Source organism: Eschrichtius robustus, chromosome 19 (assembly GCF_028021215.1).
Source record: "Eschrichtius robustus isolate mEscRob2 chromosome 19, mEscRob2.pri, whole genome shotgun sequence".
NCBI lineage: Eukaryota > Metazoa > Chordata > Mammalia > Artiodactyla > Eschrichtiidae > Eschrichtius > Eschrichtius robustus.
Window position 1 is genome coordinate 52,629,226 of NC_090842.1, and position 118,474 is coordinate 52,747,699.

The 118,474-nt window shown below is 43.9% G+C and overlaps 3 protein-coding genes and 2 pseudogenes across 5 annotated transcripts in view; 4 read left to right on the plus strand and 1 right to left on the minus strand.

Moving 5' to 3' along the window:
- PDCD2L (programmed cell death 2 like) overlaps window positions 1-14,969 on the plus strand; it is a 23,673-nt gene extending 8,704 nt beyond the window's left edge. Inside the window, exon 7 of the mRNA XM_068527715.1 lies at window positions 14,516-14,969. Coding sequence (XP_068383816.1) covers window positions 14,516-14,646 — 131 coding nt within the window. The 3' untranslated portion in view covers window positions 14,647-14,969. The remainder of the gene's footprint in view (window positions 1-14,515) is intronic.
- Window positions 14,970-19,570: 4,601 nt separating this feature from the next.
- UBA2 (ubiquitin like modifier activating enzyme 2) lies at window positions 19,571-51,019 on the plus strand. Its single transcript, XM_068527855.1, has 17 exons — window positions 19,571-19,764; window positions 21,621-21,704; window positions 22,602-22,672; window positions 23,876-23,940; window positions 25,336-25,436; window positions 27,000-27,121; window positions 32,560-32,627; window positions 33,078-33,199; window positions 36,748-36,847; window positions 37,743-37,909; window positions 39,654-39,747; window positions 39,835-39,947; window positions 42,367-42,522; window positions 43,946-44,042; window positions 46,805-46,910; window positions 48,489-48,625; window positions 50,159-51,019. Exons 1-17 carry the CDS (start codon window positions 19,627-19,629, stop codon window positions 50,338-50,340), a joined length of 1,923 nt encoding a protein of 640 aa, XP_068383956.1. The 5' UTR covers window positions 19,571-19,626; the 3' UTR covers window positions 50,341-51,019.
- A 5,852-nt stretch (window positions 51,020-56,871) lies between these two features.
- LOC137752398 (large ribosomal subunit protein eL30 pseudogene) lies at window positions 56,872-57,214 on the minus strand (annotated as a pseudogene).
- Window positions 57,215-59,211: 1,997 nt separating this feature from the next.
- Window positions 59,212-84,048, plus strand: WTIP (WT1 interacting protein). Of its 3 annotated transcripts, XM_068528206.1 has the most exons (8): window positions 59,212-60,140; window positions 65,244-65,345; window positions 77,303-77,370; window positions 77,530-77,592; window positions 77,759-77,889; window positions 78,688-78,739; window positions 79,437-79,505; window positions 82,859-84,048. In XM_068528206.1, the coding sequence occupies exons 1-8, from the start codon at window positions 59,450-59,452 to the stop codon at window positions 82,997-82,999; spliced, it is 1,317 nt and encodes a 438-aa protein (XP_068384307.1). In that variant the 5' UTR covers window positions 59,212-59,449; the 3' UTR covers window positions 83,000-84,048. The 3 variants fall into 3 exon arrangements, with proteins under 3 accessions (XP_068384307.1, XP_068384306.1, XP_068384305.1); XM_068528205.1 differs by lacking the exon at window positions 78,688-78,739 and having other exon boundaries at window positions 59,303-60,140; XM_068528204.1 differs by lacking the exon at window positions 77,530-77,592 and having other exon boundaries at window positions 59,307-60,140.
- A 5,129-nt stretch (window positions 84,049-89,177) lies between these two features.
- LOC137752917 (beclin-1 pseudogene) lies at window positions 89,178-91,570 on the plus strand (annotated as a pseudogene).
- The last annotated feature ends 26,904 nt before the right edge of the window (window positions 91,571-118,474 follow it).

A 118,474-nucleotide genomic window follows, 5' to 3' on the forward strand; every position in this document is an offset into this window, starting at 1 on the left:
GTTGTGTCTCTTGCCTGTGATGGATTTTCAGACTTCCTCATTTTTGAAGACCTTGACAATTTTGGGGAATACTGGTCACTTACTTTGTAAGATGCCCCTATATTGGAATTTGTCTGATTTTTTTTTCTTATAATCAAAATGAGATTATGGGTTATTGAGAGGAAAATCACAGGGGTAAAGTGCCTTTTTCTTCATGTCACACATGATATCAAGGGTACATCTTTATACATTGACTGTTGATGTTAGCCTTGATCACCTGGTGTTTCAGGTTTCTCCACTTGAAAACAATTCCTTTTTCTCCCCCCAGTCAGAATAAAATGACTTGTCTTTTTATTCTCTAAACAGTGTCCTTTCAAAAAACAGTTTTTAATTTTGAAGGACAATTGATTAATTTTTTCTTGTATGGATCGTGTTTTTAATGTCTTGTCTAAGAAATAATTGCCTAGCCCAAGGACACTAGTTTTTTCCTAGTTTTATGTTTTACATTTAGATTTATGTCCATTTTGAGTTAACTTTTATATATGGTGTGAGGTATGGATCAAGTTCATTCTTTTCCATGTGAATATCCAGTTGTTTCAGCACCGTTTATTGATAAGGTTATTCTTTCTCTGAATTATCTTTTACCTTTGTTGAAAATTGGTTGTCCATATATGTGTTAATTTATTTGTGTACTCTCTATTCTGCATTCTGTTCCATTAATCTGTTTTTCTGTTTTGACACCACTGCCACACTGTCTTGACTACTGTAACTTTGTAGGATTTGTAATTTGGTAGTGTCAATCTTGCAGGTTTATTCTTCCTTTTCAAAGGTATTTTGACTCTTCGAAGTCCTTTGCATTTCTGTGTTTTTAAGAATCAGCTTGTCAATTTCTTTAAAAAGTAAAAGGCATTCTGGGGTTTTGATTGGGATTGCATTGATTCTCTGGATCAGTGTGGGGAGAATTGCTATCTTAATGTTGAGTCTTCCAACTCATGTACATAATATGTCTTTCCATTTATTTAGGTTCTCTTTAATTTCTTGCAGCAGGGTCTTATACTTTTCAATGTATAGTCTTGCACATCTTTTTTCAGTTTTGTCTCTAAGTATTAAATGCTTTTTTTGTGCTATTGTAAATGGCATTTAAAAAATTTCAATTTCTGATGTTTGCTGCTAGTATATTTAAATATAATTGATTTTTTAAAAGATGTGTTGTAAAATATACATACTTAAAATTTACCATTTTGTGGTCATGAAGAACCTAGGGACAAGACAGCAATAAAGACGCAAATGTACTGGAGAATGGACTTGAGGACACGGGGAGGGGGAAGGGTAAGCTGGGACAAAGTGAGAGAGTGACATGGACATATATACACTACCAAATGTAAAATAGATAGCTAGTGGGAAGCAGCCGCATAGCACAGGGAGATCAGCTTGGTGCTTTGTGACCACCTAGAGGGGTGGGATAGGGAGGGTGGGAGGGAGGGAGACACAAGAGGGGAGAGATATGGGGATATATGTATATGTATAGCTGATTTACTTTGTTATAAAGCAGAACCTAACACACCATTGTAAAGCAATTATACTCCAATAAAGATGTTAAAAAAAACAATTTACCATTTTAGCCATTTCTTTAAGTGTATAGTTTAGTGGCATTAAGTATATTCACAATGTTATGTAACCATCACCACTATCTATTTCCAAAACTTTTTTGTTATCCCAAACAGAAAATCTGTACCCATTAAGAATTAACTACTCCCCCACTCCCAAAAAGGAATTAACCCGCCCATTTTCTCTTCCCCTAGTTGCTGGTAACCTCTATTCTATCTCTTTCTGTCTCTGTGAATTTACCTATTCCAGATACCTCATATAAGTAGAATCATGCAACATTTGTCCTTTTGTGTCAGGCTTATTTAACTTAGCATAGTGTTTTCAGGGTTTGTCCATGTTGTAGCATGTATCAAAATTTCCTTCCTTTTTATAGTTCATTGTATGTATATACAAATTTTTTAATTCTTTAACTTGATGGCGTTTCCATCCTTTAGCTATTATGAGTAATGCTGCTGTGAACATTGGTATACAAATATCTGTTTGACTCCCTGTTTTTAGTTCTTTTGGGTATATCCTAGGAATGGCATTGCTGGGTCATTTTTAGAGCTGTAAACACATACATTGAAAACAAAGAAAAATCTCAAATCAATGACCTGTTTACCTTTTAAGGAACTAGAAAAAGAAGACCAACCAACCAAAGCTCACAGAAGAAAGGCAAGAATAAAGGCTAGAGCAGAGATCTTAAAGGATAATATAAAAACAACAGAGACAAGTGTTCAAAACCAAATTTTTTGGTGTGGATTCTTTAGGATTTTCTACATATAAGACCAGATCATCTGTATTTACTAATACATATTTTATATATATACACACACACATATTAGTATTTGCTAAATGTAATGATTTTACATGGGATGGTGGCTGATTACATTTGATCTTTATGACCATTGAGTATTCTTATGTGTATCTAAAGTACTTTTAGAACAGACATGAAACTATTCCCTCTACTCATCGAATTCACAAAACATGTTTATTCATTGTACAATATTTTAAAAGGTTAGCATGGTTTAATTTTAGAAGCAGAAATTCTGTCTCTTAAGATTATGAGTTGACCAAGGCACATGTTTGGCATAATCATATACGGTTGAGGAGTAATGGCTTCTGTCTCTTTGCACAACTGCCATAGTCACTCGTATAATATCTGCAATGAGGGCATTTTTATGTCAGCATTATCTTTTTCCAGTTTACCAGTAATTACCTAAGGTACATCATATCCATTTCCTCTTTTATTTCAACAATCAGTAAACCCTTCTTCTGTGGTTATGGAAGTGTTCTTAACATGAACATACCTTGTCATGTGACATATTTGTTTACCATGGCCTACTTCTCTTCTACAATCAGAAACAAGGAAAATTGTTTGCTTTTTGTATTCCCTACTGTATTTCAGATCTAACCTGATTTCTTAGGTCCTTTATATATTTCTTTTGAATCGCTTTAAACACATAAGAAGAGATCACTTTTTATCATTACCTACATCATTAGGTGTGTGGACATTATAATAACGTAATTTTTACTACACTGAAAATCATTTCAGGCTTTGATCTTGGAGTAGTTTTTCTAAGAGGTAACTTGTTCCTGGGACAAAATATAGCAACAACTAAAATCACTTGCAGGATTGTCTACTATTTTTGTTTCTTTAAATTTGTCAGTTTTGGGGGCTTCCCTGGTGGTCCAGTGGTTAAGACTCCGTGCTTAAGGGCACGGGTTTGATCCCTCATTGGGGAAGTTCTGCATGCTGTGGGGTGCAGCCAAAAAAAAAAAAAATTTGTCACTTTCTGGTAACTATCCTAGGAACTGGTGAGTTCTAGGTATTTTTTAAACAATTCTGATTAGAAAACATCAAGATGAAACACTGAATCTTTGTGGTCAGAAATTCTGTTATCATTATTCTAATATGAATATTTGAGTTGCAGATAATTTGATTTTGATCTGTTAGTGTGGAAATGTAAGCATGGAGACAAAGACAAAATAAAAACAAGCATTCTTGGGATTTCCCTGGTGGCGCAGTGGTTAAGAATCCACCTGCCAATGCAGGGGACACGGGTTCGAGCCCTGGTCCGGGAAGATCCCACATGCTGTGGAGTAACTAAGCCTGTGCGCCACAACTACTGAGCCTGCACTCTAGAGCCTGCGTGCCACAACTACTGAAGCCCGCGCACTGTAGGGCCCACATGCTGCAACTACTGAGGCCTGCGCGCCCAGAGCCCGTGCTCCTCAACAAGAAAAGCCACCTCAATGAGAAGCCCATGCACCGCAACGAAGAGTAGCCCCCTGTCAGATTTCCCTGGTGGTGCAGTGGTTAAGAATCCGCCTGTCAACACAGAGGACACGGGTTCAATCCGTGGTCTGGGAAGATCCCACATGCTGCGGAGTAACTAAGCCCATGCGCCACAACTACTGAGCCTGCACTCTAGAGCTCATGTGCTGTAACTGCTGAAGCCCGCGTGCTTCTACTACTGAAGCCCGTGTGCCTAGAGCCCATGCTCTGCAACAAGAGAAACCACCGCAATGAGAAGCCCGTGCACTGCAATGAAGAGTAGCCCCCGCTTGCCGCAACTAGAGAAAGCCCACGTGCAGCGATGAAGACCCAATGCAGCCAAAAAAATAAAAAATAAAATTAAAAAAAAAGAAAGAAAAAAAAGAGTAGCCCCTACTCGCTGCAAATAGAGAAAGCCCACGCACAGCAACAAAGACCCAATGCAGCCAAAAATAATTAATTAATTAAGTAAATTAAAAAGAAATAAATTAAAAAAAACAAGCATTCTTGGAAAAAAAAGATCAGATCATCTGCAAGAGAGATAATTTTTATTTTTTTATTTTTAAAATGTTTATTTATTTTGGCTGTGCTGGGTCTTAGTTGCAGCACACAGTATCTTTGTTGCGACATGCGGGATCTTTAGTTGCAGCATGCAGGCTTCTTAGTTGCAGCATGTGGGCTTCTTAGTTGCGGCATGTGAGCTCTTAGTTGTGGAATGCATGTGGGATCTAGTTCCCTGACCAGGGATCAAACCCAGGCCTCCTGCATTGGGAGCACGGAGTCTTACCCACTGGCCGCCTGGGAAGTCCCCAATAGAGATAATTTTACTTCCTTCTTTCTGATTTGTATGCCTTTTATTTTTCTTGTCCAATCGCTCTATATAGAACTTCTGTATCGAACAGAAGTTGCAGAAGTAGACATCCTTTACTTGTTCCTGGTCTTAGGGGAATAGCTTTTAGTTTTTCACCATTGAGTATTAAGTTAGCTGTGAGTTTTTCATATGTATGGCCTTTTTCAGACTGAGGAATTTACCTTCTATTCCTAGTTTATTGAGTGATTTTTCTCACTACAGAGCATTGAATTTTGTCAGATGCTTTTTTTCTGCATCAATTGAGATGATCATGGTAATTCTATGGATTCTGTTAATGTGGTATATTATATTGATTTTGGTATGTTTAAACATCTTTCCATTCTTGGGATAAATCCCATTGGATCATAGCATATAAACCTTTTTATAAGCTGGATTTGGTTTGCTAGTATTTTGTTGAGGATTTTTGCATCCGTATAAGGGATATTGGTTTGTAGTTTTCTTTTAATATCTCTGTCTGGCTTTGGTATTAGGATAATACTAGCCTCAGAGAATGAGTAAGTAGTCCCTTCTATTCAATTTTTTGGGAGACTTAAAGAAGGATTGGTGTTTATTCTTCTTTAAATGTTTTGTAACATGTACTAGTTACATCCTCTAGTCCTTGGCTTTTCTTTATAAATTTATTTATTTTATTTATTTATCTTTGGCTGTGTTGGGTTTTCGTTGCTGTGCACAGGCTTTCTCTAGTTGCGGTGAGTGGAGGCTACTCTTCATTGTGGTGTGCAGGCGTGGGATCTTCCCGGACCAGGGCTTGAACCCGTGTCCCCTGCATTGGCAGGCGGATTCTTAACCACTGCGCCACCGGGGAAGCCCCTAGGCTTTTCTTTACTGGGAGGGTTTTGATTACTCATTCAATTTCCTTGCTATAGGTCTATTCAAATTTTCTGTTTCTTCTTGAGTCAGTTTTGGTAGATTGCATGTTTCTAGGAGTTTATCCATTTCTTTTAGGTTATTCAATTTGTTGGTATACAACTGTTCATATTATTCTCTTATAATCTTTCATTTCTATAAAATTTGTCTTAATGTTTATACTTTTTTTTTTTTAAATTTTTGGCTGTGTTGGGTCTTCGTTGCTGCACATGGGCTTTCTCTAGTTGCAGCGAGTGGGGGCTACTCTTCGTTGCGGTGTGCGGGCTTCTCATTGCGGTGGCTTCTCTTGTTGCGGAGCACAGGCTTCAGTAGTTGTGGCACGTGGGCTCAGTAGTTGTGGCTCGAGGGCTCTAGAGCGCAGACTCAGTAGTTGTGGCGCATGGGCTTAGTTGCTCCACGGCATGTGGGATCTTCCCGGACCAGGGCTCGAACCCGTGTCCCTTGCATTGGCAGGCGGATTCTTAACCACTGGGCCACCAGGGAAGTCCCAATGTTTCTACTTTCATTTCTGGTTTTAGTAATTTGAGTCTTCTCTTTTTCTTAGTCATTCTAGCTAAAGATTTGTCAATTTTGTTGATCTTTACAAAGAACAAACTTTTGGTTCTGTGGGTTTTTCTCTATTGTTTTTATATTCTCCATTAAAAAAAAAATTCTGCTCTAGCCTTTATTTTTTCCTTTCTTCTGCTGCCTTTGATAGTTTGGTCTTTTTCTAGTTCCTTAGGGTATAGACCATTAAGGTCATTGATTTGAGATCTTTCTTTGTTTTTATTGTGTGTGTTTATATCTGAAAATTTCCTCTTAGTACTGCTTTCACTGCATCTCATAAGGTTTGGTATGTTGTGCTTTCATTTTCATTTGTCTCAAGGTATTGTCTAATTTCCTTTGTGATTTCTTTTTTGACCCGTTGGTTGTTTAAAAGTGTTCTGTTTACTTTTCACGTATTTGTGAATTTTCCAGTTTTTGTCCTGTTATTGATTTCTAGTTTCATTTCATTGTCATCAGTAAAGATACTTAGTATGAGGTAAGTCTTCTTCAATTAATTGAGACTTATGGTATATCCCAGAGATGTTCTCTGTACACTTGAAAAGAATGTGGTGTTAAGTGGCGTGTTCTGTATGTGTCTGTTAGTTCCAGTTGTCAAACTATTGCATTGTCAAACCTTCTGTTTCCTTATTGATCTTCTGTCTGGTTGTTTTATTTATTATTATAAGTGAGTTATTGATGTCAAGTATTATTGTAGCACTGTCTATTTCTCTCTTTAAATCTGTCAATTTTTGCTTCACATATTTAGGGTCTCTGCACATAGAAGCTTATATGTTTATAATTATTATATTTTCTTGCCCTATTGAACCTTTTTTCAACACATAATGTCCCTGTTTGTCTCTTGTAACCATTTTTTTATTTGAAGTTTTGTCTAACAATAAGATAGCCAACCTAGCTCTCTTTTAGTTACTGTTTGCCTAGAATATCTTTTTCTATCCTTTTGCTTTCATCCTCTTTGTGTCCCTGTTATCTAAAGAGAGTATTTCTAATAGTGTATAGATTAGTCTTATTTTATTATTTTTTTATATCCTGTCAATGCTTTTTTTTAAATAGGAAAGTTTAATCCATGTACATTTAATGTCATTACTGACAAAGGATTTACTTCAGCCATTTAGCTATTTTCTGTATGTCTTATAATATTTTTGTTCCTCAGTTCTTCCATTATTGCCTTTTTTTTGGTATTTAGGTGATTTTTTTGTAGTATACCATTTAGATTCCCTTCTTTCATTGTCTGTATACAGTAAGTCTCCTACATACGAATGAGCTCCTTTCTGAGAGCATGTTTGTAAGTCCAATTTGTTCGTAAGTCCAACAAAGTTAGCCTAGATACCCAACTAACACAATCTGCTATATAGTACTATACTGTAATAGGTTTGTAATACTTTTCACAAAAATAATACATAAAAAACAAACAAACACAAAAAATAAAGAAAATATTTAAAATCTTACAGTACCTTGAAAAGTACAGTAGTACAGTACAACAGCTGGCATATAGAGGCTGGCATTTAATGAACAGGCAAGAGGAGATACTGACTGGAGGAGGGAGAGGAGGTGGGAGATAGTAGAGCTGAAGGATCGTTAGCAATAGGAAATGGAGGGCAATCTGCAATTTCACTCACGCCTGATGTTGATGGAACACATATTCGCATCTTTGAAAGTTCACAACTTGAAGGTTCATATGTAGGGGACTTACTGTATTTTTTGGTGTTTTACTTAGTGATTACTTTGCAATTAACGTCTTAAAATTTTAGCAACCTAGTTTGAATAATACCAACTTTCTTTCAATATTATACAAACACTTCTACTTCTATATACATCTCTATTCTTTTCCTTTTATATTGTTAACATCACAGATTATATCTTTATACCTTGTATGTCTCTTAACATAGATTCATAATTACTATTTTATGCATTTGCTTGTTAAATTGTATAGGAGAAAGAAGTTACAAACTAAACCAGAAGTATAATAAAGCTGTCCTTTATGAAGTTCTTTATTTTTCCTGTTTTTGAATTACTGTCTAGTATCCTTTAATTTCAACCTGGAGAACTCCTTTTAGCATTTCTTTTTTTTATATATATAAATTTATTTATTTATTTATTTGTTTTTATTTTTGGCTATGTTGGGTCTTTGTTGCTGCGCATGGGCCTTCTCTAGTTGCAGTGAGTGGGGGCTACCCTTCATTGTGGTGCGCGGGCTTCTCATTGCGGTGTCTTCTCTTATTGCGGAGCATGCACTCTACGTGTGCAGGCTTCAGTAGTTGTGGCACGCAGGCTCAGTAGTTGTGGTTCACGGGCTCTAGAGCGCAGGCTCAGTAGTTGTGGCGCATGGGCTTAGTTGCTCCGCGGCATGTGAGATCTTCCCAGGCCAGGGATCGAACCCATGTACCTTGCATTGGCAGGTGGATTCTTAACCACTGTGCCAGCAGGGAAGCCCCTAGCATTTCTCACAGGGCAAATCTACTGTTATGAACTCCCTCAGCTTTAAAAAAAAAAAAAAAAAAAAATCTGGTAATATCTTAATTCTCCTTCAATTTTGAAAGAGAGTTTTGACAGATACATAATTCTTTATTTACAGTCTTTTAGGACGAAATGTGTCATCCTGTTGCCTCCTGGCTTTCATGGTTTCTGAGAAATCAACTGTTAAATCTTATTGAGGCTATCTTGTATGTAACTAGTTACTTCTGTCTTGCTGCTTTCAAAGTTACCCTTTTGTCTTTGAGTTTTAACAGTTTGTCAATTTAACATTTGACTACCGTGTGTCTGGTGTGGATCTCTTGAGTTTTTGCTGCTTGAAGTTTGTTGAGCTTCTTGGATATGGTCTTGGAGCTAGTTGCTAAATGAAAGAAGGGAAATCTCTAAAACTTACCAGTGTCTTAATCGAGCTCTTACTAGATGATGAAGTGTTTCACTAGACTCCAGAGTTCCAAAATAGATAGTTTCAGATAGTTCTTCCAGCTCAGTAGCTGCTTTAGTGGAAGGTCAGATTCCTAGAGGTTCCTACTCTGCCATGTTCCTTGACATTATTTCCACAGTTGATTTTTGTATACTGATCTTGTGCCCTGCAACTGTTCTATTGATTATTTTGTTGATTACATCAGGTTTTGAACATAGACAATCATATTGTTTGGGGATGAAGACGGTTACTTCTTCCTTTCCTTAGCTGGCTGTCTTTCTTTTCTTTTTCTTTTCTTTTCTTCTTCTTTTTTTTTTTTTGCCTACTGCACTGACTGGAACCTCAATACAATGTTGAATGTAAATATGAGAGCAGACATCCTTGTCATATTTCTGATCATAGGAGTAAAGCAGTCAGTCTTTAATCGTTAGGTAACTTGGTAACTTGTTAACTGTAGGTTTTTTGTAAATGCTCTCATCAGGTTGAAAAAGTGCCTGTCTAATCCTATTTTTTTGCGTTCTTTTTTTTTTTTAACAAATTTATTTAATTATTTATTTTGGCCACGTTGGGTCTTCGTTGCTGTGTGTGGACTTTCTCTAGTTGTGGCGAGTGGGGGCTACTCTTCGTTGCGGTGTGCGGGCTTCTCATTGTGGTGGCTTCTTTTGTTGTGGAGCATGGGCTCTAGGTGCACAGGCCTCGGTAGCTGTGGCACGTGGGCTCAGAAGTTATGGCTTATGGGCTGTAGAGCGCAGGCTCGGTAGTTGTGGCACAGGGGCTTAGTTGCTCCGTGGCATGTGGGATCTTCCCAGAGTAGGGCTTGAACCCGTGAACCCTGCATTGGCAGGCAGATTCTTAACCACTGTGCCATCAGGGAAGTTCCTTTGAGTTCTTTTTTTTTTAAGATCCAGCTCCTTGTTTGTTTGTTTGTTTTTTAATTTTATTTATTTATTTATGGCTGTGTTGGGTCTTCGTTTCTATGCGAGGGCTTTCTCTAGTTGCGGCAAGTGGGAGCCACTCTTCATCGCGGTGCGCGGGCCTCTCACCATCGCGGCCTCTCTTGTTGCGGAGCACAGGCTCCAGACGCGCAGGCTCAGTAATTGTGGCTCACAGGCCCAGTTGCTCCACGGCATGTGGGATCTTCCCAGACCAGGGCTCGAACCCGTGTCCCCTGCATTGGCAGGCAGATTCTCAACCACTGCGCCACCAGGGAAGCCCTTGAGTTCTTTTTAATAGCTGTGTATACAAGTATTATTTAAGTCATGTTAGCAAATTGTTGCATGGTAGGTATCTACCAGTTTCTGTTGCCATCAGCCACATAGGAGGTTGTTGATGTCCCGGCATCTTTTGCAGAATCTGGTACAAAATTTTGGAAAACTTTTGCAAATATTGTTAAAAACGTCATTTTGTAGCCTAGCAATTCCACCCAAAAGAATTGAAAACATATGTATACCAAAACCTGTACACAAATGCTCGTATCAGCATTATTCAAAATACCCAAAAAGTGGAAGTAGCTGAAGTGTTCATCAACAAATCAGTGTACAAACAAAATGTGGTATCTCCAGTGAGTATTATTCTGCCATGAAAAGAAAGGAAGTACTACATGATAAACGTGCTACAAATAGTTGTGCCTTGAAAACATTATGCTAAGTGAAAGAAGCCAGACACAAAAGGCTACAAATTATATGATTCCATTTATATGAAATGTCCATAATAGGCAAATCCATTGAAACAGAAGATTAGTGGTTGCTTGTACCTGGAAGCAGGAGAGAATGGGGAGTGACTGCTAACGGGTATGGGCCTGGGGTGTCTTTTTGGGGTGATGAAAATGTTCTGGAATCTGATAGTGGAGATGTTTGTATAACTATGTGAATATGCTAAAAACCAATGAACTGTAGCTTTAAAATGGTAAATTTTATGGCATGGGAATCATATTTTAATTAGGAAAAACACCGTGTAAGCAGCTGCACAAACTCATAATGCCTTTGGTGATCCTTATAAGGATGACAGGAACAACAATTATGACAACAAAGTGATAATTATAACAATTAGGTTTAATGGAGGAAAAAAAATTTTTTTTAAGTATTTATTTTTTGGCTGCGTTGGGTCTTAGTTGCGGCACTCGGGATCTTTGTTGCGGTGCATGGGCTTCTCTCTTGTGGCACGTGGACTCAGTAGTTGCTGCGCGTGGGCTCCACAATGCATGGGCTCTGTAGTTGTAGCACACAGGGTCTCAAGTTGTGGCACGTGGGCTCAGTAGTTGTGGTGCACGGGCTTAGTTGCTCCGTGGCCTGTGGGATCTTCCCAGAGCAGGGCTCGAACCCGTGTCCCCTGCATTGGCAGGCAGATTCTTAACCACTGCGCCACCAGGGAAGTTCCTAGGTAACGGGTTCTTTATTCAAGAGGCCCTAGTTTCTAAAAGATCCTTTGAAATTAAGAGAATTATATTCATTCCGTATTTCAATTTTGAATAGTATGCATTTGGCTCCTTTACTATAATAGATAAGGAAATGTATACCCTACTCCATCTCCAAATATTTTAGTATCATTTTTGCTTTATCAAGGTTTATAAGTCTGTATTCTATAGCCATAATTCTCACAGCTGTTTAGCCTATGAATTCTTTATTTTGACTGTTCTCTCCTAGCTGGAATCTATCAAGTAATAGCCTCAAAGAGGGCTCGTAGGTCTTGTTCTTACTTTAGAATGTGTGTGCTGGTTTGCCTTTATATTTGAAGGACAACTTATGTATAAAGTTCTTAAGCTCCACTTTCTTTCTTCAAAACTTTGAAATCGCCCATGCTGTCAACAGTGAGAGCCCCGCCAGTCCTTTTATCTGGTACCTCCTGTCATCTCCCATGGCTGCGTCTCACCAGGAAGTACGTTTTGGCATTGAATGTTGCTTTGTAGAAGTCTGAGGGTGGACTAATTTCCCCCACCCGCCACCTTTGTAACTAACATTTATGCTAGGATGCCTGTAGAATTTTCTTTATTTATGAAGTCCGGGCACTGAACTAACATATGTCTTGCCGTCCAATTGTTTGTAATCCTTTTATTGTGGGACAGGATAGGTCTTCCGACCTATATATTTAGTTTTTCTTCCTTTTTGTTTCTGGGTATCTTTTCTATTGAATTTGTAGCTTTTCTACGGAACCAACACCAGTTGCTTTGGTCACCTTTCTCCTCTCAAATGCATGCTTTTCCCTTTCCCTTTACATTCATTAAGATTCTCTCAAGCCTTTCTTTTCTACCTGTAATTAAGTTTCACCTGTCTTTTCTGTTTCTTGTGGTTTCTGATGTTTTTCATTGGATGTGTAGTGGGACTGTTTTGATCTCCATATGCTGTGTCTTTCTCCTCCCCCTCCCTCATCCCCCAAATGTGGCAGGTCTCTGGGCTCATGTATAATAGCTACTTGGTGTTTTATTCTATCTAATTCCTTACACCTCCTTCTTGCCCCTCCTGGTGGTCACTAGTACTGAGTTTCAGCTTTCTAATGCCCTCTGAAAACTGCCTGTTGCTCATTCTAGTTGGGAATTATCTCAAATTCACCACATTATTTTTTCAAAATCAGCTCTATTTTGGCCTTTCTTTGTACTGTCTTTGATTTTCTTTCCATTATTGCTGTCTACGTTTTTAAAAAGTATTTTTCTTTTGCTGCTGCAAACCAGTTGCCCAGCTCCTCCTTTGGACTCCTGTTTTCCTGTTCTGATTTCAGCAGGAGTTCTTGTTGCTCATGTTCTCTTTTTTTTTTAATTTTATTTTATTTATTTATTTATTTTTGGCTGTGTTGGGTCTTCGTTTCTGTGCGAGGGCTGTCTCTAGCTGCGGCGAGTGGGGGCCACTCTTCATCGCGGTGCGCGGGCCTCTCACTATCGCGGCCTCTCCTGTTACGGAGCACAGACTCCAGACGCGCAGGCTCAGTAGTTGTGGCTCACGGGCCCAGTTGCTCCGCGGCATGTGGGATCTTCCCAGACCAGGGCTCGAACCCGTGTCCCCTGCATTGGCAGGCAGATTCTCAACCACTGCGCCACCAGGGAAGCCCCACTCATGTTCTCTTGATGACATTCTTCGTGGCTCCATCCATCAATAAACTTCTATAAATTCTTAGGATTTATTTTCTACTTTTTGCCTGTATCCTTTCTTGGAGGTAGTGTTCTGTCAGTGTGACGTATTTTAAAATGGTCTTCAATGTCAGATAGTCTAGACATTTGTATTGAAGTCTAATTGAGATTTTTTGTTTATTTTCAAAGTATATTTTACTGGGACTTCCCTGGTGGTCCAGTGGCTGGGACTCTGTGCTCCCAATGTAGGGGGCCTGAGTTCGGTCCCTGGTCAGGGAAGTAGATCCCACATGCCGCATCTAAGAGTTTGCATGCCACAACTAAAGATCTCACATGCCGCAACTAAGACCCAATGCAGCCACATAAATAAATAAACATTTTTTTAAAAAATAGTATATTTTACGGATAAATCTGTGTTATTTTTGCAATCAGCAGTCACTTTTTATAGGAATACTGCAACTGTATTGTGACTGAAAACTAGTGAGCACTGTTTTTGCTTTAAGTAATTATTTTTTCAGTGTGTAAGGTAGAATCACTCCCTGTGGCAACGCCAATTATCCTGATATTGAGCCATCTTTTTCCTTCCTTTGTATTATCTTCTAATTGCTTAACCTTTTTGTTTAACAGTTAACACTTAAGATGTGCCAGGCTCTGTTCTAAGTACCTTACATGTATTGGCTTATTTACTCCTCCTTACAGCAATCTTATCATCATGATAAATATAGTCATTATAACATAGAGGTGAAATTGCTTGCTCAGGGTGGTAGAGCTGTGGTTTAAACTCAAGCAATCTTGTTCCAGAGTCTGGGCTCTATCCACTAAGCAAACTTTGAATTTTTTTTTTTTTTTTTGATGGGTATACTATTTTATTAACATTTAAATTTCACCAAGAGTTCAAGTATATGCTAGCCATTTGTTCAGATTTTTGAAATAAAGACAAAATGGGCAAACAGCTTTGAGGGTGTGATGTACTTAACACTGCACAATATATTCACCAACTAGACAATCTAAGGGGTGGTATGACTATACACTTAGGAGCACCAAGTACAGGAACAAGCCCTGGAATTGGAAGAAAAACCTGCCATTCAGGACTGAACAGAGGTCTTTGGTTGCTGACAGAATCTCCCCTTGACTTCAGACGTGAGACAAACTGAGGGAGTCTGTCAGTATACAAAAACCACTGCCTTTAGTAACAGGATGGACTGGCCAGAGCCAATTCAGATTGTGGGGACCAGTCTGAAGTGAGCAGGAGTTGGCTGGAGGCTGGAGATGTTGCAGCTGAAGGCCAGCATCGGCAGATGAAAGCAGCCATGTTCTAAAAATCGCTGATTTCTATACAAGTTCCTAAGATGCTTTCCCTAAACAGGGCAAACTTTGAATATTGAGTGTATCTCATGAGTTTTCTCTTTGCTGGAATCCTGAATATGTTGTATTTTTCAGGTCTTTCTGTGGAATTCGGAACCATTCTAATTTACACATGTGAGAAGAGTTGCTGGCCGCAAAATCATCAGACTCCCGTGGAAGAATTTTGTATTATCCAAGAGGACCCAGATGAATTATTATTTAAGTAGTGCACTTCCTTTTGTGTGTTTTTGTTTGTCTGTTTTTATTTATTTTTGGCTACGTTAGGTCTTTGTTGCTGCACGTGGGCTTTCTCTAGTTGCGGAGAGTGGGGGCTACTCTTCATTGCAGTGCGCGGGCTTCTCATTGCGGTGGCTTCTCTTGTTGTGGAGCATGGGCTCTAGAGCACAGGCTCAGTAGTTGTGGCCCATGGGCTTAGTTGCTCTGCGGCACGTGGGATCTTCCTGGACCAGGGCGGATTCTTACCCACTACGCCACCTGGGAAGCCCTTTCCTTTTGTTTATATAAATTAAAGCAAATTTTAATGTTTAAATTGTGTTTTTGCCTCATTTTGACTCACAATTTATTAGCTCTTGTTTCTTGTTTCTTTTTTGCTTTTTGGCACCCCTGATGGGTCTGGAGCCAGGACTAGAACCTCCCAGCTGTGGGCTGGTTAACCCTTCTAGGGTCAGTGTCTTGTGTCCACAGTGGCAGCTCAGAATGTGGCTCCTCTGTAGCCCAGAGGGCAGGTGATCCTATGTAAGCAGACCCGTGGGTTCTAGGAGGGAGAGCAGCTGGAGAGCCATGAGCGCAGCCAGCCACGTACTACCCCTGCAGCCTCGGCACTTTTGCCGTCCCTGGATGCTGACAGAGCAAACTACTGGAGCTGCTCCAGCTGCTTGAGGCTCCTGCCCTGTGACATGAGCTGTTTAGACCTGCCTGGTGTTCCCCCACCCCAGGCTCTCCGCCCTCACCTCCTGCCCCTAAAGCATCACAGGAAGGGGGCCCTTTCTCTCTTCTGGACATTGTCCTTCCATCCAGCTGTCTACCTCTCCAATCTCCCCTTTCTCCATTTAGTTTTTATGTTATCAGTTGCTTCCATTCTGCTACCCCTTGACAGCAGCATGAAAACACCTCCACCAGCTGTGTACAGACCTGCTGTTTGCCTGCATGGATGAGGAAACTGGGTATTAACATAAACAATTTGATTGATTTATGTTAATAAACATAAACTTTGGTAAATAACACATTAGGCCCATATTATCATGAGATGTGGTTCTCCTGGGCAGTGTGTGACTGGTGAGAACCCTACCTGATGCTGCCCTGCCCTCTCCCCCTTTCCTGGGAGGGTGGGAGGCACCTGGCAGAAAGTGGCTGGCTGTGTAGAAGAAAGCGAAGGTGTTGGTCAGTGATATTTCAGGATCACTGGGTTTGCAGGGCCCAGGCTGAGTGTGGACCTGCAAAGAGAGGTTTTGAGGCTGAGTGTGGACCTGCAGAGAGAGGTTTTGATTCCTCCTCTCTGTCATGCTGGAGAAGTGACCACCGGTTCCCCTGAAGCACTTCTGTTGTGGGCAGAGAGTCCCTCAGACTGTCAGACCACTCACTCCAACTGGAGCACAAAACATACTGCTTATATTTGCAGGTATATCACTTTGGATTTATTTAAATGGCCAGAGAGTACCCTCCTTTGATGAGAGGATGGGGTAGAATTGTTGCTTTAAACTGTTGATACAGACATTTGCAGATATCTGAGCTAGGTGTAATGTGGCTGACTTTTAGATGGAGACAACTTGTGCTTCCAACCAAACATGTTCTTGAATCTAGTTATACATGTTCGTATCAGGTCTTAACCTAAATAGAGTACAGATTAGCAGGGGCGTTCCCATGATCCCATAGAAATAATGTTTGTGACATATTGTTAAGGAAGCAAGATAATGAGAAAACAAGTCTAGCGTGAACCCACTTAAATGTAAAACTCTTCATAGTGCTGTGTAAAAGATCTAGATCTGGAAATATAAACACCAGCAAGGCCCTGAGGAGTAGGATTAGGTGTGCAGTTTTGTGAGTGGTGCTTTTCAGTGTTTACTTCCTGCACTTGAATCCTATTTGAATTTGTTAAGGTGGGCAGGCATTTTATACTTTATACACACTGTTAAAAGATAAACTGAGGCATAAGAATTTATTTGAGCAAAAATCAATTGGAACCAGGCAGCACCCAATCTAGCAGAAAGGAAGGAGCTTCAAGGAGCTAAACAAAATGACTTTTACAGGCAGAAAGGGACAGGAACAAGAAAGTTATATCAGCAAAAAAGGGGGTTGGTTATTGCCACGTTACTTTCCTTTAGGGGACGGCAGGGGTCTCTCAGGTAGATTACCTAACCAGTGCTGATCCGGTGATTCCTGAGTGATGGTTTAAGATTCTGTTTCTGGGAGAGCCGAAACTGTAATTAAGTCTCAGTTTGGTGACATGAGGCTTAGCATAAGCGACTCCATTCTGAGCTTGTATCTTGTTTTTAACAACACACCAACCCACGAAGAAAAGCAAAGCCTCAGGGTTAGGTGCCCAGCCCAGGCAAAGGCAGGAGGGAGGCAGGAAAGAAGCAAAGGAAGGTGGCTCTATCCACTGTGTGTCTAGTGGATGAAGGAATGTCAGCATTTTGTTGAAGACCTCTGTTAGCTTTAGCTGCCACAGGGGGCCTTTATGAGAGCCAATAGTAGGGAAGGAACATCAGCAGCTTACTATGCAAGGGTGCCTCCCGCCCCAACCATGGTTAGGTGCCCTGGCCCTTCCTTCGTCTCATGGATCAGGGCAACAGACTGAGTACTCCTCACAGATCAGGCTTGGTGTGTGGTTGGTGAACGAAGCAACTGATGAGAAAGACCACAGAAGTCAAAAGCATTTTCCTCTGTTTTCCACCGTCAACCAACAAAACAAAGAAAGAAGATAAGAAAAGAGTATATTTGGCGTCGTAAGAATTGCAATTCGGAAGACACAGATTTGATTAAAACGGAAGGAGTGTTCCGGGGAAGAGAAAAAGTCAGGGGCTTATAAAGGTAAAAGCCACGAGACTGTACTCTGACACAAGAAAAGAAATACTCGGTCACGAGTTGTTTTAGGTTAAGGATCTGATAAATAGATAGGCTGTCATGAGTTATATTAGGGTAAGGGTAATAAGTATCAAGTTTCTGGCAGATGTTCTGGATGCCTTCATTAGGACAGTAAGTGGTCAAAACGTCAGATTTCATCCAGGCTGAGCCATGCATAAATTACTTTGTCATTGGCCTTCCAGCTCCATTTTAGAGAGCTCTTTTAGCAATACCCTATTTTGATTTTCCTTTCACACCATCTTTTCCTTTTTTCTTCTAATAATTTTTTCTGATTTTAAAATTCACATTTTCTTTGAGGAGTATGAGCATCTGGGAAATACAGTAAAGTTTAGAGGAGAAATAAAAATTGTCCACAATTTCATCACACACAGATACACAAAAATATTAACCATGGTTATTTTCTTCCAGTTTAAAAAAAGTTTTTTTTTAACAAAATTTAATCATATGTGTGGTTTTGTATCTTTTTCTTTTTTCTTTTTTTTTTGCCTGCCAGGCTCTTCATTGTGGCTCGTGGGCTCCAGAGTGCATGTGCTCAGTAGTTGCAGGTGCTGGCTTAGTTTCCCCGTGGCATGTGGGATCTTAGTTCCCTGATCAGGGATCGAACCTGCGTCCCCTGCATTGGAAGGCGGATTCTTAACCACTGGACCACCAGGGAAGTCCTTGTATCTTTTTCATTCAATATTATGAGTGTTTCCACCATCAATATTTTCCCAGGACGTACTTTGTAACTGAAACTGAGTCCCCTGGAAATCGAGTTCCTTTACTGAGTTTATGATAAATCTCTCTCTCCAAAACTTTATTCCCTTTCTTATCCCCTCTGATCTCAATCCTGTGCTAACTGAACACTAATCACCCAGAGTCAGATGGCTAAAATTGCTGTTGTTGATAACATCGTTAATGTACTAACCTTGCTATTGTACATGTCATCATTAAGATATAAACTCATGTTGTTTCTCCAGAGGAAGATGAGCTAACAGACTCCTGAACCATGGACCACGTGGCCAGAAAACTGTAAACCAGAGACATCCTAACTCCCCAAACTACGATTAAGAAATGTCACAAGATGATGACTAATCCCAGCCTCTTTGTTCTTCCCCTTGTGGACTTAAAAAATTATTCACAACCTAAAAGTTGAGAGTTACGTTTTATTTGGCGGGAATTTTTAGGACTTCAAGCCCCGGAGGTAGCATCTCAAGTAACCCTGAGAAAACTGCTCTGGGGGGGGGCGGGGGGGGAGCCAGGTTATATAGAAGTTTTGCAACAAAGGGCAGGTAGTTGGAACATCAAAGGATTATTCTAAATTAAGAAAACCAGATACCCCAAATTAAGGAATTTAGCGCTTTTCTATGTATGGGAAGATGCAAGAGTCTGGGCTCACTGAAATCAGTCCTTTGATATGCACCTCAGCTATCTGGGGCCAGTATCCTGTTTTCACATCCTCAGTTCCCTCAGGGCTCATGGTAGGGAGTGGCTGCAGCCTAATGGCTGCTAGATGGCAGGTATTCTTTCCTTCCTGAGTTTCCTTGGGGCTCACCAGCTCACGGATGGAGGGCTGCAATTGCTGATGACTATGACATCCTTTGTTTACTGATGTGGCAGGAAATAGTCCATTCCTCACCCTTAAAAAAAAAACCCTAACTCAGAGACCAAGTTGAAGTGGATCTGAGGCTTGCTTCCCACTCCCTTGCTTGGCACCCTGCAGTAAGTCCTTACTTTGCTGCAAACTCCCCTTGTCAGAGTTTGGCTTTCTTCACTTGGGGCATAAGAGGCCTTTGCTTGGTTACATATATGCTGCAAAGTATTTTTTAAAACTACACATCAAAAATCTAATAAATCTTAAGCCGGATAGCAGAACTACGCGCCTCGGTGCGAAGCACTACCAGGCTCGAGTACAGCCGGAGGTGTGAAGAGTCTTCCGCTCACAGCCCAGCCCAGCCCGGGCCGCTCGCGGACTGGCCAGGTCCCCAGGCCCCGCCCACTCAGCGCCGACAGGCGGCCGCAGTGCGCAGGAACGGAAGCTAGACCGCCCCTCCCCCACCCACTTCCGGCCGCGGCTCAGTTCTCCCGCCTCCGCCTGCGCCGAGGCTCGTGGTTGTCCCGCCATGGCACTGTCGCGGGGGCTGCCGCGGGAGCTGGCCGAGGCGGTGGCCGGGGGCCGGGTCCTGGTGGTGGGCGCCGGCGGCATCGGCTGCGAGCTCCTCAAAAACCTCGTGCTCACCGGCTTCTCCCACATCGACCTGGTGAGGGCCAGGCGTGCGCGCGGGCTGAATGGCGGGCCGTGGAGCCGGGGCCGGGGGATCGGGGCCCGGAGGTCCGGACCTGAGCTGTGGGTGCGGGGGCGGACCAAGAGGCCCTGGGGTCGTCGCTGCCCGCCTAGAGGGAGCTCTTCGGCGGCTACGGGGCGGGCGCCGCTGCACGCCGGGCCCGCTCCGCACGCTGAGGAGGCCAAGGGCCCGGGTCTTCCGGGCGTCCCGCGAAGAGCCGTCCCCCGCCTCCCAGGCAGCGCCAATTTGTGGCGGCTCTGGGGTGTGGAAGAGTCCTCGTGTCTTCGCTTCAGAGCAGTTCCCCAGCTTTAACCGGAGGCAGGAGAGGATTGTCTCGAGTCCCTTGGGGATGTTGTGAGTGTTCAATTCGAAGTCCCCCTTAACTAAGATAATATGCAGAGCAGAGGATGGCAGTGGTAACAACCAGGACCTACTGAGCGCTTGTCCCGAGCCCGGCGCTGTCCTGCGCGGTTTACTCGCCTTAACGCACTTAATCTTCGCTACCATCATAGGCTTGTAAACCCTGTCTTCATCCCATTTTATTTTTAACAGATAAGAGGAAAAGTGAGGTACGGTGGGGTTTAGTAACTTAGCTAGAACTCCTTTGTGGCTCGCGCCCCTCTCTTCTGGGTACAATCTGCGTGACTGTCATTGTTATCACCGTAGATTATTTCGTTAAAGGTATTGGTTAGGATTTTAACTTTTGCATTGCTGTACAGTGACGGGAAGCTACTGTAATTCTGAGTCAAGTCATTTCTGTTAATGTAAACTCTTTAGAGATTGGAGTTGTAACCTGAAATTTGGATGTGAGTTTATAGCATCTTAAGGTGTAGTGGAAACATGGAATTAAAAAAAAAAAGTAGAGGTGGCCGACTGAACTAATAAATGAGTGACTGGGGGGAAAAGCATTTACGCATTTTCCATTGGTTTTTATGGGGTTAGTCTTTCCATTCAGTTCTGTATCCCAAATATGAATGTGGCATAGCTAATACCTACTGATACTTCTTCAAAAGGATCATTTTGTAATAGACAAGACAGTGAATTGGGGCCCCTGAAAAATAAATGCTGATCCTTTTTTATTTGGTTTAATTTTTGTAGTAAATTTAGAAAGCACAGATAAAAAATGTTAGGTGATTATATGTTTTGGTGATTTTCACCAAAACCATTAGGGTGTTTCACAGTTAGAACATTTGATTACTCTTCATGTAAATTTATTGAAATGGAGTGAAAATGGTTTTAGTTATAATTATTTCTTCTCATATTTATTTTGAAGCAGCAGTTAGATAAGACTTAAAACGTGAGACTTCTAACCTTGTGTAGAAGTTTCCCTCCACAGCCCTCAAGTAATGATTGTAAATGAAATTGTGTGTGGGTAAAGACTGTTGAATTAAAGAAAGCAGCAAAAATTCAATAAATCTATTTGCCAAGTATTATTTAAGAAAAAGAACAGGGCACAGTTAAATCTATTATGTTGGATTTGAAAGAGTAATCAGATTGATAGAGAAGTGATGGAAATATAATGCATTTTCAGCATCATTTTGTCGTCTAAGGAATTTCCTAACATGTTTGCCAGTATGATTAAACAAATGAACAAAAAAAGCATCCTTTCTAAAATATTTTTGAGAAAGGTGTCTCTGAAATTAAATCTTGTTTTAATACGCATTAAATTATTTTTATCAATTTAACAACTTTAGTATATTGGTCAAAAAGCATTTTCTCCACTAACGTAGCAAATATCAAAAGTTCTGGGTTATGGATGCTGAGGATAGTGATACATATTGCTCAAACATACCAGGAAATTTGTGATTTATCTGGGGTTTATGCATTTGTAGATTGATCTGGATACTATTGATGTCAGCAACCTCAACAGGCAGTTTTTGTTTCAAAAGAAACATGTTGGAAGATCAAAGGCCCAGGTAACTTTGTATTTCTCATATCATTTCTATTTATTCATTTATATTTCTGCCCTTTGGTGGATCTTCCATTTATGGTATTAGGTTAATTTGGACTCTCTAGTAGGAGGGAGAATATGGGGGAAGCCATCTCTTTTTAGCTGAGGAATTATGAAGAATAAGAAGATCTCTAGAAAAGGACAGAAGACTGTGCCATCCTTTCTTATCTACAGAGGAAATAAAAGTGCTCTACCCAATCCTGTAAATGGTGTCCCCTTCTTAAATTTCTGATCGTTCACTTAGAATGAGCCTTGTGTTCCTACATTCCCTGGAGCTTGGCTGCTCCTGTATTTGTGGGCAAGAGAAGCTACAGCTTATGCCATTGTTCCCTTTAGAAGAAGACAGCCTCCCCTGAGGTTTTAGCCATCCTGATCTTTCTTTAGTTCCTTGAATGTCCCATCTTGATTCAAGGTTTTAAAACATCTTTCTCTTTGCTTTTCTCCCAGCTTTTTGGGCAAACTTTCACTCTTTTCTCCTTTTCATTTTTCAAATTTTCTCTAGGGGTGCTTTCCTAAATCTCTTAGACTAAATCATATCTTCCACTCATTACAGCCTCTACTTTTTCTATGTATCATTTATCATAGTTTGTAGTTAAATTTATCTGGATGGTTGTTTGATTAATGTCACTTTTGCTCACCAAGTGCCGTATACAGTTTCTGATATATGGAAGATGCTTAGTAAATATTTGTTGAATGACACTTGGTTACTGCATTTGATATTTTTGCTGAAGCTTGCCATTCATGTACAAGTGTATATAAATAGGTGAAATAACTATTGTCTGCCATAGATAGATCTCATATTCAGATAGAAATGTTGTAGTAATTTAGTAAATTAGTAATTTAGTGTTGTTTGTTTTTCCAGGTTGCCAAAGAAAGTGTACTGCAGTTTTACCCGAAAGCTAATATCATAGCCTACCATGACAGCATCATGAAGTATGCTCTAATTATTATGTTGCAAAATTGTGTTTGCTGTGAATTTTTAATTAAACCTTTAAAGTATAAGATACTTTTATTAGCTGAATATATGAACTCAGAGTCATTCTGCTTATTTAAAAATGATTTTTCTAGAATTATTAAAATGTAGTAGGTTGTGTCCACGTAAGTGACATTCTTTTAACAGTTCATATATATATGTGTGTGTATATATATATGTATATATATATATATAATTTGAATGATTTAGAAAAGAGGTCATTTACTTTAATACTTTCAATAAATAAGTTACTTGGAAACCTAAAAGGACCTTATATTGTTTTAAATAAAGAGGTATTCTAAACTGTAAGAAATCAATATACATGATGATTCAGACTTTTCTAAATATATTGCTCTCATTCTGATAGATTTCAGCTGTGGCCTTTTTCAGTTTAAAAGGTTCCCTCTCAAAATAATTTGTTTATTAGGACTGTGACTTCTGTAACATAACACTGGGAATTGTGATGGGGCAGTAGTTTTGGTGGTACATAAATATACTCTGATCTCAGTAAAGATAGAGTAAAAATATAATTGTGGAGGCGTTGGGGCAAAGGAACCCTGCGTCTAAATGTCCTTTATGTATCGTTGTTGTCCACAAGTAAGTGGTTTTAAAAATAATGAGTTCTTGTTTGAGGCCTGGATTAGAGAAAGTCTTAGGCTTTCTCAGGGAATTTGTGTTTCCAGCTTCCTTTTCATTCTCTGGATGTTTGCTCTACAAGCTTGCCTGTAGCCCTACAACCTCCTTACCCTGTGTTGCTTTCCCAGTGCTGCTAAAAGCAGGGACCCTAGGGGCCTGAACCCTGCCTGATCCTGACCATGTGAGGTGAAGCTACAGGCCAGGCAGATCCTGGGAATGTATTCTTTGTATGTTCCCAGGCACTTGCTGCCCCAAGAAGGCCTGGTGGGACTCTCGAAGTCATGCCAGTTTGAGATTCTGCTCTGTGCCCGAGGTAGCTGGCCAAAACGGATGTGTGGTTTAAATTTGTTTATCGTGTTTGGGGAAAAATCAAACCTATCTATATTGTAGAGACCCCTAATATCAGTTATTTTTGTACTTTTATTACTTTAATGTGCTTTTTAGGACCCTGTATTATACTGTGAAGCTCATGTGTAAGGCCGGTTGTTTTGGTGACCTTTTTTTTTTGTTGTTGTTTTACTTTGTAGCCCTGACTATAATGTGGAATTTTTTCGACAATTTATATTGGTTATGAATGCTTTAGATAACAGAGGTGAGATTATTTTAATACTTTTAATTCTAAGTATTTCCCTTCCTCCATAACAAGGTTGTTTACACAATTAGTGTTAATTAAAATATTTCCTTATGAGTTAGAACTTAAAAGACCTAAAGGGAAGTAAGATCAGGTTTAAAGCTTGCCAATTGATTGTAATTTTAACTAGAACTAGTGTGAATATAGGGGAAGTTAAAATCATTAAAGAGGATGATGCGTAGGTTGCGTGCATGTATATTTGTTTCAGATTATCCCAGCACTTAAGCACAGTGTGACTTCCTTCGTGTATGTGGAGATCTAAGAAATATCAGTGCCCAAATTTCACCCAAAACCAATTGAGTCAAACTCTAAATGGGACCTAAAGATCATATTTTTTCACAGTTCCCCAGATGATCTAAAGGGCAATTATGGCTGAAAACCACTGTTTTGAGAGTAAGGCAACAGGATGTCAAAGGTAGCATAGAAGTCATGGCTCTTGAATTATTTTGGGTATATCTGGTGCTGTAATGTATCAGATTGGATCCTATTACGTGTACACATTTTGGACCATTTAAACTTTACACAAGTTGGTGATATTTCATATAATCAAGTATCATATAGCCAGTTATTGTTAACAAATCTTTGTGTCTGGAATGTGGGGTGAAAATACTTAATACTCTTTCTGTAACTACTTCCACATGTAAAAGTACATCTGTCAAATGAGTTTGTAACAATTTGGGGCCAGAAATATCAAAAGAGAAAACATACAAAGTAGCATGAGAAAGAGGATAACTCTTTTAACCAGACTCATCTTTTTTCCCCTCACCTTAAACTGCCTTAATAGTTCCACGTTGGGACTTCCCTGGTGGTCCAGTGGTTGAGACTCTGAGCTTCTACTGAGGTGGCGTGGGTTTGATCCTTGGTCAGGGAACTAATACCCTGCATGCTGTGCAGCAAAAAAAAAAAAAAAAAAAAAAGATAAATAGTTCCAAAGTTGATACTCCACATTTCTCCATTTACTTCCATGTATTACCTGATAATTTTATTGGAATAAGAGCAAGTTAAGGGGTTGGAAAACATTGAAACAATGTTTTAGCCATATTTAATAGAAGTAGGTACAGCAATAGAAGAGGAAGATGGCACTTTGGTATTAAAAAGTAATATATAGGGGTGCTTCTCCTACAGTAAATTTGTGATATAAATTTCTTATCTTTGAAATTTTGCTGTTGAATGTCTCTTAAATGTCTATAACAGTTGTATTACTCTGGTCATAGCTATAAGAAAGTTGTACATGAAATAAAAACAATAAAAAATGGTTTGGGTAAATTTCATCCTAATTAAAGGTAACTACATAATTTCTTTTTTCTTTTTTTCTTTTTTTTTGTAAACTCCTGTTAACTAGTATTTTTCTTCCAGCTGCCCGAAACCATGTTAATAGAATGTGTCTAGCAGCTGATGTCCCTCTTATTGAGAGTGGAACTGCTGGTTATCTTGGACAAGTAACCACTATCAAAAAGGTAAAGTACTTTTTTTTGGTTTGGTTTGGTTTGGTTTGTTTTTTGCTTCCCACATATTTATTTGGGAACTTAAGGAGGGAAGAAGTAAACTTTGGATATATATGACATGGGCTTGTCAGCATCCAGGATGTAAGGATTATTTTGTGCTCCTATAAAACTTAGATGCTATAAAGGTACCAAAAAGAGTACAGGCAAAGATCTTTTAGCTCTGTGCTACTTTGTTTCATGTAGCTTATATATTAAAATCCTTAGGCTGGCAAGCATAATAAACTTGCCTTTTTAAATTCTTGGTAGCCATGAGACTACATGTCATGTTGTAGTTGATATATGGTAAACCAGCCTTCTAAAAAGTTACTTGTCTAAAGTCTGGATTTATAGATCTGAAGAGTACTTTGAAAAAAAACTTTGGAGTATTTGTAAAGTATTGATATTTCAAATATTTAGATAAAACTAGAGAATAAGAACAAATACATGTGTGTTCACAACCCAGTTTTATACAGTCTCAGCATTGTTATTCATTTGCTGCTCAAATCTTTTTTCTTTGAATTCTTTTAAGAAATTAAACATAGATACATTCGAAGAATCATTTAGCAGGTTTTGAAACTAAAAGGAATTACACTCTACTTGAAATTTGGTATTTTTGTCTGCTCTTTGGCAGTTTTTCCATACTGAAGATTGTGGCCGTGCTTCAGTTGTTTTTACTGTTTAATATTACTCTTCGAAAGCTTAATTTATATCATTCTACAAAGACTTATAAATATCAGTTTATGAGGGGTGACTGCTTGCCATATGGCTGCCCCCAAGAAAGCATATTGGAAGGACACCAGAAATGGCATTATGGAGAAAACACTGGATCTGCTGCAATTTATATTAAAATATTATTTGCAGGTTTGGGGTCTTTAACCATTATTAGAAACACATTGTTCATTACCATGATCCTGAGACACTAGTATGTGTTAAGACTGAGATTGAGAATTGCCAAGATAAAGAATACTCATTCTAAGTTTTAGAAAATTATCTCAGGTGCCGTGGACTTCTTTCAAGGATTCCTTACAGTATAACTTTAAACATAACCCTTTAGCAACGAAATGAAGAGTATTTGGTTTGGCAATACTTAGGATTTTTCCATGTATCTGGATAGCTCTGGAAATTAATGCTTTAAATTCACTTAATCTTCAGGAGCTTATAAGGTAAATCTATAAATAATATTTAAATAACTGAGTTTCACAAATTTGAGAGATAATTGGTTGGAAAGTTGTTATTTGTCTTTCTAGTAGTTTTCCCTGTCTGTTTAGTGTGATCAAGGTAAACTTGTAGTTTCTCCTCACCGGGCCAGGAATCAGAGAAGTCCTGGCTTAGTCTTAGCTGTGACTCTGGTAGATTCAATTAACTTTTACGTTGTAGTTCCTTATCTGTAAAGTAAGGATTTTGGAGTTACTAATATTTTAAAATTTTCTTGACAGTTGGAATATAGATGAAGGAATGAAATGTTTATGATTATATTACAATATTGAGAAACCACCATAATGGGATAAATGTTTTTCTCATATCCTGACTTTGCAGGGTGTGACTGAGTGTTACGAATGTCATCCCAAACCAACCCAGAGAACTTTTCCTGGCTGTACAATTCGTAACACACCTTCAGAACCTATTCATTGCATCGTTTGGGCAAAATATTTGTTCAAGTAAGAGTATATATGTTTCTGGGCATATTTTTAGTACTGATCATGGACAGTGGGGTCATTTTTATTTGAATACCTTGGAGAAATTGTACTTATGATGATGAAGCTTAGTCTGACTGGAGACAGGCATGTAACTAAATGAATACAAATCTATGTATTTGGAAATACTAAAACATACTTAGAAGTAACTCATTGGTTAAAAAAGAAATAATGGAAGTTGAAAATACTTTGTAAAAATACTGAAAATACTACATGTGGAACTTGTAGGATACATTGAATGTGGTAGTTGGAAGAAAAGATACAGGCTTACACACATGAAGAGAGGTGAACATTAATGAGCAAAGGATCCAACTTATGTTAGAAAAAGAACAACAAAGTCAAAAAAATTAGAAGGAACGATATAATTGAGGTAAGAGCAAAAAATAAATTGGCAAGTTTGATCATAAAAAGGAGAGGGGGATAGATAACTAAGTGGGGAATATAATCTCAACACAGATTAGAATAATAAGGGGAAAAAATGGGATGATAAAAGATTATGCCAGTACATATCCCCCCCACCCCCACCCCCAGCTGCGTTGGGTCTTTGTTGCGGCACGCAGGATCCTCTGCTGTGGCATGCAGGCTCTCTAGTTGTGGCCCGCATACTCAGGCTGCGTGCGGGCTTAGTTCCCTGACCAAGGGTGGAACCCGCATCCCCTGCATTGGAAGGTGGATGCTTAAGCACTAGACCACCAGGGAAGTCCCTATGTCAGTACATTTAAAAAACTTAATGATTGGATAAATTCATTTTAAAAACTTAGAAAATGACTCAAAAAGAAATAGAAGGCTCCCTAGGGAAATTTAATCAGTGGGTTAAATTCCTCTGACTGATGCACCAAACCTATGTGAATTTATAGGTGATTTCCACTAAATTTGCAAGGAATATATCATTCTAATCTTATATAAAGTCTCAGAAATTTTTTTTAAACAATGGAATACTTCATGTTTTGGGGCTATCATATCTTTGATAGCAAAACCAGTTAAGGCTGGGGACTTCTCTGGTGGTCCAGTGGGTAAGACTCTGTGCTCCTAATGCAGGGGGCCCAGGTTCGATCCTGGGTCAGGGAACTAGATCCCGCAAGCATGCTGCAACTAAGAGTCCGCATGCCGCAACTAAGACCAGGCACTGCATGCATGCATGCATGAATAAGTAAATAACCTTTTTTTTTTTTTAAGAGAGGGCATTTTGTTATTTATATACTTATTTATTTACTTTTGGCTGCATTGGGTCTTCGTTGCTGTGCGCAGGCTTTCTCTAGTTGCGGTGAGCGGGGGCTGCTCCTTGTTGTGGTGTGGGGTCTTCTCATTGCAGTGGCTTCTCTTGTTGCGGAACACGGGCTCTAGGCACGCGGGCTTTAGTGGTTGTGGCTTGCAGGCTCGGTAGTTGTGGCTCGTGGGCTCTAGAGCACAGGCTCAGTAGTTGCGGCTCGTGGGCTCTAGAGCGCAGGCTCAGTAGTTGTGCACAGGCTTCCTGGATCTGTGGCATGTGGGATCTTTCTGGACCAGGACTCGAACCCGTGTCCCCTGCATTGGCAGGAGGATTCTTAACCACTGTGCCGCCAGGGATGTCCTACATACATTATATAAAAAACAAAACAAAACAGTTAAGGCCGTTATAAGAGGAAAATTGTGAGACATTCTCATTCATAAATGTAGATGAAAAAATCCTATGCAAAACATTAGCATACAAATCTAGAATGGTATAAAACAAAAAGTATACCATAACCAAGCTGTATTTATTCCAGGAATGCAAGCATAGTTTAACACTAGAAAAATCTATAAATGGCATTTACTTCATTAAGAATTTAATGAGAAACTATATAATCTTCATAGGTGTCGAAAAAGCATTTGGTAAAATTTAGCAAACACCTTTTCATGACAAAAATTCTTAGTAAACTAGGAAGAGAACTATCAACCTCATAAAAAATATTTTCTAGAAATCTACAGCAAACATTAGTTTTCCTTATTTTTTGATTAAGGTATAAATCACTCAGAAAAGTAAACATATAATGGTGTAACAACAAAATTTCACAAGAAATACACTTGCAAGCTTTATTTACTTGGCACACAATTTTTTTTCTTTTTTAATAGACTTTTTAGAACAGCTTCAGATTTACAGAACAATTGAGAAGATAGCACAGAGTTCCCACACCCAGTTTCCTCTGTTATTAACATCTTAGTATGATACATACATAACAATGAGCCAATATTGATACATTATTTATTAACTAAAGTCCATAGTTTATTTAAATCTCCTTGGTTTTTGCCCAATGTGTTTTTTCTGTTCCAGGATACCCCATTATAGTTAGTTTTGTCTTTAGGCCCACCTTAAGGGGGCTGTGACAGTTTCTTAAGGCTTTCCTTGTTTTTGATGACCTTGTTAGTTTTGAAGAGTACTGGTCAGGTTTTTTTTTTTGGCTGCATTGGGTCTTCGTTGCTGCGTGCGGGCTTTCTCTAGTTGCGGCGAGTGGGTGCTACTCTTTGTTGTGGTGCACAGGCTTCTCATTGCGGTGGCTTCTCGTTGTGGAGCACGGGCTCTAGACACGCAGGCTCAGTAGTTGCGGTGCACAGGCTCTAGGGCGCAGGCTCAGTAGTTGTGGCACACGGGCTTAGTTGCTCCACAGCACGTGGGATCTTCCCGGACCAGGGATTGAACCTGTGTCCCCTTGCATTGATTGGCAGGCAGATTCTTAACCACTGCACTACCAGGGAAGTCCCTGGTCAGGTATTTTTTAGGATGCCCCACTGTCGGAATTTGTCTGATGTTTTTCTCTTGATAATACTGTGGTTATGGATTTTTGGGAGAAAGACCACAGAGGTAAAGTGCCATTTTCATCATATCATATGAAGGGTACGTGTTATCAACATGATTTATGACTATTAATGTGGGCCTTGATTACTTTAAGGTAGTGTTTGTCTGTTTTCTCCACTGTAAAGTTACTCCCTCCCCTTTCTATATTGTCCTGTCTCTTCTCACCCATTTATTGATATCAGTGTGGACTCATTGATATTGAATATAGTTTCGGTTATAATCTAATACTGTTTTATTTTGTTGCTCAAATTGTTCCAGCTTTGGCCACTGGGAGCTCTTCAGTTGGCTTTGTGCTCTTTGATATACTGCCATCAATGTGTGAGGTTTTTTTGGAGCAATTCCTTACTTTCTGGTACTACAAGATGCTCCACGCTCATCTTGCATGTTTCCTGCTTCAGCCCTAGAATTAGACATTTCTTCAAGGAGCCCTGGTTCCTTTAATTGAAGAATGATACTAGGAACCAAGATGCAAGTGCTTAGGCATAGTTCTGGGGTGCCATTTCTTTTAGGCCCTCTTAGCTGACAGAGCAAAAAATATATTTATACTAATTTGTGTATATAAAATATTGATATGGTTCAATGCAATTCTAATTAAAATCTCATTGGGGATTTTATTAGAACTTGTTCAGCTGATTCTAAAATTTATATGGAAGAATAAAGCCTAAGTGGAACCAAAACATTCTTGGAGAAGAGTAAGTTGAGGTGACTTGCTCTAACAGATTTCAAGATTTAATATAAGGTAAAAATAGTTTAGTGAGTTGCTGGTGCAGGGATAGAAAAACAGACTGTAACTGAGGTTGCACAGTAGATCCCAGATGAAAGAAGGGACTAAATAAAAGGGAAGGCAGTTCACTACCAATGTGGAAAAAAATTGCATTCTCTACTTCAAAGGATATGTGTAAATTAACAATATATAGAAATTAAGTCCAAGTGGATTAATTATTCAGATGTGAAAGACAAAACTTTAAAATTTTCTAATATAGGAGAAAATCTTTATCTTTGGGGTTAAGGAACAATTTCTCAAGATACAAAAGTGCTAATTATAAAATAAAGGATTGATACATTCAAATTCATTTAGTGTCTTGTCAAGAGACATTAAATGATGTATAAATAATAAGCTGTTATATGGGATGAAATAGCTGTAACATATAAGCGACTAAAACTGTGATCTGGAGTATATTCCTGGAATCAATAAGAAAAAGACAACCTGACAAAATAATGCTAACATACATTTTTTCACTTAAAGGGAAACCCAGATAGGCAATAAGCAAATGAAGATAGTGTTTAACTTTATGATTGACTTGCAAAATCACGAATAAAGCCACAGTAACATACTATTTTACACTTGCTAGTTTGGCAGAACATTAAGTCTGGAGAGGAAGTAAGTCGATAGGAACTCTTACGTGCCATTGTGGGGCTGTATTTTGGGGCACAACCAATGTGGGAAACAAATGGCCATTTTCTTGTAAAGTGTATCAGGATGTTTGAGATTTTTACTGTACAAAGGATTTCTTTAAGATAGCTTTATTATCGGACTTCCCTGGTGGTCCAGTGGTTAAGACTCCGTACTTCCGATGCAGGGGGCACAGGTTCGATCCCTGGTCGGGGAAGTTCCGCGTGTTGCAGCCAAAAAAAAAAAAGATAGCTTTTTAGATAGCTTAAGTTATGTGCTTGAGGAATGGTTAGAAAGTTATTAAACAATTCTTAGGATAACTTGCTTAACGAAAGAGAATTTCAGCTTAATACTTTTATGTTATTTCTTATAAAAGAAAACCGTCTTATTCACTGCTGAGTTCCCAGCACCTAGACCAGTGCCTCGCACATAATAGGTGTGTCAGTATTTGTTTAACAGCTAGCTGCAGGTATACTTCACAATTATTATTCTGGCAGTGGAATATTATCCATGTTGGAATGTAAAAGCCGCTCACCTGTCTCTTGATCAAAGATTTTAACATAGGAATTTGCAGAGCCTAGCTGGCAGAAATGAATCTAGGTCTACTAAAATTTAGCCTTGTCTGTGTTGTGGTTGAAATGAGGGATGCAAGCTGTTTTTTGTCTTTTTTTTTTTTTTAGTTAGTTTTGGATGCGTTGGGTCTTCGTTGCTGCGTGCAGGCTTTCTCTAGTTGTGGCAAGCGGGGCTACTCTTTGTTGTGGTGCGTGGGCTTCTCATTGCAGTAGCTTCTCTTCTGACAGAGCATGGGCTCTAGGCACGTGGGCTTCAGTAGTTGTGGCACACGGGCTCAGTAGTTGTGGCTCGTGGGCTCTAGAGCACAGGCTCAGTAGTGTGGACGCACGAGCTTAGTTGCTCTGCAGCATGTGGGATCTTCCCAGACCAAGGCTCAAACCCGTGTCCCCTGCATTGGCAGGCGGATTCTTAACCACCGTGCCACCAGGGAAGTCCCTGCAAGCTGTTTTAAACAGATTGTTTTAATACTTTTAAGTTTATGGAGCATAATTTGTCAATTGTTTATTTTTCAGCCCTACTAAAGATTTGAGATAACTAAATTAGTTGTTTGAGGAAAGTAGGAAAAGTTAACCTTTGTTCAGAGTATTTTGTTGTACATAAATATTTACTACTCTTAAATTATAGCCAGTTGTTTGGGGAAGAAGATGCTGATCAAGAAGTGTCTCCTGACAGAGCTGACCCTGAAGCTTCCTGTGAGTAAACTAGTTGGGATATATTTTCTTATTGGTGAGCACTATCTTTATTTTGCTAATTTAATATTGATAGCTTAAGGCGGGGGGAAATAATTGCTGTTATGTGCTAGATAATATATTATGTGTTTAAGGTGTGTTTTTAAAAATGGGTACTGCCATTTTTCTTGGGAGGAAACATGGTGCAGGGAAGTTTCACAAATCTAGTAAATAGAGGCAGGAGTTGTTCCCAGATCTGATTATAGGTCTGTACTTGGACCTGCTCTACATATGGCCTTCAGACACTGAGGTAGAAAAAGATGGTGACGAGCATGTTATAATTCTGTCTCCTTGAACTCAGAATGCGTCAGATGCGGGTGCCCTCCATGGGTGACTCTTTTTTCCCCTAAAGGTAGATGAGAGCTTAGTTCTACACTAATTACAGTTGAAAATAAAATGGTGTTTGTTTTGTAGGGGAACCAATGGAAGCTGAAGCCAGAGCCAGAGCATCTAATGAAGATGGTGACATTAAACGTATTTCCACCAAGGAATGGGCTAAATCAACTGGATATGATCCAGTTAAACTTTTTACCAAGGTTAGGTTTTCTTTTTTTTTTATAATTGTGGATAGATTTTTGTTACTCTGTTTGTTTTAAACTAGTGCATGATTGAATTACACTTTTTATGCCTACTGCTGTCTTAGTGAATTCATTGATGCAGGTGGGATAAACAGGTTTGAAATTTTAACATCAATACTAAATCAGTATAGCATCTTTATAGAAGGTAAAATACAGAGGCTTGCTTATTCACTCTTGGTTGTCTTTCCATCCCTCACTTTCACTGAACTTCTTGATTTTCTTTGTATAACTGACTTTTGGTTCCTGCTGTTTCTCGTCTTATATCCCTTTGCCGCTCAAATCTTCTATTGAGAGTTTGGTTGACATGTTCTAAATTGCTCTTGAATCCCTAAGCCTGTGTTCTTGGGTGAATTCCTCTTCATTTTATATATTGTTTGCTCAGTATTTTTAGAGAAATCTGTAAGATTGCTTTAATTAGGTCTACCTAATTATGGCTCAGCTAGGCCCTCAGATCTGCGTTTTAAAAGTCTTTTTATTTCTCCTACCTTCATTGCCTAGCAAGTTTATCATAATAGGCACTTGAAGCTTTCTCAACTTGTCTTAAACTGCCTAATATGACCTTATTAGGCAGATGACCTTAAGGATATATTAACAGGTTTGAAGCCATTGGACATAATTTACCTGTTAAGAGAAGGTCCCACTTCACCGCAAACTCTTTCTCTTTTCCCTGCTTCTTTTTTATTTTATTTTTTTTATTAAAAAAAAATTTTTTTAATTGGAATATAGTTGATTTACAATGTTGTGTTAGTTTCAGGTGTGCAGCAAAGTGAGTCAGTTATACATATATTTCAAGATTCTTTTTCCATATAGGTCATTACAGAGTACTGAGTTCCCTGTGCTATACAGTAGGTTCTTATTAGCTCTTTTCTGTTTGAGAGAAATCCCTTTGAGTAAAGGCTAACGCTTCCACCTGGTATTTTTCCGTCTTGTACCTTTTTCTTCAAATAGTATTTTCTCTCTGCCCTGCATCTTGAGTCTCCTGGCTCCTCCTGTCTGCTTTCTGGCATGCACACGTCCTGTTGTCCTAAGCAAATGGCCTACTGCTCCCTCCAGCTTCTATTTCATCTTTCCTCAGTGACAATACATGTCACAGGTTGACTTTCTTAAACCTACTGCATTTATTTCCTCATTACAGCCTTTACCTTAGAAAGTGGTTTTTATTTTGATTATACTTAAAATCAAATGCACTTAACTCTGATATGGTTATCGACAGTGTTTTCCAAACTAGTATCCATATACCTATTTCCATTCCAACCTGAGCAACAGTTGAATGCCAGAATAATCTGAAGTACATCTCCAATCCGTTGTTCAACAGGTAACTTTAAGCATCTGCTGTGTGCCAGGGGCCACTTTAAGTACAGAGGATTTAGTGGTGAAAGACAGAAAATAGGGTCCCAGCTCTTTTTAGGGAGGGAGCTCAGCATCTAGAAGGGAAGTCAAACATTGAACAAGGAATTTCAAGTTCAGGTTGTTATGACGTTCAGTTCTGATGCATTGGAACCCTCTAATAATAAGTAAACTTAACCCCACTTATTATTAAACATTATTATTAGACCTAGTATGAGGGTTCAGAAGAGGCTGTCCAGAGGCTGTCAAGACTTCTTCAAAGTCTTGACATTTCAACTCAAGACTTTAAAGAATAAGGGTGGGGATGAGTGTGCAGCATATAGAAAGAAAGTTTCAGGTTGAAGAACTGAAATAATTCCCATTAAAGGGGAGAGTGGAAGGAGGTCTGGAAAGGTAAGCTGAGGTTAGATCTGGCACGATAAGGATGTTATACCAAGACAGTGGGAATCCATTAATGGGTAGTCTATAAGGTATAGAAAGTATGCAGTGCACTATTGTAGGACCTGGTGTTCCTCTTGTAACCAATATGGGACAGTGCCTTCTGGAGTTGTGCAATGCCAGAGTAATCTGAAGTACAACCATCTGCATTCCCAGTGGAGTGTGGAGGAAAAGTTAGACTCAACAGGACTTTGTATGTATAAAGTGAGGAATGAAGAATAATACTACCTGGTTTCCTGCTGGGCAGCAGGTGAACAGAGGTGCCGTTCTCTGAGATAGGTAGGGTGAGAAATAGATGTGTGTGTGGGGGTTGGGGAAGAGGGGAAGGTGATAGAATTAATTTTGAGATTCCTCTGGGATATTAGAGAGATGACAGATGGTTCAAGGTAAGTAGAGCAGTTTAGACTAGGGATTTGGTTGAGATTCATAGGTTTATAGAAAGAGACAGGAGTGTGAAGATAGGGACTTCCTGGGTGGCGCAGTGGTTAAGAACCTGCCTGCCAATGCAGGGAACACGGGTTCGAGCCCTGGTCCGGAAAGGTCCCACATGCTGTGGAGCAACTAAGCCCATGCGCCACAACTACTGAGCCTGCGCTCTGGAGCCCGTGAGCCACAACTACTGAGCTCATGTGCCACAACTACTGAAGCCCGAGCGCCTAGAGCCTGTGCTCCGCAACAAGAGAAGCCACCGCAGTGAGAACCCTGCACACCACAACGAAGAGTAGCTCCCACTCACCGCAACTAGAGAAAGCCCACGCACAGCAATGAAGACCCAACACAGCCAAAAATAAATGAATAAATAAATAAATTTTAAAAAAAACTTACAGTACTCAGAGCTGTGTGGTTTTCACACTGAATTGTACTCTAATTAGTTGTATATTTGGCTGGTTTTCAAAGATTAAGGATGCTTAATAAATATTTATTGAATTGAGTATATTTTGATAGAAATAGTTCTTTTAACTTAGCCACATCTAAATTCATACCTGGTACATACAACAAACCTGTGGAATAAATCAGTCAACAATAGAAAATATAGCTAAGGAAAAGGTAAAACTATTAAAATCATCTGAAATTCTGCCACATAGGAAGTGTGATTCATGTGATGGTCTCTCAGTCTACATGTGGTAATGTTTATGTTTTTATTTTCGAAATAGGAATTGTTTTGTGTGTTTGAGGTTATTTGGGGGGGCGGGAGCACATTTCAGAGATGTTGCAGATGGTTAAATTCTGTTTTTGAGCCCTTTTTAAATGTGTGTGCTTTATTGGTATGTACCCACAAACTTGGAGATATTGCTAACTGGTACCTTTAGCCTCAATTCTTGTGGAGTTGGTGTGTATTCACTTAGTCCGCTTGAATGGTATGATTGTGCTTCCGACTGATCTGAGGAGCTAATTTAGGGGAGGTGACTTGGGAGGACAGCGTCAGTCAGCACAGTTCAGAGTTCCCTTACTCTGCTTTCATCAGCATCTCTGATTTTAACTGTTTCACATACAGGGGTTTTGTGTAAAATTTCCTTTTACACAAAGGTTTAAGCTCCCCCTGCCCCTTTGAGAATTGTTCATCTACTGGTATGTAACATGTGTTCTTTAAATCAGATTTTATAGTGTAATGTTTAAAATAAATCAGCAGGGAAATTTCGTTTTACTTTATCAGCATGGGGACTGTAGGGTTCATGGAATTTACCTTTCTTCCTTTCCTTCTTTCCTTCTTTCTATCTTAGCTTTTTAAAGATGATATCAGGTATCTGTTGACAATGGACAAACTGTGGCGGAAAAGGAAACCTCCGGTTCCATTGGATTGGGCTGAAGTGCAAAGTCAAGGTAAAGGATACATTTTTGTCTTTGGGATACCTAAATTGGAAATTCTCTAACCTAAAATCTTTAAATAGCCCTGTCATTTCTTGTTATACAGTGGTATACACCCATGGTAAGAAATTCAGACAGACAGTTCAACAAAGTATGAAGAAGGAAAATCACTGGAAATCTCATCACCTAGGGAAATAGTTACTATTAATGTTTTGAGGAATGTCTTGGTGATAACTCCGTGCACGTAGACGCAGGCAGTTGTATATGCACTTTCCGTAAATGGAATCATACTATTTATATACTCTGACTTGCTCTTTTCAGTCAGTATTATTTAACTAGTCCCTTATCAGTTAACATTTAGTTGTTTCATATTTTCCCTGACATAAAGTGTTGTTCCTTTAACTTAGGAACATATGCAAGAAAAACTATTGTAGTAGTGACTACTTCCTTACCCACTCTCCTTCAACACATTGTGTCTCAGCTTGTTTTGCACAGCAGTGTTCAGCATAGTGGAACTGAAAAGGTACCAGGAGACTTAGGATGTCAGTTTGGAGCAGTTTTCTGCAGTTATCTACAGTAACGGATACTTCACTTTATGGCCCAATTCAAGTATTGCTCTAATAGCTTCCACTTATTGAGTGCTAACTGTGTTCTGGGCATAATGCTTATTATCTTATCTACATTATATTCTTGAATCCTCCAGTAATCTCCTATGAAGTTCTGAGACAGTCTTGCACCTTTCCCATATTAATGTTGGCGATTTTCTTGTACACATAAGTGTATCATAGTGATAATTACTTTAATGGAATTTGTTTCATATTATTTGATTTTCTTATCGTCAGGTATTGAATTGTTAAACAGAGTAGAGGAATGATGTTAATAATGAAATTTCTAATATTTTTTTCTTTAGGAGAAGAAACCAATGCATCAGATCAACAAAATGAACCCCAGTTAGGTCTGAGAGACCAGCAAGTTCTAGATGTAAAGAGCTATGCACGTCTTTTTTCAAAGAGCATTGAAACTTTGAGAGTTCATTTAGCAGAAAAGGGAGATGGAGCTGAGCTTATATGGGACAAGGTTTGTTTTGAAAATGTGTGGCAATTACTTGTATATCAAATGTATATTTTAGTTCTTGAGCTGTACCAGAACTTAGTAATTTGGGGATATTGTTTATTCTACCAGATTTTGAGGACATGTTGATTTTTGTTTGGATGTTTTCATCTCTAATTACTACATTGAACTATGAATTTTCTATATGTGAATTTAAACAATATCATAAAACCTCATTTTAGATTCTCATGTGTTCATGGTTTATAAATGTGACTTTACTGGAGTAAAATGTTTATCTGACTTAAGCAAATAGGCTTAAGAGAACTTCTTACGTAATAGAGATTTGTTAATAGAAGTCATAATATCCTTTTGGGGACAACAGCTCATAGGCCTAATTTGGCCTTGAAAGTAATAAAATTGCCCTTTAACTCTTAAAGGTCTGAGAGACTTCTCAATTCAAAAATGAGATGTAATTTTTCTTACAAGTTAAAACAATATTTAATAGTGTTTTGCAGTTAAATGTTACGTTTTGAGATTTGGTGAGTTTACTTATTTTTAATTAGTCAATATTTTCTATGGTTGTAAATGATTTATCTGATAAGGTTTATATGTTCATATATTGGTAAAGATTTGCTGTGAGTTTTAAAATAAGGAGAAAAGTTTGATCAGTTTAAGAAAACTAAGGTAACTTTATGTGCAAATTTTGAGACGGGTTGAATCAGACATCTGAAATAAAGCTGGTAAATTTAGATTTGGGGGAGTCTTGTAAACATTAGTCTTTAGGGTTTCTGTGCTATAAGGAGTAAACTGTTAAAAAAATTTTTTTCATTGTTACTGTTACACTAGTGGTTTGGGAGGTTTTCGTCTATACACAGGGGCTACATAACAAAACTTGGAACTGTGAATTGTTAGCCTCTGTGAGTAAACTCTGTAACTAATGGGTGTGATAAGCCAATTGCCTGGGGAAGTACCTGATGGACACTGTGTTGGATACTCTTAAATAATATTTAATCTTCACCACAACCTTACAAGATGTTTATATAATTTTTCCTATTTAACAGATTAATGAATATTGGGTCAGGGAGGTTTATTTGCCTGTGGTTACATAGCCAGCCAAATAAGTATGTAAAGAACCCACATCCTATCAATGCTTTTTCTTTTATACTTTGGTGTTTCTGAATTATGGGCTAGGATAGTTTCTTCTCAGTTCAAAGCAGGAAACCTTGCTGAAATCTAATTAGAGAGACTAGGATATAGTCTCAGGAAGAACGGAAATTGTAAAGGGAAAATTATTGTCCTGCCACATCTGAAAAGAAACAATATAGTACTGTGGTGTACGTGAAGGGAGTTTGGAGAAGGAAAGCCAAAAGGAGTAGTTCAGCTGTTTCTGAGGCTTCAATGAAATAGCTTTCTCAAAACAGCCTGTGTTCCCTGGGTTCTGTACTTGTCACACAACCTTATTGTTGACTGATGGACCCAGGGAAGGATTGCCACCATCAATAAATGCAATTGGTATTCTGGTCTATACTCTTAGTCTCCAGTGCATTTGTTTAAGCAGGAGTGAATTCCTAGAACCTGCTGGCTCTTGGTAAGACTGCATTCCTGGATCACAGGAGCTGATGATGAGCCCCTGCCCCCTTCTCATCCAGAGAGGCCATCTCTTGTTGTAGTTGACTTGTTATAAATGTGTGAAACTGCTGTTCTGAAAGAAATACTAGCCAAATTAGTAGATTTGTGGGGAGACTTGTTAAATTGTTTAAATTATTGGCAGGATGACCCATCTGCAATGGATTTCGTCACCTCTGCTGCAAACCTCAGGATGCATATTTTCAGTATGAATATGAAGAGCAGATTTGATATCAAATGTAAGTTTTTTTGTACTTCAATTGTATCATCTAAAATTCTAAGTTTTTTTTTTTTAACAGCTAAACTTTTTTTTTTTTTTTTTCCAGCAATGGCAGGGAACATTATTCCTGCTATCGCTACTACTAATGCAGTGATTGCTGGGTTGATAGTATTGGAAGGATTGAAGATTTTATCAGGAAAAATAGACCAGTGTAGAACAGTGAGTGTTTCTATTTGCAATTTTTAAATTAAAACAATAAAATTGGTTTAAAGCAATGGAAAATAATTATTCAAGTTACCTTGTGAGTTGCATGTTTAAGTAAGCTTCCTGGAAATTATAACAAAAAGGAAAACACATTTGCTTCTCTTATTTTTGTCACATTTGCAGAAGCTAGTTTGCTTCTAACATTTCTAGTTTTACTGATTTCTTGGAAGAACTCCTTGTGTGGGTCCTTATATTAACTTTTCTCAATTGTTTTTCAATTCTAAGAGTTCTCTGGTTTAAAATTCCATTTGGTTATTTTGTAGTCCCCTGTTCTTCAGTCATTTTTTGTCAGTCTTTTTTATTTTAAACTTATATTTGGTCATGTTAATGTCTGAAATCTTTATGGATGAGTTTACAGTCATCTGCTAGATCTCATAGTGTTTTGTTTGCTTATGTGATACATGATTTTTAAAAAAAAACAATTAGTATTTGTTAAAACTATATCTGTGATAATTCTTTAAGGACCTATTGAAGGTGTGTTTCTTCAGAGAGGATTTTGTGTTTATTTTAATTTTATTTATTTAGTTTTTAAAATTGTATTTATTTATGGCTGCGTTGGGTCTTCGTTGCTGTGTGCACGGGCTTTCTCTAGTTGCGGCGAGCGGGGGGGTCACTCATTGCAGTGCGTGGGCCTCTCATTGCGGTGGTTTCTCTCTTGTTGCAGAGCATGGGCTTTAGGATCAGGGCTTGAACCCGTGTCCCCTGCATTGGCAGGCAGATTCTTAACCACTGCGCCACCAGGGAAGCCACCCAGTGCCACATTATTAATGCACTCTTAAAATACCTTTTATTGTTTCCATGAAATTTCAGGGTGAGGGAATGTAGACTCATATGGTCAGTCTGCCATCTAGGTTCAGTTTTCTATTTAAATTTTTATTTTGGTTGTCAATGTTTTTAATTTATAAGAACTATATATTTTTTGATTTCTACCTTTTTATAGCAGCCTGAACAAGTGTCTACTTTGTTCTGTAACATCCTTTCCATTTCTTTGCTTTCTTATCTCTATTCTTCTCTTGGGCTAATGATACCCATATGTCCGGGCTTCATTTGTTCGCATTTATAAATGAATGCCAGGATAGGTTAATAATAGTGTTAGCCTGAGTATTAGTAGTGTTAGCAATTGTTTTTATTACTGTTGATTTCTACCTTCCCAGTGAAGATCAGGATCAAATAAGTCTGTTCTCTCATTGTACCCTGTTTCCAGCCCTGACAGTACAAATGTATATGCCTGGTATTTATTGTGGAGAGAGGCTACAGTAGGGCTGTTCCTAGCACTTAATGCCTGTCAAGGGATTTACTTCTTTAAGCTTCGGGGAATTGATGGGGTTCTTCTTTAGAGTTAATTCATCTTAGCAGATACCATACTACATGGTAATTCCACGATGAGAATTTGTGTATCAGCCTCCAGTGTTCTGACATTCGTAACTTCGGTGCAGTTTTTTTTTTTTTTTAATTTCCTTTGGTTCATATTATTTTTTTGTTTGGGTATTAGGGAAATGGTAATAGTGCCAGACATACATTATTTTTCCTTTAATTATGTAAATGTTAATATCATAGTCATCTGAAAATTTGAAAAAAGGGCAGCTCATTTGTTCCATGTATCTGCGAAAGCATTATCATCAATTAGAGAAATTAGTGTATTGGTCTTGTTAGAAGTTGGCTTAAAGTTGATAAGAATAACCACTAAGAAGGAACCCCAAAACTGATTTAATGATGATACCAGAGACAAGTATGGTTAGGCCCTTATTTATGCTAAATTAGTTTGCAGAATAGTCTATAGAGTCTTCAGTACAAGGAGATTTCTTTTCAGTAAGCTCAGCCTTATTTACAAGGTAGCTAATTTAAAAAGAAGGTTGGAAAAATCAGTCTCTTAAGAAGGTTTTGGGACTTCCCTGGTGGCGCATGGGTTAAGAATCTGCCTGCCAATGCAGGGAACGCGGGTTGAAGCCCTGGACCGGGAAGATGCCACATGCCACGGAGCAGCTAAGCCCGTGCGCCACAACTACTGAGCCTACGCTCTAGAACTCACGAGCCACAGCTGCTGAGCCCGTGTTCCACAACTACTGAAGCCTGCATGCCTAGAGCCCATGCTCCGCAACAAGAGAAGCCACCACAATGAGAAGCCTGTGCACCGCAATGAAGAGTAGCCCCCGCTCGCCACAACTAGAGGAAGCCCGCACGCAGCAATGAAGACCCAACACAGCCATAAATAAATAAACAAACAAATAAATAAGTACATACTCAAACTTTTTTTTTTTTAAAAAAAAAGGTCTTGATTTTCCTTCTGGAAGGGAGTATTTAAGTGAACACTGTATGGTATATAAATTATGACTCAAATTTCTGATTTTTGCTTGTGTTTTTTTTTTTCCCAAAGATTTTTTTGAATAAACAACCAAACCCAAGAAAGAAGCTCCTTGTGCCTTGTGCACTGGATCCTCCCAACCCCAATTGTTATGTATGTGCCAGCAAGCCAGAGGTGACTGTGCGGCTGAACGTCCATAAAGTGACTGTTCTCACCTTACAAGATAAGGTAAGTGCAGGGCCTAGTTCTTTTCCACAGGTTGTTCATTTTTCTTTTTATAAGAAAAAACAAGTCCCCTTTTGCCTTTTACAGTGTTACTGTGATAACAAACTAAAAGCCAGACAATTACCCTAACTACTGAGGTGTGTTGCTCTGATATCCTGGGTTGCTTTACAATCTGGGTCCTGTTGTCTTTCCTGTCTGTGGTTCCAGAATATGTGCTTCACATCCCAGAAGGGAATAGGTGTTTTTGGCTAGAATATGGAGCACAGGTGGTACATTGGTGGCACAGTATCTTAGTAAGCAAGTTGTTTGTTTCTCAGGCAGTGTGTAAATTCTGTATTTTTTTGGCAGATAGGAGGTATCCTAACGTGACCTAGTGACGGTGCTGATTCTGGTATGTTAAGTTAGTCCCTGAGAAGATGCATCGTTTGCACGCTTGGATTCACCTGTAGATCTCTGGAGTGAGAAATGGGGGGTTAGGATATGGTCTGGTTCTAAAGCTTGGTCCTTCAGTTCCTCCTAGTTTTTTTTTAAATTAGGAAAGATTTAAAAAATGGCCTGAATGGGTTCCACTTCCCACTTTGGGGATCATTTCAGATAGTTCCTCTGATTATGTCCATCATAGTGTTACATATTTATATACCTCCTGACATGGGGGAGTAGACCTTCGTGGCCCTAATGGCTGCTTGAGAATGAGTGGCCTTTCTCCCAGAAATGGTTACACAGGGCGGGTTGACTTGAGCTTATGTTTTGAATGGGGAAGCAGCAGGACTTGATATACTGGCCAGCAGAGAGGGTGGTTGTCCCACCTTCTTTCTTAGGAAACAAACGATTATAGTTGGTATCTACTCATTCTTGAGCTAAAGGTAATTCCACTATTGGTAGGGTAGTTGGACCTTTAGAGAGTTCCTCCATTGTTTGGTTTTTTTTGTTTATTTGTTTGTTTTATAGGATCAGGTAGGATTTAACAATATTATCACTCCTGATCCGTCTTGGAATTTAGAGATGGAACTTGGGAAGGGGAAGACTTTATCTGAGAATCAGATTGATGAGAAATTTTTCATCTATAAAACATCTGTCAGTACGGGTTTGGAATAGAGACTAAGATAAAATATGTCAATGTCTAGATTAGTACCTAATCTGCTGGGAAGGACAAAATACCAAGAGCCAGCCAAGGAGTTCTCAGTCTCCATCTGGAGGAAGTTTTACCTGATCTTTATCAGTGGTCAAACATGGGGATGGAACATGGGCATGAGATAATTGGGTAAATTCCCATTGCTTTCCTGCTTGCCCTAAGGTACCTTAAAGAGCAACTTGGCTCATTTCCAATGGAAGGGGAAAGTTAAGAGCCTTTATGAAAAAAAAAGTCTAGGCTTTTTATGGTCTTTAATTCCATATGTTAATATTTTGAATCTTTTTTTTCTTATAGATAGTGAAAGAAAAATTTGCTATGGTAGCACCAGATGTCCAAATTGAAGATGGAAAAGGAACAATCCTAATATCTTCAGAAGAAGGAGAGACAGAAGGTATCATACATTGCCTGTGTTCACTCCCCCTCATTTGGACGCAGACTGCCTGCGTGAAGGAGTGCACGTTAGTTTATCCATTCACTATATATGGTACTCAGTACCTCAGCTGACAGGGGTGATGTTTGTCCAAGAGTGGGGAAGCCTTGATAGCCTGCTCGTGATATAGAGCAGAGACTATTGCTGAAATCAGTGCCCAGTTTTGGTTTTCTTGGCTTTTCTTTTCGGAAGTTCAAGCAGTTCATCCCTTTTGTTAATGTATTTGTTATATAAGGTGTAATGCATTAGATTCTGTTTAAGCTTTCTAAGTGAGAATTGTGTTGTGGTTATGCCTCCTTCAGACCACACTGGTCAATCTGATTGGACTTAGAAGTTCCCACACCTCATCTGTCCTGATGGGGGGTGTCAGGATTCTTTTTGGCTATAGCTCCTTGTTAAGAAATTTGGGGATATTAGGTCATGAGTAATTGGAGGTTGCGTTTTGGCAGGGTCATAGTCTGTTTTAAGAGTCTAGTTGAATATTTAAGCCCCATTCTAGCCATCTGTCTCTTTTAAAGGCTAGGACCTTCAAAATGGAAACTGGTCAAGAATTTCAGTGGCTTAAATGTGGTCCTTTTCCACAAAATACTTGTGCTACTGAGGGTGAGAGAGCATTTATTCAAATATGTTTGGAGTCCATCTGTGTTGCAGACATAGTCATAGATATTCGTAATTCAAAGATGAATAAGATAATTGTCCCTGGCTTGAAGTACTTACAGCCTAGAAGGAGAGGAGGGATTATCAGCAAGTAGATTTAGTACCGTCTAAGAAATACTATAGAGAGAAAGTGAACAAAGTTTGAATTGAAGCTTTGTAAAGGGAGGGTGGGGGGGGGTGGGGTGTCACAGGAGAAAGAGGACTTATGGGCCAGTTCTTGAAGAAGAGCTGAGAGGGGAGAGTCTGCATTTGGGCAGAATGAACAGCATCTACAAAGGCATAAACTTATGAAGCAATATAAGAGCTTTAGGAATGGCCAGTTATTTTGTTTCACTGGAAGGTGGGGTGCTGTGGGGTTGGCAGTGACTGTGCAGCTGGAGGATTCGCCGTGTCATGTGTGTAATGTCTGTTTGTCTTCCTCCTCCCCCAATATCCTGCTCCCACCAGGGTTTAAGCAGGGAAGTAATGCAGTTACCTTGTAGTATAATCTGCAGGGGGGTGAGATAAGGATGTAAGAGAAGAGGCAGGGAGTCAGAAAAAAATGGAGGGAAGTGAGGGATTTTTACTAAGGCAGAAGCAAATGGCAGATTTGAGATTTGCAGAGGCAGAATTTAGAGCACAGGTGAAGAAGAGTAGCATTGTTAGGCTTGGACAGAACTGTTGCCAAGACTCTGGCTTCAGAGGTGATGCTAATTCACCAGGATAGAATGCTCAGTGACTGGTTCCCTTTTTAACATGTTGGGCTGAGGAGTTCTAGTGAGTGTGAAAGGGCTTGGGGATGGAAGTCTGGATAGGAACTATTGTTTTCCAGAGACATTCCAGGGAGACTAAAAAGGTAAAATAAGAAATAAAAACTAAAAACGTAAAAGATTGTTAGATTATGTAAATTTAAACGTAAGTAGAATTTAAAATACAGTTTACTTAGTATGTGCCAGGCACGGTGGCTATAGGTCAACAGGTTATACACAGTCTGTAGACACAGAGCAGATACTCAGTAAAGCTGACTGAGTGTTGTGAGGGGAGAGTGTAAATTGACAGCTAAATGAGGAAGCAGTTTTGTAAATGAAACTTGAGTGCTTTTACAGGTCAGGAGAGAGGAGCATTTGAACATGCAGGAGAGAAAGGATAGTTAAGGCAGGATGGCCCTAGAATAGGTAGGAGGAGGTGGTGACACCAAAAGTTTGGTTGGAGAGATTGTTCTTCATTGGAGTATTTATAATCCATGTAGCAAAGGCTTATTGAGTGCTAGTAGATGCTAAGCATGGTGTGCTACATGCTGAGGATATTCAGATGAAGCAGAAATGACATGTGGAAGAGAGAACTAGGTTGGAGTGATTAGTTTTTGGAGACCCTGCTGTCCATTGAGAAAAGTTGAAAATTTATGTTGAAAAATTCATTGAAATAAACAGTTTCCTCATACTTGTGAATTGTAAAATTTGCTAAAAGTAGTTTGTTGGCATTTCTGTGGATAACCTCTTTAGAAATAGAGTATGTTTTGAACAATTCTAAAAGTTGTCATTGACTCCTGTAGGATTCCAGATTAATTTGGTTTCAAGGAGAGAAGGTTCTCAGAACTTCTCACAGTTTGGTTCCCTTGAAGTAATTTTGGTAGTTAAGTTTTCAGGGCTGAGTACCTAAGTGAGTAATACTTTAGTGGACTAGTTTACTAGGGCTGCCATATCAAAATACACAGACAAGTGACTTAAATAACACATTTATTTTCTCCTAGTTCTGGAGGCTTGAACTCTTAAGATCAAAGTGTTGGGAGGGTGGGGGGAGTCGACGGGTTTGGTTTCTCCTGAGGCCTCCCTCCTTGGCTTCTAAGGATACCAATTAGATTGGATTAGGGTCCACTCCAACAGCCTCATTTTAACTCGATCACCTCTCTAAAAAGCACTGTCTCCAAGTATAGCCACATTCTGAGGCACTGGTGTTAGAGCTTCAGTGTACGAATTTTGGGGAGATAGAGTTCAGCTTATAGCAGGGGGTTTACCTTTTAAAAATTAAGGTGACTGCTCCACGGACATATATAACTAAAGCATCTAAATTTCTTTCACATTTTCTAGCTAATAATCACAAGAAGTTATCAGAATTTGGAATTAGAAATGGGAGCCGACTTCAAGCAGACGACTTCCTTCAGGACTACACTTTATTGATCAACATCCTTCATAGGTAGGAAGTATTAATATTTTAAGTGTAAGAAGTTATTTGAATATACAAACTTAAGATAAAGTGGAGAGAAAATGTTTTCTTACCTTTAAACCGTACTGTTCATTTGAAACTGCACCATGTATATGCTCAAGTTGGCCACTAAGTTCCCTGAGGTTTGACCTACAGAAAAATCTGAGAATCCAGAAAGAAAAGGGATAAGCAAGAAATGTTTAAGGGTTAACTAACTCATCAGTGGTGGCTGATCAGAAAGACCTAGAGAGGGTAGAAATCCGGGTGTTTGAAGAGTTATAATCAGGGGTGCGTTCATTTTGATAATTGAACTAGAATAAAAAAATTTAATTAGTTTTAAAGATTCATTTGGAAGAAAGAAATAGTTCTCCCATAAAACAAGTATTTCATTGTGATCTGGAACAGTAACAAGAGAGCGTTAAAATTTATCCTATATAGATTCCTGAGTCATGTATTTTTTTCTTTTTATTTGATTTTATATCCTGCCCACTTTATAAAAAAGCATCCAAAGTGCTTGCATTACAGGATATTTGCACATATGTAACACAATTTAAATACAGATGGTCCTCCACTTTGGTGTGTTTATCTGCTGAATGAGGTAACATGCTCGTTGATACCCTTAAACTGCACCCTGACTCATTACTTTAGGTAGCATCTAACAAAATGCAAAGGCTGCCACCTGCATTCACATGTTTTTTGCCAGTGTTGCTATCTATATATCCAAACATTTAGAACTTGTGTAGTTGTTTGGAGAGTATTACATTATATATATACTTAGTTTATAAAAAGCATAAAATGACAGGAAAAACTGAATGTGGGTTATTAGTATAAAATGAGACAATTGAGTGAAAGATAGATATCGCTAGGGAGTGATATCTGGCCTCGATTAGACACCAGTTGGATGTTAGTGGTGTGCTTGTGTTCAGTTGTGAAAGGACATGTACAATAAAATGGAAATATATCACATGGTGTCTAAAAAAGGAGGCATAATTAGGGTTTTTTTTATCATATTTTTTAGCTCTCTGGGAACAGAACCCCCCTTATAACATGTAAGTCTTTTGTTTGACTTTCATGCATTAAACTTTTATACATGTTTTTGGGAACTCATTACAAAAGCAGGGTGCTGCCTGTAAAGATGGGGAGGAAACCGAGAATCCATGTAACTCAACCCCCAAACACTAAATTACTCTGGTCAAGATCGGAGTAGAGTGTATAGAATCTTTTCACCTAGTAGCTGAAGAAATAATGCCTAAGAATTACATCAGGCCTCACAGTTTTCAACTCGTTTTCTGCTTTAGCAATAAAAGTTACTTAACATTTTTTTTAAAAACCCTTTCCCTGAATTGAAAGTGCGATGCTATTATTGACCATTTGAATTAGAGTTTTGAATTATCATAAAAATCTGTTATATAGTCTTTTTTTAAACTCTTTGAAAATCAGAATCCAAATATTTGGTGTGTACGTAGTATACACTTTTTGAGCTTTGAGAACAGTTTCTGTCTGGTGTGCCTTTGCTTTTGTAAGTAGTATAGCAGTGGTCCAGTGTTATAGTACATGGTTCTCTTACAGTGAAGACCTAGGAAAGGATGTTGAATTTGAAGTTGTTGGTGATGCCCCAGAAAAAGTGGGGCCCAAGCAAGCTGAAGATGCTGCCAAAAGCATAACCAATGGCAGTGACGATGGAGCTCAGCCTTCCACATCCACAGGTGAGTCATGGCCCCGGCCAGCAGGTTGTTAATTTACCCACCAAGCACAACTATTTAGAACAAACTGATTATTTTATGAATGTTGACCATAAAGTAGAACTCCGCAGGACTACTAGAGGTGTGTGTTGGTTTGGCATTGTTTTAATGAAGCTTTGAATGTATGAACCATGAAGATATTTAAGACTGGGTAAAATTTTTGTGGAAAATAGACACTTTATTTTTTTGTTCGTTTGTTTTTACAACTGGAAATGTCAGTTTACTAGTGTATAAAGATGGTTCATTCTTAGTAGTAGTAGTTTTGGATTTTGTATGCCTGTTCGTAGGGGCAGTAAATTAGTGCATCTAACTATTTTGAGTGAACAGATGCTTGGTAAGTACAGCATTTTAGCATTTCACAGTTTTCTCAGAACCAGTGTGACTTTGGTAAAGTGCACCAGAAGCTCTCTTTCCCTGGGTTTTCAGTGTTGGTGCTTTACTGTGCTCGAATGTAAACGTTTACTACCTGCCCCACCCCACCCCAACTCTCTCTCTCACACTCACACACACACACTCACACACACACACACACACTACCTACCTACCTCTTCATTCTGTAGTGTCAGGAAACTAAAAGTTACTAATTTTTCACTTGTTTGTTTTCATTTCTTTGACCCCGTGTCTTTGGTGTTCTTTTTGGAATATGGTGGTTCCTTGGTTCTCATGTTCTGTGAGAGTTGTAAAGATGGACTTTGAGGTAGTCTAGAGTGTGTGGGCCATGGGTTCATGACCTTTTCCCCCCTCTGAAAATAGAAAGGTTCATCATCCTCCTTTAAGGAAAGGACTGGTAGTTTTTCAAAACTCATAATTCAAAATGTGCGTTTATTGATGCACTGCTGTGGGTAGGTTTTGGAGGCTCTAGCAATGAGTAAGGTAGGTGTTCTGCCTTTGATTTAGTGGAGTGGTGGGGGATGGGTGACACAAAACCAACCGCCGTGTAAGGTTAAGAGCATACACTGTAGAGCTCCACTCTGCGGGTTTGAATCCTGACCTCATCCTCTGCTACCGTGTGACCGTGGGCAAGTCTCTGTGCCTCAGTTTCCTTTTCTGGAAAATGGATAATAATGTTATCTTCTTTATACGGTGGTTGTGATGATTAAATGAGTTGTATATGTAAAGTGCTCAGAACAGTTCCTGGCACGTTGTAAGTGCTATGTGTGTGTTGTTGTTGTTTGTTACTACCACTGCTGCGAATATTAGGATATTCATCCTCCTCTTTTCTGTTGGAGAAGTCGAAACAAGGAACTGTAACAATTCCTTTGAATTACATAATGCTTGTTAAAATTTTTGTTTTGATTAAGAAAGAAAGAGGTGCTTGTAACAGAAAACATTAAAACACTATGGAAATATGTAATGTATAAAGCCAAGGTCCTAAGGGTAGCCATTCTAAAGTTTGGTGTATATTTGAAGAGTTAGTTTTTCACATACGTAAAATTTTAGTGAACTGCTAGTAACCCCCCACTTTTAACCATTTTTTCCGTTTTTTTCTGAAATAAGCACAAGAGCAAGATGATGTGCTCATAGTTGATTCGGATGAAGAAGGTCCCTCAAATAATGCTGACATCAGTGAAGAAGAAAGAAGTCGCAAGAGGAAATTAGATGAGAAAGAGAATGTCAGTGCGAAAAAGGCACGCATAGAGCAGACAGAGGAGCTTGATGATGTTATAGCATTAGATTGAACGGAAATGCCTCTGAACAGAACCCTCTTACTGCAGTAGGCCTTCTGGGCAGAACCAGGTTTTTTGTTATGTCCTTTGTTGCAAAGGGAAAAAATTGGCACCAGTGACTTGAAGATGACTCTGCTCCCTTTGAAAGCATTCATTTTGCTAGAACTATTAGAAACATTGCAGTATGCTGTATGGAAAGTAGGAATATAGTTTTAAAACCCTTTGAACAAAGTGTGTGCATAACCAGTCATGAGATGGAACAACACAATGCATGTTGCCTTTTTAATGTAAATACCCTTAGGTATCATTTAACAGTTTTACAATATTGTGGTTTAGTAAAGTTGATACCTGGTTATAAATATTATGCCTTTATTTTTGGTTAGAAGAAGAATTATTTTTAGCCTAGATCTAACCATTTTCATACTCTTAATTGACTGAAACAGATTCAAAGAAGTATCAAGTGCTATGCATTGAAACTTGTTTTTAAATGTTAACTGGCACTATGTATATTAATGTAAAACAGTTGTTAATTTACTCAAGTTTTCAGCTTGTACTGCCTGGTATGTCTGTGTAAGAAGCCAATTTTGTGTATTGTTCCAGTTTCAGGTTATTTATATTTGATGTTTTGTAAAACTCAAATACGACTATACTGTACTTATGGACCAAATAAATGGCATCTGCATACTTGTTATACATGCCTGCACACTTCACGTTTCTGCTGGGTTTATATGTTGTATTTGCTGCAGGCATGCTATATTCTTTGCTTTTAGAAAATTAACTCAGAAACGGACGTGGAGGTTACAAGACCTCTGCTGTTTTACCATAGGTGAGTACGTTCTGAAAGAAAGCTTTTAATGGCATTTGGATTGTAAACAGTTGGCCTTCTGTTGAGAACATTTAAGTGATCTTTGCTCGGCCCCAGTCACTTGGAGCCCTCAATTTGAGACTCCACGGGGAAAGCCTTTCCTTCACTCTGGGTTGTCCCCAGGTCATCCAAATCCCTTCTTGCATTGTACCATTTGGGGCCCAACTCTGGCCAGCAGATGTGGCCACACCAGTGCTGAAGGGGCAGTGCTCACATCTGTCTCGGACCTCCGAAGGCCTTGGCCTTTAGGCCGCTGTCACACAGATGTGCCTGGAGTTTTTGGGTAACAGAAACCCATGAAGCTTTTTGCCCAATTCTGTACCTCTGCCTTTGGTGTTTTTGGCCACAGTCAGCCAAATTTCAAGTTGATAATTCACTGTATTGTCCAACTTTGTGTAATTCTTACTCTGCCATCCAGCTTACTCCTCGTCTGTGTCATTTGTAAGTTCATCATGTAATCAAAACCTTCAGAAAAATCGTAGCGAACAAGACTCAGCCCGCAGGAGCATGCTGCTTGACGCCTCCAGGATGAACCGACTTCCATTCTTCAGATACGACAACTGCAAGCAGGCTATAGGTTCCCACCCACAACTCTATGACCCTGTGAGGTTCACTTGGCCTCTAGATTTTTTTGGAGGTTTCATTTTCCTCCAGAAAAATAAATTTCAAAATTACAGAGCTGTGTAACAGATAAAAATGAGATATTCTGGAATACCACCTCTCAGAAGCAAGTTTTGGCTAACTGGTTGGTCCCTGATGATCATCTAACATTTTGAAATTTTGCATTCCGAAGAGGTCTCCAGAAAATTTGTACTTTCTGGAGAAAAACTGAAAGTCTCTCCATTCCTTAAAACCTCACCCTTCACCCTGCCTTTTTAGACACAGTTGTCAACAGTGTATTTCTGGCATTACGTGTATGTTCTTTCGTTTTTTCTTTCCCATTTGAATGTATGTGGCATTAAATGCCCAGTTGATCTGTAGAGGTGTGTTTCTGTCTTGGCAGAGCAGTGGTGTTCATCTTTGCAACAACTCTGTGACTACTTTTCCAGCGGTTTCTGTCCGTTTTCTACTTGTTTTTATAAAATCTGGGTTTACCAGCAAAGCAGTTCTGACTACAGTGTCTTGTTCAACTAGACTAAGATTCAAGCCGCTCCCATGTCCCTGGAGAGTGGAGATACTTTAGATCTGGCCTTGTATTCATGGTTTTCCCACATGGGACTTCTTAGTGGGCGGGCTGGAAGCAAGGCTCGACAAGGGTGTATCCCTGGCAGCTCCAGCCTGAAATACAGTCTGACAAACCACCTTCCAGCCTCATTGGGAGCAGTCTAGCGACTCAAGTTTACCTAGAGAGTCCATTGTCCCAAAGATGATTCCACGTACTTGGCATGTACCATGAAAGGATTCAGTGTTTTAATATAGAGCCTGAACCATTAACGAAATAACTGATCAGGCAGAGATCATCAGTGGATATCAAAACCTTTAGTAAAAGGCTCCTGAGGAACAGAACCTTTGCAGAGTGCTCAAATGTTGCTGTATAAAAAACTCGCGAAAGGGAAAAGCTCAGTCTTGACGATGGACTGATCTGTCATCAGTGTAATCAAGTGATCAAACCTAGCATCAGTAATGGGACAACCTGGTATGTGCTTACTGATGAGATGTTGATTCAAAGAACACGATGACACCTAGGCCCCCCCCACCCAAAAAGTAACTTGAATATAGTGTCTAGACTTCCAACTGACAGGAAGTAGAAGGGGTACAGGAACAAATTAAACATTAAGAGGAAATAATTGGATAAGTATAGGATGTGTGATATTCTAGAACTCAAGTGCAAAATAAATGACTAAAGTCTTGTGACAATTGGAAATTTGAAAGTGGAATAAATTAGGTGATAATGGAATTACTTTCTTAGCTATGGTAATGTTCTTATATAGGCCATTGTCCTTATTCTTGTGACATTAGAGATGAAGCTCAAAATACCTACAACTTTTAAATGGCTTAGCAAATAATACCGGAAGAAAAAACAAAATTAACATTGAATATAGATGGAGCCTATATACATTGTTCACTGTGCCATCTAACTTTTCTCTGAAAACTTTCATAGTAAAAGTGGAGATATATATTCTGTATTTTTCTTTAGTGCCTATGTCTCTTTTTCAAGTTTTGTATTGAGTATATCCTATGATTGAAATCAGAAAGGTAATAAAGATTATTAAAAATATCAGTTGGAATGAGAAAGTGTTACAGCGATTCCTGGGTTGGCATTGATGAAATCAGCTTTGCTCGTCCGGATTGCTAGGCTGAGACTTAGGAGGAAGTCTCTTTCATTGGAGCCTCCAGAGAACTAAGAAGGGGACCAAATTGTTCCCAGGAGATTAAAGGTCCACTTAAAAGCGGCCAGAAAACGTTGGTTCATAGTCCATGTTCCTGTTCCTGAAAATTGCCCATTGATGGCGCATACGTCTGAAGGGGACTTGCCCTATGGCCAAGGACCATGGGCAAATTTAAGCCTCTTGTAGTACAGAAAGCAAAAACTATTACCCAAAGAAATTAGGGAAGAAAAAATGTTGGCACATGTTTCTAGTCATTGTGGCTTGTAGGTATGGTAAAGATCTCTCATTTCCTTGCATCTTAAAGTAGTGTTCCTGAGGACCAGGATCCATTTGATTGTTTTGCAAGATATATTTAGCGAAGTATTTTTATAGACACTTTCATACTGGGAATACATTATTTGCATTCTGCACACAGAGGGAACTTTTTTTGAACTGCTCTCACTAAATAAAAAACTTGCGTTGAACTATAGGGCTCTGATGCTGCTTTGTGCTTGCATATATATATATCTTATATATTCATTTTATTTTATTTTTATATTTTTTTTTGGCCAAGCAGCATGAGGGATCTTTGTTCCCCGAACAGGGATGGAACCCGGCCCCGGCAGTGAAAGCACAGATTCCTAACCACTGGACCACCAGGGAATTCCCTATAACAGTTTTAAGAACTTTATTTTATTTTTTAATAAATTTATTTATTTATTTATTTATTATTTTTGGCTGCGTTGGGTCTTTGTTGCTGCGCGCGGGCTTTCTCTAGTTGTGGCGAGTGGGGGCTACTCTTTGTTGCGGTGCGCGGGCTTCTCATTACGGTGGCTTCTCTTGTTGCGGAGCACGGGCTCTAGGCGCGTGGGCTTCAGTAGTTGTGGCATGTGGGCTCAGTAGTTGTGGCTCGAAGGCTCTAGAGCACAGGCTCAGTAGTTGGGGAGCACGGGCTTAGTTGCTCCGTGGCATGTGGGATCTTCCCGGACCAGGGATCGAACCCGTGTCCCCTGTATTGGCAGGTGGATTCTTAACCACTGCACCACCAGGGAAGTCCCCAAGAATTTTAAATCTTGCAGCAAATGATGACTTACTACATAGGGAAAGGCTGAGCAAAAATTTTACTAGAATGTATAGTGCTCCAAGAAGGTCCTCAGGATTTACTTTATAAATCTGAAATTTACTTTCTCAAAAGATCAATCTTAGAATGTAGGCATTGTACACACCATCATTCACTCATTCTATAAACATATTGCATCCCTACTCTGCACTATGCTGCTCTTGGAAAACCTTGCCAAATTTGCCAGCCTGGTAGAAATCTTTGAAAGCAGTAAGAAGCTAAGGGCTGGTGTGCACAAAAACCTAACTTCTCATCTTAAGGCAGCAATAGGTAGCAATGAGAATCTGAGGACCTGCAGCCTGTGTGTTGCCAGGCTTCCCAGTTGGTCCCAGTGGCAGCTTCCAGCAGCACTAAAAATCATGAACACCAACCTCATGCTCAAAAATGTGATTCCAAAGGCTGTAGGAATCTGAGTATCCCCAATTAGCTCCTCCCCATGGAGATGTAGACTGGCTGGGGTCTTTGCCATGTAAAGTTTGTGCATAAATTCCCATTCCTTAGTGCAGGATAAGGTTTCAGGGCAGGAAAGTGAAGGTCCTTCCAAGATGGCCACTTGCTCCCTGATGGAGGAAGCAAGCTGTAATTGTCAGATCCTAACCCTAATTCTTAGATTGGGGAACCAACCATCCATGGCTTTAGTGGTCAACGCTCCGAAACTTCTGTGCCCCCAGAGAGGCCTAAGGGATGAAACAGGACCAGGGGAAGTTGGTGGACTCAATCTGGTAGAAAGAGCTGGGCCTCAGAAAAGGGGATGAAAAAAATCCCTTTGGGCACAACTCCCAGTGGATTAGGCAGAACATGCACCTTGGGTCTGGTGCTGTGTGTTAATGGGAGGACTGGCCCCTAGGTGCTGAGCTGGGAGAGGTACGAGCGTGCTTTAGGTGAAAGATTACTTCTGCTCTCCCCAGGAAAAATTATTTTGTAAAGGTAAAAACTGCTGCAAGCTGAGGGGAGGGAAAGAAATGCGGATCCCAGCGATTCTTCCATACGCTGTACGACTGCATGCCATCCCCCTTCCCTCATAACCCAAGTTACTCAGTCCATATTTGATTGACATCTTGAGTGTGTCCCAAGACTGTGAGAAAACCACTGAATTTTGTCCATAATTGGGGTCCAGAAAATATGGACACTACAGACAGATAAGGGGGTCTCATTACAAGGTGAGACAAAGGGCTCTCTTAAAAAAAAAAAAAAAATCACCATTAGTGTAGACAGAGTCTGGGTAGGATCAGCATCTGGGGCCTTAGAAGGAAAAGATGGTGGTTCAGGGTTTGGTGTGAGACTAGATTGAACATGTCCTGTTCTAGTCTCCTGAGTGCTGTCCGTTTGTCTAGACAAAGAAGATTCTGGTTGAGAGAATGATAGAACTAGAGGCCCAGCAGTTCTGTTGTGAAACTTCTTTCTCCAACAGTGGGACCCAGGCAGTGGTCATTGGAGCCAGCTCATACTAGCTTTCGAGAGCTGATTATACCCATTTCTTCCCAACTCTGTTCAGTGACACCATGTTGGTAGTTTAGAATTGACCATTTGTACAAATCAGGGCTCCTGATTTGTACAAATCTCCCCCAGAGCGCTGGTTGTTCAGCTTTTATGCACACCCCTGGACTCAGGAAGAAAAAGGCCAGAGAGCACCCCATCGTGCTTCTCAGGCAGAAAGAGCCAGCGAACTGAGATCAAAACCCACCCTTTATTGAGGATACAAAAGGAGATGGGGTCTGAGACACATTCAGGTAATGTATAGATAAGAGCATGTGATTTTGAATCCTACTTTGTATCCACTTAATGGCATGATGGTAGGAATCCCCACATCATTAAATATTTTAAAGGTATTTATAAATAATTGCTTAATGAATTCCCCACTTCGTGGAAGTACTTTATTCTAATGTTGAACAGCAAATATTTTTTTATTTTATTTATTTATTTATTTATTTTTTGCTGCTTTGGGTCTTTGCTGCACGGGCTTTCTCTAGTGTGGCGAGCAGGGGCTACTCTTTGTTGTGGTGCGTGGGCTTCTCATTGTCGTGGCTTCTCTTGTTGCAGTGCACGGGCTCTAGGTGCGCGGGCTTCAGTAGTTGTGGCTCGCGGGCTCTAGAGCGCAGGCTCAGTAGTTGTGGTGCACGGGCTTAGTTGCTCCGCGGCATGTGGGATCTTCCCGGACCAGGGCTCGAACCCGTGTCCTCTGCATTGGCAGGCGGATTCTTAACCACTGTACCACCAGGGAAGTCCCGAACAGCGAATATTTTGTTTGTTTATTTAAACGAGTTCCAGCCAATTTTATTAAAGAATAATTTTGCATGCTTTTCACCAGTCTGTTTTGGCATGCTTCTAACTGTATCAGAATCACCTAGATCAGTGATAGCCAGTGTGTGAACTCTCTAGTATTTTCTATCCGTTTTGCCCAATTCAATAATATTGCCACTGTAGTGATGGACACCAGTTTTCCATTTCAGTGGAGGATGACTGGTTTTGCTCTGCCTTGTCTGATCATTTTCAGAGTTGGCTTGTACCTCAGCCGTACTTTCCACTTTTCATAGTGATTAGGAGCCTAGAGTTGATGGACTCTGGCAACTTTTTCATCTTTGCTGCCACCATCTTCCTGTCTTAGGTGTGGGACGACCCCCAGCCAAGAACAGCTGCCAAGATTGCCAGAGAGAGAGAAAGCAAACATATTTTAGGTTGTTTCTCTTCCTGTTTGTGGGTGGTTGTTATCCTATCTATCTATCTATCTATCTATCTATCTATCTATCTATCTATCTATCTATCTACTATTAGAGTAAGTAATGTCCTTTAGCTGACCCTGGACTCCAGTATATTATTTAAATCTTGAAAGCTCAAGTGGTCAGGAAAGGATGGAACGGTTATTTAAGAAGTACCTTTGAGGGCAGAGAGCTCCCTCTGAGCTCCTTTTCAGAAGGCTGGAGATCCTAGGTAGGACTGATTAGATTACATAAGTAATGTGATAAACACTTTTGTGGGTACACTGTTGTCTGCATTGGGATTACTTGCCTAGAATAGATACTTGGAACATTACTGCTTTCCAGAGTGTTTTTGTTTGTTTGTGAGGATGTTAATAACACCAAACTGCTCTTCCTGACAGGATGTACCAACTTACACTCATTACCAGTAAAATATACACAAATATACACCACAGTCTTGCCAATATTTCCATTTACAAATGGTAGATAATGTGATCAGTGAAATGTAATACCTTACTGTTGATTTAATTTATTTACCTTTCTCAGAGTGGAAGATCATTTTTCACCAGATGGCTCCTCTGGATATTTGCTCCCTCCAAACCACTTGCCCCTACCTGTGCCTCCCCACCCCCAGCCTGGGTTGTAGGGGTTGGAATTCTTCCAGCTCTGAGAGGTGGAAGGAGGGAGGAGTAGTTGGGTCGGACACTGCTCCCCTGACAGCTGAGAATGTGCCACAGTGAGCTCCTCAGCAATGTTGCAATGTTGAGGCCAGAGTCCTGCTCAGTCTGCACCGGGACCATTCCCCATCCAGGCTTCCTGTTCCCTGAGACACTGTGGGTGCCTTCCTGGAATCCTCTGAGGAGGGAGGTGCCTGGAAATAAGAGAACTCTTCCACTCAAGGTTGTTTTCCTGGATCCACAGGTCCTGACAGATAATGGTTTGCTTTTCTTTCCTACAAGCTGTTTGAAATGTATGACAAGGACTTTGTAGCTTGTATTTTGGGGGACAAAGCCCTAGTCACCTCTCGTTCCCCTCCCCCACCATGTGGCCCCAAGGCCCTATCCCGTCCCAGGACTGGCGCCTCACCCAAGCCCCTGTGGGCAGGTGCTGGAAAAAGGAGGAGTCCTCACATCTCTTGGTGACTGCCTGTGGGTCACAACTGAGGCTTCCCCGCCCACTGGCTTAGCCCGAGGCCTGTTTCCGGCCTCGCCTGGCCTTGGGCGCTTGTGAACGGCGACCAGCCTTGGGGACCAGTCTCCATCCAGCCCCAGCTCCTAGTACAAGGCGCCTTCCCCACCAGGCAGGTGGGGGCACCCGAAACCAGTGCGCAGCCACATGGCCTTGGGACACGCTAGGATCTCGGGGTCACGCTAGATGCTGGGGTCGCATCTGGTGGAGACGCGCAGTGGTCGCCAGTGTCCTGGGGCGTATGGGTGCAGCGCTTCTGCCCAAGGCCGAACTTGTTCGGCCCAGCGCCTGAAACCGTGGCGGCGTTGGGAAGTAAGATGGGGGAGGATGTGGGAAACGTTTGTCAACTGCTCATATTTCGCTGGCCGGGACTGGGGGAGCCGCCTCCAGCTCAGCCCGCGGGGATACGGGATCTTTCCAGAGGCCCGACGGTCGGGGCGCACAACGGAGCCCGGGCCGCCCCCACCCCCGCCCCGCGGCGCCACAGCTGGCCGCTCCGCCACTCGAGCGCCAGCTCCAAGCCGCACGCCCCGGCGGCCCAGCCCAGGCTCCGCGCCCCTCCGAGCTCGCGGCGAAGCGCGGACACCGCGGCTCCGCCGCCGCCACTCCCCCCACATTCCAGAGGCCGCAGCGCCGTCTCCTTCCTCGCATTCCTGCCCCCACAAAGGAGTCCCTCCGCCCCCCGCACAGCCGCAGGGAGGAGGGGACGCGGCCCGGCGCCTCCGAGCGCACATTCCTCCGCCGCGCGCGCCACCGAGCGGAGCGCCGCGGCCCCCGGACCGCGCGTGGCCCGCAGAGCGACCCCGGCCCGGCGCCGGCCCCGCCCCGCGCCCAGGGGTCCCGGGGCGGGCTCCGGGCTTCGGGCGGACGATGCGGCGGCGCGGCTGGAGCGGCGGCGGGAAGCGGAGGCGGAGGTGACGCGCCGGGGCCGGCGGGCCGGGCCATGCAGCGCTCCCGGGCGGCCGCGGACGAGGCGGCTCTGCTCCTGGCCGGGCTGGCCCTGCGGGAGCTGGAGCCGGGCAGCGACTCTCCGGGCCGGGGTCGGCGGGGGCCGCGGCCCGGGCCGGGAGACGAGGCGGCGCAGGCGTTGGGCCGCAGAGGGCAGGGCAGCGGCGGCGGCGGCCCCGAGGCCGGGGTGGACGGACTGAGCCGCGGGGAGCGAGGCCCGCGGCGCGCGGCGGCCCCCGAGCTCAGCGCGCAGCCGGCGGGCAGCCCGCGGGCCAGCCTGGCGGGCTCCGACGGAGGCGGCGGCGGCGGCGGCGGCGGCGGCAGCGGCAGCGCCCGCTCCAGCGGAATCAGCCTGGGCTACGACCAGCGCCACGGCAGCCCGCGCTCGGGCCGCGCGGATCCGCGCCCGGGCCCCGGGCCGCCGTCGGTGGGCAGCGCGCGCTCCAGCGTGTCCAGCCTCGGCTCCCGCGGCTCGGCCGGCGCCTACCCCGACCTGCTCCTGCCCGGCGCCTGCTCCGCGCCGGCTCGCTCCCCGGAGCCCGCCGGGCCGGCCCCTTTCGCTCTGCCTTCGCTCCAGCTGTCCCCGGGCCGGGAGGGCGCCCCGAGCTCGGCGGAGCGGCGGCTGGAGGCGCTGACCCGAGAGCTGGAGCGGGCGCTGGAGGCGCGCACGGCGCGGGAATACTTCGGTGAGCGAGCGCGGCCGCGCGGCCCGCGCGCCCGGGCCCCGGGCCTCCGCTGTCCTCGTCGGGGGTCGGGGACGACCTCCGGGTAGGCGGCCGGTTCGGCCGAAGAGAGCGCTGGGTGGGCCCGGGGCTGGGCTTCGGACGAGGGACCGGGCTGCAAAAAGCGTGTCTCCCTCCCTTGGGGCTGGGGAGCTGGCGACGTTTGTTCCCGCAGACGGAGTGTGTGTGTGAACCTCCAGGTCTGGGGCTTGTTTAGGACAGTGGCTTAGTCTCTGGGTCTCCGGGCCGGGAGTTCTGGCAAAGTCAGTGGATGCGTTGCCCCTAACTTAGAGAAAAAGTCACGTTAATAGGCAGAAAAAGCTATTTCTGAATAATTTCTTCTTAGCTCTTGGCACTTACCTCAGCTCATCGTACTCGATGCTTTGTGATCAGCTGGTCAGCCGAAGCTGTGTGTTTCCCTTCCCCCAGCAGTACGGGCTGTGAACAGGGGCAGGGAGGTGGCGTGGCCTGGATACCACCGGAGCCCGCCTGACCTGAGGCTTTGATAATGGTAGTGGCTGGAAGTAGAGTCTTTGAGGGAGGAGAAGCCCACGCTGGGGGGGAGTGGGGGAGACTAAGCTGGTCCTACTGGGCTGTCCTCGCTCTCAGCTGTGCTGCGTATATGGGATGTTTCCGAAGGGAATCCTGCTTTACATCATTTGCAAAGACCACCAGTCTCTGACAGCCTCCCTTTCCCAGTCTGATCTTGGCCCTTGGATCCCAAGTCCTTTGGACAGCTTGAGGCTTGAGGTTCTGAGAGGAGGCCTGGGGAGGGGCTTCCCTCCCTCCCTTACTGATAAGCAGGCACCTGGCTTTGGAGGGGGTGGTGGTTATCATGTCTGGGACTGAGGCTGTCCTGGAGTTTGTATTTCATGGTTCATTCCAGCTAGCAGCTCAGGACTGCCCTGAACTGGATCTTGAGAGGGAAGGAGGTTGTATGGGACAGGCAATGGGGGCATTGCAGGCCGAGGGAAGAATGTGGGCAAAAGGAGACAAGTAAGGATGTGTACAGTTCCGTTATGCTCCCTGGGGTTGCAGCCCAGGAGGGGTCAGGTGGTCAAGGAGTGTGTAGGCCAAAGGGTTATCCTGCCTTTGGGAGGGGACCTGCTCATCTAGGAGCATCACGGTGAGAATTTGTGGTCTGGTAGGTCCTGTGGCTGCTGTCAGACCGCCTGGGAGCAGGGAGGGAGTAGGAAGCCTTTGCCTCTCATGCCAAGCAGGTACCAGGAGCAGAAGCTGGGCTGTCTTCTGAAGAGAATGAGATTCCTGCTCTCTCTCCCGGGGCGGGGGGGGGGGGGGGGGGGGCGGGGACCGCCCCTTTTCCTGTCCCCACTCGATGCAGGGCCTGGGCAGTGGTGTGTTCTCTGGGTCTCCGTAGCTACTCCTGAATCTTTGTGTGACGACCGGGGCAGGTAGTGGGAGAAGTGAAGGGGCTGATGGGTCATCCTTTCTAATGGGACCTGCTGCTCCCGTTGAAGCCACGTGGGAGTGGGAGGTGAGTGATGATAGATCTTCAGTTTCTTTTTTAAGAGAAGCCAGATCTAGGTAACATTTTCCTGATTTTTTAAAAATATGAGCAGCTATTTGCTTGAACTGCTGATATCTTACTGCCGATATTCCACCTTTTGGAGCTATGAAAGTGGCAGTTACATACAGATCAACCTGAATAATACAACATTTTACAAAAGGAAGTCTGCAGGTAGCATGAGCTCAAGAGATCTCTGATAAACCTCACCCTTGGAGTGTTTTTTCCCCTCTGTCCATCCCTTCTTGGCGCTGGCACCCGCTCACCTCCTGGCTGCTCTCTGTCTTTCATGGACATCTCTCCTGACCAAATTCTGCTGCCATGAGCCAGCCAACAGCCTCAGGCCTCCAGAACCTCATTAACTTTGGTGACCTCTCTGCCTTCTCTTCAGCCACCCACCCCTAAGGCCACACCCTGGATTTGCCTTGCTTCAGCTGTCTTCAGTTCTGGTTGCCGCCTGCGTCTCACCACTACCTCTGATTCCTCTAATTGCTGTCTGCCCTGCAGAACCCTGGCTCCAAGTCAGTGCTGCAGCCCCCTTTTCTGTTGCTATATTAGGCCGCAGAGTGATGGTCTTTAACCTTGGTGCTTTTCTGGGCACCACCCATCACTCTTAGCCTTGGTCAGTTCCCTCTTTCAGTGCCTCAACAGCCTGCCTCTCTCCTCGGCCCTGCCCGTGCTTTCTACTTTGCTGAGAATAATGGGGTCAGCAGTTGCAGTCTTGGCTTCCTGTCCCTTCCCTGAAGGCTCTCAAGTCCATGTCCAGGTCTGAGGATGAAGGTCCTTCCATCTCTAACCTCTACCTCCTCCATCTTCAGCTTTCCTCTTTCCACTGGCCCTTTTCTTTTGGTTATAAATATGTATAAGGGTCTTTCATTAAGCAACAACAAAAATAAGAAAGAACAACAAACCCAAACCTACATGGCTCCAAGGTCTCATCCGCCCTTTCATCCCGTCTTCTCATCCTAGTGTCTGGTTGACATCGTCTTTGCTTATGCGCTTTCGATCTCCCCTCAGCCATCTCTGTCTCCTCCCACTGGACTGACCCAGCTCTTGCTCAGCACCCTGGCGATGCCCCAGCCTCAGCCCCAAACACCAGAGGGCATTTGCCAGGTCTTGTTGGTCTGGATCTTACTGCATCCCAAAGGTGGAGTCAACTCTTCTCCGAAACAGTCTACTCCCTGGATTTTGGAGGTACCTCATGGTCCTGGTTGTCCTTCTTCAGTGTATTTTCATTGAAGTGGTGCAAGCTCATATTTAGCAAAAAATCAAACAGAACCGAAAAACAAATAATACAAGTTCATAACTTCCCCTCTGACCCATCCTTCTGTTCTGCTTCCAATAGGCAGCCGACTTTTTGCTCCTTGCATCGTGTTTTCTGGTAACTTAGTCAAATGACAAGGTCAGGTTTTCAAAGTTGATGGACGAGAGTGAAGGTGTGAGGGTGGGTCATTTTCACTTTAGAAAGATAAGTCTGGCTGCGATTTTGGGGATGGATTATTGGGGGCCAAGGTGGGGTGCTGTGAGGAGGCTGTTGAAACAGCAAGTGGGATGAGAATTGATGACGTTGAATTGGGCCAGTGGGAGTGAGGGGAGGGAATGAAGTCCAGAGTAGGGAACAGAGGAACCCGATTCAGAGTTGGAGGTGAGAAAGACAGGGTAGACCTGGATGCTTCCTGAAACCTGGCTATGCGAAAGTGCCGTTTTCTGGGCAGGAACCCAGAGCTCTCTTCTGGACCTGAGGTGGTCTGGGGCCATCCGGGAGGTGGATTAGTGGCTCAGGAGAGGGATCCGGGCTGGGCAGAGTGCCAGGAGCCTCGGCAGGGGTGAGCATTTGGCAGCAGATGGCACTGGGTTAAAGCCACGTGTGGAGACCTGTAGACGTGGTGTGTTTGGCTTTTAAATTCTCAAAACATTTAAGTTAACAATTTCAGTATGGAAAGATTTCATGCACAAATCTAGATTTCTAGCTTTTCTTGAAAAATCAGAATCTTTAGAAGCGCTGGCCCTGCATTCCTCCCCGGTAGCCGTCAGTGGAGCTGAGGCGTGTCTGTGACCTCCGGCGGCCATGGCTCTCTTCTCCATTCACCTGGGTGCCCACCAGCCATTTTTACATTCCTGCCTGGTTTGAGGGCATCTGAACTGTCTCTCCTTCCCCTGGGGAGACTGAGGCATGGGAGACCCAGGACTGAGCAAGGGAATACCCAATAGAACTGGGAAGAGAGAAGAACTAGAAAGCCAGGTGCGGGTCATATTCTGGAGACCCGAGAGGAGGAGAGGGCCCCCTTTAGCAAGATCAGAAGAGAAAGTCCATAAATCTGCACCGTTAGGAGATGACAGGATGTGGACTAAGCTTGCTTTCTTGACTGAGGGGAGGGGGAAAATGGGGTGGCTGATCGGGGAGGGAGGTTTTTTTTAAGGTGGGAGACGCTCAGCCATGGTAAATGTTAAGGAGAGAGATCTGGTGGAAAGCAAAAGCAGGAAGGAGAGGGTGAAGGCAGCATGTCCTGAAGCAGCCAGAAGACTTAGGGTCCAGGGGGCAGGTGGGGCCCGTCTCCATGCCCTTTGTGGCATGAGAGACCTTTGGTGAGTCTGTGAGAGGTCCTCTGATGTCTGGGCTGGCCACCTGCAGTCTCCAGGGTCTCCAGGAGGGCTGGCTAGAGAGTTCCCTAAGGCTAGTGCTGGCCTTTGCCCTGACATTGCTGGTCACCCCTCTCCTTACCACCCCTCCCCTGCCTGCCAAGCACCCCACCCTGAGGTGGTCCCCAAGTCCACCCAGTTATTCCCTGCAGAGCAACTTCCCTGTCTTATTTTCTTTAGACCTTTGCTCAGATATCACCTTGTCACTGGGGCCTTCTCTGACCATCCTCTTTGAAAATCACACACTCAGACATATTCTTAATCAGCCTTCTTTTCCTCCATAGCACTTGTTTCTACCTGAGATGTGATTTACCTGTTATCCATCTCTCTCCACTGGAATACAGGCTCCTTGAGTGGGGGGATTTGTTTGGTGTGTTGCAAAATCTCTGGCACCTAAACTATATGGGGTGTCAGTGTCCATGTGTTGACTGAACAAGAGAATAAATTGACCTTACTGTACAGATGAGGGAGGTGTGGCTGGGAGGGTCAGGGACTCTGCCCTGGTTGTGCCTTTGTGGTCTTCATTCTTTTTGGTTCATAGACAGCAGAAAGGATTTTCCCTCTGTCCACGAGCAGATCAAGGTGAAGGGGCTTAGAGCAACTTTCCAGGTATAAACATGTCATTGTAATTTTGATGGTGTGGACAGTGTCAGTTAGCTCTGACTTGCCAGGTGCTCTGCTAAACTCTTTGAGTCCTCCAACAACAGCAGCAAACCCTATAAGTAGTGGTACCCTTCCTGTCCCCATGTTAGCCATTAGTAATGGAGCGATGGAGGCCTATGGAATTTCCTTGCCCAAGATCACGTGGCTGGGCAGCATTAGGGCTGGGAGTCAGGTGCACGTCCATTCAAGTCCACAGTCCTGGTGCTAATCGCTGCTCTCTCCTGCCTCTTCTTCCATAGGTATTTGCATCAAGTGTGGGCTTGGCATCTATGGAGCGAGGCAGGCGTGCCAGGCAATGGGGAGCCTGTATCACACCGATTGCTTCACCTGCAACTCCTGTGGTAGGTAACCTCTCCCCTGTCCCTCTTGCACTGCGGATCCCCTTGCACCTAAGTCCCAGGCACAAGGACCACCCAGCTCTGGCCCAGGCTGGAGTGTGGAGGAGGCTGAGTTGTGGCCCCTTTTCTTCTGGCCTAGTCTGCTTGAGAGGCCCAGGCTCCTGGGGAGATCTGCTGGGCCCTGGGGAGGGGGGAGGGAGGCGTGAGGCCAGGGAGGAGCCTTTTTCTGGCCACAGGGAAAGGCTGCCCTTCTAGCCCTTGGCTTTGGAACCTCTGTCCTGGGCAGGGTACTGATGTCTCTCGGTTGCCTGGGTAGGGCTCGTGGAGCCAGAGATGTGCCTTCTGCCTGCCTGGATATCGGGCTAATATTTTTTTCCCTACAATATATTTTTTGTCCTAATTTTACACACTGTATAAAATATAAATGTTATAATTTAACCTAGACAAAGTTATAAAAAGAAAAAAGTAACTATAATCCAACCGACCTAATAAGTCTGCACTCTTGATCTTCTTACTGTTCTTTCATGCTTTGCCCTGAGAAGACTTCTTTTATTTATATACACAAAACATTTTAATACAAAACATTTTATTTTATAAAAGTGTAATATGACTTTGTTATAAAGCAGAAACTAACACACCAGTGTAAAGTAATTATACTCCAATAAAGATGTTAAAAGAAAAAAAAGCGTGATATGTACACAGTGTTAAGTCAGATAGTCCTGCGAAGCTATTTTTGCAATAGCAAAAAAACACTTATCTTTCTACCCTGGTCTTGTTCCCCGGGGGCAGCCACTTAGTATTTTTTAGCAACTTCATCTAGTAGGCACCTCCATGTTCTAACAGCATACACTGCTGTTTCTTGATTATCAATTTTAGAAATGATTTACATATGTTTGCTGTGGTAGATGAGGAATAGGTTCTTAGGCTGACTGTTCTCCCCTCTCTCCTTCCGTCTTCTCAGTGTAGCCATCATAAGTTGTGATTAAGTCAATAAACCAGGTTTATATTACTATAATATATGACTATGTAAATATTATTCACTGCAGAACCAAGAATTATACTGGGGTTATATCTCCTTTTTTCTATAGTCATTTACTTTTCCTGGAATTTTCTTTTTTAACCTTTTTTTCTCCTTGCATTGTCTTGACTTATCATATCCTTCAGTTTCCTCTCCCCACTCCAGTTGCCCCATTTTAGTAGGCATTCTTTTGAGTTCCCCCTTGGAGCCCCTGGCCTCTTCTTAGTCTGAGCCAGTTGCTCTCTGGACCCCTGTGGAGTGTTCATTCTGTGCCTTCCTATGTATATTGGTTGGATTGAATCCACTGCCTCCTAGAAGCTTTCAGCTGCAGATTACAGAAAAGCTGCTGAGGAGGCTTAAACTCTAAGAATATTTCTTGACTCATTGAACTGGGAGCCCAGAGATAGGGCTGGCTTCAGGCTGGGATTGATCTAGTGGCTTAGGCCCTATGAATAGCTTGGCTGTGTTTCCCTTGGGTTTGGCTTTATCCTTAGGGCAACTTCTCTTATGGTAGTGAAATGTCTGAGGCAGCTTGAGACTTCCATTGGGACACCACTGGTCTGGAGGAAGAGGGGCCATTTCTTCTGGTCATGTTTTTGGGGTGGGGAAACTTCTCTTCCAGTAAACATCTAACAAACATCTTCCTATATATCATTGGCCAGATCATCTCACACATCCATTCCTGAACCAAGCCCTGTGGCTGGGGGGAGTGCTATGATTTGATTGACTTACTTGCCTGAGTCTCTGAACCATTATAAGGGAAGAAGAATTAGCTTTATACTAATCAAGCCCATCCATGGATAGGGGAGTGGATTCAGGTTTCCCTTAAACACACTAGGCTGTCTGAGGTAAGGTTGGTTACTGAACACAACTTGGAGAAGTAGGGAGGAATCGAAGCTGTGAAACAACCAAAACTGTCCAGTGTTTTGCTGTAGTTGTCTAAGCAGGGCAATGTGGGAGGTAAATTTTCTGAATTCTGTTGTGTCTAAAATGCCTTTATTCAACCCTCACAATTTGTAGTTAGACTGGGAATAGATTTTCAAATTGGAAATAATTTTCACTAAGCATTTTGAAGTCATAGATTTATCTTCCCGAAGCCATGGTTGCTGCTCAATTCTGATGCCATTCTGATTCTCATTTTTGTGTGTGTGATCTGTTTTTTTCCTTTTGGGAGATCTCAGGAAGAGGGCTATCATTGAGCAAATCCTGTAATAGCCTCTGGAAAGGGCTGTGAACTGCACAGTTGCAGGGGGTGCCACTTACATAGATACAACAGGAATGGTGCTCCTGAAATTGTGCATTGCAGCTACTTGACTTAGGATACTTTATTTATGTTTGGTGTAGGCTTTGTGCCATTGGTTATGCTGCGTACACAAAGAGCCCCATTAGACTGGAGACTTGCCCTTCGGTTCTGGGAATTTTTCTTGTATTCTTTATTTATTCCCTTCTTCTTTCCACTGGTAGTGAATTCAGCAGCGTGTGAATCAAGATAATATATTATGACCAAGTTGAGCTTATCTGAAGAATACTAGTGGAGTCACAATAGAAAATTCGTTAATGTAACTCACCTCATTAACAAACTAAAGAAGAAAAACTATATAATCATCTCAATAGGAGTAGAACAAGCAGTCAATAAAATCTGACATTCAGATTTTAGCAAACTGGAAATAAAAAGGAACTTTCTCAACCTGATAAAAGTTGGTTACTAAAAATCTATGCAAACATCATACTCAGTGGTGAAATATAAGAAAAATGGACCTTTAAAAGAGGAAAGGGGGCTTCCCTGGTGGCGCAGTGGTTGGGAATCCGCCTGCCAATGCAGGGGACATGGGTTTGAGCCCTGGTCTGGGAGGATCCCACATGCCGCGGAGCGGCTGGGCCCGTGAGCCACAACTGCTGAGCCTGCGCGTCTGGAGCTTGTGCTCTGCAACGGGAGAGGCCGTGACAGTGAGAGGCCCACGCACCGCGATGAAGAGTGGCCCCCGCTTGCCGCAACTGGAGAAAGCCCTCGCACAGAAATGAAGACCCAACACAGCCATAAATAAATAAATAAATTAAAAAAAAAAAAAAAAAAGAGGAAAGGACAATGACGCCTGCAACCATGTCTTCTATTCAGCATTGTACTGGAGGTCCTAGTCATTGCAGTAAGACAAGAAAAATAAATATAGCGTAATCATGTAAATATATACTGTTGAACATGGGTATATAAAATAGTGTTGAGATGTCAGTTTTTTCCAAATTGATCTATAATGCATTGTAATTCCAGTTAAGCAGGTTTTCGTGAATTTGACAAGCTAATTCTAAAATTTAAATGGAAGAGCAAAAGGCTAAGAATAATCAAGATGATCTTGAAGAAGAGTAGGTTGGGCAAACTTCCACTACCAGGTGTCAATATATATTGTATAGTTACATTAATTAATTTCATGTGGTACTGGGGCAAGGATAGACAAATAGACCAACGGAACAGAGTGGAGAGTTTAGAAACAGACCCCAGTCTGTGTGAAAACTTGATGGGTGATAGAGACAGCATTGCAGATGGTTCTGGGAAAAGTGGTTATCCATATAAAATAATGAAATTAAATCCAGGTGTATCAAAGACCTAAATGGGTAAAGAAAAACTTGACAGTTTTAGAAATAAATATAGAAACGTATCTTTACCAATCTTCTGGTTAAGAAAAAATTTTTTTTCACACAAAAACTGCCAAACTTAAAAGAGGGATTGACAAATTTGGCTACATTTGAATTAAAAACCTCTATTCGTTAAAAGACACTGTGAAGCATATGGGAAAACAAACCGTATACTGCCACAAACATAACTGCCAAGGATCATTTTTGTTTGTTTGTTTACAGCATTGCTTTTTTTTTTTTTTTTTAATTTTTATTTTTATTGGGCTATAGGGGATGGGTTGGGAAATATCTCTGCAAGTTATGCCCTACTAGGGAAATGTCCATTCTAATTTTCCTGGGATAGCTTTCAGAACTTTTTCTTTTTCTTGGAGCTACTTCTCTTGCTGGCAGCAGCCTCTTCAGGTCCACTGCTGAGTGGCTCCTCCTTGGAAGAGAATTTCCTCTTTTTCTTGGGGACCCTCTTGTTTCCTGACTCTTCAGGGTCACTAACTGGTTCCTCTTTAGGGACGGATTTCTTCCTCTTGGGAAGACTTCCACTGCCAGCTGTCTCTTCAGGATCACTACTAACCAGCTCCTCCTTGGAAAAAGATTTCTTTCTTTTGGGTTTGGAGGAGACACATGGGTCTTCCATTCCATTCTCCTGAGGAGCCTCCCGGGGCTTTTGCTTTTTCTTCTTTTTGGGTCTTTCACTTGTCTCCTCACATTCCTCTGGGGTACAGCATTGCTTTTAATGTCGTGTCCAAGAAATCTTTGTAATTTCATGTTTTGGACATCTGTTTTTATTTTTTATGCATATTAAACCTACCTGTTCTGTATTCTGTATCTAATTATCCCAATAGCTGATGACTTTTGAAGTCCTACTTCTATTGTTTATTGTTTCTCCTCACTCTTGGTGATGATACCTTGTTTCCTCATGTGTTTTGTAATTTCTGATTGTGGAAGTCTGTGGGAATTCATTGAGGTGTATGTTGAAGGTGCATTTCCCTAGGGGATGTTTGAAAACTTTATTTTATTTTATTTATTTATTTGGCCGCTCTGTGTGGCATGTGGGATCTTAGTTCCCCAGCCAGGGATCGAACCCGTGCCCCCTGCAGTGGAAGTGTGGAGTCTTAACCACTGGATCACCAGGGAAGTCCCTGAAAACTTTTTATTAAGGAAAAAACTCGAACAGGGGCAAATACATTTTTTCTTTTATGAGTATTCTTATTACTTATGGACTTGTATTCATGTAATGTATTGCAGTACCATCATTATTCTTTTTGGTGCTCATATTGTCTCAAGTTTGGCCAGAGGAAGTCCCTTCCAGTTGACTCCTGTGCCCTTTTGACATGTCCCCATTGTTCTTTGAGCACTTCTTTACTCTGGCACAAGATATATTCGGTTTACCTTTGTTTTTGTTTTTAATTTAGTACAATTTACATGTAGTGCAGCAAACAGATCCTAAGTATATAGTTCAAAGATTCTGGATAAATGTGTACATTTATGTTACTCACACCCCTAACAAGGTTACAGAAAATTTTAAACACCCGAGAAGCTTGCATCTTCCCTTTTCTTCAGTTAATCCCCATATGTTCTCCCATCACATCCACTCAACCAGAGTTCTGATTTCTACCATCATAGATTAGTTTTGTCTGTTCTAGAACTTCATATAAATGCAACCATAATAGTATGTACTATTTTCTTTCTCTTTTTAAAAAAAAAAAAAATTAATTAATTAATTTTGGCTGTGTTGGGTCTTCATTGTTGGGTCTTCGTTGCTGCGCGTGGGCTTTCTGTAGTTGCAGCGAGCAGGGGCTACTCTTCGTTGCAGTGCGTGGGCTTCTCATTGCGGTGGCTTCTCTTGTTGCGGAGCAGGGGCTCTAGGCACGCGGCTTCAGTAGTTGCAGCACGTGGGCTCAGTAGTTGTGGCTCACGGGCTCTAGAGTGCAGGCTTAGTAGTTGTGGCGCACGGGCTTACTTGCTCTGCGGCACATGGGATCTTCCCGGACCAGGGCTTGAACCCGTGTCCCGTGCATTTGCAGGCAGATTCTCAACCACTGTGCCACCAGGGAAGCCCTGCCTTTTTTTTTTTGATCTATGTTGTTACATGTATCAGTAGCTCACTCCTTTTTATTGCTGAGTAGCATTTTTATTGTATGAATATACCACAATTTGTTTATCCATTTAACTGTTGATAGATACTAGCTTGTGCTGTGGACATTCTTGTACAGGTCATTTGTGGACAAATGTTTTCATTTCTCTTGGGTAAATTCCAAGGAATGGAATTTCTGGGTCATAGGCTAAGTGTACGTTTAACTTCATAAGAGACTGCCAAACTATTTTCCAAAGGGGCTGTATCATTTTATACTCCCACTAGAAATGTAAGAGAGTTGGGTTATGCTACATATTTGCCAACAATTAGTATTTTAGTCTTTTTAATTTTAGCCATTCTAATGGGTTTGAAGTGGTATCTCACTGTGGTTTTAATTTGCATTTCCCTGACAACTAATGAGGTTTGAGCATCTTTTCTTCTGTTTCTTGGCCATTTATATCTTCTTTTGTGAAGTCTGTTCAAGTCTTTTGCCCAGTTTTTTTAAAAATAATTTTTAATTTAATTCTTACTCCCTTTTTATTTTATTCTTATTTAAAAAAAAATTTTGGCCTTGCCGTGCAGCACGTGGGATCTTAGTTCCCTGACCAGGGATTGAACCTGCAGGCCCTGCACTGGAAGTGTGGGGTCTCAACCACTGGACCGCCTGGGGAGTCCCTCTTTTGCCCAGTTTTTAAATTGGGAGTTGTCTTTTATTATTTAGTTATAGGAATATATATGGTAAAAGTTCTTTTCAGATGTTTTGTGAATATTTTCTTCCATTTTTTTTTTTGTTTTACGGTTATTATTTTTGTGACAAAATTTTTTCTCCCCTGTTAAGTCGTGAAGATAGTCTCCTTTGTCTTTTTCTAGAAGCTTTAGGTTTCTCATGTTTAGGTTGATAACCATTTCGTGTTAATTTTTATGTATGGTATGAGGTAAGGAATTGAGTCTTATTCTGTTTTCCATATGAATATATAGTTGTTCCAGCACCATGTGCTGCAAAGACTTTGCTTTCCCACTTGTATGTTTGTTGAAATATTTATGGGTCTATTTTTGCCCTCCGTTCTGTTCCACTGATCTTTTTGTCTCTCCTTACCGCAATATTACATTATCTTGATTTCTGTAAGTCTTAAAATAGGTAGTGTAAGTTTTCTAGTTTTGTTGATCTTTTCCAAGATTATTTTGGCTATTCTGGGTTCTTTGTATTTCTATATAAATTGAAAAATTGGCACATCAGTTTCCACAAAAAAAATAGAGTGCTGAGAACTTGATTGGGCGGCATTGAATGTGTAGATCAATTTGGGGAGAATTGATATGAGAACGTTTGAAACCATGAAGATGGTTGTCGGAACTGTGCAGCGTCCAAGATTTTTCCCTGCGTGCAAGCTGACTAGTTAGCCTGCCAGTGTTTCACGGGTGCTGGCTGGAGACATGACCTTCCTGGGACAGATACAGCACTGCAGGCAGCGTGAGCTTCATGTTCACATCGGTCCTGTGTGCCCTCCTTGGTCCCACAGTGGTGACGTGGATGCCAGGTGTGTGCTGCACACGCGGTGGGTCTCTGTGTCATGGCTGAGGAACCCTGAGCTCAGGGAACCCCAGGATTTTATAATGGGCTGCCAGCAAAGCTGTCTGACTCTTATCCCAGAGAAGCACATTATCTTTATTTTTACTGAACAGCAGACCAACCTGCCTTCTGCTTCAGAGGGAGATGCTATCTCTGTCTTCTAAGCAGTTTGCTCCACAGATGTCCTTGGAAAGATCCAGAATGAAAGCTGCAAGCCGTTTGAAAGATGTGCAGAAATGGAAGGGATCCAATGGAGAACTGTCTTCCAGCAGTGGTATATCTCTCTATTTATGTAGCTCTTTTAAAATTTCTCTCAGCAAAGTTTGGCTTTGCTGAGTAAAGTCAGACACATCTTTCATTAAATTTATCCCTTAGTATTTTATGGGTTTTTTGGGATGCTGTTAAAAATGCATTTTAAAAACTGTAAGTTTAGGAGATTTCCCTGGTGGCACGGTGGTTAAGACTCCACGTTCCCAATGCCAGGGGCCCGGTTTGATCCCTGCCCAGGGAACTAGATCCCACGTGCATGCTGCAACTAAGAGTTCACATGCCACAACTAAGGAGCCTGCATGCTGCAAGTAAGGAGCTGGTGAGCTGCAACAAAGCAGCCTGCGAGCTGCAACTAAAGGAGCCCGCCTCCTGCAACTAAGACCTGGCACAACCAAATAAATAAATAGATATTTTTTTTTAAAAAAGGAATACTGAAGGTGCTAGTAAAATGTATTAAAAATAATAAAAATAAAAATTGTAAGTTTATTTTCCAATCACTTGTTGCTAGAATATAAAAATATTTTTGGTTTTCATGTATTGACCACCTATTCTACAGCTTTGCTAAACCTACTTATTAGTTCTAGCAGTTCTTTCATAGATTCCTTATGTTTTTCTGTATAACACAATCACGTCATTTGTGTTTATAGTTTTTCCTTTCTCACCTGTCTTATTGCACTGCCTAGCACATCTAGTATACTGTTGAATCCTAAGAGGAAAAACATTTAATATTTCACTATTATGTCTGATGTGAGCTGTGGGGTTTCATCAGGTGGGGGAGGTTCCCTCTTGCTCCTGGTTAGGTGTTGTCATCTCCTGACTCTAATGGGAATGCCTCTCATAGGTCTGCTGGGGCTGTGGTTTCGACAAGGATGCCTTTTTCTTTTAAAGTTTTTGTTCAATTTGTTTAAACTAAAAAAACCCCACATCACTCATTTCTTCCATCCCCAACCCCCTGTGTCTTGCAACCACCAAACTCTTCTCTGTATCTATGAGCTTGTTTTTTGTTTTTTTGTTTTTTAAAGATTCCACATATAAGAGAGATCATACGGCATTTGTGTTTCTTTGCCTGACTTATTTCACTTAGCATAATGCCTTCAAAGTCCATCAATGTTGTTGCAAATGCCAAGATTTAATTTTCATTCTTTTTATGGCTGAATAATATTCTGGGGTGTGTGTGTGTGTGTGTGTGTGTGTAATTTTTTTATCAATTCATCCATCAATGGACACTTAGATTGTTTCCATCTCTTCGTTATTGTAAATAATGATGCAATGAACATAGAGGTGCAGATATCTTTGTGAATTAGTGTTTTTGTTTTCTTTAGATAAATACCCAGAAAGGGAATTGCTGGGTCATATGCTAGTTCTATTTTTAATTTTTTGAGGGACCTCCATACTGTTTTCCACAGAGGTTGTACCAATTTACATTCCCACCAACAGTGAACGAGGGTTCCCTTTTCTCTAAATCCTAACCAACACTTGTACGTCTTGTCTTATTGATAATAGCCATTCTAACAGATGTGAGGTCCTTTGTTGTTAATTAATTGACCATATATGTGTGGGTTTATTTCTGGGCTTGCTATTCTGATCCATTGATGAATGTGTCTGTTTTTATGCCAACAGCATACTTTTTAATTACTGTAGCTTTGTAATACAGTTTGAAATCACGAAGCATGATGCCTCCAGTTCTTTTCTTCTTTCACAAGATTGCTTTGGTTATTTAGGGTCTTTTGTGGTTCCATGTAAGTTTTAGGATTATTTGTTCTAAAAATACCATTGGAATTTTTTTTTTTAACATCTTTATTGGAGTATAATTGCTTTACAATGTTGTGTTAGTTTCTGCTGTATAACAAAGTGAATCAGCTATATGCATACGTATATCCCCATATCCCCTCCCTCTTGCGTCTCCCTCCCACCCTCCTTATCCCACCCCTCTAGGTGGGGTCACAAAGCACTGAGCTGATCTCCCTGTGCTATGCGGCTGCTTCCCACTAGCTATCTGTTTTACATTTGGTAGTGTATATATGTCAGTGGTCCTCTCTTACTTCGTCCCAGCTTACCCTTCCTCCTCCCTGTGTCCTCAAGTCCATTCTCTACGTCTGTGTCTTTATCCTGTCCTGCCCCTAGGTTCATGAGAACTTTTTTTTTTTTTTAGATTCCATATATATGTGTTAGCATACAGTATTTGTTTTTCTCTTTCTGACTTATTTCACTCTGTATGACAGACTCTAGGTGCATCCATCTCACTGCAAATAACTCAATTTCATTTCTTTTTATGGCTAATATTCCATCGTATATATGTGCCACATCTTCTTTATCCATTCATCTGTCGATGGACACTTAGGTTGCTTCCATGTCCTGGCTATTGTAAATAGTGCTGCAATGAACCTTGTGATACATGACTTATTTTGAGTTATGGTTTTCTCAGGGTATATGCCCAGTAGTGGGATTGCTGGGTCATATGGTAGTTCTGTTTTTAGTTTAGTTTTTTTTTTTTTTTTTAACAAATTTATTTATTTATTTATTTTTGGCCACGTCGGGTCTTGTTGCTGCCTGCGGGCTCTCTCTAGTTGCAGTGAGCGGGGGCAACTCTTCGTTGTGGTGCGAGGGCTTCTCATTGCGGTGGCTTCTCTTGTTGTGGAGCACGGGCTCTAGGCACACGGGCTTCAGTAGTTGTGGCTCGCGGGCTCTAGGTGCACGGGCTTCAGTAGTTGTGGCGCACGGGCTTAGGTGCTCTGTGGCATGTGGGATCTTCCCAGACCAGGGCTCGAACCTGTGTCCCTTGCATTGGCAGGTGGATTCTTAACCACTGCACCACCAGGGAAGTCCCCTGTTTTTAGTTTTTTAAGGAACCTCCATACTGTTCTCCATAGTGGCTGTATCAATTTACATTCCCACCAACAGTGCAACCATTGGAATTTTGATAGGGATTGTGTTGAATCTATAGATTGCTTTGGGTAGTGTGGACATTCTAACAATACTGATTCTTGCAGTCCATAAGCATAGAATATCTTTGCATTTATTTGTGTCTTCTTCAGTTTCTTTCGTTAATGTCTTGTAGTTTTCAATATACAGGTCTTTCACCTCCTTGGTTAAATTTATTCCTAGGTATTTTATTCTTTTTGATGCACTTGTAAATGGACTGTTTTCTTATTTTCTCTTTCTGATAGTTCATTTTTAGTTAAAGAAACACAGCAGATTTTTGTGTGTTGATTTTGTATTCTGCAACTTTACTGAATTCATTTGTTCTAACAGTTTTTGATAGAGTCTTTAGGGTTTTCTCTATAATATGTCATCTGCAAATAGTGACAGTTTTACTTCTTCCTTTCCAATTTGGATGCCTTTTATTTCCTTTTCTTGCTTAATTGCTCTGGCTAGGACTTCCAATACTATGTTGAATAAAAGTGGTGAGAGTGGACATCCTTGTCTTGTTCCTGATCCTAGAGGAAAAGCTTTTAGCTTTTCACCATTGTTTATGATATCAGCTGTGGGTTTGTCATATATGGCCTTTATTATGTTGAGGTACGTTCCCTCTATACCCGCTTTGTTGAGAGTTTTTATTATGAAAGTATGTTGAATTTCATTAAATGCTTTTTCTATGTCTATTGAGATGATCACAGGATTTTTATCCTTCATTTTGTTAATGTGGTGTATCACACTGACTGATTTGCCAATGTTGAACTATCCCGGCATCCTTGGAATAAAGGATACCTTTTTTTATATTGGGCTCCTTCTCCTGGTGAGAGTTGTACTTCTAACGTTTCTAGATTAAGAAATTCATTCTTGGGCTTCCCTGGTGGCGCAGTGGTTAAGAACCTGCCTGCTAATGCAGGGGACACGGGTTCGAGCCCTGGTCCGGGAAGATCCCACATGCCACGGAGCAGCTAAGCCCCTGAGCCACGACTACTGAGGCCCATGCTCCTAGAGCCTGTGGTCCACAACAAGAGAAGCCACCGCAATGAGAGAGGCCTGTGCACCACAACGAAGAGTAGCCCCCGCTCGCTACTCTAGCCCACGCGCAGCAACGAAGACCCAACGCAGCCAAAAATAAAATAAAGAAAAAGTAAAAAAAAAAAAAAATTCATTCTGCAGAGTCTGCTCTGAATTCCACTGAACTTAAAGCAAATGTGTTTTTTTAATTATCAGAACTTCAGTTTACATTTGAGAAACAGGTCTTCATACGTTTGCTTTGACGACCTCTTACCACAGTTTTGTCAACAACATATTCTATTTAATTTTTAAAAAATATTAATTAGCGTAATGATAATAACAACATTAGAGGGAAATTTAAAGATTTGTCTGCAATCGGCTTCTCGTCTGTTGGAGGAGGGTGCTGAGAAGTGGCAGCAGGAGTGTCGTCCCTGGTTCCAGCAGTCCAGGGACCCCCTTCTCAACCCTCACCCTTGCAGGGAGACGACTTCGCGGGAAGGCGTTCTACAATGTGGGTGAGAAAGTGTACTGCCAGGAGGACTTCCTGGTGAGTCAAAGCTGTGCCCTGGCTGGTGCCATGGGTGGGAGCAGGGGTGGGGACCCTCCTTCTGATTCATGTGGTGACCTGAGGCCAGGAAGCAGATGCTGGCTGGGCAGCGAGTGCCCCTTTGTCACATAACATCCTGGATCCTGTGTCCCCTCCCAGTACTCCGGGTTCCAGCAAACGGCTGACAAGTGTAGCGTGTGTGGACACCTCATCATGGAGATGGTGAGAACCTCCCCCAGGCTCCTGGAGCCCCTCTGACATGCGCAGAGTCAAGGACCCCACCCTTTCACCTGTTGGAGACCTGCCAGGGGCTCAGAGCCAGAGTGTCTTCTGGGGGCTGTGCTGAGCCTTCCACCTACACTGACCCTTCAGTGCCTCCCGCCCCCAGATCCTGCAGGCCCTTGGGAAGTCCTACCACCCGGGCTGCTTCCGGTGCTCGGTGTGCAACGAGTGCCTGGACGGGGTGCCCTTCACTGTGGACGTGGAGAACAACATCTACTGTGTCCGAGATTATCACACGTGAGTAGCCGGCGCTACGGAGCAGTGTGACTCCCGTGGTTCCCCTGCCTCTTCCCCAGGAGTACTTTCCTGGCCTGCCTGTGTGTGCCCTCCATCCTTGGCCTGCTCACTTCTGGCCTCCGCTGTGTGCTCAGTGGTTGGGGCGAGGCGCAGATCTCTGCCTGGAGCCTTCTGTCTCAGTCCTCTCCTCCCCCTGCCTTTGCCTGCACCCCCTCGTCCAAGTGGTGGGGACTCTGGGCTGCCCCATCTAGCTTCTGTCCCGCTGCTCTAGTGGCCAGGCCAGGACTCTTCTGCCTGGAATGGGGGGCTTGGGGTCTCTGCAGAGTCTCCTGCCTACCCGGTACCCATGTGCCCAGGTGATCCATTCTCCCTTGCTGTGGCTCCAGGCTCAGCCCTCGGACCTCTGGTCCTGTGCTGCTGCCTTGCATGGGGTTGGTGCTGGGCATCGGTTCCTGGTACTCAGTGTGGAGCCAGGCTTTGCAGGGCTCTCAGCTAGGGGAGGCCCAAGCCTGGACATGAGGGGGCAATGACTGACAGGAAGCATGAGGGAGAGGCCGGGGCAGAACCAGAAGAAGCCATCCTGGAGGAGGTGATGGGGTGGAGGTGAACTGGGGCACCACATGAAAGGCCAGTGCCAAGAAGGCATGGCATAGGATGCTCCTACCCCAGCATATCTGCACAAGGCGAGGGGGCCTGATGCTCGGGCCACGTCATGGGGCTACTATGGGTGGACCTGTCCTCGTGCCCTTGGCCTCTGGTCACTCAGCTGGTCACTTCTGGTTTCCTTTATTCCTCCAGGGTTTTTGCACCAAAATGTGCCTCCTGTGCCCGTCCTATCCTCCCTGCACAGGTAGGAACCACTCACCTGGAGATGGTCAGGTGCCTGGCCCCGCCCGGCCCTGCTGGTCCTGCCTGGGTTGGCCCCAGGTCTCGGGCCCCAGTGGGAGGGATGAGCAGGCGCCCCTGCCCCCTGTCCCTCTGGGCTGAGGGACGTGTGTTGTGCCCAGTGCACGAACGGTGCAGGTGTCCCCGCATGAGTTAGAGGGAAATGGTGGCCCCTGCTGCTCGGCTGCCCCACTGCCCCCTCAGCTCTGTTGCCCGTCGATGTCAGGACTGGCCCCGGGCTCTGTGAGCTCGCAGCTGAGACGGTGGGGGAGCAGACGAGAGAAGGATGCGGTTTGTGCGGGAGACATCCTCGGGTGGTGCACCTCTCTCCGGCACTGGGTCTTCCACACATGCTGGCCCTGGGGAAGCAGGCCTGGCAGTGGTCTTTCCTGACTCCAAAGAACTGAAAAGAGCACGTACGCACACACTGACACCCACGTGACGGCTCCCATCAGCAAGCGTGCGTGCTCTCGGCTGCAGCCGTGGGAGGAGGCCTACGGCACACTCCATTCGTGTGCACCCACTGATGCCTATTCTGGCCCCATGGGAGCACCCACGTCAGAGCTCACACGGGTGTGAAGGCACGGCCCCCATGACAGGAGTGCATCGTGTAGTTATGTGCCCACCACCCAGTTCGCCTCAAGCCCTGTCTCTTCCTCCAGGGCTGCGAGACGACCGTCCGTGTGGTGTCCATGGACAGAGACTACCACGTCGAGTGCTATCACTGCGAGGTGAGCCTGGGCCCCGCAAGGCCTGCGGCCAGGGCAGTCCCCCTCCCACGTGGGCCACCTTCTCCCCAGGTACTCGGGGGGTTCCCCCCGCAAGGCCGGCGGCCAGGGCAGTCCCCCTCCCACACGGGCCGCCTTCTCCCCAGGTACTCGGGGGGCTCCCCCCGCAAGGCCGGCGGCCAGGGCAGTCCCCCTCTCACACCGGCCGCCTTCTCCCCAGGTACTCTGGGGGCTCCCCTCCTCTATGGTTCTGCCCCATTCTGCCTGTCCCCCCCCCAGTGAGCTCTCTCCCTCCCCTCCAGGATATGGTTCCTCTCAGCCCGTTTCTCACTCAGTCAAATATTTCCCGAGGATGTACAGTGTTGGGGTGTTGTTGATGTACAGAGAATAAAGACAGTCTCTATCCTCCAGAGAGACAAGTACTCAGGCAGTATTTTTTTTTTTTTTTAATTTTATTTATTTATTTATTTATGGCTGTGTTGGGTCTTCGTTTCTGTGTGAGGGCTTTCTCTAGTTGCGGCAAGTGGGGGCCACTCTTCATCGCGGTGCGCAGGCCTCTCACTATCGTGGCCTCTCCCGTTGCGGAGCACAGGCTCCAGACGCGCAGGCTCAGCAATTGTGGCTCACGGGCTTAGTCGCTCCGCGGCATGTGGGATCTTCCCAGACCAGGGCTCGAACCCGTGTCCCCTGCATTGGCAGGCAGATTCTCAACCACTGTGCCACCAGGGAAGCCCACTCAGGCAGTATTTATACAGGGTCATCATTGCTATCAAGGGGAGTTTTCAGAGCACATAGCAGGCCTTGGAAAATCAAGGAAAGCTTTCTGGGGGAGGTGACACCCAAGCTAAGATTTGAAAGATGAATAAGAGTTAGCCAAGGGGCAGGGAGAAGGGCATTTTCAGGCAGTGGAAGCAGAATGTGCTAAGGTGTGAAGGTGAGTGTGCTGTTTTGTTTCACTGGAGAAGTTGGCAGGAGCTGGGGACTAAAGGCCACTTGAGCTGAGGAGCACGGACTTATCCTGAGGGCAATGGAGAAGGATTGAAAAAGGATGACGCGATGTCACTGAGATTTTAGAAAGGGCACTCACGCAGAGAATGAATGGAGGAAGAGGGAGTAGGGGCTGGGGTTCCCTGAGGAGGCAGGTAGAGTCAAGGTTGTGGCCCTGGGTTCCAGCAAGTAGACTGAGTTTAGTGTTGGTTAGATGGTACAAGGGACTGGATTTGGTCAGTGATTGGACGTGGGAGTTGAGGGGGTGGAAGGTGTCCATTACAACCCCAGGAGAGAGTGAGGGTGAGAGGAGGAAGGCATTAGATGATCTCACTTTTGGTAGCTGGAGACACCTGAACGGAACTATCCAGGCGGCAGCCGGATGTGCTGGGGTATAAAGACTCTGGTACAGGTGTAGGAGTTTGGGAGTCATTGGCATACATAGCTCTTTCCTCTCTGATACTCTGCCCTGTGGTTTCTAGTTGCTTTGCCTCCCCAAATTCTCAATTCAGGGAGACCAATGGGCAGCCTGGAAAAATCTCTCCAGGTAGTAACCTGGGCAATTGTAGGGCTCTCCTTATTAGTTTCCCTCCTCTCAGAGATCACTGGCCTGCGTTGCCTGTTGTTCAGAGTCTGAGAATCATCGTTCATATATTTTGCCCAGTTTGCCATTGTTAAAGGTAGGGCGGGAAATCCAGTCCTTGTTACTGTCATGGCCGGAAGCAGGAGTCCCATCATGGGCATGTACATGGCCACTGAAGCCAGGGGAGTAAATGAGGTCTTCCAGGAAGAGCTGTAGAGGAAGGAGCGGCAGCTCAGGATAGCCCAGGGAGCTCCAACATTCCGGGGATGCATTCAGGCAGAGCAGCCACACAGGAGGCCTAGAATGAGTGACCGACCGAGAGGTAGGAGAAAAACCAAGTGTTGGGTTTCAGAGCCCCCAGGGAAGAGCAGGCATGTCAGTGAGAAACCTTCAGTAGGAATCTAGCATCCATCTGGAACCAGGTTGCCTTGATGGGGGCAAGTGGCCCAAAGGGAATAGGAATCCTGCTGGAGGACCAGGGAAGGGGGATCAGGAGCAGGCATGGCCTGCAGAGGGGCCTCAGTTCCTCCAGCAACCGTAGGAGGGCATCTTGCTCTGCCGTCCTGGGGACTGCAGTGTCCCTTTGGGATCGCTAAGCTCAGTCCTTAAGGAAAGGCTGATGCTGAGGGTTCAGGAGCAGGTCAAGCTGCAGGCAGATTACAACCAGCGCCTCGGGGCTGTGAGACATGGTGCTGCTGTCCCCAGGGGAGACCCTTGGATGGGAACAGGGGGCTGTGGCCAGACAGGACATGGAGGACACCTGGGACCTGAGTTGCTTGGGACATGAAGCTCCATCACAACAGCCCAGCTCCATCACCTGTGTGGGGCGGGGCAGATGTTGGTCTCAGGGCCTTTGGGTAACAAGTGTCAAAGCTTCCAGGTTGGAGTTCAGCCCTGGGTGCAGTGAGAGTGTGACCAAAGGGGCCTTCTTGGGGGTGGGTGGCGAAAGGAAGGAAAAAGTTGTCCAGTAGGTCTTGCCTGGTGCCCCGCTGTCGCTTGCAGCACACCATCCTCCGTGGCTGCCCTTCACATTTCCTGCCTGTTAGAGGTCAAACACGAATCACATAACTTGTTAAACAGAGAAAATTAGCCTATAAAATATCCTGAAGTGGTAAAAATGGTAAGATAAGGGACATAAAGCAAAACTCCTTGTTTACTTGATGTCTTCAGGTCTTCCGTTCCATTATCTCTTAAGGCCACTGAGGTCAGCCATTTGACCTTCCCCCCCTTCCCAAGGTCACCAGTGACCCCCATGTGGGGATCCAGGAGATGATTCTCAGTTGTCACTGTCCTAAGCTCGCAGCAACTTTCCTAGACTCTCCCTCCTAGACGCCCTCTGCACTGTGCCCTTAGGACAGGCTGTTTTTGGTTTTCATCTTTTATCTTCCCCTAAAATCTTGGCTCTGCTCCTCTTCTTTCCTCTCTTAAAGTTGGAGCTTCCACAGCTCAGCTGTTTGTTCTCTTCTCTTTTCTAGTTATCTGCACTCCCTGGGAGAAACTCCTGTTGTTTTGTTGTTAAAAACTGTAACATTTTTATGCTGATGCCCCCATTTACTGCCCAGCCCTCTCTCCCAGACTCCAGCCTAGTGGCCGACTACCTCCCTCCTGGCTGGCTCCTTTGGATGTGTAAGACGCTCTCCAATTCGGGGTGTCCAACACTGGGCTCCTGACCCCCTTCCCCCAAAGAGTAAAGGCCAAAGTCCTCCGGAAGGTGGGCAGGGTCCTACAGATCTCTGATGCACCCCTCCCTTGCTTACTCTGGCGCCGGGACTGTGTTCTTCCCTAGGACTGCGGGCTGCAGCTGAGCGGGGAGGATGGACGCCGCTGCTACCCCCTGGAGGGCCACCTGCTGTGCCGCCGCTGCCACCTGCGGCGCCTCCGGCCAGGCCCACTTCCCTCACCTGCTGTGCACGTCACCGAGCTCTGAGCTGGGGGCGGGTAGCCCGACCCTGGGGGCGTGTCTTTTTGTGCGCGCGCGGGCGCGCACGCGCGTGTGTTTGTGTCTGCGTGCACACGCGCGCGTTTTTTCGCTCAGGAGCGCGTGTTATCCTGCGCACGCACGTGTTTTTGCGCGAGTATATTTTTGCGCGCGCGCCGGCGATGGGTGACCCAGGTCAGTGTCGGAGCTCTGTGTCAGGGTGGGCGCGGCCGCCGGCTCCCACCCCACCCCTACTCCCACCAGCCACCGAGCTGCTGTCCGAGGGGCCGGCCCCGCGGCGAAGCTACTAATATTTATTCACCGTCTGTGCCTCCTCAAACGGCTTCCTTTCTTTCGGGCCCTGGCCGCCTCCCGCCCCCACCCCCTCACCCGCCTTCTGTTTCGGGACCCCCTGTGCCCCGTAGCCCCGGGGGCAGGCTCCCAGACCGGCTCTGGGTCACGGGGCTGAAGGTGGCCGTTGCCACGTGCAGGGGCGCGGGGTACACGGCCGCCGTCCTCCGACTGGCCTCGGGGCGGGAGCCAGTTTCCCTGTGTAGAAGGGGTCTGGGACCCCCTTCAAGAACGCTCCGGGGAGGCGGGGGTTGGCGGAGGGCACGCGTGTTTGTCTCATAAGCGCCTGGCCCGCTGGTGGGTGGGAAGGGTTCGTTGTTTGGGAGGGGTCGCAGAAGGGGGTGAGGAATGACACCCTTAGGGAGTGGGGCCTGCGAAGGAGCCCTCCCTTTGGCCATTGTGGTCACTGCGGGTTTTGGCCACCGGGATTCCGATGGGCGTTTTCAGCCTTCATCCCGCCCTGGTCTTCCCATCCCTGGCTCCTCGTTCCCAAACCCTCCCGTCCTCGGCCTCGGGAAAAGAACACCTCGTGCAGAATTCCAGCCACAGGTCTCGGTCGAGAGAGACCGCGAGGGGGCGCCCTGCCCGTTACAGGAAAGCACTGTGTATCAGGCTCCACAACAAAAGCATATGATTTGACTTAAATTAAGTTTTTCCTTTGAGAATATTTTCATTTTCTTTAAAAGAATATAGTTTTCTTCTAAAAACTTGGCCCACGGTGGTTATTTCTTAGGAAAGTTAAAAGAAACTCACAAATGTGCAATTTGTATATCATATAGTTAGTGTTCAAGTGGTAAAACATTGTAGTTTAACTATTTTTGTATAAATTCCTCTAAAATCTCAAAATATGTGTTTGCCTTTCAGACTTTAGGCTAGCGTGGGGTTTTGTTTATGTCAGTGTCTTGAGAGCGGTTACCTAATGAAATGTGGTATGTGGAAATGTAGGTTTTTTTTCTTTTCCTCTGAAAGACACATCAGCATTGCAGAGCTTCTCACTGATGGCTTATGTTGGATTTGCACTTGTGGGTGGCCCCTGCGGTGAGAGACCTTCTAATCACAATAACCATCACGGTGGTTTTTACGGAATATTTTAAGTCCACTTGTTCCTGTGAGAACTGAACCACCTCGACTACTGCTCTTGCCCTCCGTTCCCCCCACTGTTAAACGTAAGATCCTTCATCTGGGGGAGCCAGGCCGTAGGAACCAGAACGTAGTCAGGACTGCTCATTGGGCTGCGTAGGAGGGGAAGTGGCAGCCGGCGGGTTCCAGCTGGGCTAAGGCCTGGAGCCGGGGGACCCTCTAGTGGGCTGAGGAAGGAAGTACATGGTGAGTTTGGTGATCGTTGACCAAATATTTTAACGCAGAGGTTGCCCTGAGATAGGGGAAGCGTGTGGCTCCTGAGGAAGGGACCTAACAGGATCAAGGTGGCTTCTTGGAGGAGGTGATCCCAGTGGGGCAGGAGACAGTAAATTCCAGGAATGGGAGGTTCTTTCTGGCTTTCTCTTCCTCTTGAGCTGGGCTGCTTTGCTTTCTAGCCAATTACATTGCAAAGCTTTCTTCTGGTTGCTTCCAATGTCGAAGCTGCTTTGGCCTTGGTTTCTCCTTGTTGCAAATTCAGCTCTACTTTTTTCTCTTTCTTTGTGTCTGCTGTGGAGGTGGTCCCTGATCTTCCTGCCATGGGGACCACCATCACTCTCCACACCTGCTCCATCCTGGTTACCATGCTCCCCCATCCAGCTGGACTGAGTCATCACAGCATGGAGCCTCCTTTGAATTCATGTGCCAAACTTTATCAAAAGTCAGAGCCAAGGGAATGCATGACGCTGAGGGGCAGTGGCTTTATCTCTGGCCACACTTTGCCCTTTCTCTTTGGGCTCCATGACCCTCTATTGCCTTCTCCCAGGGCTGGTGACCGCCACCATCCCTCTAACCCCAGAGCCTTTGCACATGCAGTTCGGTCTGCCTGGACCCACCCCCTGCCCGATGCTTTAATTCCTGGTCAGATCTTTCCGATCTCAGCTACACGAATAAGCCAGGCTCCTAGTTATTACACTTCACCGAACACCCAGAATTTGGGGCCCTGATCTCTAAGCTCTTTTCCAAAAGCAGCATCTTCCAGTCCATTGTCAGGAATTATGCTGACGTGATGGTTGTTGAGACTGAGGAAGAGAGAGAGAGAGAGAGAGTGAGAGCCAGACCTCAAGCCAGGTAGATTACCCATGAGCCTCCACTGCTGGGTGCCAAACCCACCTGCCCCTAGGATGTCTCCCCTGATGTTGACACCTGGTGACACCTCTAACTGTGCTTTTGTTAACTGCTGTACTTCCATGTACTGAGAGAAGAAGAGTTCTCTTCATGTCCATCTCCTCACTAGAGGGTGGGCACTCCAGGCCAGGGTCTGTCTGGGTTGTTCACTCTTGTCTCCACAGTGCCTGGCCTATGGTTGGTACTGTAACCTGAGGCAGACCCTGCCCTGGCCTTTAGAGTCTCAACTTAGGACCCCTCTCCCTCACTGGTTTGCAAGTCCAAGTACAGCCTCAGTTGCCCAATGAAGGAGCCACAGGTGGGATAAAGGCCCAAGAATGGGTTTACACAAATACTATACGTGCTGCACATCAAGTGTGTGCCCCAGGTAGTACACACACAGGTGTGCCTTTGTGGATACCCTTGAGTATTGGGTCCCCTGCCGTGCGTGCTCGTGTGTGTGTGTGTGTGTGTGTATGAGAGGGAGAGAGAGGGAGAGATGGGGAGGTTGTTTGAGATGGGTGAGAAAGAGGGAGAAAGGGAGGGAGAGGAGAGATGGAGATTGGGAGGGAGATGAGAAGGGGCATGAGACTGCGAGAGACTTTGAGAGAGCTAGATATTGTGAGGGTTAACGAGAGATTTTGAGAAAGACATTGTGTGTGAAAGAGAATGAATGTTTGACAGAGATGGTGGGGGATTGATCAGGAGAGACTGGGAGAGGGAGAGATGGTGAGAGAGACATTGTAAGAGAGATTGAGAGGGAGGCTGAGAGACAGAATGGTGGAGAGAAAGACTGAGAAAGAAATTGAGAGATGGAATGAACAAGAGGGAGAGAGAAAGATTAACTGAGTGAAGCCAACAGAACCTAGGGTCCTTTTCCTACAAGTCAGGGGGCCCCCAGGGCCAGGTGATTTGGAAATATTTGGATGGCCTGGTCCACAAACAGGAAAGGTTCACCTCTTGTAAGTGACAAAGGCTGTGGTGTGTGTGCACGTGTATGATGTTAGGCTGGGATGGTGGGCTCTTGGAGGTGGGTCTTGAACATGGGGTGCCTGCATAGTCATAGGGTAGGAGGAGTTGGTACTGACCCCTCCTGGTCAGTACTGACCCCTCCTGGTCCATGCTTCCTACCCCTCTTTGGCCAGGACACACAGATGGGAGCTTGCTGAACTGAAGATAACCCTTGAGTGCCTCTGTGAGCTTGCTCTGGAGGGGCTAGAAGTGGATGGGCAGTTGGGGCTGTGATTTATGGGAGGGGCTGGGCATAGGAATCCACACCACAGGTGCCTGGAGAGCAAGGTGGGCCAATCCTGGGAGCCATCAGCGGTTGAGTGCGGTGATGTGTGGGGCTGTGCTCACCACCATCTCCCAGCTTCACTCCCATCCCTGAGGCTGGTCTTGTAGTTAGCAGATGCCCCCTGGGAGGAGGGCAAAGGGCTAAGAGTAGGCTCAGCCTGCGGGGGCTCCAGGAGGGCCTTGGGTTGGGATCTGAGGACAGATCTGGGTGTGGGGGCAGCGCCCAGGTTGCTGGTGACCTTCCACCCAGCAGTTCTGGAGGACTTGCCCCTGCATGGTGTGTGGGCATGGGATCTGCATGCACCTGGAGTGGGTGTGGTGGGTACCTGGCTGGGAGAGGGGTGTGTGTGCACATGCTCTGGGGACTCAGTGACCACTGGGAGCAGGCCTGGGTTGGGGGGTCCGAGATGGGAGGGGCCCCATGACCTGGGGTGGAGACAGGGAGGCTCTTCTTCAGCCATCCCGGGAGGAATTCTGTGTGGCACTGTCTCCTGGGGTAGCAGACTAGTCTGAGGCTACAAGCACTCACCAGGCCCCTGGTTCCTGGAGACAGAGAGCCCAGGAAGTGTCTAGGAGCCTGGAGAACCGGGGGAGCACAGCTGGAGTGGAGGATGCCTCCCCGCTCCCATCTTCCTGCTCTGGCCCTGAGGACCCTGCTGGGCTGCCCTCCCTAAGTCCGGGCATTTGTGTCACAGGTGGGCCCTTTACTGTCCTGCAGGGAGGGTCACCCTGGAGGGCAGAGAGGGCCTGAGAGGCTCTCCAAGGACATCAGGGCCCTCAAGTGTCCCTGGGCTGGGGGGACTATGGCCCTGAAACATCTGGCACTTGGGTGGGAAGCGCTCAGCCGTGGTGTTGGTGTGCCTGTCACATATTCACCTGTCTGTCCCTAACTGCTCACCTGTCACTCCCATCATCCCATACCAGTGCACACTCTCCTCCACCTGTGCTGTGCAGGTGTGCCTGCCTGTGTCACATACACCTGCCACTGTTTACATGACTGTCCCACAGAATCCACCTTACCTCTCTGAAGTTACCTGCCACACACCAGTCACAGGCACCTGTGTGACCCAGCTGGCTTACTCCCTTCTCTGCCTTGGCCATCAGTGCCCTGTCCACGGTTGGTCTTGCAGACACTGAGGGTGGAGCTCAAGCTCAGGGAGAGGCATTTCACCGGCCCGATGTTTACTCAGCCTCCTTCAACCCCAGATTGCTTTGGGAACTCCCTCTTCCACCTGAGCAGCAGTGCTAGTGAGGATTTCCAGGCCTCTTCAGCTGGGCCCTCTGCCTGGTCCGTGGCCTGGTGTGGCCACATTCCTGAGCTGTGTGGGTCTCAGCCAGGAGCTGCTGTCCTCCCAGCCAGATGGGGCCTTTTGAGTCTCAGCCTGTCCCGAACCAGCCCTTCCCGTTGCCCAGCTCAGCTTGGTTCAGCTCTCTCCTTTCACACACCCCGCTCCAGTCTCCCACGACGCCTGGGCCAGCTGTGACCCTGGGGATGGGAGAATCACTGACTCTGGGGAGAGGGGCTCCCTGCAGTGTGGGAACAAGTTCTCATGGGGGTGGAGGGAGTCCCACTGCCAGAGAGGTGTGTCTTCAGAGAGGCAGAGGGCTGTGTCCATGATGGAGGAGGTCAAACTGAGCAGCCCTGTACCCTGCAGCCCGGGAGGCAGAGAGGCTGCTCACCGCGTGTCGTGTGGGGTCAGGAGCCGCGCGTGTGGATGAGGGGGTCACAGAGTATAAGGGAAGGTCACAGGAGCCCAGCCTGGGGGTGTCTCACGGCGAGGGGCCAGTGGGGAAGGCTGCATTTAGCTCTGATATGGACTGACTCTCCCTCCCACCCTCTCTTCTTTAAAAAAATACATCTATGTTTAAAGACTTTGTTATACTTGGTCTGATTGGAAAAAAAGAATACGTCATTGGCTTTGGGCCTGAGCACCTGGGTGGATGTTTTCCATTTTCCTGGAGGGTAGGGCAGCTTCACGTGGGTGCATAAATAGAAAATTCCGCTTTGCCCTTTGGAGATGCCTGCGGTGTGGAGCATATGAGTTTGGAGCTCAGGGGAGAAGTCAGGGCAGGAGACGCACATTTTGGAGCCATGTGTTTATAGAGGTATTTGAGGTCATGGATGAGATCATGTGGAAGGAGGATGAGATCGGGAAAGAGAAGAGGCCCAGGCCTGAGCCCTGGGGTGTTCCCGCTTGTATCCCTCAGCAAGGGGGATGGAGCAGGGGTGCCGGTGAGGCGGGCGGGCAGGGGGCGGGGCTGGATTAAGGTGGCATCCGAGAAGCCGTGGGGGAAAAGGGCTGAGAGAGGACAGGGGCTGCCGCAGGGGGTTCGGACCTTGAACAAAGCTGTTTCAGAGCAGCAGTGGGGGAAGAATAGATCAGAGCTCATAGAGAGGAGGGGAGGGAAGGAAGAAGAGGCGTCAGGAGCAGCCAGCTCTTTGAAGTGTATCGGGCGGAGGTGCAGCAGCTGGAGGGGCTGGGGTCAGGGTGGGTTCTTTCAGGACGCCAAGGCCTGTCTGAGGCTCCCTGCGCATGTCCGAAAGAGCATGTACACGCCACGTGGGCATTCCCAGGGTTGTCTTCCCCACCGGACCCTGGTCCTGTGACTGCAGTGGTCACAGCTGTGTCCACTAGGAGCCCAGCGTCTGGCTCCTCCGGTGCTGGTGAATGTTGGTAAGTGGTTGAGTGAAGGGGTCAATATTGTAAAGTGCTTAGAACACTAACAGGTGCATAATAAATGCTCAGTAAAAATGTGTTACTGTTAGCTGCGGACCAGGAAGTAGCTGAAGATGGGGTGACGGCAGTTCAGGACGCCTTGCTCCGGGGCCGACGGGAAGCCACAGTGCCCGACTGTAGACTGGACCAGGCCGGCGGCTCCAGGTGCCAAGGGATGGAGGGGTTGGAGATGCCCAGCGGCACCATGCAGGTCAGCTTCGTGTGCCAATACGGCAGCTAGCCCCCGAAACTGGACCGTGTCACCACCCAGGAGCCCACAGCTCCATTACTACCCCCAGCCCAGGTGAAACCAGGAGAGATGCAGGAGGAAGGGGCTAACTCAGGAAAGGAGCCTTATCCAACCCCATCAGGACGGTGTCTCTCACACATTCACCCCCCCCCAGCCTGGATGATGTCTGCAGAAAGTGCCAACAGCTTCACTCTGATGGGGAGGCATCTGACGCAGCCCCGGGGAGAACATTAGCTGGAGCGTGAAGGTCCCTGGAGGCCTTTCTGACATCCTATCGGGCCAGACAGGCGCGGCTCACCGCTGGGTGCGGGAGGCACAGACTCTCTTTCAGGCCAGCTGGATACTCAGCTCAGCGTCACTGAAGATGAGCGTCAGAGCCGCAAACGATGTTTGGAGATCTCAGAGCGAACGAAGGAGGGTGGCAGTGAGCAGCTGCAGAGGGACTAAAGGAGCTGGCACGGGGGGAGGAGAGGCTGACCAGGAGCTGGAAGAAAAGAACCGTGAGACAGTGACAGAAGATCTTAAGGATGCCCAGGCTGAGGCTGAGACTGGATCCAGAGGCAGCTCAGTATCAGAGGGAATACAGTGAATTTAAACAACAGCAGCTGGAAGGATGTAGAAAACCAGATGCGTTATATTCCTGGGGAGTGGAACAAGGTGAATGCTGCTGGGGGCTGGACGGTGTGGCTACCCGTGCCCTGGCCAGGAGGGCGGGTTTGAAGCTTTAGAGGTTTCGGCGTATTCCCTGTGGAGTCTGGAGTCTCAGACGTATCTAAGGAGCTGCTGTCATACTGGTCTGGGGGCTCCGTTTTTTCTGGAACAACAGGTTTGACTATGCAGTGGGGCTTTCCTGAGCTGTGTGCAGCCGTTCAAAGAAGGGGCTGAAAAAGATGAGACATCCATTTATGTCTTCCTTACAGGGTGGATGTGGAGAAAGGCAAGAAGGAAGACACAGGAGGCAGCGGTGGCTCCTATTCTACTGAAACCCAGTTCAGCTCTGAGGAACAGCGGACAAAAGCTCTCAAGTTCATGCTGTTGAATCTTAAGTGGGGCCGTGCTTGGGTATCCTCACAGTTTTATAATAAATGAACTCCTTTTTTTCCTTAGGAAGATACTTGCCTAAAAGACTTAAATTTTTTGTTTTGTTTGCAAAAAAAAAAAAAATGTTTTAAATTAGATTCAGGTGATAGCAAACAGCACATGTTTACAATACCAAAAAAGACAAAATGCAGAGAAGCCACTTTATTTTAAAATATCCTTTGATAGATAGTTTCCAGAGCTACAGCAGCCCCTGTATAGGGACCAGCCCTTTTCATAGTTTTGAGTCTTAACCCCATGCCTTCCTTTCCTCTTTCCCTTCAAAATGATTAACTTAAGTTTGCTTTTTTTTTTTTAAACCTCAGTTGAATTGAAACCAATATGTTTTCACTGGATTTTATCTCTCTCAACTTCCTGCACTCAAAATATGAAATGGAAATTTTTGTCTCCATCGAGATGATGAAATGTATGAGCCACATGTTGGATAACGTGAGAAAATGACATATAAGCTTTGCCTGGCCACCATATGATGTGGTCAGAAGCTTGAAATTTAACATGCCTCTCTCGGTTCTAGCACTGAATGCCCACTGTGCCCTGTGTTAGAGATATGAAATGGTGTTGGGTACTGTTTGGATACATACTGTTATGTGTAATAAAAGATTTGCTGTAGTCTGGAAAACAAAAGTGAGTTACTGTTATCACTAAGATGAGTCAGTATAGAGTAAGGCATTTCTGCAGTTTGTACACGAGTCCCTGTGTGGGACAGTGTCTGCGTCACTTCAGCAATGGTGTGTATGACTCTGCACGTACATCCTATGTCCGTGAGACCTGCCACTGTAAGGCTAGGGGGACGTGTGACTCAGAGACCAGGCATGGTGTGTGAGGACCGCCAGGCTTCTGCTTCTGTGGCCCCAGCTAGTCTGGTTTTGAGGTCACAGCAGCATCCCTGACTCAGGTCAGCTCCCTCCTGAGAAGGGGCCACTGAGCCAACTGCAGACCCTCCGCGCATTGCCCCAGGGCCCCGTCCACGTTGGAGGTGGACGTTCAGGACCAGGGCCCTCTGACCAGCCCTCTCTGCAAGTCCCACCCTGGGTCACGTGGCCGTTCTGCGTCTCTTCCCCTCCTTTGTCTGCTTCGGGAGCCTCATCTCACCCCTTGGTGCTGCTCTGAACCTTCTTTGCCTGGTCCAGGTCGCCTCCCTTCCCGCTCTGCTCAGGGCTGGGCCACGACCCTCCCTCATCCTTCATCAAGACGAAGTGTGGGCTCGGTTCCTCTTTCTCCTTCTCCAACAGAAACTCATTGGCCTGCAGCAGCCCTGGCCTCCTCCTTGCCATGCGCACAGGGAGAGTGACTCGAAAGCATTTTCAAGCTGTTCCCACCCTAAAGATGCTCCCTAGACCCAGAGCCCTTGCCTCTTCCTCTCTTGCCCTCCTTTTTAAAATTTTGTATTGAGAAATATATTATGGCCAGTGAGGCTAGAAAACAGAAGTTCAGTTTGAAGGAAAGAAGAACACATGCCGGTGGATCTATTGATACTTCCTAGCTGGAGAAGTAGAACATATCCAGCACCCTCCACGTGCCCTGCTCTGAACACGTCTCCCTTGGTTACCCTCTCAGGTGGAGCTCTCATGCTGACTCATGTGTCAATCACTCCTTTACTTCTCTACATTGTTTTACCACCTATTCATGTATGCTTAAACAATTTGTTGTTCACTATTGAGTGCTTTGGGGTTTTATATTGATTGAATTATCCTAAATGTTTTCTTCTGTGTTTACTTCCTCTGCTCACCCTTACATTTTAGCGATTCATCCATGTTTATGTGTTGGTATAGTCATTCATTTTGATTACTGGGTAATAGTCCATTGATGAAGACACCATAAGTGATTTAGCCATCGTACCGTTGATAGCTATTTGGAGTTGTTTCTATTTTATAGCTTTTAGAGAACATATCTATGCGTGTTCTTATACGTTCTTATCTTGGTTCACATATTCAAGAGTTTCTCTAGGATATATACCAATGAATCAAAGGGTATCTATGATGTTTCACTTTTCTAGATATTGTAAAATCATTTTTCAAAGTGGTTGTAATAATTTACATCCAATTCAAATTCAAGATTACAGAATATTTACTTATTTTTCTTCTACTTTACTATATTACACCTAATCCATATTATATATGCATTCACCTATATCACATATTTTTCTTTTTTCTTTTTTCCCCAATATCATGTATTTTTTAGGAGTTTATACTGATCCTTCAAATTCAGGACTACAGCATTTTTACTTAACCTCTTCTCTTTTCTTTGCTACAAATCAAGTGTTCTGTAATATCTATGTTTTCTTCTAGAAGTTTTACGACTTCAGGTCTTACATTTAAGTCTTTAACCCATTTTGAGTTAATTTTTGTGAGCAGTGTAAGATAGGCGTCTAGTTTCATTCTTTTGCACATAAATATGCAGTTTTTCCAAGACCATCTATTATTGAAGTAACTATCCTTTCCCCATTGAGTATTCTTGACTTCTTTGCCAAATTTTAGTTGCTCTTATATGCATAAGTTTATTTCTGGGCTCTTGATTCTGTTCCATTGGTCTATGTGTCTGCTTTTATGCCAGTACCATAGTTTTTTTTTTATGATTTTTTTTTTTGATGTGGACTATTTTTAAATTCAATAAGAATTTGTTAACAATATTGCTTCTGCTTTATGTTTTGGTTTTTTGGCCCCAAGGTATGTGGAATCTTAGCTCCCTGACCAGGGATTGAACCTGCACCCTCTGCACTGGAAGGCAAAATCTTAACCATTGGACCGCCAGGGAAGTCCCAATGCCAGTACCATAGTTTTTTGATGGCCACAGCTTTGTAGTATAGTTTGAAATCAGGAACTGTGATGCCTCCAACTTTGTTCTTCTTTCTCAAGATTGCTTTGGCTCTTCAGGATCTTTTGTGGCTCCATATGAATTTTAGGATTGCTTTTTCTATTTTTGTGAAAAATGCCATTGGAATATTGATAGGGATTGGGATCGAATTTATAGGTAGCTTTGGGTATTCTGGACATTTTAACAATATTAATCCTTCTGATCCGTGAACACAGAATATTTGTATCCGTTTATTTGTATCTTCTTCAATTTATTTCATCGATGTCATAGTTTTCAGTGTGCAGGTATTTCACCTCATTGGTTAGATTTTATTCCTAATTATTTTGTTTTTGTTGCTATTATAAATGGGATTGTGTGCTATCCTTTTCAGGTAGCTCATTGTTAGTATTTAGAAATGCAACTGATTTCTGTGTGTTGATTTTGTACCCTGCAACTTTACTGAATTGATTAGTTTTTTGGTGGAGTCTTTAGGATTTTCTATATATAAGATCATATCATCAATTTTACGTCTTCCTTTTTAATTTGGATGTCTTTTATTAACTTCCAGTACTGTGTTGAATAGAAGTGGTAAGAGTGAGCGCCTTGTCTTGTTCCTGATCTTAGTGGAAAAGCTTTCATTTTTTTCACCATTGAGTTGATGTTAGCTGTGGGCTTGTCACATATGGCTTTCATTTTGGTGAGGTACCTTTTCTCTGTACTTAGTTTGTTGAGAGTTTTTATCATGAAAGGATGTTGAATTTCATCAAATGCTTTTTCTGCATCTGTTGAGATGATATGATTTTTAATCTTTCATTTTATTAATATGGGGAATCACATTTATTTATTTGCATATATTGAACCATCCTTGCATCCCAGGGATAAATACCACTTGATCATGGCATATGATTCACTTAATGTGCTGTTGAATCTCATTTGTTTCTATTTTATTGAGAATTTTGCATCTATATTTGTCAGGGATATTGGCTTGTAGTTTTCCTGTAGTGTCCTGATCTGGCTTAGGTAATGCTGGCCTTGTAAAATGATTTTGGAAGTGTTCCCTCCTCTACAGTTCTTGGGAAGAACTTGAGAAGGATTAGTGTTAACTCGTTTTTTAAAAATTTTTATAATTTTATTTTTAATTTTTATAAATTTATTTATTTATCTTTGGCTGCATTGAGTCTTCATTGCTGCACGCGGGCTTTCTCTAGTTGTGGAGAGCGGGGGCTACCCTTCCTTCCTTCCTTTGGTGGTTAAGTCAAGGTGTACCACTCACCTCTAATATCTCTACAACCCAGGTGACAACTTTAATCCATCCAATTAATATGGTTGATGCTGAGGCATAACAGGGTTTATGGTGTTATAATATTTTAAAATTTCATATTTTCCTGATGCCTCAACATCGTCACAAACAGCCTAAAGTATGATAAGGCTGGTCCACTCCACAAGTTCCCCTTCTTGCCGTTCCATGACTGTAACCTAGTGACATTCAAATGCACCAGTGAAATCTGCTCAAACCTTTCGCTTGTGTACTCTTCCCTACCCCCCTGTTATGGCGCTTGCCCACGGGTCCTCAGCCGTGTTTGGTGGAGCCTGTTCCCTTGGTGCTCCTCCCACATGGCCCCCTGTGAGGTGTGCCGTGCCTCTTTCTCTGGGACCTAAGAGTATAATAAACCCTTTAATTTCGTATGCCTTTTTGAGCGTCATTTTCGCAGCCATGTTGGAATGACCCTTAAAGACCCCACAAGGGGGACTTACTCCCCATTTACAGCACCCCAGCCCCCTTGGCCATCTGTGGGGGCAAACCCAGCCATGGCCCTGTCCTTACCCACCTTTGGAGCACTTTATCTTTTCTGGGTCCTGCTAAGCTCTCCCTTCAATATCCTCCTCCCACTGTTCTTTGCCGTTTTGTTGAAATCTCAAATCCTGTAACGAACCCCCCTTCCCACTGTCTTTGGTATTGTGAGGTGATCAATTTTCACATTTCTTTTTTTTTTTAAATTAATTAATTAATTTTTGACTGCGTTGGGTCTTCGTTGCTGTGCGCAGGCTTTCTCTAGTTGCGGCGAGCGGGGGCTACTCTTCGTTGGGGTGCACGGGCTTCTCATTGCGGTGGCTTCTCTTGTTGCGGAGCAAGGGCTCTAGGCACGTGGGCTCAGTAGTTGTGGCTCGCGGGCTCAGTTGTTCCGTGGCATATGGGAGTCTTCCCAGACCAGGGCTCGAACCCGTGTCTCCTGCATTGGCAGGGGATTCTTAACCACTGCGCCATCCGGGAAGCCCCAGTTTTCACATTTCTTTATCCTCCGGTTTGGTCACTGGTGGGAGAGAACACGAGTTGAAGGGGTTCAGCCCATCATCTGTAACTGGAAGTCTATATGATTTTACTTTTAGTGGTGTGTTGACATGCTGCCATGGGTTTCCTTGCGTGGACATGTTCCCATTTTGGGCTGCCTTCCTGTTGGCTTGGTGTGGCCAGGACCCCGCAGATGCATCCAGGATGTCTGACTCTGAGAAGCTGTTGCCTGGCACAGTGGAGACAAGAAACTCAGCCTGGGAAGCAGTAAGTGATGTCTGCCTCTGCCCCATGCCTTCCAGGACTAGCAGTTCCTGGGGGTCCTGAAGGTCTGGATGGAACAGGGTGTATTTACTGCCCCAGGACATACCCTTGTACTCCAAGTCTACAGTGGGGTATTATCTAGAGAGATGCTTCTACAAAATCAACACTCTGGCAGTGGTTCCCCAACTTTTTCCAAGTAAGGACCTTGGCATTCTTTTTAAAACAATTAAATAGAAGTCTCACTTTAAAATTGTCTTTCTGCAAGGCAGCGTGTATATACGTTAGCCCATTAGGACAATTTAAATAGTTTACTTCTTATAAAACATTGTCTGCTTTCCTACTGGACATTTAAGACATTGTTTTGTAAATTAGTAGTGATAAATAATATAGTAGCCAAGTTTTATCTCTGGTCTTAATTGCATACCTAGGATAAAGTCCTAAAGGTGGAAATGGTAGTATGAAGGGTTTTCAGATTTGTAATGATTCTGATGCACACTGCCACCTTACCCACCAGATCATTTGTGCCTACTGCCATTCCCTTCAACAATATGAAAATACCTTTTTTTTCTGACGTCCTCACTTATCCCTGGGTATTGCCAGTTAAAAAAAAGCTGTTCTGTTTTGTTGAAAATGTTTTATTGTGTGTGCATTTTTTGATTGTTTGTGAGAATGAACATCTTTTCTACGTGATGGTCATATGCCTTTATTTTTTGTGATTTTCCTATTAACGGCCATTTTCAAGTTTTCTACTTTTGAGTTTGAATGTTCTTAAACCTTTACTCTTGAAGAACTTTCAGAATCAGTTCATCACATTACAGAAGAGAAAAAACATGTGTTAGAATTTTAATTTGAAATGCTTTCCAATTTTAGATTACTTTGGGCATAGTTGATACCCTTTTATTACTCAGTAATCCCTTCTAGAATGCAGTTCATGTTTTCCATTTATGAAAGCTATTTGATATCAGTAATGCTTTATGGATTAGGATCTTACTGTGCTTCATTTCTTTCTTTCTTTTTTTTTTTTTTTCTCTTTCTTTTTTTTATTTATTTTTTTGGCCGTACCGCGTGGCATGCAGGATCTTAGTTCCCTCACCAGGGGTCAAACCCGTGCCCCCTGCAGTGGAGGCGTGGAACCCTAACCACTGGACCGCCAGGGAAGTCCCTGTGCTTCACTTCTTTCTCTGGCACTGCTTCATTGGTCAGAACTCCAGACTGACGATAAACAATTGTGGGGTGATGGTGTGTTTTCTTTTCTCCTGGCTTTCGTGGAAAGGCCATGGAGACAGGTCCAGTTCCGTCTTCACTGTCAGTCTGATTTTGGCTGTTGATTTCATGATGAACCCAGGAATTGCACTTTGATAAGGCAAATAAGATAAGAAGAAATCTACTCCAAATTCAAGAATGTTTTACGCATTATGTTTGGCATTTACCTGTATTTGAAAAGAACTCATAAATGTGTGAAGGTAGAGTCCTGGTATGCATATGATTTCAGGACAACTTATAAAAATTATGGGAAAACATTATACTTAATTTAAATGTGCTTTTTCTGAAATGTTGATTGTTGCAAAAATAGTATAGTGACTTACAGAGAGGCAAGGGCATCCTTGGTCTTGGGTCGCTCAGGGACCTGGGTCATGACCCTTGCTCTTATAGGGACAGGACTCAAGGGTTTGTGCCTTGCTGGTTCTCCCTAACTTCCTGTAGTTGCACTGCTGTGGCTTTTTTTTTTTTTTTTTTTTTTTGGCCATGCCATGCGGCATGTGGGCTCTTAGTTCCCTGACCAGGAATCGAACCCTTACCCCCTGCAGTGGAAGCGTGGAGTCTTAACCGCTGGACCACCAGGGAAGTCCTGCTGTGGGCTTCTGTCCGTTCCAGATGTCGGGGCAATGTAGAAGATGGGTAGAGAAGGTCGAGGCAGGGAAGGAGGGTGGTGGGGTCAGGGGCAGCAGATTAGGCTGCCACGTGCCTGTCTTGACAGTAGGCTGGCTCCTCCCGACTTCCCTTCTGAGGTCAGTACCCACCACTTCCCCCTTTAGCTAAAAACATAAGCCACAGCTTGGTGAACGGCAAGTAATGTCAGACAGCCTTGCCCTGCAGAGGTACAGGTCTTGGGGTGGGGGCAGTGACTCACTGGGTCCGGCTCTGCGTCGGCACAGCCGACAGGACGGAAGCAGCAGCAGCAGAGCAGTTGCCGGAGAAGGACTGGGGCTGCCCAAGGGTCAGTGCAGGCACTTGCCAGTCTGCATAGGGAGCCTGGGCAGCGACCGTGGCTCTAGTCAGAGCTCTGTGTCACAGAGCCCATGTCACTGATGTGTTCCTGTGGGGAGGAAGCTGAAGGGAGGGGTCTTCCGGGAAGGAAAGCAAGGAATATGGGGGTACCAGAGAGGGAAGGCTAAGCATCAGAGGACCGAGGCCCAGCACCCCAAGGTCACCATCCTGGGCAGCTGCCCATCTGCCCTGAGATTTCTTGATGAGAGATGGGTGGTTGTTTGTGTTAAACAGAGGTTTTCAGGGAAAATGGTTTGTGCTTTTGAAGGAGGTCAAGGGCAACGAACAAGAGAGCGTGTGCATGGCCCCAGACCCTGCTGTCCTCAGCCCTGGCTGCACTGTGGCCTGTGCCTTGTGGGTCTTTGTGGTGCTGGCCACACAGTCCTGGAGTTGTGAGGCTGTGCTGACTTCCAGCTCCGTGGGCTGTTTCCACCAGCAGGCTACATGCAGGTGTCCTTGCCCTTGGTGAGAAACTTGTTCCTGTCATCCATGAGTTGGTGAGAGTTTTAGGTTGACTCTGAGGGGAGGGGGGAGCATGGCAGCCGGGTGTGCCCCCTCCCCGCAGGGCTGCAGGCGGCGGGGTCCAGCTGAAGACCTGCGGACACCTCTTGTCTGTGGGTGGTGTGTTCCTTAAACTCCCGGTCTTTGGGGCCTGGCTGGGAACACGACTTGAGCTACCCGCCGGGGACACTGGGCCTGACGTGTGGGTTCAGGGGCTCCTGATGGCCACCCTCAGGGATTCCTCTCCCCACGCCTCCGACCTCTCCTGTGGGGCAGGAATTCAGGCCACTAAGAGTGGGAGGAGGGAGGGCATTGCAGACGGATGCCCTGTGCGGCTGGGGGAGCACTAGTGAATGAAGGGATGTTAGGTTGGAGTGTGTGTCTCTGCACGTGTTAGTGTGTGTATGTGTGTGTGTGTGTTCTGTCTGCAGTAGGGCTTCTGGCTAGGAGAGTGCATGGGTCTCGTTTTGTATGACGGGCATAAGGCTTGGTGTGTGTGGTGTGTGAACATTTAATTGTGTGTGTGTGAATTGAATGCTCTGCTGGGAGTGTGTGAGTGTGTGTTGGGGGGGCACATGAGACTTGCAGTGTGTGTGACTGTGTGATTGCAGCAGCCCATCTGTCTCAGAATATGTGTTTGTGTGTGTCTAGAAGTGCGTGCGAGACTGTGTGTGTACAATGGGGTACATGTGATTATATGAATGTGATTGTGGGGTTGTGATGGGGTGTGTCGGGCTGACTCTGCTCTGTGTGTGTCTGAGAGAGAGACCTGGTATGAGGGCGTGGGGCGGAAATGCACCGCAAACACACTGCTGGGGTAACAGACCAAGGTCTGAGGGGAGATCTGAGGGCAGAGCACTCATTTAGAGAGTTTCATCCTAGAGACAGAGACACAAGGATGATGGCAGCTGATAGATGTGGGACCAGGGAGGACTGCGAGGGGGCCCAGGGAGCTGGACCTCTGCGCTTCCCCTTGCGCCCTCCTTCCTTCTCTGGCCCTGAGAGTTCTGCTGCGCTGCCGTCCCTAAGCTGAGAGGGCGGTGACATCTGGAGGGCCCTCTAGAGACAGGAGGGTCACTCTGCAGGGCAGAGAGGGCTGGCGGGGGCGCTCCCTGAGGACATGAGGCCCCTCCGGGCTGCCCAGCTTGGGGGATTGTGGTCCTGACATACTTTGGCCGCTTGGAGGGAAGTTCTCAGCGGTGGTGTTTGTGTACCTGTCACACACTCACCTGTGTGTGTCCAGCCACTCACCTGTCACTCCATCACCCAATACACATGCTTGTCCACGAGTGCCGTGCAGGGGCTGTACCTCCCGTGTCTCACGCATCCATCACACACCTGCCACGTGACTGGTTCCGTGACGGCCTCACGAACCCCGCCATGCTCGCCTGAAGTTGACTGCCACCCAGGTAGCTTCACTTGCATGACGCAGCCAGGTAACACACTTTTCTATGACAGTGCCTGGGCCCGGGGAAGGTTTGTACCTTCAGCCGTGAGGACACTGCAGGGGTGGCGGTGGCTGGAGGCCAGGGACGTCACCCTGCTTGAGACATTTACCTTACCTGCCTTTAATCCCATGAACTTGGTGACCTCTGAGTTGAGCCAAGAGAGTGATTAAGACTTCCCGCACTCCCAGTCCGCCTTCCTACCTCACTTGACCCAGTCGCATTCGCAGTCTGAGCCTGGATGTGGGGCCTGAGTGTTGGCCTTATTCCTGAGCTGTCTGGGTCTCAGCCAGGGACCGTTATCCCTGAGGCCGGACCAGGGCGTGGAAATTGCCAATTCAGAAACAATACTCTCATCCCTCGGCTCACAGCTTCCTCTCTGTGACCCTGCTCTGTTCAGCTCCGCCCTCACACCATCCACTTCTTTGCCTGTTCTCTGGTCCTGGGGTGGAAGAGTCACACTGACCCTGGGGAGAAGGGTTGCCTCGGCTGGGGGGAGATGGTGTGATTGAGGGTGTTGGGGCATCTTACGTGGGGACAATGGGGCCAAGGGCTAACTCTCACTGGGAACAGTTTCAGTGACCCTGAGAGCAGAGTGGGACCCTGACACCCCCCCGGGATGGGTGGCAGTTGCACTGACCCTGTTTCCCTTCACAGCAAAACTCCCTGTAAGACTTGACTAGTCTCTCTGTCTCCACTTCCACATCTCCCCCTCGGTCCTCAAGCTTCACCACTTGGCTTTCTTTCCCACATCTGCACTGAAGTGGTTCTCGGGGAGGTCACTGCTGACCTTGAGTTACCAGATGGACATTGCCTTGTCCTCCTCTGGAGAGAGATTCTCCACCAAGGTCATGGTGACTCCACTGAGAGAAGACAATAGAGACAAGATATGTTTTAGATATAGATTTTATAGGAAATCTGGTGGATTTGATATGAATGATGAGGGAAGGGGGGAAATCTAGGTTCTGGGGTACCATTTATTGAGATGGGAAAGACTTCCTCATGGTTAGAAGGACGCAGGTTATTTGTGGGGAAATTAGGAATTACATTTTGGACTTTGGACAAGCTAGATCAGAAGTATCCGAGAGCATCCAATAGGAGATTTCAAATAGGCTGTTAGTTATGAGTTTGGAACTCATAGATATGGACTGAAGATACAAACTTGAGAGTTAATACCGTAAAGACGGTGTTTTAACTTAATAATATCCATGAGATGATACGGGGAGAGAAAGAGGAAAGAGAAGAGGGTAGGTACCAAACATCTCTTGTGTACCACTTTGAATCATGTCAACCTCACCTGTTACTCTGGCCGCTGCTGAGACTACCAGTTTCATGAATGTTTAGACCATCTCTGGATTAGGAAATGCTTTGCGTGGCATCAGTAGTATTCCAGCCAGCATCCCCTCTGACCAAGGACTCATTTTACAACGAATGTAGTGTGCCAGTTGTCTCATGCTTGTTGAAGTTACTGGTCTTACCATGTTTCCCCTCAACCAGAAGCAGTTGGTTTGATTGTAGATTGCATGGCCTTTTGAAGAGTCAGATATACATGATGCTAGCGTGGTAGTAACACCTTCTGGGGCTGGCACAGTGTCTGCCAGGATGCAGTGTATGCTCTAAATCAGCAATCAATATATGAATAACTAATCTACTGACTGGGGGAGGAACGTCAACACTTCTTGCGGTCTTCTTGCAGGTTTCTTTTCCACATAGCCTGGATTCAAGAGTCTGACAATTAAGGACTGGCTGCTCTCACTATTACCCCAAGTGATCAATAGCAACTTTTTTTTTTTGCTTTCTGTCCCTGCAACTTTGGGATTTAGAAGTTTTCGTTCTCAGGGACTTCCCTGGCAGTCCAGTGGTTAAGACTTCGCCTTCCACTGCAGGGGTTGTGTGTTCGATCCCCGGTTGGGGAGCTAAGGTCCCACATGCCTTGGGGTCAAAAAACCAAAACATAAAACAGAAGCAATATTGTAACAAATTCAATAAAGACTTAAAAAAAATGGTCCACATAAAAAAAATCTTAAAAAAAAAAGAAGTTTTAGTTTTCAAGAGAGGAATACTTTCACTAGCGGACACAGCACTGGTTCTAAGTTGATTCTACTTCTTGGCCACTTTGGTCTCCTATCCTAGTGACCAGGCAAAGAAGAAGTTATTGTGCTTACTGGGGGGATTGGTCTTGATTACAGAGGGAAAAGTAGGTTCCTATTACATAATGAGAGTGAGGAGAAGTATGTCTGGAATACAGGAGATCTCCTGTGGAGATCTCTTGGTGCTCCCTTATATTGTATATGTATATTATCGTATTAGTATACCTTGTATATATGGTAAAATTAATGGAAAATTACAACTCCCCACTACAGACAGAACTGCTAATGGCCCAGACCCTTCAGGAATAAAAGTCTGTGTCACTCCACTAGGGAAGAAAGGATGACCAGCTGAGGTGTTTGCTGAGAACAAAAGGCATATGGAGTGGGACAGTGGAAATGTAGTTAGAAATATAAATATTAGCTATGATCACATGAGCAGTTGCAGAAATAAAGACTGTAATAGTTATTAGTATTCCTTGTTTTGATTATGCACATCTTTGCGTGAACATACTTGTCTCCATAGGGCAAGTTCAGTTATAAAAAGTGAGTGAGGGGAACATTCTGAGAAGAGGCTAGAGGACAGTTTGCTGATGGCAATCGGAGTTCCAAAGAAACAGAAAATGGGCTTTGAGGGGTTTGGAAAGGGTGGGATCAGACTGGCAATGAGAACTCAGGTGGAGACTGAGGTCAGGAGACCGAACCACAGTGGGTCAGCCCTGCAAGTCTCTAGGATGAGGGAGGACAACCAGGAATGTGGTGATGAGTATGGGCTAGGAGAGGCATACCAACACTTCTTGGGATGTGGCTCTCTGCAGCTAGGTAACAGAGTAAGTTTTCTTTTATGATATAATTTCCTCCAGCTTTCTCCAGGTAAAGGTGTATGGTGGGGAACGCAGGTGCCGGGGAAAGAAGCAAAGCTTGGCCTTTCCCTGCACCACCATTGCTGATGTCAGAGCTGAGATTGGAGGGGAAGGATGGCAAGTTTTTATTCCTGCCTGTGCCCAGCAACAAAGAGAGGTGTCCAGAGCAGACCCAGGGCCAGAGGGGCAACCTGTGCTGTAGCAAAGAGGCCACCAAGCGAGGATACTCAAGCGCAAGTGTGAACCATTCTCTGTGCCAAGTGTCTGAGCGGAAGGTGGCCCTGAGGCCTGCGGGCGGGTTGAATCAGGAGTTAACCCAGCACCTGCTTGCTGTCAGACATGTGTGTGCTGCGGGATGGAGGGGAGGGGACACTTGGGGAGATGGCTCCCACTGTGGGCTAGTTTCAGAGTGGTGGTGATCAGTGGTAGGTGAGGGGCCGAGGGGTCAGTGTGAGAACCAAGCAGGGTGAGCCGGGGAACAGAGGCATAGGGGAAACAGGCCTTTCCTGAGGGCCGAGAAGGGGCTGGGGGCTTCTCATAGGTGAGGCCCCAGAGGGACCTGGATAGGGAATTTTCACAACACGATATAACACAACAGGACATGACACAATGAAACACATCAGAGCAGCACGTGGTTCCACTCAACTGTAGCAGAGAAGAAGGGCTGCGGGGGTCAGAGGAAATCATGGGGCAAACTGACTGGTGTTGGGCCCCTCAGCCATGCCCCCGGGCCCATGGCCTTGAGTCACCCACTTCCTTGTGTTGACTGCAGAGCCCCGATCTCCTCGGGGCTGAGAGCGGGAGCTGGTGCTGGAGTCCAGGGGGAGGTCTGGCATTAACTTCCCTGCCTCTAAGCCCAGGTCATTTTGGGAACTGGATGGTCTTCCAGCTGAGCCAACAGTGCTGATGCGTATTTCTGGGCTCCCTCGGCCAGGCTTCCTGCCTGCCCGGCCGGACTGGCTTCTGCGTGAATCTGGTCATGGGACTGAATGCCCTCCATTTACGGAGCTGTGTGATTTTTCAGCCTGGGACTGTTGGCCCCTGTGGCCAGGCTGGGCTGCGGAGAAGAGCCCCAGACCCAAACAATGCATTCTTCACACAGCTTACTTCCTTTGCCTTTCTGTGGCCTGGGGGGCAGGGAGTCGTATGGACACTGAGGGGCTGACCTAACGATTCTGGGGCAGGAGTCGGATAGGGGCTGTCAGGCAGAGACCTCAGTCTGAGATTGGAGCCTGCTGACCAGGGAGTGAGCACAATAGCACAGGGGCCCCCCGGAGGGGGCGGGATGGGTGGGGACCCTGGCGAAACCCCGAGGAGGCTGCCACTGGGAGCAGTTCGTTTGGAAGTTTGGGCCTCAGCAGACTTGGCAATCTTTGACTGCACCTGCAGCATTTGCAAGAAGAAGCGGAATAGGCACTTTGTTGTTCCAGCTTCTTGCTTTAAGCTCCTGAAGGGAGCCGAGAGGGTAATCGCATACACATACACGTTCAACACGCACAAAGCATGCCTTCCGTAAGAGATGTGGTGCCCAGAGCTTTTACACGCCCAGCTCAAACCCTGCCGGGATGAGGGCACCAGGCTGAGTGTGGTCATTGAGGAATTCAGTGGCAGCGATTGAGAGAAGGCCATGAAGGAGCGTAGACCACCAGGAACCTGTTAAAGAGTGAGCTTCTGCTTCTCCCTTCCAGAAGAGGAGCGCTGACTGGGGCCAGCACCTTTGTTGTCCCTGCTGCAGCCCGCTGGTTCTCATAAAGGTGGCCGACCCAGGCTGCTGGTCCACTGGCCAGGTGCCACCTTGACCTCTGCCGTTTGCTCCAGCTGTCAGTTTCCGTAAGCAGCTCTTTGACCCTCCTCAGTCTAGATTTTGTAGTAGCCTAGTTGACTTCCTTCCTTCCCTTCCCAACTTTTGTGTGATCTTCTAGAACAAAAATATTTTTAACGTTAAAACAAAAAAGTGGTTGCATCAGTGTACATCCCTAGTGGCAGTATATTCATTCCTGCTGCTCTGCAGCACCAGTAGCTGGTATTATAGGACGTTCTAATATTAGCCGCTGGTAGGGAGGTATGCAGTGGTATCTCATTGTGCTTTCAGTTTGCTTTTACTGACGTGTTGAGCACTTCTTCGTACATTTATTGATAATTTTATGAAATGTCAGTGGAAGTATTTTCCCCATTTATCTATTGCATTTTCTTTTCTTTTTATTTTCCCCCCTCTAATTGACTTGTAGGACTTCTTTCTATATTCTGGATAAGAGCCTTTTGTTGATTACTTGTTGAAAATATCTTCCCCAACACAGTGAATTACCTTTTTACTCTCTTAATGGTATTTTAATAAACAGAAGTTTAAAATTTAATATAATTGAATTTATCATTGCTATTCTTTAAGGTCAGGGTTTGTGTATGTGTGTGTACATGTGTGTGTGTGTTTTGTTTAAAAAATCTTGCTGTTCCCAAGGTCATAAATATATTCTCTTGTATCCTTTCTAAAGGCTTTGTTTTGCCTTTCCCATTGAGGTCTATAATCCATATAGTATTAAATTTTGTGTGTGGTTGTGAGATAGGAGTCCAGTTACTTTTTCGTGTAGACACCTTATTGTCCTGGTAGCCACAGGAAAATTTCATCCCTTTCCCACTGCTTTTCAGTGCCACCTTTGTCAAAAAAGGAAAGTGCCTCGTGTAGGAATATAGATTTACTTACGTGTGTTTTATTTTATTCCACTGTTGTATTTGTCTGTCTCAATGCCAATACCATACAGTGTTAAGTACAAACTAAAGCTTTAGTTCTTGACTCTGGTAGAGAGAGTTCTTCCGTTTTGGCCTTGTTCCAGAGTGTCTGCTGTTTTGGGCCCTCTGCATTTCCATGTAAATTTAGAACCAGCTTGTTGAGTTTGACCTAACCACACATTAAATCTGTAGATCGATTTGGAGATAATTAAAAAAAATTTAAGATATTTAGTATTCCTCTCTATGAAGATGGTACATGTCTCCATTTATTTGTCTTCATTATTTTCTCTCAATAAAGTTTTATATATCTATATCTCTCTATATCTATCTCTCGATATCTATATCTAGATCTCTTATTCATTTATTAGTTCATTTATCCTAGGCATCTCTTATTTTTAATGCTGTTGTGAATGTTATCTCCTTTTAAAATATACTTTTCTAGATGTTTGTGCTGCCATATAAGAACATTTTAATTATTCTATACTGACTTACATGCAGCATTTAAAAGACTCTCTAATATTTTATCTGTAGATTCTTTTGGACTTATATAACTGTATCTAATACCTGTTCATTTCTTCCTTTTCAATCTACATAGATTATTCTTCTCTTGCTTTATTGCATTTGTAGGATCTCTAGTACAATGTTGAATAGAAATGGTAAAAGTAGGCATCCTTATCTTCTATCTAAACCCAAGGGGAAGGTTTTTGCTTTGTTTTATTTTGTTTTTGACAGCTTTTTATCTTATATTATTATTGTTTGTTTTGGCATAATTTCAGGCTTACAAGAAAGTTACAAAAATATTATAAAGTATTTCTGGCTACCCTTTATCCAGATTCAAGAGGATAGCTTTTGGTATTTCACCATTAAATAGGAAGTTTACTGTGGGAATTTTTTCTGGTAGACACTTGTTATTAGATTAAGGATATATTCTTTTATTTCTACTTTCTAAGAGTTTTAAATTTTTAATTCTTTTATTTATTTATTTTTTTGGCGGTACCACGCTGCATGTGAGATCTCAGTTCCCCGACCAGGGATCGAACCCGCGCCCCCTGCATTGGAAGCATGGAGTCTAACCACTGGACCGCCAGGGAAGTCTCTCTAAGAGTTTTTGTAATTCAAGAAAAGATGATGAATTTTATAACACATCTTTTCTGCATTTATTGAAATAAACATATACTTTTTTCCCTTAGTTCTGTTGATGTGATAAGTTACATCAAAGGTTTTTCTAATATTAAACTTACCTTGCATTTCTTGTATAAATCCTCATTAATCAACATACAGTATCCTTATTTTTAGTCTTAATGTTTTCTAAAAAATATTTATTTATTTATTTATTTGGTTGCACCAGGTCTTAGTTGCGGCAGGCAGCCTTCTTAGTTGTGGCATGTGAACTCTTAGTTGCGGCATGCATGTGGGATCTAGTTGCCTGACCAGGGATCGAACCCAGGCCCCCTGCATTGGGAGCGCAAAGTCTTATCCACTGTGCCACCAGGGAAGTCCCAGCATATAGTATCTTTTTGATATGTAATTTCATATACTTGTTAATATTTGGTTTAAATTTTTTTGTCTATGACCTTGAGTAGTTGGATTTTGATGTCATGACACTAGCCTCATTACATTAATTGGGGTATTTAGTGATGTTTTCCATTTGTTCCAAGAGATCTAGTTTCCCCCTTTCCCCAGTCTGCTCTGTACCCCAGGATATGGCCTTTTTCGGATTGTGTCACTGGGTTACTTTGTCTTTTGGTTTTTGGTGGGTTGGAAGGTGGGAGATATGGCAGGACATTGGAAGGCAAGAGGAAGGTGAGATTGGGTTATTTATTTTTCAGCTGCTTTCCTTCAGGGCTGCAGTTGGCAGTGGCTGCATTCCTCTCCTGGAGGCCAAAGGTCCTTTTCTTCAACTACAGGTATCATTGGATTTTAGTTAGCAGCTTCTTTTCCTTGCCTTTCTTTAGGCATTTTGCTGTTGCTGGCCATGAGTGTTTTTGTTCTTGTTTTTGTTTTTAAATTGGTTTCCCTTGGCTCTGCTCATATCACAGCAATAGGCCATTCATTAAACTCTTCATGAATCCTGTGCAAGTGTCATTTGTTTCCTGCAGGGATACCGACTGATACCCTATTTGTCTATTCTTTGGAAGCATTTGTACAATACTGGAGTTATTTCCTCACTGAGTGTTTGCTGGAACTTACCAGAAGAGCCATCTGCATCTGGGATTTTCTTGTGAGAATTTTTAAAAATTTAATTCAATTTTATAAATAGAGGACTGCACAATCCTCAGCAATGGTCTCAGATTCTGATTGGCAATAAAACTCACAGACACAATAGGCATTCATCTGACACTAAATTTACTTACATTTATGAAAGGATAAAAGGGCATACTTCATGCCCAGTATTTTCAGTTTTTTTCTGGGGTCCAGCAGTGGTCTAAAGTTCCATACCACCTCACAGGATGATATCTGTTTGGGAGTTAAAGCCAAAGTGCATGTGGTGCACCTGAGCATATTGCAACAGTATTATGCTGATCCAGAACATCTAACAAAATGGGAGGACAGCTCCTGTGTGCTTTCACTGCATGGGGTACAATCATTTGTAAGATATATATCAATTGCCCACTTTAGTTCAAGGAAGTCATTGCCTAGCTTTCCAACAGCCTTTTATATCATCCTAATCATACAGTCATTCAGTATCTATATACCAGTCATAGCTCTCCCTGTTCAGGTACAGTCCCCAAATAAAAGCTTTCCCAATAAATAATATCTCAGACACAACATTTCTCATTTATCTAAGCACATTTTAGGGAGCCAGTGCTGAAGGAAGGTAAAACCAGTATCATCTTCCCAGGAGTGGTTCTATGGAAAGATCCTAGGACAGCTAGCACTTTGCCCATAAGAACTATTTGGGGTTTCTCTTTCTTCTCATGTCAGTTTTTAGGATGTCTTTCTTGGAATTTGCATGTTTTATCTAAATTTTAAAAATTGTTATAAAGTTTTCATAATATCTACTTATTTTGATGACTAAAGGGTCTTTAGTGAAGTCTCCTTTTAAATGAATAATATTGCTTATTTGTGCCTTTTAAATGTCCCCATCCCCACAGTTTTGTCAGTTTGTGGTAGATTAAATTATTGCTCAAAAACATTTACTTTGTCTCTGCAGCTACATTGCAGCCGTATACTTCCTCACTCCATTGATATTAGGCTCAGCTATGTCATGTGATTTGAACAATGGGATGTGAGCAGATAATAGGCAATCAGTTGCTTCAATATGATTGTACAGTTGTTCTTTCTTCTCACATCTCTGTCATCACTACGAGACTATCTTTCCCCTGGTATATGCTGGTTCTTTAGCTTGAGCCCTGGAATGAGCAGGTGTAGATCAGACTCGAGCCCAACCTGCAGGAGGAGCCAAGTCCTGTGAGACCCATACCTTGAATGGGTATGGTCTAGCCAAGCCCAGCTTGTATCAGCTGAAATTCCAGCCAAACTACAGCCCACGAGTGATCATAAGTGATTCACATTTTAATCCATTGAACTTTGGGGTTATTTGTTACACAGTAAAAGCAATCCACTCTAATCATTAACTTCCATAGATATGAGGATTTTCTCAACATTTTTTGCTATTGATTTCTATCATCATTGCATTGCTCTGGATGATTATATGCTCTGGATGATTTTAAAATACTTTGAAATTTGAGGCTTACTTTATATCCTTAATACATGGTCAATTTTTATACCATCCTACATATGCTTGAAAACAGGGCATATTAACTATTACATGCTGCATTCTATGTGTCTATTAAGTTGTTTCTAATTGTATTTTTTTTCCCTTATTTTTTTTTTTTTAATTTTATTTATTTATTTATTTACTTATGGCTGTGTTAGGTCTTCGTTTCTGTGCGAGGGCTTTCTCTAGTTGTGGCAAGCGGGGGCCACTCTTCATCGTGGTGCGCGGGCCTCTCACTATCGCGGCCTCTCCCGTTGCGGAGCACAGGCTCCAGACGCGCAGGCTCAGTAATTGTGGCTCACGGGCCTAGTTGCTCCGCAGCATGTGGGATCCTCCCAGACCAGGGCTCGAACCCGTGTTCCCTGCACCGGCAGGCAGACTCTCAACCACTGTGCCACCAGGGAAGCCCTCTAATTGTATTTTTACACCTTGCTATATTTAATTAAATTTTGTTGTTTAAGTAGCTTTATTGAAGTGTAATTGACATACAGGAAGTACATATATTTAAAGAGTACAATTTGTAAATTTTGACAGTTGTGGAAACTGGAAAAACCACCATGATCAAGATCCATTACTTCTTTTTTTTTTTTTTAAGCGAGATTTTTTTTTTACAAGGTATATTTACTTATTTATGGCTGTGTTGGGTCTTCGTTTCTGTGTGAGGGCTTTATCTAGTTGCGGCAAGCGGGGGCCACTCTTCATCGTGGTGCGCGGGCCTCTCACTATCGCGGCCTCTCTTGTTGCGGAGCACAGGCTCTGGACGTGCAGGCTCAGTAATTGTGGCTCGTGGGCCTAGTTGCTCCGCGGCATGTGGGATCCTCCCAGACCAGGGCTCGAACCCGTGTCCCCTGCATTGGCAGGCAGATTCTCAACCACTGCGCCACCAGGGAAGCCCTGTTTGTTTTTTTAATACTGAGTGTCATGAGCTGTTTCTATATTTTGGAGATTAATCCTTTGTCCATTGATTCGTTTGCGAATATTTTCTCCCACCATTCTGAGGGTTGTCTTTTTGTCTTGTTTGTTGTTTCCTTTGATTTGCAAAAGCTTTTAAGTTTCTTTAGGTCCCATTTGTTTATTTCTGTTTTTATTTCCATTACTCTAGGAGGTGGATCAAAAAAGATCTTGCTGTGATTTATGTCAAAGAGTGTTTTTCCTATGTTTTCCTCTAAGAGTTTTATAGTGTCTGGTCTTACAGTTAGGTCTTTAATCCATTTGGAGTTTATTTTTGTGTATGGTGTTAGGAAGTGTTCTAATTTCATTCTTTTACATGTAGCTGTCCAGTTTTCCCAGCACTACTTATTGAAGAGGCTGTCTTTTCTCCATGGTATGTTCTTGCCTCCTTTGTCATAAATTAGGTGACCATATGTGCATGGGTTTAACTCTGGGCTTTCTATTCTGTTCCATTGATCTATATTTCTGTTTTTGTGCCAGTACCATACTGTCTTGATTACTGTAGCTTTGTCGTATAGTCTGAAGTCAAGGAGCCTGATTCCTCCAGCTCCGTTCTTTTCCTTCAAGACTGCTTTGGCTATTCGGGGTCTTTTGTATCTCCGTACAAATTTTAAGATTTTTTTTTTCTAGTTCTGTAAAAAATGCCATTGGTAATTTGGTAGGGATTGCATTGAATCTGTAGATTGCTTTGGGTAGTATAGTTATTTTCACAATATTGATTCTTCCAATCGAAGAACATGGTATATCTCTCCATCTGTTTGTATTATCTTTAATTTCTTTCATCAGTGTCTTATAGTTTTCTGCATACAGGTCTTTTGTCTCCCTCGGTAGGTTTATTCCTAGGTATTTTATTCTTTTTGTTGCAATGGTAAATGGGAATGTTTCCTTAATTTCTCTTTCAGATTTTTCATCATTAGTGTATAGGAATGCAAGAGATTTCTGTGCATTAATTTTGTATCCTGCTACTTTACCAAATTCATTGATTAGCTCTAGTAGTTTTCTGGTGGCATCTTTAGGATTCTCTATGTATAGTATCATGTCATCTGCAAACAGTGACAGTTTTACTTCTTCTTTTCCAATTTGTATTCCTTTTATTTCTTTTTCTTCTCTGATTGCTGTGGCTAGGACTTCCAAAACTATGTTGAATAATAGTGGTGAGAGTGGACATCCTTGTCTTGTTCCTGATCTTAGAGGAAATGCTTTCAGTTTTTCCCCATTGAGAATGATGTTTGCTGTGGGTTTGTCGTATATGGCCTTTATTATGTTGAGGTAGGTTCCCTCTATGCCCACTTTCTGGAGTGTTTTTATCATAAATGGGTGTTGAATTTTGTCAAAAGCTTTTTCTGCATCTATTGAGATGATCATATGGTTTTTATTCTTCAATTAGTTAATATGGTGTATCACATTGATTGATTTGTGTATATTGAAGAACCCTTGCATCCCTGGGGTAAATCCCACTTGATTGTGGTATATGATCCTTTTAATGTGTTGTTGGATTCTGTTTGCTAGTATTTTGTTGAGGATTTTTGCGTCTATATTCATCAGTGATATTGGTCTGTAATTTTCTTTTTTTGTAGTATCTTTGTCTGGTTTTGGTATCAGGGTGATGGTGGCCTCATAGAATGAGTTTGGGAGTGTTCCTTCCTCTGCACTTTTTTGGAAGAGTTTGAGAAGGATGGGTGTTAGCTCCTCTCTAAATGTTCGATAGAATTCACCTGTGAAGCCCTCTGGTCCTGGACTTTTGTTTGTTGGAAGATCTTTAATCATAGCTTCAATTTCATTACTTGCAACTGGTCTGTTCACATTTTCTATTTCTTCCTGGTTCAGTCTTGGAAGGTTATACCTTTCTAAGAATTTGTCCATTTCTCCCAGATGGTCCATTTTATTGGCATAGAGTTGCTTGTAGTGGTCTCTTATGATGCTTTGTATTTCTGCAGTGTCCGTTGTAACTTCTTTTTCATTTCTAATTTTATTGATTTGAGTCCTCTCCCTCTTTTTCTTGATGAGTCTGACTAATGGTTTATCAATTTTGTTTATTTTCTCAAAGAATCAGCTTTTAGTTTTATTGATCTTTGCTACTGTTTTCTTTGTTTCTATTTCATTTATTTCTGCTCTGATCTTTATGATTTCTTTCCTTCTACTAACTTTGGGTTTTGTTTGTTCTTCTTTCACTAGTTGCTTTAGGTGTAAGGTTAGATTGTTTATTTGAGATTTTTCTTGTTTCTTGAGGTGAGATTGAATTGCTATAAACTTCCCTCGTAGAACTGCTTTTGCTATGTCCCATAGGTTTTGGGTCATTGTGCTTTTGTTGTCATTTGCTTCTATGTATTTTTTAAATTTCTACTTTGATTTCTTCAGTGATCTCTTGGTTATTTAGTAGTGCACTGTTTAGCGTCCATGCATTTGTATTTTTTACACTTTTTTCCTGTAATTCATTTCTAATCTCATAGTGTGGTGGTCGGAAAAGATGCTTGATATGATTTCAATTTTCTTAAATTTACCGAGGCTTGATTTGTGACCCAAGATGTTATCTCTCCTGGAGACTGTTCCATGTGCACTTGAGAAGAAAGTGTAATCTCTTGTTTTTAGATGGAATGTCCTATAAATATCAATTAAATCCATCTGGTCTATTGTGTCATTTAAAGCTTGTGTTTCCTTATTAATTTTCTGTTTGGATGATCTGTCCATTGGTGTAAGTGAGGTGTTAAAGTCCCCCACTATTATTGTGTTACTGTCGATTTTCTCTTTTTAACAGCTCTTAGCAGTTGCCTTATGTATTGAGGTGCTCCTATGTTGGGTGCATATATTTTTATAATTGTTATATCTTCTTCTTGGATTGATCCCTTGATCATTATGTAGTGTCCTTCCTTGTCTCTTGTAACATTCTTTATTTTAAAGTCTATTTTATCTGATACGAGTATTGCTACTCCAGCTTTCTTTTGATTTCCATTTGCATGGAATATCTTTTTCCATCCCCTCACTTTCAGTCTGTATGTGTCCCTAGGTCTGAAGTGGGTCTCTTGTAGACAGCATATATATGGGTCTTGTTTTGGTATCCATTCAGCAAGCCTGTGTCTTTTGGTTGGAGCATTTAATCCATTCACGTTTAAGATAATTATCGATATATATGTTCCTATTACCATTTTCTTAATTTTTATGGGTTTGTCTTCGTAGGTCCTTTTCTTCTGTTGTGTTTCCCACCTAGAGAAGTTCCTTTAGCATTTGTTGTAGAGCTGGTTTGGTGGTGCTGAATCCTCTTAGCTTTTGCTTGTCTGTAAAGCTTTTGATTTCTCCATCGAATCTGAATGAGATCCTTGCCGGGTAGAGTAATCTTGGTTGTAGGTTCTTCCCTTGCATCACTTCAAATATGTCATGCCACTCCCTTCTGGCTTGTAGAGTTTCTGCTGAGAAATCAGCTGTTAACCTTATGGGAGTTCCCTTGTATGTTATTTGTCATTTTTCCCTTGTTGCTTTCAATAATTTTTCTTTGTCTTTAATTTTTGTCAATTTGATAACCGTGTGTCTCGGTGTGTTTCTCCTTGGGTTTATCCTGCCTGGGACTCTCTGTGCTTCCTGGACTTGGGTGGCTATTTCCTTTCCCATGTTAGCGAAATTTTCGACTATAATCTCTTCAAATATTTTCTCAGGTCCTTTCCCTGCCTTTTCTCCTTCTGAGACCTCTATAATGTGAATGCTGTTGCGTTTAATGTTGTCCCAGAGGTCTCTTAGGTTGTCTTCTGCTATTGATTCCTTCTAGTGTATTTTTCATTTCAGTTATTGTATTGTTCATCTCTGTTTGTTTGTTCTTTAATTCTTGTAGGTCTTTGTTAAACATTTCTTGCATCTTCTCGATCTTTGCCTCCATTCTTTTTCCGAGGTCCTGGATCATCTTCACTATCATTATTCTGAATTCTTTTTCTGGAAGGTTGCCTATCTCCACTTCATTTAGTTGTTTTTCTGGGGTTTTATCTTGTTCCTTCATCTGGTACATAGCCCTCTGCCTTTTCATCTTGTCTGTCTTTCTGTGAATGTTGTTTTTGTCCCACAGACTGCAGGATTGTAGTTCTTCTGGCTTCTGCTGCCTGCCCTCTAGTGGATGAGGCTATCTAAGAGGCCTGTGCAAGTTTCCTGATGGGAGGGACTGGTGGTGGGTAGAGCTGGGTGTTGCTCTGGTGGGCAGAGCTCAGTAAAACTTTAATCTGCTTGTCTGCTGATGGGTGGGGCTGGGTTCCCTCCCTGTTGGTTGTTTGACCTGAGGTGACCCAACACTGGAGCCTACTCGGGCTCTTTGTTGGGGCTAATGGTGGACTCTGGGAGGGCTTACACCAAGGAGTACTTCCCAGAACTTCTGCTGCCAGCGTCCTTGTCCTCATGGTGAGCCACAACCACCCCCCGCCTCTGCAGGACACCCTCCAACACTAGCAGGTAGGTCTGGTTCGGTCTCCTATGGGGTCACTGCCCCTTCCCCCTGGGTGCCGATGCATACACTACTTTGTGTGTGCCCTCCAAGAGTGGAGTCTCTGTTTCCCCCAGTCCCGTAGAATTCCTGCAATCAAATCCTGCTAGCCTTCAAAGTCTGATTCTCTAGGAATTCCTCCTCCTGTTGCTGGACCCCCAGGTTGGGAAGCCTGACGTGGGGCTCAGAACCTTCACTTCAGCGGGTGGACTTCTGTGGTATAAGTGTTCTCCAGTTTGTGAGTCACCCACCCAGCAGTTATGGGTTTTGATTTTATTGTGATTGTGCCCCTCCTACCATCTCACTGTGGATTCTCCTTTGTCTTTGGATGTGGGGTATCTTTTCCGGTGAGTTCCAGTGTCTTCCTGTTGATGATTGTTCAGCAGTTAGTTGTGATTCTGGTGCTCTCGCAAGAGGGGGTGAGAGCACGTCCTTCTACTCCGCCATCTTGAACCAATTAGCTCACCCATTATTTTACTTTGGCCTCACCACAGCCTTGGAGATTGGAGGTATTTCAATTTTGTAAGTGGGAACCAGAGGCCCAAAGGAGGCCTGTAATATGTGCACAGTCACACAGTGAGTTAGCCAACCTCATCTCCCCAGCAGTGGACGGGTGAGGGAAGCTATGTCATCTTTGGCAAACGTTTTATCCCCTCTGAGCCTCAGTTCCTTCCCTTGTAAGACTAGGATGATTACTCCTATCCCTCAAGGTTGCTGGGAGGCTCGAATTTGTTCGATAGTGTACGTGACCTGTGGGTCCTGGTCACAGAAATGATCAGACACTCTGGCTGATGTAATTATCATTACCCCTCCCCCTCCCATTGAATTTGTGGAGGAGCAACATCTGACAGCATTAAAATCCAGCTGCAGTTGGAAGGCACTCTGATGGTCTCCATTGTGGGCACATCCTCCCTCTCCCCCAACTCCAAAGCCCAATCTCCAGTGAGTAAGCACTCTCCTGTGAACTGCAAGGATTTTATTGCTGGAATCCTCTAATCAGACACCTGGACATAGCAGGCTGCTGACACTACTTAGTGATCAGGCAAGTGGCTTCCTTGGGGTTCCTGGCAGGGACAGCTCCATCAACACAAAGGACTTGAGTATATTTATCCTGCAAAGAGAAGGTCAGGAAACCTGGTGAGGCCTCTGGGGTCCCGGAGACATCAAGCTGCACTGAACACTGGGGAGAGGCCTGCAGGCTTGTTTGGAGGGTAGCCTCTGGATCTGAGCAGGTAAAGGTGGATTCCTCCCAATGAAGCTTCCTCCAGTGGAACAGAGAAGAGGGGTCTCCCTGGTGGGTTGAGGGCAGTCTGGGATAGAGTGGGGGAGGCTGCTGAGGACCACCTGGCAGGGCTCCACAGTGGCCCCTGGGAGTCTCCAGGGATGAGCTGACCCCCATCTGTTTCCCCCCTCTGCCCCTTGGACACCTGCAGCTGAAGCAGTGGCTTGTTCCCACCACCTCTTGAGGCAACAGAGGGAGGATTCACTCTGGTCCTCCACTCTGGGCATCCCAGGCCTGGGGAAGGCAGGAGTGGAGCTTTTGGACTCAGCCTCCTCTTATGGCATTTGAGGCACAGAATGGCCCTTTGGGGTGCAGGGAACAAGGGCAATGTGGGTTTTAGGTGGGGTGGAGTAGGGGACTTGAGGCACTAAGGGAAAGGAACTGATGTTTGGAGAAGGCAAGGACTCAGTGTTAATGGTTTGCAGAAGATGCAGGTCATGGGCTGGAGAGGCTGCCATCAGGGAGGCCAGTGCTGAGGGCCTGACACCAAAGCCAGGTGGTGCCACAGAGACAGGAAGGCCTAGTCAGGGCCAGCTCAAGAGCTCCAGGGCTGGACTGAGTCTTCCTACCCGAGCCTCTCCCGTGCTGTGCGTGTCTGCCGCATCCTCTCTACCTCCTCATTCATGAGGCTCTTTCTCCTCCCAGGTTCCCAGGGAAGGGCCCTGGTGGAGAGGAAATGAGCTCCCCCACCTCGCACTGCCCTGAGCAGACCCCCCTCACCCGCCCCAAGACAGGCGCCAGAGGCACAGACACGCACAGCCGGACCCACCAGAACACCGAGAGTGTTTTGCCTACCCTCATCTGTCAACTTCCGGTCAGCGCAGCTCTTCAGTTGACTGGCAGTGTCCAGTACCAAAGGGTCTGTTTCATACTGTCTCACATTTGCCATATAGTCCTCAGGGGTTCCCGCCAGGAACAGGCTAAGAGTCTCCCTCAAGGCCGGGCAAATGTCGCAATCTGAAACACAAAGATAAGGTGACCCTCCCTGGAAAGGCACCCATCAGAACACACTCTTCCCTTCCCCCTCCCGACACGCTCAGTGCTGCCCTGGGAAGGTGTCAGAACGCTTGGGGAACCCGTGTCCCAGCCACTCACTTCCGCCCGAGATCGGGAGCAAGGCAGTGCAGAGCATCAGGAGAGCTCCAGCCCGCATCATGGGGCGGGTGGCAGGTGGTCCCTACCCACCTGGGCCCCCTTTATACCTGCCCTGGGCCCCACGCCTGTCTGACACTTCTTTTTCCAGGAGGTACTGCCAGGCCTCTCCCAGGCCACAGCTTGGAGTTGCCCGGGGCTGCACAGGGAGGGGCTGTGTGTGCTGGCAAGATGCTGGTCCTTCGGTCCACAGAGCGCGCTGGCTCAGCCTCCCTCCCATCTGGGGGCTCTGTGGGAGGGTCAGCTGACACGGGAAGCTGAACAACTGAAAATCCCCAGGTTGACCAGAAAAGGGGCAGAAATGCTCCCAAATCAGGCCTCCTGAATGATGGCCCATGGCAGCCTGTCACAACTGCATGTGACTTCGAAAACAGTCTGGTCTTGATGTTATGGGTTTTTCAGGAAGCTCAGTGCTTACAAATGGTCTCACAGGTAGTAAGTGCCAGGAAGGCCAGAGCACAAGCCCTGAACCCTTGGTCAGGCTCTCTGGTGGCTCCTTCCCTGCCCTGCTTTCATCACAGTGTCCTTGATCTTGTCAGTGGCCTCTGTTGAGCCACTCCCCCAAATTTGTTTCTGGAGCCCCGAAACCTCCCCTACATGATGACCCAGAAGTTCTAGTTTTCTGTTGATCAAGTTCTGCCACCTGGTGACTTTGACAGTGTTACCAAACTCAGGCCTGGCTGCTCACCGCTTGAAAGCCAATACTCGAGAGGTTGGAAAGGAAAGTTTGC

Excerpts from the sequence above, each read along its gene's own strand:
- UBA2 (XM_068527855.1), top strand. The coding sequence starts at position 19,627 with ATGGCACTGTCGCGGGGGCTGCCGCGGGAGCTGGCCGAGGCGGTGGCC. Across the intron at positions 27,122-32,559 it reads TGGGCAAAATATTTGTTCAA|CCAGTTGTTTGGGGAAGAAG; the intron begins GTAAGAGTATAT and ends CTTAAATTATAG. Across the intron at positions 32,628-33,077 it reads AGCTGACCCTGAAGCTTCCT|GGGAACCAATGGAAGCTGAA; the intron begins GTGAGTAAACTA and ends TTTGTTTTGTAG.
- WTIP (XM_068528206.1), top strand. The coding sequence starts at position 59,450 with ATGCAGCGCTCCCGGGCGGCCGCGGACGAGGCGGCTCTGCTCCTGGCC. Across the intron at positions 65,346-77,302 it reads CTTCACCTGCAACTCCTGTG|GGAGACGACTTCGCGGGAAG; the intron begins GTAGGTAACCTC and ends TCACCCTTGCAG. Across the intron at positions 78,740-79,436 it reads GTCCTATCCTCCCTGCACAG|GGCTGCGAGACGACCGTCCG; the intron begins GTAGGAACCACT and ends CTCTTCCTCCAG.